This window comes from Empidonax traillii, unplaced genomic scaffold, assembly GCF_003031625.1.
Source record: "Empidonax traillii isolate 1590-97213 ecotype Southwest subspecies unplaced genomic scaffold, ASM303162v1 scaffold283:size781446, whole genome shotgun sequence".
In the NCBI taxonomy this organism is placed as follows: domain Eukaryota; kingdom Metazoa; phylum Chordata; class Aves; order Passeriformes; family Tyrannidae; genus Empidonax; species Empidonax traillii.
In genome coordinates, this window is record NW_020955476.1 from 266,605 (window position 1) to 410,783 (window position 144,179).

The 144,179-nt window shown below is 38.9% G+C and overlaps 1 protein-coding gene and 1 long non-coding RNA gene across 13 annotated transcripts in view; both read left to right on the plus strand.

Annotated features, from left to right (window-relative positions):
* Positions 1–6,097, plus strand: part of LOC114060647 — a 21,153-nt gene extending 15,056 nt beyond the window's left edge. Inside the window, exon 2 of the long non-coding RNA XR_003571928.1 lies at positions 4,973–6,097. This is a non-coding gene — a long non-coding RNA (uncharacterized LOC114060647). The remainder of the gene's footprint in view (positions 1–4,972) is intronic.
* A 7,975-nt stretch (positions 6,098–14,072) lies between these two features.
* UNC79 (unc-79 homolog, NALCN channel complex subunit) lies at positions 14,073–120,969 on the plus strand. Of its 12 annotated transcripts, none has more exons than XM_027890282.1 (52): positions 14,073–14,160; positions 19,064–19,184; positions 24,918–25,222; positions 28,401–28,571; positions 31,469–31,561; positions 32,698–32,753; positions 33,379–33,508; positions 35,019–35,083; positions 36,890–36,978; positions 38,136–38,176; positions 39,409–39,437; positions 40,476–40,705; positions 41,026–41,197; positions 42,472–42,702; positions 45,795–45,985; positions 46,822–46,945; positions 48,265–48,405; positions 49,687–49,908; positions 50,463–50,690; positions 52,064–52,205; positions 52,604–52,683; positions 52,768–52,916; positions 53,943–54,100; positions 54,449–54,630; positions 55,478–55,679; positions 57,289–57,468; positions 58,471–58,536; positions 63,805–64,091; positions 67,066–67,248; positions 68,034–68,196; positions 70,466–70,615; positions 71,900–73,123; positions 74,803–74,910; positions 78,711–78,827; positions 80,768–80,851; positions 83,229–83,331; positions 85,056–85,196; positions 88,847–88,885; positions 89,862–89,974; positions 90,059–90,144; positions 90,712–90,885; positions 92,206–92,274; positions 92,902–93,012; positions 98,460–98,564; positions 104,005–104,082; positions 106,521–106,610; positions 109,095–109,270; positions 110,095–110,281; positions 111,702–111,899; positions 114,090–114,167; positions 118,826–118,867; positions 119,538–120,969. In XM_027890282.1, the coding sequence occupies exons 1-52, from the start codon at positions 14,139–14,141 to the stop codon at positions 119,736–119,738; spliced, it is 8,127 nt and encodes a 2,708-aa protein (XP_027746083.1). In that variant the 5' UTR covers positions 14,073–14,138; the 3' UTR covers positions 119,739–120,969. The 12 variants fall into 12 exon arrangements, with proteins under 12 accessions (XP_027746083.1, XP_027746075.1, XP_027746084.1 ...); XM_027890274.1 differs by having other exon boundaries at positions 70,463–70,615; positions 119,538–119,738; XM_027890272.1 differs by lacking the exon at positions 14,073–14,160 and adding an exon at positions 15,814–16,214 and having other exon boundaries at positions 70,463–70,615; positions 119,538–119,738.
* The last annotated feature ends 23,210 nt before the right edge of the window (positions 120,970–144,179 follow it).

Genomic DNA, 144,179 nt, shown 5'->3' on the forward strand with positions numbered 1-144,179 from the left:
GCTTAAACAAGTGTTTCAGTAAGGTTCATAATGAAAAGGTCATGAATTTAAGTTGAAACATATCTAGATTGTGTCTGTGCTAGAAACAGACATTGGAATAATTGCAATTTGCAAAAGCTGTTCTTCTGTATCTGAAGAAGCAGCTCAGAGTAGAATCAGCACCAAATCCTCTATATTCCACTATACTTACTATTGAGCTGCAATTTATGGAGAAATAGAATATTACTGATGTCAGGCACATTTATAAATATCAGATGTATTTAATTTTATTGAAGACAGCTTTTTTCAATGTGTCCAAGTAGTACAAACAGAATTTATTGTCTTTGAAATATGAAACTTATGGAGGGAAAGTTACAATGTTAGAAATTTCTCATTAAAAGAAAATAAACCCCAACCTTCCAAAAAACTCAAAGTAATTGTGCTTACTTCATTTTCAAATTAGATACTTACATTTCACTATAGTTCTACAGGTTAAATACCACCATCAGAATAACTGTCCTACATTTATATTGCTCTAAGACCCTGGTTTGAATTCCGCTGTATTTTGATGCATCTCTAATCTTTTATGACAGTGATAGTTCAGAAACTTGTTCACTCTGATTGAAATGTTTTCCTTTGTGAAAAAGCAAAGATGATCAAAAGTATTTTTTCAAAGATAACATCAAGGAGTTTATTTATGGCAATATTATTGTAGATAGAACAGGAAAAAAAAGTGTGGTTAAAAATTCTCTCTGCAATAACATCATTGGAGTAATTTTATCAGGACTGAAAAAACTGCAGATCTGTAGATTAGTGATAATAAGTGTTAATTTTCAGAGAAGTTTCAACATATGTTGTAGTTCTGTGTGTTCCATTCTCTAAAATAAGGATGTCACTGTCTGTGTCCACGGAGGGTTAAGGGTTCTCTGTGCAGCGAGCTTGGTTCTGTCAGAAAACAGGTGATATTCCAAACCCAACTACCATAGAAAATTCGGCACAGCGTTAACTTCCTGCATGCTTGACTCACCTTTTAAAATAAAATCAACAAGTGGCCTCATGCAGAAATCAAAATGCTGAAACAGCCTTACACTGTTATCTACAATCTTTGCCCAGGAGCAGGTGAGGGAGAAGATGAGCTACGACATCAGGAGGCTGATGCTGTCTCTATATGTTAATTGGAAGTGCTTTGCTCTGGCACTGATGGGGATGTTATAACCTGTGTCACTGTACCAGTGGCTACAGAACCTGCCCTCTCAGCTAAGGTGTGAGGAAATGGTACTAATGATTGAACATATCAGAAGGAACTTCAGCAATGCAAAATTAAATTATTCCAGTGATAACAGTCTAAAGAGTAAACACTCTTAAAATCAGGGAACTGAAAGAGTGAAAGAGCAAGGAACCATCCTATGGGATCAGGTATGTTGGGAAAGATACAGAATGTATTTTACAGTAGCAGAGAAGAAGAAAGTTGCTAGATAAACTGTGCCAGGAGAGCTTTGAAGTCCTCCTGCCACACTGAGGGGACCAATAACAAACCTAGGAACAGCAAAAGGCTTTTAAAATCTAAACTTGATGTGAGAAAACTCCTAGTGTTCCCGAGTGGTGTATAAGTACTGTCTGGAGGGCTGGGAATGCGAGTATAGAGGAGGCTGGAGCACGCTGAGCATCCCCAGGCACAAAATGAGACAAGACTGAGTGAGGAACAAAAAGGCCAGTGCTGAGCCAAGAACAGCTGAGCCTTTTTGGGGACACTTTGACAAACACTGTTCACTGCCATGTGAAAATATGTAGACTGGCTGTAAATGCCAGGGTGCAGCCCTATTCTGAGCAGAGGGCTATGATAATGGGGAAGAGTGGTTTGGATTTGCAGCTCAATAGTTGGAAGGTTTACTAGAAAAATAAGATTATGTCTCATTTTCTAGTAAATGTTCAGAAAGCTGGAAAATAATTGCCAACTTGGGAAGATAAATGAGAGCCACTGTTGCTATTGTAGGACAATGTTTGTTTGATTTCATGTTAATACAGGAATTAATGCTAGTGGGGTCTGAGCAGGAGATAGCTGGAAGATGAAAGCAGAATCTGAGTATAACATTATGAAGTTTTCAGTCCTCACAACTGTAGAGAAAAACAAAGTTAATGTAGAAAGCATGAAACATGAAAGCTAAATACCTGAAAACAAGTAGTAGAACTCAAAACCTGCTATTTTAAAGTATCATATATCATATAGGACAATCTCTTGGTGTTAGAGGGTCTGTCTCAGGAAGTTTGGTTGCTTAGGGTTATCTACTGCACGCTTAGCTGCTATTGACACAGCTGATGAATGCAAATCAGTCTTTTGCTGTCCAATTACTTTAGAAACATCTTTCAGACATATTTATTTCTGGAAAAATTCTGTATTTGTTACAGATAGGCAGGATATTTAGTGTTCGAGGAGAATTTACAGGAAAAAAACCTTGCTGTGTCTTCCTCTATAAAATCAAGTAGGTAAATTCACCAAGATAAAAAAGCTTCAGCTCTGGCAAAATACATGCCAGATATGTCTGTTTCATCACTGATCCATTATTGTTTGTTTGTGCAGACTGCTAATTCTTTGTTCTTTACACCTTGCTAACATATTCTGCACATTGTCAAAAAACCCTCAAGATGAGGCTCTCCCCACCATCAGTGCATTGCAGACTGTCTTGGAAGTGAGCTTCAAGTATGTACTCTGATGAGAAGCCTAGAGAAGGATGACTTAGTTATCTGATTCAGTCTTTGGTAATTAAAGGCAGGAGAAAATACGAAATAAATAAATACAATGTATTTAGAAATGAGTAGGAAATCTAATAGGTTGCATGTTTACTGCAGTAAAAATCTTGTCACTGAGTGAAAATCTTCATGTCTGCATGTAACAAGTGCAGATTTCATCTATCAAAAATGTCCATGCTGGAAATGGCACAGTCTGTAGCTGAGGGGAGGATTATTTACTTTCCTGCCTCTTCGCCTCTGAGTGCACAAGTAACACATTTGATACAGATATGTGTAGACTGTCAGATGTCTGATTGCTATGGGTGAAAGCTGACTAGCTATAAACCAGCACCAATTCGCAAGATGAACTCCTTAATTAGCATGGTGCTGGTCCTGGGCTAATAACTCCTACTCCTGGGCTTAGTGCCACAACACTGAGGCTCTCCAGCATCCATCCAGTTCTGCAGGCAGAGGAGTAGATATATCCCTCTCTGTACCTACCCACTTACTTCTGTTCTTAAATAGTCTCCTACCAGGAATGCTGATAACATTTTTCTGCCTTTGTCTGTTGCCCTGTCACATATTTTGCTTTGATGCTGAACATGGGCAGGTGACTCGACATTTCCCTGCTGTGGACGGCTGCTCTCTCAGCAGGCTGCATCACAGGTTCACCTGGATTAGTGATGTTTTGGCTAGGATGTGCAAGAGGGAGATATTCTCTGCAGTGGGAGCAGGAATTATTTTATTCAAGGTACTGGTCGTTTATGGGTCAGATTGTTTTTTGAATTAAGGTGGTATGTGAACTGCAAATGGGAATTCCAGAGAGCGTGTCATTGGGGTGAAAACAATTTGTGTTTTCAAATTGAGAAAACAACTTGTGTTTCAAATTGAGAAGACATATGCATATGAACATAGGGGGAAAATACTTTTAAAGCTCTAGTAGATGGGAGGACAGACAGCTTTCTCCATTTTGCCTCACAGCATCATCATCAGAGACAGACTCCTCCCACCCATTGGGCTCATCAGTGTAACTCAGTGAGCCTGTGGGAGGTGGCTGCATCAACCCAAGGTGCTCCTTTCTCAGTAAGTAGGCACATACATACACTCCTGCTGGTGATGACCCAGGACAGCAGCCACCCAGTATATTTTGGTTGTGTTGGTGCATCTTGCATCCAACTTAAAAATTAAGGGACTTGACTGTCAAGCAGATGAACTCCTTGCCTTCACTGAAAAGAATTCAGCATTCTACAGGCTTTGAGCAATAGAAAATAACAAAGGACTGGGAAACTCCTGGCAGCAGTAGTTACTGGCTGGTCAGGATACCCCAGCTCTCCCCTCACCGGGATAAAATAATGGGCCCTATAATGCACTATGGATCCCGACTCTTCCACGTCAGGTCTGCCAGTTGGAGCAGCTGCTGGATCCACAGCTCCCCACCTGAGGAAAAAGTGGGACTAGTGGTGAGTCCTGTCTTTGAGCCCTCACTTTTTTTTCCTCATGCAAATCCATCTTCTTAGAGGAGCTTTCTATTGCTTTATTCATCCCAACTAGAAACCAGCTCTCCCCAGGAACTCCCCTTAAAGAATTTCCTCTCCTCCCACCTCCTAGACGGCAAGTTTGTGCTTGAGAGGAAGGGAATGCTGTCACAGTATCCTACAGAGACAAGCATCACCAAACCCCATTTCTGTGGGGTGCCTTTCATAAGCTTTATTATAGTCCCCAGCACAAATACTCTAATATATGATTATAGAAGGCTAAGTAAAATTACTTAACTAAATTAAGCAGTAACTCTCTCCCCTATTATATCAACTCCCAGTGTTAGTAGATACTCAAAGCTCTTGTATATGATTAGTGGTAAGCTGCATTACTGTAAATACTAAGCAAATAATACTGTTTCTATAAAGATTTTGTTAATAAAAAGCTCAAGAAATAGGCACAAAATATACTGAATCGGGAGGAAAATAAAAAAAATTCTTATCTTGTAATGTGTCTTTTATGCTTTTAAATGTGTCTTGTATAAGAATATTTGTGCATGGCATGGACTAAGGTACTTTTCTTTCCAACTGCCACAGGTTACTAGTGCTTCTAGTCTGAACACGTAAAATAATCCTCCCTGGATTATTTTTCCATTAGAATCTGCCACATCTCTGGAATTATAGCTGCACAAGTTCAATAATATAAAATAAATTTTTGGAAATAGGCAGCTTGTTCTGAGAGCATTTCAATTTTTTTTTAGCTTTATTTAACCTTATTTCCTTTAATTTAGGAGACGATCATTGGATTCTCAGCATTTTCACTGGCAGTTCTTGGACCAGCTGGATGGTTCCTTTGCCACCTTCCAAGCTCTAAAAAGAAATAGAAAACATCCCTTCAAAATTAAGATGTGAAGGCTGCAATCAACTGTAATATTCCAAACTTGGATTCTCTTGAAAGCCCTGACATAGAATATAGCTAACTAAAGTCCCAGTTCACGCACTGTTATCCATCCTGTGTACCAGGTCCCAGGTCAGAAAGCTTTTGCAGATTTTGTGGAACTGGACCCAGAAATGAAATGGTGTAGGGATGCAAAATAGTGTTAGGTCTACTCTGCCATCACCTGCTGCATTGGACCAGTCTGCACGTACCAATCTGGATCTGTCATCAGGAACTGCGGGAAATGGAAGATTGGTGAGGAGGATTGTAAACACGCTCGAGTGACCTGCAGTTTGGGTGTCAAAAAACACATACTGCATATTAATTGTTGTTTGACCTTGTGTGTTAGACAAGTAGAACATCTGTGTTTAGATAACATAGGCCTGTTGTAGCCTTAGAGGCACCCTACTGAATGTGCTTGAGATTCTTGCCCTGCTGTGGGCAAGGTTAAAGCACAGTGGTAAATTATGCTTGTGCAAATCCTTGAAATACAGGAGAAAACAGCAGACTGGGTGATCCTATTGCATGGATCAAGCTTCACAGTGCTTGTGTCCCTGCTTGTGTGTCTCCTGATTGCTGCTTTGGTGATCTCTGGTTGGCGAGGTAACAGATCAAATTTACTCTCTGCATTTAATTTGTGGTTTTGAGGTTGTTCCTGTGTCCTGCCTGTGTTGACTCCTACTGGTACCATCAAAGCTTTAAACTAAATAAATGGGAGAAAAAAAATATTTTTAATAGTCATCTCAGACAAAAATTCTGAGAGTTTAAGATGATTTTCTCCAAAGTTTCTCTTTAATCTTTACATTCACATTCTTTTGGTGTGGTCCCCCAGCCAATCTACTCTTCCACAAGGATAAATGTTTTTCTGCAGGTCATGATTATTAGATACTTCACTTTATTTTCAATGTATAGATTAAAATTTGTGACATTTGAGATATATTCCCATGATTGCTATTTACAATAAATGCTTTGATAAATACTTTGAATTTTAGACTATATTTGAAAAAAGTACAATAAATAATACCTGTTATGCCATGTTACATGTGTTATAAAGGAATGTCTTCTAATAATTTCACGTCTGTCTTGCAAAAAAATACAGAATATTAACCTATCTCACTTTGTGTTTCCCACCAAGGCTCTTGTCTCTGATAGTCCACCCTTCATTTCATCTTGCATAGCTCCTGGACTCCTATGTGGAGCAAACCAATTTGCAGGAGAGACTAGCTGGCTCAGCTGGCTCCTAGGGAGGCAGTCTTCAAGCACACAAGCAAGATCAGTCAGCTCTACTTGTTACTGAGCCAGGGTTTGATGTGGCATGGGTCCTAAACATGGTACAGATGTGGTGAAACACCTTAGCAAGCGTTGAACATCACATGCTTTCTCCTCACGTCCTTCGTGAAAGCCTCATGCCGCCTTTTGCTCTCTGTCACAGTTTTTGCCCAGCAGAAGCCTTTTACAATTATTTTTACTTTGGTGTAGAAACACTAAAGCAAAATAAATATTATGCTCTGGATTTCTTGAATTCCATATTTATGTTTTTGCCTTTGGGCCATGACACTCTGATAGGTTTAAGAAGGCAGTATTTTGGCACGTCATTCTGGTTTCATTATTACCATTACAATGTGCTTTTACTTTAGCCACGTGGGTTGGTTATATAGTTCGTAATATAGTTCTGCACAAGTCTGAGATTAATGGTAAGAAACAAATCCAGCTTATTGGGGGGACATCTAATTCAGCCAGGGTGGTTCTAATTTTCACAAGCATGGCATGGTAGCTGTCACAAAGACTGTCTCTCTTAGAGCAGTAAATCCAATCTCTGATTTTTTTTTTAATAGACCTAGTACATGCTTATCAGGTTTGTGCTAGTTCTCTATGCAGGTCACTGTGTATTTCTTAGAAGTCCAGTGCTATGGCAACAAATTAAGTATTTTGTTCACTTAGAGGTTAATGACATTACTCTAAAAGAGAAATTGAGGGCATTTATCAGAGATTTTCACAGTGACAGATACTGACAAATGTCATAATAAAGCTAACATCCACAGACTTAGTTGAAATAATTATCAGAATAAGAAGAAAATTTCAGTTTTGTAAATATAACCAAATAACCACTATATTTCTTAACAATGTTTTCTTTTCCTGAAGTCTTAATTATTCTAAATTGGGGAAAGAGAGAACAAATATTGACATTGCAAGCTGGCTACTCTGTTGGGAACACAGTACCAGCAATAGCCACAGAGCCCTTTCCTGCTCCATCTCTCATTTAAATCAACCCAAGCCAGTGATGACTTAAATGAATTTGTCACATGCCAGATGGCATAACTGATACGGGTTAGTGGCTTCAGCCAAGCTTCTGATCACATCATGATCACTTCTGCCATTACTGCCAACTATTCTATTCTAATTCTCTCCTCTGCCCTAATTTCTATCCTACTATACTCTACACCTTCCTCCTCAGAATAGTTTCCTTCCTGTCCTCTCACAGCAGGAGATCTCACTGATTTTGTTTTCTGTACATGGTGCTGTATGATAGTACTATCAAAGGCTTGATAGGGAGTTTTCCTTGCATTTTTAAGTCTCAGGACAGAGGCTAGGACTGGATATCTTCCTGTCAGAAGAAATTATTGTCCAGCACAAAATTATACAAGCTGTCAGAATACTGTGTTATTTTTGTGCAGAGACATAATTTTCTGTGAACAAGAAGAGGTGCTTTTCCTGTTCACTGTCCTTTAGCTGATGCCAGTTAACCCAGGTGTCTGAGCCCTGAGGAACAGCTCCAGCAATCATCCTGTGTCAACCATGATACATGATGTAGCCTGTTTGAGTTGAGCCTAACTATCCTGTTTAATCCTAGACAGACTTTTTCCTCAAGCTATTATCTATTTTACAATCATTCATGAGGATTAATACTTACAGAGAGCAATGATTTAGGACAAATTAAATTTCGTGGGGTCTAACTATTGCTGTCAAATATGCATGTCTGGGCCTGAGGGACTCCATCTGCTGTTTGAATCTGACAGAGAGGAGGTTGGTCCCTACACAGGAACTGTTCAGGGGCTCCAGTCCTGTACCAAGTCCCCTGCACTGGCATTGGTTTAGCCTAGTAAATACCCAAAAAGCGCCATGTGGATTGAAAAGTCCTGAGGGCCAGAGAAGCTTGCCTTCTGCTCCAGCTTACTCTGTGTTTGAGTTTTTTTACTGTGATTACCATTGGCTCATCAGACTCTGCTCCCCCTTGACTCCCTCCATGCCACAGCCTTCAATTCAGATGGGCTTGTAGTGATTAAAGAATTTGAGACTTTTCAAACATGTCCCCACCTCTACTGTGGCTTTTAATATGGCTATCACTATGCAGTTATTGATAAATTCCTGCCAAAAAATGGTGAGGAAGTTTCAAAAAATCAAGACATCAGCTTTAAATAAATGAAATTGGAAGTTGGCTGTTTCTGTTCTGTGTTGCTTTATAAAACTTCCAAAGTATTTACGTCCTTGCTTCTCATTTAGACATTGAAATCCTCATTTGTTTCAAACATTGTTTATATTGCATTTGAGTCTCTGAATATGTCAGGCAAGAACTAACTTCCATTTAAAATTCAACTAGAGATTCATGTAATTACCTGACTCTGGGAGCTGAGCCTTTAGGGAAAACACTATAGGAATGTAATAAGGGTTGGTAGCAGTGACCATGTCTCTATATAAATGTGTAGATATATACCTGTAAAAAGATAGAATTTTTTTAATATATGCATACATTCACTTTAATTTATGAACAATTTAAGGAATTTTCTGTACATGATTCAAGGTAGGAGAGATTAGGATTTTGTATTTTTCAGAAAGGATTACCTTTCTAAAAGTAGATTTACTAATGCTTGGAGATTAAAAAAAAAGAACAATACTAGATTTTATGTCTCTGTTTGGAGCTGAACACTTGAAAATGTAATTCAAAATGACAACAATCATATAACTAGTGACTTCAGTTCTTGATGACTGCTTTTCCCCTTACAGTATTTTCATTAATTTATTACTGAATTATATTGTAACTATAATACACACTGTTAGGCAGACAAAGTTTAGTTAAAAACCAGCACAATGCACAGAAACAGGATGCTCCCCAACCCTTCCAAACCCTGTCTGCCTTATCCTGCAAAAGCCACAGCAGAAGGAAATATGAGAATTGAGTCTATTCAGCCAGTGAAACAGAGAATGGAGTTTATAACTAATTCCTCAGTGAGAGGTAGGTGTATTTCATAACTATCTTGAATATATTTTTTCACCTTAGTATCCAGACATCCAGCTGACTGATTTTCAAGGATCACCTCCTTCAAGTGCCAGAACGATCTCTTCCAACTTGGAGATTGTCAATCACAGGTCCAGGAGACATGCATGGTCGGGAACTACTTGTTCCTGACCAAAGTCACGAAAAAAAGCATACAAAATGTGAAAGAAGGAGCAGGTGACCTGTGATTCACACAGAAACACTGGCCAAGTGTGGAGGGATGGGGTTAGGGAAAGCAAAGGCCATCAGGAATTGAATACATTGGGGAGACATAAAGAACAATGAGAAGGGATTTTATGGGGACATCAGCAGCAAAAGGAAGGCTAGGGAAAATGTGAGTCCGTTGCTGAATGAGGCAGGGGACCTGCTGAGGAACAAAATGAAAATGGCCAAACTACTCAAATTCTCCTTTACTTTGGTCTTTTCTGGTAGGACCTTGTCTTCAGCAATCCCAGGCCTCTGAGGTCAGTGGGACATTCTGGAACAAGGAGGACTAACCTGTCAGTAGAGGACAATCAGATAAGGGAACATTTCAAAACAACCTGACATACAGAAGTCCATGGGACATGATAGGATGCACACACAAGTGCAGAAGGAGTTGGCCAATGACACGGTAAGACTGCTTTTGATTATTCTTAAAAAGGTCAAAGCAACTGGGAGAGTCCTGAGAAACAGAAGAAAGTAAATGTCACTCCTATTTTCAAAAAGGACAAGCAAGAGGATCCAGGAAAGCATAGGTTGTTTCTCTTCACCTTGATCCCTGGGAAGATGATGGAGCAAATGATCTGGTAAATGGTAAACCTATTCCAAACACATTAGGGAGAAGCAGGTGATTTGGAGTAGTCTTTGTGCATTTACAAAGGAAAAATTATGCCTGACCAACCTGATAGCCTTCCACAATAAAATTACTAGCTCAGTGGATGAGGGGAGAGCAGTGAATGTTTACTTTAGCAAGATTTTCATCTCTGTCTCTCATAACATTGGCACAGATGAACTGATGGAGTACGGACTAGGCAAGTTGACAATGGTGTGAATTGAAAAGTGGCCAAACAAACTGCCAGGCTCAAAGGGTTGTGATCAAGGGCAAAAAGTCCATCTGGAAAGCAGTCACTAGTGCTGTACTGCAGGGGTCAATACTGGGCCGGTACTGTTTCCTGTCTCTGCCAGTGACCCAGATGACGATATCTGCAGATACATAGATGACACAAAACTGGGAGGAGCAGTTGATACACCAGGTGGTTTTGCTGCCATTCAGATGGGTCTTGTGAGGTTGGAGACATGGGCCAACAGGCATCTCATGAAGTTCAACAGCTGAAGATTCAAGTCCTGCACATGAGGGGGAATAACTAAGCACCAGCACAGGCGAGGCTGGCCAGCTGGAAAGCAGCTTTGCGAAGAATGACATGGGGGTGCTGATAGTGACCAAGTTGACTGTGAACCAGCAATAAGCCTTTGTGGCAAGACGGCCAACAGGATCCTGGGTTGCTTTAGGAGGAGCATGGTCAGCTGGTCAAGGGAGGTGGTTATTCTCCTCTACTTAGCACCAACTAGACCAGTGCAACATCTAGTGTGGGTCTCATCAGTACAAGAAATAGATGCATATACTAGAGGGAAGGGCTTCCCTTCAAGGGAAGGGCTAGGTGATGAAGAGACTGGAGCACCTGTCATATAAGGGCATGCTGAGAGGGCTGGGATTGTTGAGCCTCAATGAGAAAAGGTTTGGAGCAGGAAGCGGTGGTGGGGTCTTGTCAGTATGTACAAATTCTGTAGGGGAGGGAGTAAGAAGATGGAGCCAGACTTTTCTCAGTGGAGGTCAGAGGCAGGACCAGAGGCAATGGAAACAAACTGAAATGCAGGAATTTTCACTTAAATGTAAGAAAAAACTTTCTACTGTGAGGATGGTCAAATGTTTGGACAGGTTGCTTAGAGAGGTTGTGGGGTCTCCGTCCTTGCAGATATTCAAAGCCGGACTGGACATGGCCCTGAGCAATTTGCTCTAGCTAACCTTGCTTTGAGCAGGGGAGTTAGAGCAGACAAGCTCCAGAGGTTTCTTCCAAACTCAGAGATTCTATGATTCTGTAAAATTTCCATGCATCATCTCAGAAAAGTAACATTTATTCATTTCATTTTTATCAGTTGGTATGCAAGTTTTCAACTCCCCATTCATTTATTGTTAAAAGTGTGTTCATCCATTAATGACTTCTTGGCTTTCAGATGCCTGCAGTTTTTATGTGTTCTCTGAACTGAGTGTTAGCAGAGGTAAAAAGCACATGGACATAAACCTTGGCTGCTTAAAAATGTTTCCAGTGGAGTACTGTACCCATTTTGTTAGGCACTTTCATGAGGATCTTGCTGAGAAATTATGACTTTGGTTCAGAACAGAGACTTGAGAAATTAATTCCCAGAGTGCCATGTTCCCTTTATTTGCTTGTTTATGACATTTGTTCACATCGTAAAGCGTTGAGTCTCTGTACCTGTGTTAAAAAACTAGGCAACTATTAAATTGTTTGACCAAATAACAGATGGCTTGTATAGGATTTATTTAGAGCTTAGGCATTGTTTAGACATGCAAAAGTACTCATAAGCAATAAATTGCTTTCCATGTACCTAACTACATGCTGAACTGTGTAGGACCTTGTTCAATAAATGCACGCATAGCTGCAATTTTCAGGCACTTAAACCAAAGAAGAAATTTTACATGAGAAATGGAATTAATATTTTCTCAGTGTATTCCTATTTCATCAAGCTGAACGTTTTTAGTATTCTCACCACTGTGGTATGTGAACACTTGGTATATTTTAAAGATACCTATGAAATTTCAGTACCTCTCAGTTCAGAGAGTTCTCTATTCTGTAATGTGCAGTAAAGCAGCTCAGACTGATTTGTTGCATCAACAGACAGAAATTCAGACTAAAGATGAAACCTGCTTTCAACATTTTATTTCAGTGAAGTCTGAAAGCCGTTTGTACATATTTTTATCACTTATGCTCCGTGGTGTGAGACCTAGGGTTGGGGCCAGCGTGGCTTGTGGCACCACGTGACATCCCTGGGTACTTAAATAAAATTAAATAGAAACACTCCTATTGACTTCAGTGGGATCTCATATCAGCTTCTAATAAAAGAAAAATCCTAAATGTTTACTCTCAAATATTTACACGTAAAAGAGAAAACTTAGATGTTCAGGTAGCAACCTACATGATCTTACAGTGAGCTCAACAGGAAGAAAAAATACATATAAGAATGAGCTGGTGTTCCTTGCTTTTGTGAAGTACTGCTCAGGGAAATGGAGGCAACTTCTCTCCCAGTTAACTCATGCCTTTCAGTTGCTGATCAGTGCTATTGTAGTCGTGGCAGTGTGTTCATATTAGCCAGTGGTAGTGGTATAAATTGGCTCTGCTCTTTCTTTGGGGCTCACAAGCAGCAGGGAGTGTGGAAAAAACTATGGCCTCAAGTAAGAGCTCTGTTTTGTACCTAATTAAGTGGTGCTGAAGAAACATTGCACATGCAGTATATTTAGAAGATTGCTTTCAGAAAAAAACCCAACCTGTTAAATGTCAGTGAACAGCATCTGCCCCTTCACTGCAGCTCCTGGCACAAAATGTGCACCATCACCAAATCAGGGCAGCGTTGCCTCGTTCAATGAATAATAAAACATACCTGTTTTCCTCCACCTCCGCAGCACAGTTCTCTTTGGTTGCCACAGGCCTACTTATCTTACACAGCTCAGTGTTTTGATGAGGTATGTTGCAACTGATTTTTTTTTTTTTTTTTTTGTAAACATCAAGGCTCCCATGCCCTGGCTGATGAAATGCTATTGCTTCCACGAAGCTTTTTCAGAGGCGTGAGGATCTGAAAAACTGGTTTGGAAAGTTGCACAGAAGAAACTCATAGCTAACTTTTCATTTCTGAGATCTGGTAAGGCCAACTCAGGACACCAGGGAAGCTGACAAGGACACATGGTGGTGAAATAATTTCTCTTGGAAATTATTCTCTTCTCTTATTGTTATTACTGTACTCCCACCACAATCAGATGAAGGTCTTTTCATTCCACCTTCGTCCTGAGATAGTCACCATCGCTGGGATGCGGCGATGGAGAGGGGACACGGTCGGGGCTGCACTCTCGTCTCAGGGAAGGCATGTCGATCTCGAGGTGCTTGATGCACTATGGAAACAAATGGGGAAACTCGTGCAGAGGCATCCGACTGCCTGCCCTCTTGGGGTAAACAGCTGGAGCCCAGAGGGGTCGAGTGGAGAGGTACTCAAGGGAGCAACAGTTTTGCTCCATGCAAAGAATCAAACGGGGCACACAGAACTGCCCTCCCTGGCCGCGCTCGGCGCAGCCGGGGGATGAGCAGCGCCAGCTCCTCTGCAGTCCCGGCCTCCCGGGACACCCAAGAGACACCGCCGAGGCTTATCAAGATCTTCAGGCCCGGCAGCTCCCAACCCGGCGCCGTGGCAAGCTCGATGGGGCACCCCACCCCAATACACCCGACCCGCTCCGCTCCGCTCCCGTCCTGACCATCTCCCGTCCCGTCCCGTCCCGTCCCGTCGCTGCCGCGGCCGTTCCGGGTCTCGGCGCCAGGCGCTGCCCCTTTAAGCGCGCTCCCGCCCGGCGCCGCCCGCCCACCGCTCCCCGGCCCGCAGCCCTGCGGCAGCGGCACCGGCACCGGCGGCTGCACCGGCGGCAGCTCCATCGTGGCCAGGGACCGGCGCTCCGAGGCGCCGAGGGGCAGAGAGGGGTGGCAGCATGTCCACCAAGGCGGAGCAGTGTGAGTGGGGGCCGGGCGGGCGGCGCGGGCCGGGGCCTGTCCGAGGGGAGGGGGCGCGGGGCCGAGGGGCCGTCCCGCCGGTGGCGCTGCCCCGCTGCCCCCCGCCCGCCGCCCCGGCGGGACGGCGCTGGCCGGGCACCCCCGCGGCTCTGGCGAGCGGGCGGCGCAGGGGGAGGGGGCTGCCGGCGTTCTGGCTCTTTCTGCCGGAGCTGCCGCCGGTGCGCGCTGTCGGCGGCGGCCCCCGGAGCCCCTCGCTGGCCGGGTGGTCCCCGCGGGGCCGCGGTGTGTTTGTGCGAAGGCACCGCCGGGGTCCGCGGGGAGAAATGAGCGATCGGGGCTCGGAGTTGAGACTGAGACCGCCGGCTTGGCCCTCCGCCCCACGGCGGGAAGGGTCCAGCCTGCCTCGTCTGCCAGCGCTGTGCCGTATCCCAAGGGGATGCAGTCACTTGAGAGACTGGAGATGCGCTGTGGAGACCAGCGGTGACCCACGCGTTGCCACCTTGCAGGTGGTCTGATAATGAGACAGGGTGAAGAGAGAGTCGTGCTGCCGTTCTTGCCCGTGCCGTTCACCTTGTGGGTGAATGTAGGATGGGTGTTCGTGTCTTGCCTGCGGACAGCCTGCCACAGTGCCCAGAGTGTCCCATCAGGGTTCCCCCTGCTACTGGCATTCCCCTGCTCCGTCACGGGTGTTTTAACCACCATGTTGGCTGGATCCGGTCGGAGGATGATCAGATGACATGGTGGTTGTCATATCAGCATCTGTGGAATGGAAATGTTCCCCAGTGTTGTTGCAGCTGGTAACACCTGATGTGTCTGTGAGAGCCCTAATGGAAGGCTGAGAGGAAAATACCAGGGTAGTCAAGCTTGTCATCCATATCAGAGCTACTTTCTCCTCTGATGCAGTGCCATGGTTATGAGCAGGCAGCCTGTGACCAGGAGGTTGGATTGATGTTTGTCATGGTGATGTGATGTGATTTGACACTTCACATGCTGAGACTTGCTCTCTTCTTCCTCCAGGTCACTGAGGAGGATCCTTGTATATATATATATGCCTTTGCTGAACCGATCTAACAAAAATACCTGCATTTTTTTCCTTTAGGGTTTACTGCTTATTTAATGGATGATCTTGCTTTTAAAATATTATGCGGATGTTAATGTGTTGCTGTAGAGGTGCAGTTCTGGCCTCATAAGTAGAGACACAATGTTCTGACTGTGCAAAAGCCCTGAAGTGTGCAATGTTTGGATCTGTACCATTCTGTTGTTTCTGCCTTCTCTGCCCTCCACCTGAGTTCTGAAATAGTTTCATCTTTCATATGGTCCTTATACATTAATTACGCTTCCTTCTCACTGCCATGTGGAAGAATTTGTGCTGCCTTTTGTCCCAGCACTGCCTATGGCATTTTCTTCCTTTTCTACTCTGCCTTCTCTGTTCCTCCATTCCTAATGCTTTTGGTCTGCTCCCTTTGAGCTTCTTTTTCATATTTAGTCCTTGGTTGTTTTTTATTTTCATCCCTTTGTACTTTTGAAGACACTGCATCTAGGTCTGCTATGTCCCTGTTGCACTCTATTTTACGATTTACTTGGGGTTCAAATTTCAGATCTTTCCACTTCCTGATGTTCTTTTTCATGATACTCCAGGAAGAGTATTTGGTTAATGGGCTTATCCTGTGCATTCTAACCTGCTGAATGTATTTTGTTTACCAAGGCTACTCCCCTGACTAGTTCTTAATGGCATTACCAAATGTCTTTGTCTCTGCGTAACTTCAAGATTCCTTCAACTGCAATTTTTGACTAATGGACTCTGTCAAGGATGTATTGATGTGCATACACCACTACCAGTCAAACTTTCCAACTGTTGCTGTTGTTGCTTCTGCCCTCACTGACTGACGGACAACAAGCAGAATGTCTTGGGAAGGACTCAAGTCACAAGTCATAATGAATCTCAGTTTACCAAGAATATCAGCAAAGTACTGGAAATGAGGAATCATACTGATTGGAACAGAAGATTGCTGGTCTAAACATGATTCTGTGGCTACCCCATAGCTCTTGGGCAGGTTGTATGAACAACAGGTAAAATGGTGTAAATCTGGGAGGTTGATTGGAGAAGCCTCCCTTTTTTGTGACCACATGCATCTTGTATCACATACCAGGCATACTGACAGTGATTTTGTAGCATGCCTGAGATGTTCTTCTGTGTTCAAAGAAAATTAATTTTTTTTTTCATGTTTATATTTAGTTGTGGTAAGTAATGTCCTGGGAATGCCTGATGCCCACTCTGTTCTTCTTCAGGACAGAGGAGCAACCAAAGCCATCTTTGAAGACTCCTAATGGTTTCACTCTTGATTCAGTCAATGCTTACAAGGGGGCTAAAGAATTTAGTGAGGTCTGTGTAGATCCGAGAGAGATACCCATTTGTTTTTCATGATGACCCTATGATAGTGACCACACACTTCCACAGGGTGACATCAATTTTGAAGTGTGTCTATGAGTGCTCAGAAAACTGGGTCATTCACATGTTTCTGTAACTTGATAGCTGGCAAAGTTTTTACTCTGGAACTTTCCTTCAGAAGATTCTTTGTGTTCTGGGAGGCTGTGCTGAAACGGACAGAATTCTGGGAAACTGAGAGATGAGGTGGGAAACTGAGAGATGAGATTCAAACCTGTAGCCTAACACTAAAAGTAATATTTGGGAATTATAAATAATTTTTCGGTTTTGGTATTTTGTCTGATACAATTACATGACAATCCTGATTAATAGAAATAAATAGATTTCCTTCTTTATTAAAAAAAAGAGGTAATTCTAGATACCCTATGCCCTTTATTGAAAGTTAGTAACTGTAGGGAGGCAGTTCTCTGAAATGCATCTAGATCTGAATTCTGACATCATCTTTGGCGTTTTGTAATCCATTTAATTTACACATATCTGACAACAAACCATGGCAGCTACAATCTGTGCATCTGGCTGTGAATTGTTCTTTATTGGGTACTATGAAACGTGGTCTGTTTCTTTAGCAAATATACCTGGCTTCTTTTTTTTTTTTTTTTTCCCAGACGAGTAAGTAACATCACAAAATACATCTATGAAGTAATTTCTTTCCTCATCTAGAAACTAATTGAAAGTGTCTATCTTTTAAATAATCTAACAAGATAACCTGCAAATCTGGGACTAAAACTGAGATTAGTGGGCAGAAAGAATGAGATATGGGACAAGAAGGGGAAAACAGTCCTGGACTGTTAAAGTCAACCTCTGTAATCTGGAGTGCAACACCTCCTGACCAGATGTTACTACCCCAGTGGTTTTGAGGGTGTATAGGAGTATAGTTATGGCTGGTCTCACACAGGATAACCTCCTGGAAAGCTTAGTTCATAGTTCAGACCTATGCGGTGGCCTGACAGGCTCAGATCTTGCTCCCAGCTATACTGAGGCAATCTGAGTCCATGTGACAAAATTTCTGTTTTCATTTGTTTGGGGGGGCGGGGGAAGGTCTTGATTGACTTTTAGTTATTCATGAATGTCACCTTAGAATTAATTTGTGAAGTAAAAGACTTAAAACTGTTGAAATAACAAGATGCTTATGTGTTTTTGGTTCATTACTTGTACATATGCATTATGATAGCGTCCTCAGTTGCATTTTTACTTGCTGTTTTTACAAAGACCCCAACCTTAGTCACATGATAGGCTGTCTCCTTGTGATGAAGCCGGGTGATAGCATGAGAGGGACTTTTTTTGGTAAAGCTTCACTTGTTGCAGAAATTGGGAGGGTATGGTCAGTACAGCAGGAAAAAGGTGAAAGAATTACCCTGGTTGGGTGCTGCAAGATTGGTTTTCTTGTCATGCATTCCAGCAAATAATATCCTTCATTTGATGATTATTTGAGTGTTCCTATCTTATGGATAATTGACTTGAGATTGTCAAACCTCATTTGTTGTGTGGCTGACCACTCACAGAATCTTCTCTTTCCTGGATGTGAAAGTCCAGTGTGTACTGGCAAAATGGCTCTGAGTATTTCAAGCTGAGCAACTCCCCTTTTAACTGCCTATTACACAGTCCTGTTGCACATTTAACATGATGAAGAGTTCCCAGCCAGCTCTGCTTTCATGGAGGCTGTGTCTGCAGGCCAGCACAGCTGAGCAGCCCCTGCCACAGCCAATGCACTGTTTTTTAGCAGAGTTGGTTGATCTGAGCAGAGCAAAAGGAGTTGAGTGCCTCATGTCTCTACGTGAGACTGTATTGTGCTGTAGAGGCAATGTAAAGCATTGCAACTATGATGGGTCACCTCTTTTTCCCAATACTGAACAAGGATCCCTATTAAAAATAAACCCACTGCTACTTGTAAAACAACAACAAAATGGTTTTAGTAAGGGTGCGCACCTCCTACTGCTCTTTGAAATCCCCTCATCTGCTTGATCAGACCTCCTAAGACACTTAAATAAACAGCACAGGTATTTTTATATCTTTAGTTTGTTGCATAAAGTAAATGTGTGGCCTAGAGTAAATCACATTCTCTCTTAGCTTATATCTCTGCTTTGGCTGTAGGAATACTTACCTGTCTCACATGAACCTCCTGTGATCCAAAGACTCACTCATTATAAATGTATATTGAGATGCTTGGAGACATGGAAGAATTGCAGGGTGGTAATATATATGTATTTTTTTAAAATTTGCTAGCACAAAGTTTTGCCTAATACAGGTGCAGGCATTCACTTCCATGTGTTCTCCTTGGAACTCTTGTTCATTTTATTCAGTCAAATTATAAGGAATGGAGAAACTTTTCTGGTTTTTAAGTTTAATTCTTAAATTAAAAAAAATCAGAAATGGAAAAACCAGATATGACTCTGTCAAAGTCTGCAAAAAACCTAAATGAAAGTTTCTGTGTTGTTTTTTTTTTTGTCTTTTATGTAGTTGCTTCCAAAATCCGTTACCTTCAGGAATACCACAACCGGGTTCTCCACAATATTTACCCTGTGCCCTCTGGAACTGACATTGCAAATACTCTGAAATACTTTTCTCAGACGTTATTGAGGTAAGTTTTAACTAATGCTCTTGAAGAAAAAAGAGCTAAAGAATTGTAGGGGGTATTGATTTGCTTTGAATTGGTTGCAAGATTTAATGGGTCAATGCTCAGCCAAAAAGAGTCAGAGCATAATTGAAGACAAAAATGGTATAAATTAATCTCTTCAGTGGCTGTTGCCCAATTTGCCCAGTTAAGCCCCCTTATTGAGTGGCTGATTCTAAAATAAACTTGGTTGATTACGCATTTGCTTGGCCCTCCTAAGACTTAGCTGAACGCACAAACATGCTGAACTTGTGAAGAAAGGAGTTGTGACCTGTGGAGTTTTAGATGGATATACTCATGACCTCCTTGACAGTTCTGGTGCCTCAGAATCCTAGAGTGATGAGCCAGATGAGCAGAACTAGGTTATTACTGTGCTGTAGTTCAGCTGACTGTCAGGTTTGGGTTCTGGTTCAGTCCCTGAGAACAACAGGAGTAGACACGATGTTCGTTTACAGATCTGGATTTGGATAGCAACAACAGGTCAGGATTGTTCTGACTCAGGGTTTTGATTTAGTCAAATATTTAGTAACAACATACAGTACTAAATACCATGTGATTACAGAATACATTATGAATAGGAAATACTACCTCTTGCTTTGCTAAAAAAAAATAGGAAAAATTACGAGACTTTATTAGGAATGACATACATTCCACAGTGCTGCCTAATGGATTCATATTTTCAAATTGCCTTTAAAATGGCTTTTTGACCATGAAGAGGTGATTATTATCTGCCCAGATTTTGGCTGGCACTAGTTTTCACATCCAGAAAAATGCAGTTAAAACTGCATTTCTATGCATAGCTTCCTGGTTTATACCTGGAAGGATTGTCTCTGGTAGTTTGGAAATAAAACGATTTGCCTTATTTGAGGAGAAAACATTAACAAAATACAATTTACCCATACATTTGTACACATACCTCTATGATGTATATAAGTTGAGAAACAGGAATTTAAGCTTGAGAGAATGAGAAAAGTTCATTTTCACAGCGGAAGAGCCTGAGATGCATCAAAATTCTTGACCCTGTTTATAAGAAGGAAAGACACATAGATAGAAATAATTTTTGGTGGAACACCTGTTGACAACAAAGTTTAAAACTTCTCATTTACTTTTGAAATTTTCAAGAGCAGAATTGTTTAACCACTGAAATTTGTTTTCTTCTGCATTTAGAGCGTTGAAGAAACTTATGGCAACCAGTAGGATGAATTTTTTAAAGATTAATAAATTAAATTTTTCCTCATTATGTCACAGCAGTGGGAAAAAAGTGTTCAAAGACCCACTGAAGATACCTCTGAAATGTGGCTCTGTTTCCATATCAGGCTGTTACGATGGATTATTTGCACAACACACACTTAAATCATATTTAAGTAGGGTTATGTATGACAAAACAGCCTCTGCTTAAATAATGTGAGCCTTTAATCTGCTAAAGCCAGAAAGTTGGACTTGATTCTGAACATTTGCTTTGTAGCTGTAGCTACCAAGTGCTATAATGAGATATGTTTCTTTTTGGTCAGAAATTCACTGGGTCAGGATAGATTTAGAGTCTGCCTCTTAAAGAAAGCATCTTTATATTATTCTGTTGTCTCCATCTTTCTGAGCAATACAGCTGACATGTCCTGTGTGATAAATTCTTCACACTCCAGGAGCAGTGATGTTTCTGGGCTTACTGAAAAAGCTTTATACTTAGCACCTATGAGAGCAGATCAGAAACCATTGCAACAATTGCACAACTGAGCAACTCCATTTCTTTATTTCATGTTCAGAATGGGACTGGACCAAAATCCTGTTGCTGATAATGCTGAACTTCATGGGTTAGAAGTGATACTTTTATCTGATACCCAGGTCTACACAAATGACTTTGTCCTTCATGATCTGGGATCTGATCAGCCTCAGAACTAAAAAGGCATGAGAAATTAAAGCCAAGATTTGAATCTAAATTTAAGTGGACTGATTGCTGATACTCAGCAAAGTCAAATTCACATCCTAAATCCCTGTAACTGGGGAGTTTGAACTTTTGGTCAAAGCCTGAGTGCTATGACTGAACCAGTATAAGTTTATACACTTGCTGATACTAAGAAAGAAGCTGGATAAAAAAGCAAAACAACACACCCTGTATTTAGTGTGGCAGATGGAAAGAAGGAAACTCCCACCCACTGTGTGCAGCTCTCTGCAAGATTTACCCTAAAACTAAACAGACTGGTTAAGAACCTTTCTGAAGAACATGTTCAGAAATTTGTTTGAATATTCTTCATGCCAAGTCTCCTTTCTGCCTCCTACACTGAGACTCCATTGTACAAGGTTTGACATCAGTGATAGAAGTACATGGTGGAGAATAATCTTTCTAGCTTGACACCAAACATATGCAATGAATTTGGACTGCTAAGAGAATGTTGATCAAACAATAGCAAAAATGCCCATTGATTTCTGAGGTTTTAGATTGGTTCTCATCATCTAATATTTTAAAATAACTTAAAAAATATTTCCCAGTTTATCTACTCCTTGCAGCTGATTTTTTTAGGACAAACAATTCTTGATGAACATATGTAGTCATAGAAATAATGGAGGAACAGTGATTAGTCAGATTTTGCTGTTTATTACAATTTTACCTTTCCATGTTATGGACACATTGACTGTGTTCTTTTCAGTGGGGCATGCCCACTGTTTTGAATGACATTCGTATCTGGTGTCATTTTGCTAGCTAAAGATGGATTGCAAAAGGGATTAGTTTGCTCCTTTGCTCTGTATGCAGCCTTCATAAATTACAAGTTCAGGGGTGGGGGGACCAGATGTGGAATGGCTGAAAAAAAATTAATTCCTTATCTCTATGAACAAACATCACATAAAATCACCATACACAATGCATAGCACATTGATTTCATTTAGTTCTTCTTTAGTTTTCTCTTTGGGAAATGCATTTCTTTACATTACAGCATGAATTTGTTTCATGCCCTGCTCATTTTCAGTATTTCCTCCCTCATTTGAGGAATGATCTAAGGCTTAATAAACACCTCGTGGAAGAACTTATTCTTTCACATTTTCCTGAAGAAAATTCTCCATATGTATTTCTAAACAAAACATTTTATGTAAGAAATAGTTATAAATGCCTTGGTGGCTAAGTAATGGTCAAGTTTGTTTTGCTGCCTTGGTGAGATAAAATTCTATTGTAGGCATTCTAGGAAACCTGTCCAGGAAGGCAGTAATTTTGGGATGGATTTGCAGCAAAGATGTACACATCTTGAAACAAGCCTTGGTAGATTTGTCCCTTGTCACAGAGCAAGTTCAGTATGGAGTAAGTTCAGTATGGAGTTATGATTTGCAGACATTCCAAATTCTCAGTACTTGGTTTGAATGGAAACAGAAGCAAAGTGCTGTTATTGTATCTTGGTCTTAAGGGACTTCCTAGATTTTCAATTTTGACACTTCTGTTTATTGCGTTTAAAAAATATGGGTCAGGTGGGTCAGGCAAAAGCCTGTGTCTGAAACTTTGGAGTTGTGGGTTGTTTTTTTTTTTTTTAATTTTATTTTATTTTATTTTTATTTTTAATTTTATCTTAATAAATCTAATGTGGTTCCAGCTGGAATTTAGGTCTGGTCTTATTACTGTTGAACAGAAGGATGCCCTGATCAAGATACAAACGTGCTTTGGCCTCTAATCCATAGATGGGCCGTAGCTACATGTAAAAAGGGAGTATTAATATTCTTGCTAGAAATAAGTGCACTTAAAGTGATGTTTTGGCAAGTAAAGAGATGGGTAATTGGTATCACCTGTTGGTAGACAAGAAGGGAATGTAGTGTAGTACTTTAATATCTCTAAACATGAGCTGCAAATTATGGCAAATGAACATCAAGCAAATTAAAAGGAATCAGCACTCTGGCAATTTCTTTTTAAAGTCATACTAGATCTTAGCTGATTGTCTGATACAATTTCATAAACCCTGCCATGACAGTCACCATGTTTCTTGTACTGGACATTGGGTAACAGAACAAAAATAATGTGCCAAATATGTAAGGAACAATAAAAAAGGTGGGAAAAAAGTATATAGTTTCTTAAAACAGACTGAGCCTGCCATCTCTGACTGCAAGTGTGATGTGATAGTAGCCACTTGGCATAGAACTGGTTTTGTAAAAATGTTTTATATATTTAGCAAATGAATGACACCTTGTCTTGTAAGCACCTTAGCAGGAGTTTGGCTTACCTGTATAAATTGTTGAATTGACTTGAAAGTAAGATATATTTTTGCTAAGGTGATTATATGATGGGGATTTCTGGACTGTTAAAGAGAACAGAGGTTTCCAGAAGTGCTCCCTCTTGACATAACTCTGCTCTTCATGAGTCAGTGGAAATTTTAGTGCTACTAACTTGTCATTTGTAAGTTTTAGCACTGACTTTGGGAACAGAGTTAAACCAACAGCAACTGCTTTTGGAAATCCCAACCACTGAGAGGTGCAAAATGTGCTTTAAAAAAAAAAACAAACGCATTGTCTGTGGTTTATTAAAAGGTGTATTATATTTTATAGGCACATATGAAGATTATGAACTAGCCCTATAATTGCTTGATAACTAAAATATAACACTGCTTAAGTGACAATTTATTTCTATTTAAAATAGTGGGGTTTATTTTTTAAAAAATTAATTAGATTAACGTTTACAACCATGTTTGCAACATTCTTAAAATGACATAACAAGCTGGTTGACGTATAGCCTCTATTTTGATTCCCACTAAATCCTTTTTATTTTTTGAAATTATCTCTCCTTTAATTTATAGTGAGTTTTGTTGAATAATAACGTAAGTAACAGCAGGAATGTATGATAACATACTGTCTGATCTGCAGTTACGTAATCGATCTTGCTTGCTTAGCCCTTAGATTTTTGAAGGTAACTATTTACCTGAGGAGTGTTTGTATTCATAAAGTAAAATGTTTCCTCCCTAAACATGGGCAAAATTAAAAACACACATAAACAACCATTATCATTAGCTCACAAACATATGCTAAAGACCATCTACTATATATTATTTTATAACTTTTCCAAATGTAGTTTAGTTAACATTTTAGAAATATTATATTATTTCTAAATCCATGTGCCTGTTTAAACTTCATTATCTCAAATGATACTGAGTGAGTGGTCATGAAACAGTATCATAAAATACATACAGACATTATTTTAATGCAATAAACATGTGATTTTTAAGACTATCTTAACAAACGCACATGTTTATTCTTTGCTAAAACATGTTTCTGCAAGTGCCACACCTATATTTTGCATGTTTTCAGTCAGTTGGCTCAAAAGATTGTAGGGGGAAAAAATAAATCTCTCAAAATCTTCAGAATCTCAGAGGAAAATATCAGCCTATTTTGACACAGCTATTTTTTCATAGCAAACAGTTTTAATTCTCTGAATTTTTCTTAACTGTGAAACATGGGTAGGGCACTGAAACATGCATTTTTATATTTTTGCTCCTTATGAACCAGATAACACATGAGATGCAATGAAATTTTCCTAGATGTCAATTTTTAATTCCCTTATCTTGAAGCATGAAAGTAAATGGTTGCTAGATTTGTATATACACTGGTTTTGGTAGTGATTGCATCTTATGTGGGATGTATCTGGTCTTTTATTATTTGTTTTATAGTGTCATTTCAATGTAATGTGCTGTTCTTTGTGTCTTTGTTGTCTCTTTTTTTTCTTTGTCCCCCCAACAGCATTTTGTCCCGCACAGGGAAGAAGGAGAATCAAGATGCCTCCAATTTGACAGTGCCCATGACCATGTGTCTTTTTCCTGTGCCATTCCCACTCACCCCATCTCTAAGACCACAGGTCAGTTCCATCAACCCTACTGTTACTCGCTCCCTCCTTTACAGCGTCCTGCGAGATGCTCCATCTGAACGTGGCCAGCAAAGTCGTGATGCTCAGTTATCAGACTACCCATCTTTGGACTATCAAGGACTTTACGTGACACTGGTGACACTGCTGGATCTAGTTCCCTTGCTACAACATGGTCAACATGGTAAGCAGGCCCTTGAACCCTTCCAGTATGCTTAACTTCAGTGCTGTGAATCCGTGAGTGGTGATATGCAGTAGAAGAGATGGGCCTAAGCTGACCTGGATCTGGAATTCAAATCTTCTGGGATGTGTTTATATCCAAGTGTTTGGTTTGACTTTCTTAAATAAAAGATGTTTTTTGCTAACTGTGGATTTGAGTTTGAATTCTGAGGTTGTCTGATTTTTAGTGATATGCTGGTGATATGTAACTAAAATACAATGGTCTGTAACAAAAATTAGAGAAATGGGTCTAAAAATATCTGGATTTTGGACTTGAATCTACTGGGATAACTTCAGACTATCTTTTTGGGGTGGATCTCTTAAAAAGGCATGAAGAGCTTGCCAGTGTGTATCTGGCCTATAAAAAATATACAGATTGAGTGTTTTGGTGAAGGTCCATCTCTAAACAGAGTATTCATCTAAATTAAGAAAAATTAAGAAAAATAATTAATAATAATTAAGAATAATTAATAATTAAGAAAAAACATAGTAATTGCACTTTGAGATGGCTTTAAAATATTCCTGTGCAAAAGGATAGCAGCGTCTTTGTCTGACTCACAGAAATGCAATATTGTCTTATGCTTTGGATTAGTTATTTGCAAGCTTTTTTCGTGACTATGTTGTATTTGTACCGGTTTCCCTCAAGTTCTGCATCTGTCTGCTTGTTCATCTGTAGGCTTTCCGTATTGGGATTCAGTATCCAGTATTCTCCCTATGTTACATTAGCCAAATATCAACTTTCACTATGGTATCAAGATGTATTAATTACATTGTTCAGTATAGGAAGATTGTTGTCAATATGATAACACTGCTGAAATTCTTTAGGAGAAAAGTTGTTTTTGTTAAATGCTGAATTCCTTTTGAGCTGGCAGCATCAAAGAGCACTGCAGTATGACGAAGTATGATCTTGCAAAAGTGGGACTCCTAGCAGTTGTAGATTTGTTGACTTACCTTAAATTTCTAGAAATTTTGGAGTTAATTATCAGAACAGTCTTTTCCTAAGTAGATAACATGGTGATAATTAACAATCAATGGAGACCTGTAAAGAAAAAATAACACTGAGCAAACACAATGTCTCTCCTTGCATGGTTTTCCTCTCCTTAGTCAGGTTATGTTGGCGTGTCACTTGACATCCTAATAGACAGTCTGGGACATGGTCCCACCAGAGTAAGGAAGACACTCTGGGAGTAATTACCAGTAGCTCAGCAGTGTTATTAAATATTTTAATTTTTTTTAGTTAGCTGATAGAATTGAGAGAGCACTTTGATTTGCAGTGTTATCAAGATGTCCTTTGTGTGAAACATGCGTCGTCATTCAAAGGAATTGTAGCAAATTGCATTCTCTTTTGAAACATCTTCAAAGGAGAAATATAAAAAATTATGTTTAAGTGGGAGAAATAAAAGGAAATGGGGGAAATGCTACCTTGCAGCTGTACTGCAGAAAGATCTGGTGTTTACAGTAGGACAGAGCAGACCATAACTCACAATATGTTAGTATTATTCTAGCAGTAAGTAAACAATTTTTTTGTGTATGAGACACCAAAGCATTATGCTTATTATTCTAACAGCACTTTCATGGCCTCAACTGGAGTAAAATTTTCAGATTTGTCCATCTAGGTTCAAGAAAAACATGGACTGTTTGGGATGAGTCCAGGAAAAAGAAACAAGAATGACTTGAGATCTAGGAAACGTGAACAGTGGGGAAAAACAGAAAGAACTTAGTTTGTCTAGCTTAGAGAAAAATGGGAGATATGATTATCATATGCAAATATGTAAATGTTGCTGTGAGGAGAAATGAACTAAACCAATCTATTTGTGCTAACAGTTGATCAGGATAAGAAATGTCAGCAAGCAAAATTTTTTTTAAAAAGAAGTTCTTTTTATGATAAAGATAATTATGATGAATTGACATGAGAAGGAGTGAACTGTCTTGCAGATTTTCAAGAACAGTTTAAATAAATATATGCCAGGAATAACTTGGTTGACTCATGCTTGGGGCAAGGGGAGATCGCTTGCTATTTTTATGGGTTTATATGCGGAGAATTACATTTTACAATACAATACTTATTTCTTCCTCAGCCTAGTATTTGACTAAAAGAAATATATATATTTTTTATCAGAACAATCAGTGTTGTTTGGGTAAGTACAACTGCTGTACTAGGCAATCCTGAGTTTTGGCCCCATCAGATTATAAAAGACTCTATATTTAGCTGGGAAATATGAATTACAAGAGAGAAGCACTCTGTAGCACTTGCATAGAAGATTTGCCAGAACCACTGAAATGGAGTGCCAGTTTTTAATCTTACTATTACACGGGACGTTTACAGCTACAGATGTCTCTGCACGTTACAGAGACAGTTTTAAATTGCACGAGTTTTATGGATGAGACTGAAGACCTATGTAATGTACGTAAGGCTGGGGAGTAAGTAACAGAAGGAGAAAGGCCTTCTGATGTGTTTAGATCATCATACAGGTTGAAACTTGGTGTTTATTGAGTGCTGTAACCTTTATCAGACGGTTATGGGCACCAGCTCAATTCCTAATTTGGAAGAGAGTGTAAAGATTCCACATGGCAGAGATACACAATAAATTGTCCCTCCCCTTTGGATCTTGAAATGTTGTGCAATTATTAAGTATCCTTTCCAAAGAGTTATACTATTATTAATTAGAACAAGTATGGAAATTCATGATAAATATTCTTTTTCTTTCAAGCCTTGGCCGTTTTTTGGCCTCAAGGGCTTCTCAGGAAATCAAAATCTGTAGTTTAATCATGAGTGGTTTGAAAATGCATTTCAAATTCTAATTCTAGTAACACCTCTGCTTAAATACGAGCCATTGTATGTTAATCACTCTGTGATTAAAGTCTATATTGATTTAAAACTATAATTGTATTGGTTGTAGTATTCATATTCCCTTCAAACTCTTATGATTAGTGTTCAACAGCTGTTTCCCTCAGCTTAGGAGGGGCTTAAAAATGATAGGTGAAGTCACTTGCCTATGGTGATTAGCTTCCCAAATTATTTTGAGAGGAAAGCTTGAATTTAAATGTAATTTATTTTTATAGATTTGTAAACAAAAAAGTATGTAGTCATAATTACTTTTTCATTGTAATGATTCTGTATTTTTTTTCACTTTATTCAACAGATCTTGGGCAATCAATTTTTTACACTACTACATGCTTACTTCCTTTTCTCAGTGATGATATTTTGAGTACTTTACCCTATACAATGATTTCAACACTAGCTACCTTTCCTCCATTTCTGCACAAGGATATTATAGAGTATCTCAGCACATCTTTTCTGCCTATGGCTATATGTAAGTAGAACAAATAGTATTGTTTTGCCTTGGTGCATAGTAGTATCAGACTGTAGGAGTCAAAGCTAGATCTGTCATAGTATTGTAATGGGACATCAATCTACTGTATATTTGCAAAATAATTTCATGTGGCTACTTTTCAAAGGGAAATAATCCTATAATTTGTATTTATTTATTATGCTGTGTTTTTGTGTGAATTCTTCCTTCATTTAAGGGGTGAAGTTCACCTTATTTAAGAACTACTGTGTTTTCAGACTCATAGAACTTCCAGTGCCAACAGTTGGAGTTTTGAATACAGAATCAATGGGCTAACTGCTCCTGAAATTAATAGATGCAATAGCAACATGTGTCATTTTTGCATCTGGACTAAATCTGGATGTACAAGTATGATTCTTCTCAATGTAATAATGTGGTGATGAATTTCTGATTTTTCTTTGTCTTCTTGGCACTTTTTCTCTTAAATTCTGTACTAAATAGCTGTGCCTGTAAATGTCTCCTATCCACAAGTGTTAAGATTGAATTTGATGGTGCCTACCTTTTTTCCTCTCTTTTTTCTTCCTCTCCCTGAGATTATGAAGTGATTACTTAATTACATGGTCCCTGCACAATGTGGATCCTGAGGTGTGTTTTGGGCAGTCATACCTGATAAAAAGCTTGGTGGGATTTCAGTAGTAACAAGACACGTAACCATATTCTGCAGATGGAAGCATTAGGGTCAGTATTATCAGTTTTGACCAACAAGCCTTTTACTGTGTGGGATCAAACACTGGAACAGTTAGCTAGAGTGGTTGCAGATTCTCCATCCTGGTATGTGCTCAAAGCACAACTGGTCCTGAGTACCTGCTCTAGTTGCCTTTCTTTGAGCAGAGGGGTTAGACAAGATGATCTCCAGGGGTCCCTTTTAACATGAATCGTTCTGTGATTCTATGAGAATGTATCCTACTTACCTCTGTATTCCAGACTTTTATGAAAATACATGAACAACTTTTGTACAGAGATCAATACTGATGTCATTTAAGCATGTAGAAGATGTTTAAAGATGGATAGTCCAGTGCTGAAATTTAGATTTTATGTAAACTTACCGCATATGTTTTCTGACTCGACCAGTCAATGATCTTGAAAAAAACTGCTTAACTCTCCTGTACCACAGTTTTCCAATGTAAAATAGTAATTGTAATTAGATACTGTATTGAAGTTTTCTCTGTTACCTTTGAGAGGTCTAATGACAGTATGCAAATGAATATTGCTAAGATATATGTCATACATATGTGCAATATAGCTCCTCTTTGGGTTAAGAACATAATGCTGCATTAAACAACTCTTTTTTCCAAGAATGTTATCTGTTAAAGAACAGCTGGAATTGGTGACTTACCCTGTCTGTCCTCAGATCTATTGAACTGTTCCTCAGAAGAACTGGTTGAGCCAAATACTTGGTTTACTTAAATAGATACTGTTCCCCAACTGCCCTTGACAGAGACTGCATTTGTGCATTTGCTTTTGTCATGCTGCCTTTCTCCTCAGTATTGGTGAGATCTCTGTATGAAACCAGTCTGCTGCTTTTTAAATTTCGCTTCTAGTAGTGTCCTACTTTTTTTTTTTTTTTTGCTGATGGACACATTTTAATTGCCCAGTTGGAACTGCTGAGTATTTTTCAATTTAAATCCATACAAATAGACCTTGCTGTAATAATTTGGGGGCTCTTATTTGTGTGGCTGAGGTTTGAAAACAAATGAGTGAAGTGCAGTAAAGAGAGCCATAGTAATGCTGGACCATGTGGAGAACAGACAGAGAGAAATTCTCCATTTTCCCTTCCTTTCTTTTTTTCTAGTCGAGTGCTCTTTTAATTAGTGTCCTAGTCTTTCTCCACTGGGAATTATATGCTCCTTTACAAGGCGAGTGCAGAACCTCTCCTTCCTCTAGTGTTCAACTGTGATTCAAACTGAAAGGGAGGATTTAAGAGATTGTGTAAGCAGTTGGAGAGCCAGATGGGAGGGAGGAAGACAGCTCACTGAGCTGGTAGCTACAGCTCTGTGCTTCTATCCCAAATGCTTGGTATTTGGGTCCTGGCAGCCAGGCTTGGGAAAGTGCTGTGAGGATGGAAAGATATATGCCACATCTCTGTGTAGGAGGTTGCCTTCAAAGCTGTATTGCCATGTAATAGTTCAGCAAATAAACATCTACGCTCTGCAGGGATTTTCCAAGTATACCATTTAATAGTAGCCCACTTCCTAGGAGACCAGAGGAACTCCAGCCACTTTCTGTGTGAGGTCAAAGTTACAAGTGTGACTTAGCTACATTTCAGTGCTACTGTTTATCATTATCTTAGCACAGTTCACATAACAGTGGGAACTAATGTTTCTGGTACGTAGCTGTAACTTGAGCTCATACTGTGTGCTCCCCGAGAAGTGTTCTGCGATACACCAGTAGCTATCATCAGCCCCAGTCCTTCTTCACAACAACGCCTCAACAGCAGGCTTTCCATTTTTTCTTGGTTCTTCATGCTCCAGTTCCTTTTCACCCTTCCTACAATCCCAGGCCTAGGTGGACTTGGCTATATAAGTGATGTTATTTTGATCAATCTGTGGGTTCTGAAGGAGCGTGCCTGAGAAGATAACTGTCTGGTTAATGCAGCTCTGGGAATGAAATCTTACTGATCTGGAAAACCAGGTGTGTGCTGTGTGAATCAATGCCTATCATCTTTCTCCTGAAAATGTGGAATACAGAAAGTTTCTAATTTTTTTTTTTTATTTAGGGTTTTTATTTTTTTCTTTATTTCTTTTCTTTTGTTTTCATGACATGGTACCTTAGGAATTTTATTTCCATGGGTTGAAATTAGTTACATGCTATAGCCACCTGTGATGATAGAAAATTTATATATTTTTTCCCTTTCTTTTAAGTGGGATCCTCTAAAAGAGAAGGTGTTCCAGCACATGTCAATCTGTCTGCATCATCAATGCTAATGATTGCAATGCAGTACACATCAAACCCAGGTATGTGTAAATATGCATCACAGTATCATTCTTTCTGAAACTATCAGCCAGGAAGAATTGTCAAATGCAATTGTCAAAAGTTTAGGTGATGTGAAAAATCTGTCATTATCCAGCACAGGATGAAAAGTAATTGATTTTAGTCAAAACTGGAATTTCTGAACATCATGCTGAAAGTAATCAATATGTGGATAAGAGACCTCATTGCGATGAAGAAGTAGGATTTTGCCCAGGATTGGAGATTCTAGTCTGCTCGTTTGACATCAGAAAATAGTGTTAATATATATAACATCAGTGTTGGAGAGAAATACCACTTACCTTGACTGTAGGAATTCATGGTAACAATTTGTCTTATACTGTGATTCATATACCATTAAGTTCACAACTGGTACTATCTTTTAAAGAAAACAGGTAATGCTGGCTGCAGGCTCAATGGAACAATAATGACTTTAAATATGAGTATCTAAACGCAAGGCCAAGGCCATTCTCTCTCACAGTGACACAGTCCCAGTTAAATCAGTGGGATCACATAAACAAAAAAAAATGTAACGCCAAGGGGCTGTTACATTGCATGATAGTCAGCTATCTCCTGTCTTATATAGATGGGTGGATGGTGTGTGTGTGAGGTGTCACATCATGATAATGTACTTCACACAGGTAAATAAAAGCAGCACACCGTTTTTAAAAACTACATGCAGAAGTCAGGTTTTTTTCATGAAATGTTCTAATTTTGTTTGTAAATTCCATGTTCAAACCATCTGAAAAAAATGTTGCCTTGTGGTTTTTGGGAAATCAAACATGTAAATGCCATGTGCATTGTGGCAGAGCGACAAAATTTAAGTGAATCAGCAGGTATTCTTCAACTAGATGTGTTTGAAAAAGATCTCCATTGCTGTACAAAAAGCTGTACACTCACGATAATCATCTTACTGTATTCCTTGACAGGAACAAGTTACCAATATTCAATTTCTAATATTTTGTGATGACTCTCAGGGCAATGATTCTTTAGCATTTTTAAATAAAAAAATAATTGAATAGTGTTTTGGATGGAAAAAGCAAAGCCAATCAGCTAATTAAATCACTTGTGTAACCTGAGTTTCCATTTCTGTATTAAGACTATACTGTCTCTTTTCTCTCAGTGTATCACTGCCAATTATTGGAATGTCTCATGAAATATAAGCAAGAAGTATGGAAAGTAAGTTTACGGTCATATATACTTTATGGAAATGACTGTGTTTGCGTAGCAATGAAAACCAGATGGCTTGAAAATTGAACTGACTGTGTGCCAAGAAGTTATAAATGATCTTTATATCCAGTCCTCCCTCTGAATTATGGAGAGGAATGTTCCTCTAATTTCTAGTTTACAGAGACACTTCCATGTTTTGTGGAACAGAGCTCCCTTTCCTAAGTACCATGTGGTTGTGGCTCCAAGTAGCAGAAATTTTAATAACGAGCAGTCTTCTCAGTACATGTGGGACTGGACTTTCATGAGAACTATTTGAGAATATTGTCATCACCTTAATCTGCTCTGGATTCAGTTATTCATTTATATCACACCTTTTGCTCCATGGCTGTATAGGCGGTTCATTTTGCTCTATGTTAGTGCACTGCAGGGTGGGTGGTAGCTGTTGCATGCTCTGATCAAAGTCAGAAGAACTGAAGTTAGTCATCTAATCTGTCTGTAAGAGCTACAAAGTAAGTTTGGTAGGGCATGAAATGTATTAATTTAGTGTGTTCAGATATCTTTGAAAACAAGGACTATTTTGAATTGTGGTTTGTTACCTTGCAAAAATAAACACTTTGTGGATGTCTTTCCTTAGGATTTGCTATATGTGATAGCTTATGGACCATCTCAAGTTAAACCTCCAGCAGTACAAATGTTATTTCACTACTGGCCCAATTTAAAACCCCCTGGGGCAATCAGTGAGTACAGAGGACTGCAGTACACAGGTCAGTGCAGCTGCTTTTGTATAGGCCAAAATAAATAAATGATCAGAAGTATATTAAAGTCACATATTTACAGTTCTATGATTTTTTTTGAATCTTTTTGTTTGATAAGTTGTTTTTTCATAAGTTTATCTGCATTTTCAAAAGACGTTATGAAAAATAAAAACTCAGATCATGGGTAGTAAATACGTTATCTTACTCCCAATATTAACTAAACCAGAACAGGACAAGGAACAGGAAATACTCTGTTTGTTCCAAGTGGTCTGTGAAACTGCTGCCTTGGCCTTACAGTGGTTCTGGTTTATGTTCCTTTCAGTTATTGCTTTGTTTGCTTTTGTTGTGCCAGCTGCTAACACTGCTGCTGTTGCTAAGACTCCTTATCTGGCTGTTACTGTCAAAAAATGTCAGCTGATGTCAGGTGCAGTCAGTATAATGGATATGTTCTTAAGGTTGATTATAGGATGAAAATGAGAGACAAACTCAGCAATGCAGCTGGAGCAGAGTAGGTGGATGGTACAAAGTCCGCTGTCTGCCAAACTCCCCAGGGATACTGATGGGATAGTGCTGCTACAGGGGAGACTGTCCACTCATGACTTGCTTTTACCTGTGTGTCTGTCTCAACCTGTTTTAAATAATCTCTGTCATGTGGCATATGTTTTTTTCACTTTTAAAATATCTGGTCCAGAATGTGACATTTTAAATTATAAAAATGAAGGGTTGGAAGAAACCTTAGTAGACCCCCTAGACCAACTCAAGTGCATCCTGAATGTTCCTGATAGAAGGTTGTCTGACCTGTTCTAAAAGTTTCCATTGAACGGTTGATATATTTTCTTGACTTTTTTTGAAAAAAATCTTCAGGTACTGCTCTGCACCACTTCTATGTAAGCAGGTCTGTAAACTAAGCATGATATTCCATCTGAACTGTAGACTGGATTTTTTTTCCTATATATAAGTTTTTTGTTAATGTATCCCAGAATGGGATGAGTATTATCTGCAGTTGTATGAAATTTTGTTGTGGGGGCATCCTGTAGAGCATACAAATGATACCACTTGAGCATCCCTTTGTTGTTTACTTCTTGTCATTACAAAAGGCTCCTTCTGTTGCTGGACTGGTTTTCCTTTGTTGTAGTTGTGTTTTCGTTTTGCCTGGGAATGTTGCTGAATTTACCCAGCAACTCCTACTGTCCTGCTCCTGGAGTTGAAGGATATTTAATTAATCAAGGTGACGGTGAGACGAAGAAGGGTCTGCAACGGGAATGTCTGTGTCTTACTTTTTCCATTTCTTCACTGAGTCCATGGTTCATTTCATTATATCATAAATAAGTCAGTAGGCATGTATGTTCAAGTTGTTTATTGTAATTATTAAACCTCCTGAGGAATGGTTATTTGTGTAGTACTCATGTTTGTATAGTACTTACTACAAGAGGATCTTGTTCTCAATTGATATCACTAGATGCAAAGAATACAAATATCTCTTCCCCATTTATTAATCAGCTGTGTTTTGCTTTTGCAGCCTGGAATCCTATTCATTGCCAGCACATTGAATGCCATAATGCAATTAACAAACCAGCTGTGAAGGTACTGCTGTTACTTCAGGGGTCACACCCAACTATCTGGGAGTTGTGAGGTTGCACTTTTACCCCAGGCATATGCTGTGGTTGTGTGCAGGTGACCAAGAGCAGGATCTAAGGGAACAGCAAAGCCTGTTGAGACCATGGGGGTCAGGCCTTTGTGAATATGTTCTTCAGCTGCATAAAGCAAGATGAGGTATTCCCTGCAACTACCAGGGGCAAAATCTTGAAATTAAACATAGGGATGATTTAGAACGCTTTATAAAATTCTAAGCTGGCTCCTGGCTAATCCATGTAAATATTTTCCTGAACATGTACATGTGTATAAATATGTGCACCAATATTACTGTATACAGGAAACATTATTTCAATTACATAGGTACATGTTCACCTTGGTATCTTGACTGAGGTCATACAATGCACCTACTCTGATTGTGAACTTTTGACTGAAATATGTCCTAAAGCAAATAGCAAAAAAGCTTTTACTTACCTCTTTTGTCGCCCTGCTGAGGGAGGTAAATTGTATCTTTACACACAGAGTAAAAAATGTAAAAAACATTTGACTACAATTTGATGGCAGAGGTAAGAATAGCATCCCAAGTCCAGAGCACATTACAGTTAGGTGTACTAATTAATTGATTTGTATCTAGTTAAATATGTGGATACAACCAATTTTCCTAGCATCAATTCATATACTAACCTAATTTCTTTAGTCAAACAGTTCTTTAGTGAGCCTTTTCCACAGGTTCTGATACTGACAGGGCATAATGATGATACCTATCTCAGAAGTCCTGCAAGCAACCGACCACCTTCCTGCCTATTCCAATCATTCTCAATGATCCCTCTTTCATAGGAAAAATGCTGAAAGGTGTTGCTTTATGTTGAAGCGATCACTAGATTCAGACTAACAACTCAATGAAGCAAAATGTCAAAAAAGTACAGTTCCAAGCATTGCAGATGAAATACTTGAATATTTTTGAACAATCTCTTATTTTCATTTTGACAGAACCAGTCTTGATCAGTCGTTACTCAGAAAAGTGCAGCCTGTTTTGTCTTGTAGAGATGAATGTAAATTTGGCTAACAAAAATGAGAAACATTCAAGGAGGCATTTGTCTTTATAAATAAGGTCTTGTACTTCAATTAAGAAACATTTCGATTAAGAAACATTTTGATTAAAGTGGTTAAGATATTGTGTGTGCATACTATTGTTCAGTGTTTCCTTGGTAGTACGGAACACTGACAGATGTGTATGTAACTGGCTATTAACTGTAACTGTTTTCTGTAACTGACTAATGTGAAAGGATAAAAGCTAATGCAGGACAAAATCTGGACCTGTGTTGCCAAGGGAACTGTGAGTCTTTGTTCTGTCACTGCAGTTGTGCTCTATATTAACAACTGTGATGACTGAAAATTAGATTTTGCTGGAAGAGGCGTTACTGGGAGAGAAAAATCTAGACTTTTACGTTACCCTGTCCTAAACAATGGATCCTGTGACTATGTCTTTGGGTGGAAAAAAATAAATTAGAAGTCTATAGTGAATATGCAATGTGAATATATAACACAACATACCTGTCTTTCAGACAGTGATAGTACTGATACTGAAGGATGTCCTTCAGTAGGCTGTCATCGATCTCTGTGTTAGAAATAACTTGAGATTTTGTGTGCCATATCCTGAGTACCGTCTTTTAGAATGTTGCTCTCAACATATATCAAAGCTGTGTTATATTGTATGTCCTAGCATTAATGTGTTGAACTTTTTCAGTGAGTTTCAGTGAACAGGTGTGTTAATTCTTTTCCCTCTCTATTTTTCAGATGTGCATTGACCCATCCTTGTCTGTGGCTTTGGGTGATAAGCCACCTCCCCTATATCTTTGTGAAGAATGCAGCCAGAGAATTGCAGGGTAGGTAAGCTGAGAGCTGGAAAGGGATCAAGTATTGTCAGACTCCAGAGTTCAGAACTCTGGAGTTTTGCGTAATTTTAGTATGAATAGCATAGAATTTATATAGATAAACCTGATGAAATATATAGAGCACGCTGCCAACTTGATATGAATAATTGCAAAAATTGATCTCATATGATCAGCGTTTGCACGTAGCTTAAACAGAAGTGAATTTTGAAGTTGAGATCTCTGAATGAGTAAATACTGTGGGATGCATTGACTATAACAGGGGAACCTCATTATTGTACAAGCTTTTGCTTATGAAATGTCTTTTGTCCTCATCCATTAGTTACCATTAAAAGCAAAATGTTACAGTGAAAGCTCTTTCACAGAGCCTTCATTCCTTTTCTGTCGCGTGTATTTCAGGTTATTCTCTAAGGTATGCTGTGAAGCAGCAGAGATCAAAGATATTGATCCAGGATTGGCCAGTACTCTTGAAAGGAATATAGCCTGAGATGAATTAACCTCACTTGGGTTTTGGTTTTGATTTTTTTTTTCCCTTTAAATTGCTATGGTTTGCATTAGTTTACAAAATCTACTAATACTTACAGGGAGTGCCAATCATTAGTTGAAATGGGCAAGATTACAAGTAGTTCAGAACCTACATGGTTGTTTTTCTCCCCAGTTTAAGACAACTTTATATCACACCAGCTGTGGGAAAAGCAATTACATCTCACCTTAGGTTTTAAGTCATCATTGATTTAAAGCTGCAGGAAAAAGTAATTGAATTCTGTAGAAGCATAGCTTCTACAGACACAGAAAATGGTACTCGTACTTTGTTTTTTTTCTATATTTGTCTGTTATTCTTCACTATCATTTCTTAGCTGTCAGACTTTCAGAGCACACACTATTTTAATTTGATAAATTTATGCCTCAAAAGTAATTTTGGAAAGCCTTGAACGTGGTGACCAACATCAGCAAACTGGTAATTTAATAAGACAGGCACAACAAAGAGATGTAATGTAAGCAGCCTGCAATTTGTAAAACTACATTTGAAAAAAGTAGTTTCAGAATAATGTCAAGTGCTACCACATTGTTTTATCTTAATTTCCTCTGTGCAAAAAATAAATGCATATATAAACAGAAAATAGAACTCTAATTACATATCATTTTTATAGGGATCACAGTGAATGGCTGATTGATGTTCTTCTGCCACAAGGTAAGAGGTATTTTAAGGGTAGGTACAAACTAATCACAATTGTACAAACCTATGCTTCTGCTATTTCTGCATACTGCATTATGTGAAATGCTGCATTCTGTTCAAAAGGGGGCTTTTTTTAGAATTTTAAAGTAGCTTGTACTTAATGCTGCTGAATGACCTTGAAGTACTATGAAAAACTGACTAATACTCTATCTGAAAATAGATACAACTCTTTATGTGTGAGGAAACAGAGACAACTGACAATTTTGAAATCTTAAAGTATTCACAATTTGGGCCAAGTTTTTAAAAAGTGTTTGTGTCCCACACCAGTGTCCAGAAGGAGGGGCTGGTTCTTCCAGTGACCTGAGTCTGATTTGAAAGCTCTTAAAACTTCTGAAAATCTCTAATATCAGCCTGCAAAGGATATCAGAAAAAAACATTAAGTATTTTTCAATGATCCAGTCATTGATCCAATCATTGTCCTTTTGCCAGTAAGGGAACCTGATATTTTATTATCTACTAGAATGCAGACAAAGCTTGATGACAGACTAATCAGCATGTTATCTAAAATAACCCTTTCAGGGACACAAGGAAGACACCACCTCTCTCTTTAGTCTGCAAACTGAAAATTCATAAGCAGTTGAAATTTTTTTGCTGTCTGCTTTTAGTTGAAACGGAACCCAGATTAATAATGTTTTACTTACTTAAGGGAAGTACTTCCTTTTAATCAGCCACTTATATTTACTGAATCATGTGTTGCCAGGACAACAGATGGAATAGCTACTGCTTAAAGGCTCAATCTGCAAACATTTCACATGAAATTATAGGCCACAGACATAGTGGCTGCTTCATCCATATTCACTACTCTTTTGTCCCATGAACTTTCACAGGCAGTGTAGGCACATCTAAGCTATGTTTCCTACAGCATGCCACAGTAGTGTGCCTACGAGGTGTACTTTTACAAGTCTGTCCAGGAGGCGGAAGCATAGGCAGAAGGTGGATGGGTAGCAGAGCACACCACACTTAATGCACCAAGGCTATTACTGCATTTCAATGTAGAAGTAGCCATAGGCCTAAGTACAGTGTCCTACCTTATGCTGTCCGACAGGCTTAGAGGTTTCAATAGTATCTGGAAACCCAAGTTTAGCCTCAGAAATTTCCTTGCAGGAAGTCCGTTTTCCCATGGCTGCCATAATAAAACAGAAAGATCGTCATTTTGTGTTCATGTTTTGTATGCCTTCCCCTTACAGCTGAAATTTCTGCTATATGTCAGAAGAAGGTAAGATTCAGCCATTTGTGTGATGGGGCATGATTTGATGTTGTGTGTAGTGTCATTCCATTACTATGTAGTGTGCTCTTCTTTCTATCATTCCAAAATTTCACAATTTATCCATGAATGCATTTGTTGGTGGATGAGAATGAATCAGCAGCAAGGTTTCTTTTTGTTAAAACTGACAATGTTTGATTTGAGTCGTAGATTTTAGTTGTCAATTAGTAAAGCAATTCAATTATGCAGTTGAACTCATTTTGCATTCTATAACTCTGCCTATGAAGAGGATAGAGGAAGAGGTGAATTTTAAGTCCAAGTGTTTATATATATCTTCTTATCTCGTCAAAGTCTTGGATTAATCCTTAATTGGACAAAAATCATACTGTACAATGTATATTTTTAAAAATCTTCAATGCTTGGCTCTATAAAGATTGCTGACAAAAAGAATCTGCTTGCAATACATACCAGCTAATGTGTTTTAATAACACAATAGCAAGGAATACAGTGCATAACATATTCTAATTCTCATATGGTAAAAAAAGCTTTCATGTTGGGCTGGATTACCAGGTGGCAAAAATAAAGGTAGCACCTACTTCAGAGCCTTGGTCAGTTACCTATGATAAGGCAGATCCTTACATAGCATAAACTGTGTCATGGTGGCACCATTTCTTTGCAGTCCTAAGGATCTGCCTGTTGCTACCTGTAACTTAAAAAGATATTCTCAAGCATAAGCAGATGTTAAGAGAATGACTGTAAATTTTAGAGATTGCTCCAAGCCAGAAGGTTGAGGCTGATGACTTAAATATCAGTTTGGTCTGCTCCAAAGGTAGAGCAACCATGACATTTAAGTTCAGGCTCAGCACTTAATCCTGAGTTTATCTTTCTGGAAGGTCAGTGATACTTGACTTTAGGAGTTTGCACACAATTGCGCTTATATATAGTGATTTTAGAAATTATCAACACTTGAGCCAGTTCCCAAGTTCTCACCCCTCTTTTCATTCCATTTCCTGACACTTGTGGCCTGATAAAATCTTTTCTACTTTTCAGAACTGTAGTTCACACGTCAGAAGAGCTGTTGTGACGTGCTTCTCAGCGGGCTGCTGTGGCCGCCACGGCAACAGGCCGGTGCGCTACTGCAAGAGGTGCCACTCAAATCACCACAGCAGTGAAGTTGGGGCAGCTGCAGAAACCCACCTTTATCAGACCTCACCCCCTCCTATCAACACCCGGGAGTGTGGGGCAGAGGAACTCGTGTGTACGGTGGAAGCTGTGATCAGGTAATATGGCAGCTTACGAGGCATCAGTATGTAAAGCAGGAACCGGCTTTCCTGTAAATATTACCTGCGGGTCTTGTGCAAGTGGATTTTAGATTCACCAGGGTAAGTTCAGAGCAGGGACACAGGAACTCCTGCTCAGAGAACGGATCAGCTGTGAGTGTTGTCCTGACCAGAAAGTCAGCCTTGAATCCTAGAATTATTTTATTATTGTTCTCAGGAAAATGATGACATCTAATGCCTTAACCTCTAGTTTTTCTTGATTAGATACCTGCATCCAGTGCAGGAAAGCTGCATTCACTGACCATAAGCTTGTTTTATAGCTTGCTGAAGGAAGCAGAGTTTCATGCTGAGCAGAGGGAGCATGAACTCAATCGCAGGAGACAGATGGGCCTCTCCTCTTCCCATCACTCCCTGGACAACACAGACTTTGATAATAAAGATGATGACAAGCATGACCAACGCCTCCTGAGCCAGTTTGGAATATGGTTCTTGGTGAGAAATTCATGCTTTCTTCTCTCACTCTACTTGGTTCAGTCTCCTTTACTTTCTGAAGCCTCAGTTTTATCTTATTATTTTTCCCCACTTCTTTGCTTTAGTTGGAGACTTTTCTGATTTGTAAGCAAAAAGTTGTTCTTTGAAGCTGTCAGACTTGGAGATTTCATAACTAGTTTGGGTGGAGCTTGTGACTGACTACTATGTAGAGTGTATAACAGAATTATTCAGTCTCAATTTTTTAATTGACCTTCTATGTGCCATCAGCCTCTGCTCACAAGTGCCCCTTGCTGAGTGTCATTATTTTAACTTCAAAAGAAAATCCCCTAAAAATCTATTTTTCACCTTCCAGCTTTCAGCATCACTCTCTGGAAGCACAACTTTCTTACCTCCGAGAGGGTGGAGGAGTCTTAATGGGCTTCTCTTCCTTCTTGCAATTTGCTTGGTCTGTCTGGATCAGTCAGTGTACTCCAGCTGATTTATCTGGTGCGGGTTGACAGAATGAAGCCATGCTGGTTCTACCCCTCACAGTAGTTAGCAGAGATTATTCCAAAATAGCAGGACTGCTGCTGGCCAGTTCATGAGCAGGCCAGGCTGCAGCCTGATAGACCCTCAGAAATTGCATTCTGCAATTCCTCTTAAGGAGAATTCTCCCTCTCAGGCTGTTTCCAATTCCCTTTGAGCTCTCAGATATCATTTTAGAAAGACTTTGGAGCAGGGGAGAATAATGTTACTTATCATGTGGGGATTTCTGAGGACTTAAAAGTCATATTCTCACCTCTAATGGGGACAAAAAATCAAAAGTGGAATATTTTTGCAAAGTAAAGATCACTTGCTATATGAAGTAGACATGTTTTTTCAGAATTTTTGAAGTTCTTGATTTGCCTTTTTATCTTGTACTATTTTATCTATATCTATTTTATATATATGTGCGTATGTATATCATATATTTTACCAGGTATTACATTACCTTCTGAATTGAAAAGTAATTTTAAAGTTCAGACCAAAATGTTTCAGTTTTTCAAAGCATTCTATATTGATTTTTTTCAGTGTTGAAAGTAAATTAAAAGAATTCAGTGCTTACTTTTTTTTTATTTTCTGGTTTGGAAATGTTTTGTCAATTGATCAATCCTGTCCGATCAATTAAAATTGATAATCTTATTTGTCTTCTAGATATATCCTTGTAAATCTGAGAATATGCAAAATACAATAGATAAATTATTTGCCACTTTCAATTCTAGAAATGAAAGTTGATTTGTGTTTCTCTCTTCCAGGTGAGCCTTTGCACTCCCAGTGAGAATACACCCACGGAGAGTTTAGCGAGGCTGGTTAGCATGGTGTTCCAATGGTTTCACTCTACAGCTTACATGATGGATGATGAAGTTGGTAGCCTGGTTGAAAAGCTCAAACCCCAGTTTGTTACTAAGTGGTTGAAGACTGTTTGTGATGTCCGGTTTGATGTCATGGTTATGTGCCTCCTTCCTAAACCAATGGAGTTTGCCAGGGTAAGAATGGTTTATCTGAAGGTTCCTTTATTTGCCCCAGAATTTAAGGTCTTAAGTAAAAAGATCTTTCCTAATCTGTCAAGGCAAAGAAATCTCAATGGTAGAGGGAGCAGTGGAGTTCAGAAATTTTTTCCTCTTCATCCTCTTAGTTTTACTATATTAGAAAGTGGGCATTATTTACACTAAAGCAAAGATAGGTTGAAAGAATATTATAAGTATTGAAAAATAATGTATGTTTTTGATGATAGCTGCATGTTTTCATTCTGCTGCTGAAGTACCCAAACTTTTCTTTAGTAAAAGGTATCATTTACCTACTTCCAGATATAAGCCTGTCCTTTCATAATGTTTCTCTTTTCTTTGCACATCTCATCTCTGAAACTGTGAATTCGGGTTTGTGAAATCACACAGTAGTAACCAAAGGGAACTCTGGGCATACTGATGCCCTGTAGCTTCAGAGACCTGATTTAAGCAACTGAGTTGAAGACCAGTCTGACATAGTTTGCCTTGTTGCTGGTGAAGAGAAAGAGACTTACCTGGAAGGCCATCCAGGGTGCCTAAGTGCAACCATTGGTAGAATCTCTTCCAGAAAAAGTGTCATTCTTTCTGTCATAGAATCATGGAATCAACTGGGTTGGAAAAGACCTTCCAGATCATCAAGTCCAACCCTTGATCCAATGCTGCCATGGTTACCAGACCATGGCACTCAGTGCCACATCCAGTCTCATCCTAAAAACCTCCAGGGATGATGAATCCACCACCTCCCTGGGCAGCCCATTCCAATGTCTCATTACTCTCTCTGTAAAAAATTTCTTCATATTATCCAACCTAAACCTCCCCTGGCAGAGCTTAAACCTGTGCCCTCTTGTCCTATTGCTGGTTGCCTGGGAGAAGAGACCGACCCCCACCTGGCTACAACTTCCTTTCAGTGGTTGTAGAGAGTGAGGTCTCTCCTGAGCCTTCTCTTCTCCAGACTAAACAACCCCAGCTCCCTCAGCCTCTCCTCATAGGACTTGTGCTCGAGTCCCTTCACCAGCCTCGTTGCTCTTCTCTGGACCCGCTCCAGCACCTCAATGTCCTTCCTGAACTGAGGGGCCCAGAGCTGAACACAATACTCAAGGTGTGGCCTCACCAGTGCTGAGTACAGGGGAAGGATCACTTCCCTGATCCTGCTGGCCACACTGTTCTTGATGCAGGCCAGGATGCCACTGGCCTTCTTGGCCACCTGGGCACACTGCTGGCTCATGTTCAGCCTCCTGTCGATCAGCACCCCCAGGTCCCTTTCTGCCTGGCTGCTCTCCAGCCACTCTGCCCAGCCTGTAGCGCTGCAGGGGGTTGTGGCCAAAGTGCAGGACCCGGCACTTGGCCTTGTTGAACCTCATCCCATTGGAATCAGACCATATCTCCAGCTTGTCCAGGTCCTTCTGAAGAGCCCTCCTGCCTTCCAGCAGATCAACACTCCTCCCCAACTTGGTGTTATCTGCAAATTTGCTGATGGTACACTCGATCCCCTCATCCAGATAATCAGTAAAATTATTAAACAGAACTGGGCCCAGCACTGATCCCTGGGGAACACCACTGGTGACCGGCCGCCAGCTGGATGCAGCCCCGTTCACCAGCACTCTCTGAGCCCGGCCCTCCAGCCAGTTCTTAACCCAGCACAGAGTGCCCCTGTCCAAGCCATGGGCTGCCAGCTTTTCCAGGAGTATATTATGGGAGACAGTGTCAAAGGCTTTGCTGAAGTCCAGATAGACACATCCACAGCCTTTCCCTCATCCACCAGGTGGGTCACCTGATCGTAAAAGGAGATTAGGTTGATCAGAGAGGACCTGCCCTTCCTAAATGCATGCTGTCCCTTGTCCATCTTGAAGGTGTTGTGTGATTGCACTTACGATGATCTGCTCCGTAATTAGGATTAATTATGAAGCAGAAATCACCACTTAACCATGCTTTTCCAAGACATTAATTTTGTGACCCTCTCACGTGAAATGTCCAGAAGACATGTTGAGTTTGTTTCCCAAAATTAAGTTTTGTTTCCTAAAATTAAGGCTACACTAGAAAGGGCCCTTAAGACTTGATGTGATGTATTACATCATCAGGCATGAACACCTGGGGATTTTTCATGACCTAATGAATGGGATTTGCTGTAGGCGGACCAGCATATGTGCGCAGACCAGCATGTATATGTGTCTTACTGTGAACCATTGCTCTGAAGATGCATTGGGCTGTGGGAGGATTGGAGGGCAGCTAAGGGAATTTGAGAGGTGGATGGATACTTTAACTGTTAGAATCTAAAAAAAGAGATCAGAGCTTTGAGGCTAGGGGATAGAGGAAGGACTGTACCTCATTCTGCAATCTCTTCTGGATTTTTTTTCTTGGATCCAGCCTCTTTTGAATTTTGTTACCCCCACTGCAATACTTTAGACTGAAAACTTGCCAGATTTGCAAGGCTTCACTAGAACATGTAGACAAATAGCCATGAAATTAGCTGTGATGAAGAAGAAATAGTAGTTTGTTGGCTGAGATCACCAGTAGTTTCTGCCAGAACAGCAGGCATCTCTAGAGCCATTAGTCAGGAACGGCAAGATGTGAGCTGAGGTCAGTTAGAATAATTAATCTCTGCACGCCAATTGCTTACATGCTTAGAGTATACTTTTTGGCTTACATCACTTAGAACCTTTCCTCAATAAAACCCTAAACAAACACCTATGAAAGAACACCTGGTACAGACCAAGTTTTTCAAAATAAAGATCCAGCACTGTAACAATTTGCTGAGAGCAAATGCTTTATGGTGCAAGTTTAACCAAATAAATCTGTCCCTTTTTGAGAACTGTAAACAGTAATACACTGTAAATGGTAATATAATGGCCTAGAAGTGAGTGAACTTCTAAGACTTGGACAGTAGTTTTGTGGACTGTGAGTCAAATGGGAGAGGAAAAACTCCCATGGCTGAATTCTAAATTCTGCCTTGAAGGTACTAATGATCACCCGCTACAGTTTCCTGGCTGCAACACACTGAGCAAATTTATGATGCTGAGCAAGTTACGGGGACTAGAAATGTTGTTCATCAGTGTAATTCTTGGAAATACCCACAGGTTGGTGGATACTGGGACAAATCGTGTAGTGCTGTAACACAGTTAAAAGAAGGGCTAAATCGAATCCTTTGCTTGATTCCATATAATGTGATAAACCAGTCGGTGTGGGAATGTATCATGCCAGAATGGTTGGAAGCTATAAGGACAGAAGTGCCTGACAGTCAACTGAAAGAGTTTCGGGAAGTGCTGAGGTATGTAGACATAAGTTGGAATTGTTCTGTTGTTGCGTATGTTGATTCTTGAGGGTTGTAGCGTGATAAGATGGTGACAACGAATAAAAATGCCTCTGTGTGCAACAGACAGTGAGTGAATGCTTCTGATTTGTTTTTATGACTTATATTTAGACTAAAGCACTTAAGCTTTGGGAAAGTCTTCTTTTATTGCTCTTGATATCCTCAAATCTGATCAAGAGCCAACTACATGGGTGCTTCTTTGTTGTGAGCAAGTCACATTTTTAGTGGCTTCCCACAGCATGTTGGAAGGAGCATCTTTCTCCTTCTGTCAAGTTGATGAGAAATGATGGGGATTAGTAGAGCTGTCAGTGATATATTTATTTAGCTAATATCTTCCTCTATTGAGCTAAGAAAACACCAGAATAAGAATGGTGACTGAGTCATAATTTTATGCCTCTGACAGAAAAACTTCACATTGCCTTTTAATTGATGAAAAGGCTCTGAAACTGACTGTAAGTTCATATCTCTAGGTATTGCTCTAAATTTTTTTCTAGTGCAATCATGGAATAGTGGACTACTGGTGAGATGAGAAATTTTCCAATTTTCACATTGGATATTGGAAAAGATATTGCTGTCAAATGAAACTGGGCATGTGAGATGTGATGTAAACTCTTAAGGTTCATCACCAAATTCAGAAATGAACTTACGCTCAGGACAGCTGGTATCAGCAACCTAGCAACCCTGTGGAGGGTGAAAATGCAAGGAAGATTAGCTTTCCACCAGTTTTCTGTTATATCTCATGCAGTGTGTGCCGTGGTAACTCAGTGATGCTATGTTTTTATTCTACTTTTCAGCAAAATGTTTGACACTGAACTTTGTCCTCTCCCTTTCTCCATGGAGGAGATGTTTGGCTTTATTAGCTGTCGATTCACAGGGTATCCATCCTCTGTGCAAGAGCAAGCGTTACTCTGGCTGCATGTAAGTGTCCTCTCTTGATGAGTCGTGCTGGTAGAGCTTTTATTTTTGAAAAAGAAAAAAAAAGGAGAGTAAAAAAAAAAAGAAGCCACTTAGCCACTTTTCCAAAATTCATGCAATCCTTCTGGCCTTTGCTCAGCTCCTGTGTAAGGATGGTTGGTAGATGGACTCTGAGAAGCTTTGTTACTAACCCATCATGAGCAATAATCTAGTTGACAAGGTGGAGGTCTAGTTGACAAGATGGGGATCAGCCAAAGGTTGGATTTGATGATCTTGGAGATCTTTTCCAACCTAAATGACTATGTGATTCTGTAATAAAATGGAAGGCTGGGAATTTCTTTTACCTCTGAATGTCAGTTGTGTCTTCAGGGTCATTGAGCTGGTTGACTTTTTGACAGCAGAATTTGTTCTGTAGATTCCAAAATTAATTCCAGACTCCAGAAACAGCTGTAGTTGTTCCTGCATCTGGAGACCTGAATGAGACTAGCTCTATATCCATTAAGCTTTCTGCTGCTTCGGCCCTTTTGAGTTATATTTGCCCAAAAGCTGGCATTCACCCAGTGTTCATAGTCTAAAACTACAGGGATAATCATGTCAGCTGAGGGCAGTGAATTCAAAAGGGGTGTAAAATTTTCCACAGCACCTTGGAATAATACCTGTACCTTTCATTATCACTTCTTTTTTGCTGAGGCTTATTTTAATTGAGCCTCTGCAAAGACCAATTTACCTGATGACTGTAGCAATTTTCAGGTATACAGGGTTTTCAATTAAAGCATGTTATTTTTAGATTTTTCTTGACTTAATAACACTTAATAACAAGTATAAATGAGCTCATGTTTTTCTGAGTGTTGGTGACAAAATAGATTGTGAATGTTCTCAGTGATTTGCAAAAAAACATCCCGCTACTATGTTGACACCTATAGGCTACCATTTTGACTGGATTCTTAGAATAAATACAGGAATTCAGTTTTAAGTAATAATAAATAGAGTAAATAGTTATTCATTCAAGTATTGGTAATCTTCTGCTTTCCAGAAATATTTTCATGGCATAACCTCACATCTTTGTGTGTTTTTGAGCATAAAACTGATCTCAAGGTGCACCATGTGGATGCCAACAAATATTTTGAAAATACCCTATTTTTTGCCAGTTTTTCTTTGCCTTGATTCTAACAGAAATCTAAGCTTGCACCTCACCTCATTGAATCCCAAAATTAAATGCATGGAATTTGCTGAGCTGAGGATTGTATTATAAAGATGCTTATAATGTCACTGGTGTTTGTGATTAAACTTGAAACTTACTTTTTATTTATTGTTTTCCTCAGGTGTTGTCTGAACTTGACATTGTTGTACCTCTTCAGTTACTAATCAGCATGTTTTCTGATGGAGTTAATTCTGTAAAAGAGTTAGCAAATCAAAGAAAATCGAGAGTCAATGAACTGGCAGGAAATCTTGCAGCTCGGAGGGTAACTGCTAATTATTCTGCTTATTTTTTTTTTTTGCTTAGAACAGTCTTCCTAATAGAATGCATGTGAAGGATTAAAAAGCCATCTTTCAATATGACAGCATTTGGTTGGAAACACTATAAATTTTGAAAATGGAAGAAAATTGACATGACTTCACTTAGTATCACTCTATCACATGATCATTGTAAAGATAGTACAGGTAGAAATTTGGTATCTTTTCCAACGTTTTCTGTTCTTTGCACCTTCTATTAATAACTTTCAATGGCAAGTTGTTATGGACAGCTGGTCACCCAGAATAACCTCGTGTATTCCGATATGAATGTGGGGCCCAGGTATGTTTTGGAAGGGAACAGAATTTTTTTCTGTTTCCCTGATTTTTTTTTTTTTCCACACCCAAGAGATGCAAAATTCGATCTGAAGTTGTCTGCCAAAGGCTTTTGGTCTGGAGGAAAACACGTACAAATCTGTAGGCATTACACATACTTGGTCTGATGTGGCTGACTTTCCAGTAGTTTGGATGAAGTGCTTCAAGGACATCAGGAACAAGATTGCTTTGGAAGATCAGATTCTTTAGATTTAAGGAGCTACAGCATCTAGACAGTTGATGATGCCTTGCATGTGCCTGTCTTCTGATGTAGCTCTGCAGACAGCTCTCTACACCTAGCCCAGGATCACTTCTAAACTAAGCAGAAAAACAGACAAACTTACTCTCTGGTCTTTCAGACCATACCTGGCCTGAAAATAGACCTTGTATGTCATCTAAATGTGTATCTCCCTACAACACCTAGAGCTTCTCAGGGTGTTTTAGGTGGCCTATTGTGGTGTGGGTATAAATCAGTGCAGATATATACATCTTATTACCATTGCATCTTGTTCATTTCCAGCTACCTGTACTCTTAGTACAGCCTTAGTTAACACCCTTTCTCATGAGATAGCCTCCTTTATTAGCCTCCTGCTATTAAAATTAGTGTCCATAGATCATGGAGCAGATCATTGTAACCTGATGGCTGCTTTACTGCCTGCACCAGTTTTCTTTTTGGTTTATGATGCTGAAATTCCTCCTCAGTAAGAATAATATAATGAGTATCAGCCACTTAGCTTAAGAGAATATGTATATCTGCAGAATATGGTTCCTGTACTTCTATAATATTTTATCATTTAGTGGCATTAAGAGATGTGTATATTTTGCAAAACAGCTGCAGAAGGGTAAGGCTGTTGTAGTTCTTGGTACTGTAAATATATAACAGTCATTTGGACATGTTGATTTTTTAATATTTTCAGGTAAGCATTGCTTCTGACCCTGGGCGCAGAGTTCAGAACAACATGCTGAGTCCTTACCCAAGCCCCTTCCAGAGCCCATTTCGGAGTCCAATACGTAGTCCTTTTCACAGCCCTTTCAAGAACTTTGGACACCCTAGTGGAAAAACAATTGATTTTGACTGTGAAGATGAGGAAATGAATCTTAATTGCTTCATTCTGATGTTTGACCTCATACTGAAGCAGGTATTTGCAGAAGAAAAACACCCACATGGAAGTGACACTGAAGTTCATTAGTCATTTCTGACTCTTCTTTGATCCTGTATTGATTCCCTTTCTGGCATGAAATATAAGGCATTCAAATCTCAATACAGCTGTCATTTGCCTTCACCTCTATAGGAGTTATAGGTTCCTGTTCAGTGAAGTTAAATCCCTCCACATTCAGGTTAGATGCTAACCTCATAATAGTGAAAGGATCTTCTTGAAGATTTCTACAGACTAGAAGCAGAGGCTTGTTGATAGGCTTAGATTAGATACATAAGTTTTGGATAGTTAAATTTGTACATCATGAATTCAAGGGCAAGGGTTTTAGATAACTGTCTCCAGGTAAAATTAGTGGATCCTATGCTGGAAATTGTCTATTTACTCTAGCTTGGGCCTCAACACTGGTGAAGATTTGAAATTGTTACAGTTTATCTCAAATTCTTCCCAATACTGTAATATAAAACTAGTAGAAATGTAGGAAGAGGCTCTGGCTTTTAAATAAATAATAAATCCTTACCATTTTCACTTTCTTTCAGATGGAACTCCAGGATGATGGTGTCACTTTGGGCTTAGAGAACAGCATTTCAAAAGATATAATATCCATCATAAACAATGTGTTCCAGGCGCCCTGGGGTGGTTCTCACACCTGTCAGAAAGAAGAAAAAGCAGTTGAATGTGGTCTGTGCCAGTCCAGCATTCTGTGTTACCAGCTGGGTTTTGAGCTGCTGGAACAGCTTGCTCCAAAGGAAGAAATCAGGCTTGTGGTAAGTAGAACTGGGAAAGGGTCTGTGTTATTGGTGTGCTAAAACTCCTCTTCCTCATTTTTCTCATTCCACTGTGCTTGAGAGAGCAAAGCTGCATTGACCATTGGCATGAAGGATTCAGGAAGTTAAAGCAAAATGCCATTGAACTGTAAAATTTAAGTCTGAATTGAAAGAACCCAGAGAAGATGACAATATTCATCCACTGTGAACTCTTCCCCCATGAACATTGAAGTGCTGTTTCACTTTGGAAGGTTACTCCTGTGGTACTGTATCTCAAATATAAATGTAAAATAATTAATTTAATACTTAATACTTTTTATCTTCTTTTAAACGCAAAGAGTGGGTACTTTGAAACGATTAATGATTTTGAGTGAATCAGTTGTCAAATGAGCAAGCCTTGATTGGTGCTTAACTGTTGGAAATGCTGACCATTGTTGAAAAACTGAATATACTTCAGGTTGAGTATCCAACTTCTCAGACACAAATCTGGACTCTCCAATCACTAGTCATCATTAAAGTCCTCTGTAGCTTTGCAGAAGAACTAGAGCATTTCCTGTGGTGGTTGTGGTGGTTTGATGAATTTGTTTTAAGCTGTATGTCTATTATACATAACTGTTCCAACTGATAATTGAACAGACAGCATCATTCTGCTTCTTCTGAGTGGTTGTTTGCTGTGGCAGATGTTTATTAGTATTTCTTTTGCCCTGTGGAGGGCATAGTGATGCCCTTTTAAGTGTACAAGGTTCAGAATTTCATTTGGATTTGTATGCTAGTAGCAGGTATTGTGCATATGGTATTCAGTAACTTGTGCTAGAAAAATCATCTCATGCCCGGTCAGTACAGATTCTCATCTCAAAATTAGCAAGTAGTTCAGTCTTGGGTGCTGGGGCATGGTACTATTTCTAGGATCCACCCTGCAATTTACAACCTAAATGTCACAATGGCAACCTTGAATCCTGAGCTCCTGGGCACTGGCAGAAGTAACTCCAGCCTTTGTTCAATGTAAAAGTGGTTGAGGTAGGTCCTGCCCCTAAGCCTGTAACTCTGCAGTAGTGTAGGAGATGCCTTCCCCCTGTCTGTTACTCCTTTCAGGCAAGGTTGACAAACTTGGTGAAGCATTGGCTTCCTGACTGGATCCACCTCAGCTCCAATATGGAAATGCAGTTTCTGTTAAATTCATGTCTGAAACATAGTCTTTCTGTTGGTATGCATTTGCTTATGCAAAATATTAGATAGCAGGTGATTTCAATGCACAAGTGTACATGGAACTAAACAATGCCTCATTTGAGCTCAGCTTATCACACCAAATGTAGCTTTAACAGCAGGATATGGACAACTTCAAGAAATTAATTTAACCTATTATATTCTTAAAGGAACCCACGGATAACCTCGAAGATAGTCTACTGTATACTAGACCTGAGTTTATTATAGGAACTGAAGGAGAAGAGGAAGATAAATCAGCACCAAAACATGGAGAAAATCCAGGAAATCACACAGAGACCGCAGAAAATGCTGGTAGGTTGAGGATGAGAAGGTTGAGTATTTCAGTAAGGCTTTAAAAGAAATGCTTTACTCATAGAATACAAGTTTCTGAAATAGTCTTTCAAATTCAACAGTGCACAGTCACTTTTTTATCATGCATTTAATTATTTCAACATACTAATAAGAAGGCTGTATTTAGGTTGGTAGCATGTATGACTGTCTGTCAGAAAATTGTTAAAAGAAATTTTGACTTTTTGAACATAAAATAGCAAAAACATTGCATGCCAAATTGCATGCTATTCTAACTTTAGTGACTGCAGGTTCTGTGGCTAGAATTAATATATCTTTCATCACCTTAACATTCCTTAGTTTCATTTTCAATCCACAGATAAAAAAATTTTAATGTTGTCTGTAACTTACATTTTTAACAGCGGTAAAAAATGACACAGAAAGAAAATTTTGTTATCAGCAACTTCCAGTCACCTTGAAGCTCATATACACTATATTGCAGGTAACATTGATTACTTGTTTGTTTGGTTTGAATTGTTGGTGAACTGATGTAATGATGTTGAGTGTAATACATCTGCTTACACAGGAAATGTCAAGGTTTGAAGAACCAGACATTCTTTTCAACATGCTGAATTGTCTGAAGATCCTGTGTCTTCATGGGGAATGCCTGTATATAGCAAGAAAGGACTATCCACAATTTCTTGCCTATATTCAAGATCACATGCTGATTTCAAGGTAGGTTTTTATTGTGTATTTTGTCTTCATTCTTTGTTGGTTCTCCAGCTATAAGTTTGTTGTTAGCATTGAAGAATTTGCTGGTTTAGTATGGAAAATTAACAAGAGTGGTAGGGAAGCGTGGAAGGGTTAAGAAACCCATTTAAGAGCTCATTGCACAGGCTAATAAGAGATCATAAATGAAACCAAGGTACCCTGCATTGTCCATCATGGCTACTCTGTCATGCACCACTTGTTTTGCAGTGAGTTAGAGTTTCTCATATTCAATAATAGCATTGTATGAGACTGAGGTATCTCCCCTGACTCTACAAAATAAAGTAAAAGATGATGTAGAGACAGGTACACAGTTTATAGGGCTTTAACATTAAAGCTGAGAGAACAACAGTATTGCACCTTATTTTTATGACGGAAAGGAAGCTTTTTCATTTAGAATCGGAGTGAATTGGATTGAAATCTGTGCATTTTAAGATTCTCTTTGGAGAAAGGGACTTTACAGAAAACTAGCTGAGTAAACATCAGCATATAATCTTCTAAAATAGTGTGTTCATCACCACTTGCAGCTGCTCTGTGTCAATTTCATTGAGCATCTCCTCAGGCTGTGAGGTTTCACTGGACTGAAATCTGTCCTGAGTCTAAATACCAGTAAATTGTGAAAACCCAGCATCTTAGTTATTTGTGGTGCCAGGGCAGTTCATGTGGCTTATGTGCTGAAGCTGGTCATGCTGAGACTCCTAATTCATAGGACAGTTTTTGTTCCATGGCAGTTGCCTTGAATTAGGCAACCTCTTTCAAAATCTGAAGTGTTTCAAAGTAAGGAATATTTGAACCTGGATTTTCCAGAGAAACTGCTCAAGTTGAATATTTGCAAGTAGCTCTGCTCTTTTTTTCCTGCAAGCCACTCTGTAGAATTCACATAAATACCTAGGATGGCTTATAAAGATTTTCATGAAAAGTGCATTACTTTTAGAAGAAAAGATATAAAGGGAGTGTTTTTATAAGCAGGCTTGCTCTTTTTTGTCTTTCCAGTTTATGGGGAGTTGTGAAGTCTGAGTTCTCTCAGCTTTCTTCCCTGGCAGTCCCACTTCTTCTTCATGCACTTTCACTTCCTCATGGAGCTGACATTTTCTGGACAATCATAAACAGCAATTTCAACAGCAAAGATTGGAAGATGAGATTTGAAGCAGGTAGGCCTGAGAAATGTACTCTATTTTCTCTTTGTTACTTCTCTGGAGAGATAGAACTTTCTCTGCTGTAACTGAGGAGGCCTATTATAGAGGATGATCTTTTTGCTGCTTTGGAGTGTTTTGAAGATAGTCTGGTGCAAAACTATGGCACAACAGTGCCATAAAATAGAGGAGAACGTGAAACATTTTGGGTAATAAAAATCAAAATTACAACTCTTGCTAGCTATTTTTGTTGTTACTTTCTCAGCTTTGCATATTTCTAGGAAAGGTATATTCATCAGTACATAAAGAAGCCATTGCCTAAATGAATATGCCTCTTTTCTTTGTCTGGGTACATGACTGCTGCAGTGGAGAAAGTAGCTGTTTTATGCAGATTTTTGGATATTCACTCTGTGACAAAAAACCACCTACTGAAGTACTCTTTGGCTCATGCATTCTGCTGTTTCCTGACTGCTGTGGAAGATGTCAACCCAGCAGTAGCTACAAGAGCTGGGCTATTACTTGACACCATAAAGAGACCAGCTTTACAGGTGGGTGCATTACATGGGAAAAAGTACATTCAAACAGGAAACTGGGTTTTCACCTGACGTTCAAATGTACAGCATCACAGTCACTGCTAACACGTCTTGAGGCAAGCATTATAGGCCTTGGTGACTGACATAGGCACTAAATAACCAAGGGAAATGGTACTGCTCTACCCCCAGCTTAAAATCATGGAATTGTTTACACTGAAAAAGACCTTTTAAAGGTCATCGAGTATGACCGTAAATACTTTCATGACTGCAGAGGATACTATTGCATTTGAGCTGCTGTTGTAGAAAGCTGTAAATATTTTTCATTACTTTAAAATAATTTGATATTTTTTTTAAAAAAACACATTTGTAGGTCTTATGACACCCTGCTGAGCTCACAGTGAGAAAATATACTTGAACAAAACCAAACATAGCCTTAATCTTCACAAAATTTACCTAGGCATGTAGTTTTATCATGTTTCCATATTTAATGTGTGGGCTTTCTTCTCTAAGTTAAGTCTTGCACTACAGCCAAAATTCTAGTGCAAGTAAATACAGAAGAATTTTGAGGCAAAGTGCCTCTGATACACTTCACCATGTTTTCTCAGACAGGGGTATGTAAGCAGAGTACTTTGATATTGTGTGCCAAATGTGCAGTAGGACAGAACTTTGCCTGCACCTTTGACCTTCCCATTGATATCAATAGCATTAGTTCTGGCTTAAAGGACTTGGTAGAGAAAAGGATCTAAAGCTTTATCCTATACTAATTGACAGGAGTTGTGAGCTTTCACCTCCCTTTGCTTTAAAAAATCCTGAAAAGATTTCATATCTCAATTCTATGTTATTTTTTTTTTTCCCTCTATAGGGTCTCTGCCTCTGCCTTGATTTCCAGTTTGACACAGTTGTCAAGGACAGGCCCACAATTCTTAGTAAGCTTTTGCTACTTCATTTTTTAAAAGCAGATATTCCAGCTTTGAGCTGGGAGTTCTTTGTGAATCGCTTTGAGACCCTGTCTCTGGAAGCACAGCTTCATCTGGACTGCAACAAAGAATTCCCTTTCCCAACAAGTAAGCAGAATCCAAATCAATCTGATCACCTTTTATCATATTGTGGAATTTAATATTCCTGCAAGGGTCTGAGAGACTTTTAGGTACGACACGTATAAATTCTCTGAAATTAAGTAATCTTTCAGGCCAAAAGAAAATAAATCAAAGTGAGGATTTTTTGACTGCCCAAGTACGAATTAAGCTATGGTCTGTTGCACCTTTGGGCATCATGTTTTGCACTCCTAGCATGTGATGGTCAGCCTTGGTTGAAATGCAGTCTAGTTCTGTCATCAGCTGCAACCTGCATTACCCCACCTGTTCTATTGTAGCTGTACTTATGCAGTCAAGTTTGCTATTTTCAAAGTCCTAAATCATGTCTGACCTCTGACCCTGTGCTGTGGTGGTCTGTCTAAACTCAGCCCTAGGAGCTGCGTGATCCTAAAAAAAACCCCAGTGTATGTGGCACAACACAAGAGGCACAGGGACTGCTGGAGCCAGCGTTCAGTTAACTATTCTTGCAGTGACAAATGTATGTAAATGCCTGTTCGTACTTGGTTTCTTGATGAGATACAATGCCTCCTTACATTCACTAGGAAGGGACTAAAAAATAATTCATGCATGATTGTTTAGCATTTAGAGTAATTGAAAACTTCCTAACACGAGCAGTGGCCCATAAGGAAGATCTGTTTCCATCTGATTTTCTTGGAGGAGGTGGGAACAGCTGTTTGAACAGCCTGTACTCCCTCAGCAGCCTAATACCTCCTCCTACATTTGCATGGAGCCCAGTGGCTGAAAATTCCCAGGTGCTGTTGCTGCTGCACAGGAGAGGGGTGGAACTGCAAATGTATTTTCTTCTCCATATGAGAGTAGCTTAACCCAATGCTGGGAACTGCTGCTGTGGCCTAAGGAGGGAATCTTGACAGTGTTTTCTAGCATCTCTCACTGCAACTGTAGGGTCATATCTTTAAATATGAATATTTGGGAGTGATTTAAATTATGCAAAAGATAATTTTCAGATTTCTTTTTAACATTCTCTTTTCCATTTCAAAGAGTGGTGCAAAGGATGGGCTCACTGGCTTCAGTCACTCAGATCATCCAAGGGTTTCAGTGCACTATAGACATGAGTATGGAAAAGTATTGGTGACCCCTTTAAGACATGCAGTGATTCTGCTGTGGACACCACTGTAATTACATAATCAACACTCACAGGTTTTTTGTTCAAATCCAGGATGGTAGGTGTAGGCAGGACCAGAGGAAAAACTAGAGGCCAAATTTGTGTATGCGCGCACTAAATGTGATCCATACTCATGATATTTTTGCCATTTTAAATAGGGTGCATCTCATATTCCCTAAACCTGAAATTCAAGTTTTACTTTTAAGAACCTGTTTTTGTCCGATCTCTAAAGAAAGAAGTAACGGCATAATTTTTTAACGTAGTTCTGCCATTTGGGGTTTTATGGATTTCAGAATGAGAGCATGCAAATGAGTACCTTGCAGGTGGACCCCCTGAGCCCGTTTGAAGCTTTCTCTGGAATGGGACCTGGGGCCCAGTTGCATTTGGCACTTGGCAGCGTTGGGGCCTCACCATGCTGTGGAATGAATCCTAACTTGGTCAATTGCATTTGCAAAGCTATCACTGCTGTCCGGACAAATGTCGCCAACCTCAGTGATGCAGCAATGTGGAAGATCAAGAGGGCTCGTTTCGCACGTAACCGTCAGAAGAGTGTGCGCTCCCTGAGGGACAGTGTGAAGGGACCAGCGGAGTCAAAGAGAGCGCTCTCCCTTCCAGAAACCTTAACCACCAAAATTCGTTGAGTATCTATTTATGTTTTTGTGACACACCTCCACCTTCTCCCTGAGGATTGTATCCTATTTATGGGTACACACTGGAGCTGCCAATATTTATCCAGCTAGATACTAGGTTTCTGACTGTTTTGGGCATTATTCAGATAATGACAAGTTAGTGAGTTTGACAAAGAGCATAGACATTATATCTATGCTGTGTTTGTTTAAAATGACATAAAATACTCCAAGACTAGTTTGTATATAGATCTTTATTTGTGGCTAATACAGAGTAGTTATATCTTAAATAGATACAGTGTTTACAGAAAAATTCTTCTGTTACTAATTTATCTATTATTTGTAATTATTGATCAGTGCATGCACATAGACATCAAGTTTTAATGTCTCAAATGAATTTTTGGATATATTCAGAATTCTTTTGTTAAGAAAACAATGTCAGTGCAGCATGTCCTTCCTGCTAGCTTCCATAGGAGGATGTAGATGCAGGAAAACCATAGGTCTATATGGAGTGCCATGTAGATACCTTTCCAAGCAGAAATAAAGCTCAGCCACTCTCATTCAGAGAATTTTACAAACACAAATTATTCTTTATATTCAAATTGGACCTCTCACATTCCTCTTTTACCCATATAAAAGGATGATAAAACTTTCAAACTTGGATGCTAGTGAACTATTAAGTTACGAGTAATTTTCTTTCCAACACACCCTCCGCCCCTGAATATTTTGGGATTCTTAGGTAATCCTTCTTGACCGATTATCGATCCTGCATATGGACTCCTGTGTGATAACTCTTGTACCACTAAAATTAAATGATGGAGAACATTAGAGTTACAGAACATGGTGCACAAAACCTGTAGGGCGCAGAAGAGGCATATTCAAAGTGGTTACACTCACTGCCTGACAACAGTGCATGAGTAAATGAACACAAATATGCTAGCACTGAATATATGCTAAGTGTAAGATGTCAGTGCTGCCTTATTAAACAGAGTTGCTCTTGTTTTTTTTAAAGCTGTGAGCTTGACCAGACATGAGCAGTCTGCACCAGCACTTGGAGGAACACCAGAGCAAACACCAGGTGGGTTTGACAAGGGAGGTGTGTTTTGATGGAACAGGAAAAGGAAGGCTCTAACTTTCTTACTGAATCATGAGATAAACTTACACAAGATGGAAGTTGTCTAAGTGGCACAGTGAATCACATCTCAGCATGGTTCCAAAAAGTGTAAATTGAAGCTTTGCTCTCCATTTGTAGTGAAAACTGCCTCCAGTTGTATGTAGTATTTTGGAGTTAGGAGGAGGTTATTCAAAGGCTATGCCAGCACTGCCTCACCTTCCCATGTTTCATTGCCCACAAGTAAATCTTTAGTAAACTGGCCCCATGGGTCACCTATGTTGAGCCTGATCTTTGACCTTCAGGTTTTACTGACAGCTCTTCCTTGTCAGAACTGTAAATTACACTTGTCTCTTCTGTGTGCTTATAGACATCTTAAGTTTTTTACTTTGTACTTAGTGACATTTTGTGAAGATGTCACCCTTCTGTCAGGCATCTGTAGAGCAGGTAGCTCAGCAGGGTCCAAGTAATCTCTAAGTAATTGTGACTATTGACAGTTCTTGTTTTGAGTACTGTGTAGACTGATGGTTTGGAAATGAAAAAGTCTCAAATTCAAATCATGCTTCCTCTTCAAGACTTGGACACTTCCAACACATGCAATATTAGAATCAGAACATACCAGCTTATTGGGTGATCAGCTGGTCAATCACCCAATTCAGGGGCTGAAAGGAAGATATCTTGTCAGTATGGGTGCTGACTAAGCTGTGAAATGGAATAGCAGAGCTTCTGAATTAGTGGTATATAGCCCTGTTCTGCTAACCCAGTGAGAGCTGCAAGTCAACCAGTTCCTTACAGAACGGGTGAGTTGTCACAGACTCATAGAAGGAACAAGTGAAATAATGGTGTGATGAATAGATGTGTCAGTGAATGACTGTTCTTCACTTAATGGCACCAGTCACCGGGTACGTACTGGGCTTAAAGGAACTTGTCATATAAGCAGCGTCAGTCTCACAGTAGGCATTGTTAGCCATTGTGATTTTATTAGATGTATTCCAGTATTTGGAACCTTCACTTTCCATGCTCAGGCTCTCTTCAACCTCCTAACCACCTAAGGTTCAAATGAAATTTGCACTAAAAATGTATATATAAAAAAAGTTGCATGTAGCTAGTAACTACTAATCTGAAGAAAAGTCTGATAATATAATTCAGAATATCACAGATGATTTGGGAATTAGGAGACAAGTGACTGTCCATTTCCTCCTGCCCAGTATTTATTATTTCTTTCTTTCTGAAAGAAATAAAAGAAATAAATTCTTGTAAAAAAATTATTTTAAGGTTTGACTCATTGTTTTGACTCACACTGCATTGGCAGTACTGAGCATATCTGATTCGGCTAAGGAGCTGACTGACTCCTGAACAGAGGCCGTACATGTGTTGTAGAAGAACATTTGTTTTATACATATCACTTGAATGAACCAGTCCTCGTGCTCGTCTGTTCTTCCTAGATCTAAAACTGTCATTCTTGCACAGTCCAAATGCTGAATTCACTGTGCATTTTTTTGCATTGAACACCAGGATCATGTATTTGTTCCTGTATCCTCTACCTGTATCCTGGACAGTCGCTGAGAGGGTTTCATTGACAGGCACAGGGATCACAGTTGGGATGATGGAGCATGATATAATTTTGATCTGATATTTTATATTATATTGTGATATACCTTAAAGAAATTTGAAGGTAAAGGGGTCTGATATAAAGGACACATGAATAAAAAGATGAGTCTGTGGGCATAAGGCTAGATTGAATTCAGCAATGGTGGCTGTATATTAACAAGCAGGCTGTGTGTTTGGTGATGTGAGAAGGTTCTGATGAGGGGTGGGGAGGATATATGTGTGTATCTACATACCTTGTATGTAGGCACACACAAATGCATACAGATTCTGAAGGATAAAAATTACCTTAGCCACTGTAAAGACACCTGTCTTGGTTTCGCATTCTTAGCTTGAATCTAAACAGCCTCACATGGTACACGATACCCTGCATCATGTGTTAATGAAATCAGTGTTTAGTTCAAGCTTGGTATAACTTAAAACCCATTCAAGACAGCAAAAGAGGTTTTCCAGACTCTTAAGACCCATTGAATAAACTGGATTTTAGAGTTTTTGTAGTTTTTAACAAGTAGTTCTCCATTGCTCATTCGTTGCAGGTTTCTACATTAGAAGTAAAAATGGGGTGACTGACATTCCCTAGACTTGATCCTTGTCAGAGCTGTGACAAACTACTCAGTGTGAAGCTCTTTTCACTGTGTCCTGCTCTATAGTTTTCTGTGAGGGTAAAGTGTGAGAAATGAGGTTTTTAATGCTTCAGGAAGTGTAGTAATATTTCTGGGGAATGAGATGCTGTAAAACAGTGCTGCAGAAAGGGACGGGGGTCCTGGTTGAGGGCAGGTCGAATATGAGTCAGCAGTGCCCTGGCAGCCAGGAGGGACAACTGTGTCCTGGGGGGCATCAGGCAAAGCATCACCAGCCAGTCAAGAGAGGTTGCACTCTGCTCTACACTGGGGCAGCCTCACCTTGAATATTGTGTGCAGTTTTGGGCGCTGCAATATAGGAAAGATATTAAGCTATTGGAGAGTGTCCAAAGGAGAGTAACGAAGAAGAGCCTAGAGGGGAAGCTGTATGAGGAGCAGCTGAGGTCACTTGATCTGTTCCACCTGGAGGAGACTGAGAAGACACCTCATTGCAATTACAACTTCCATGTGAGGGGAAGAGGAGGGGTGGGCACTGATCTCTGTGGTGACCAGTGACAGAGCCCAAGGGAATGGACTGAAGTTTTGTCAGGGAAGGTTTAGGATGGATATTAGAAACAGGGATTCATCACCCAGCAGGTGATTGGATACTGGAACAGGCTCCCCAGGGAAGTGATCACAGCACCAAGCCTGACAGAGTTTAAGAAGTGTTTAGATGATACTCCCAGGCACATGGTGTGACTCTTGGGAGCAGGGCCAGGAGTTGGACTCGATAATCCTTGTGGGTCCCGTCCAACTCAGAATATTCTGTGATTCTGTAAAGTGAAATGCCAGGAAAAGTCCTGGGACGTGTCTGTTACCTAGTGTTAGTATTATGAAATACTGGCAAAATTGAGCATTTTATCGCTGAGCTTCTAAATTATGTTGTTCAGCAAGTGAAAGTAAAATGAATTAATCTTTTCAGATTAATTACTCATTGAGTTCTGTTTGGAGAACCAGGATTTATTTAGCGCTCAATGATCCTTTTCCTCACTTCATCTTATATCCTTCTTTGTTTTCTTGAAAATATCACAACATGTTATAGAGGTGAAAATAAATAGGGCTAATTAAAATGATTTAATGTCATCCTTAAAAATTGTGCCTTTATGATACACCGCCATGGAAAATTTTAACCTACGTGGAAAGATTATTTTTCAGTTGATGTCCATGAAGCTAAGGTTATTTTCTGTGTGCATTTTTAATGTGCTTTTGAAAATGATACTTGCTTTACTTCTTATTTTAATTATTTCAGAATTCGTTGGTTTTGCATCGGCACATCTTGGTCCAGCTAAAGCTTGGATAGAGAATTTTCATTCTAAAGGAAGGTTTCAGCAAATAAAAAATCCCAGTGGAAACTGCCTGGAACAAAAAATATTGTATAACATGAAGGTCATAGTTTTTTTTAACCAAAATGAGAAAGGAAAGTTATTCTTAATAGATACGGATCTGAAAATTCCACTGCCCTGCTCCGGTGGAGTGACTTTTTTCATTTTCACCTGTCATAGAAATAGCAACCTTCTCCCATGCTCTGCAAATCTTCAAAGCAGCCAATCAAACAAACCCCTTTGCTCACCCACCAGTAAAAATGCAAAATATTTTAACGTTATTAAAAAAACTTACAGACACTGCAGTTTGTCTAGTGAAGGTGCAGTTGTACCAGCAAAAGAGTCCCTTGTCAGAATAGCATATTACATTGAGAATATGGGTAAATTAGAATATTAAAATAAGTTTTAGTATTTATTATAAATACTTAGCTATGAATGTACATAAAACCTAGGGCATGTAAGTAACTTTAACAGACTAAGTGGATATTAAATGCTGACTAGTAACCGTAACACAGACATGCAGGAGCAATTTTAAGATTATACTCTGAGTAATCTTGCTTGTTTAATTTTCAAATTAAAGTGTTGTTGCAAAAATAAGGACTGTGTTCAGTAGTTGAAAGGATTTGTGCTTGAAATAAAAACAAGTGGATTGCTTCATAATTCTGCTTCAACCAGCTTGCTTTGTCTCAGTTATTCACTGTCAGACAGATTTTAACTGTGGATCAGAAAACACATCAGAATACATTTTAGTAACACTTAATTTTAATTGTTCAATTATAGTGTTTAATGAACAAACTAAAATTAATGGTGCAATAAAAAATTAATTTCCATATATTGCCCTGTTTTGATGCTGTCAAAATATTTTTTTTGTTCCCTTTGTTGACAATCCAGTGAAAAATGTAATTCATATATGATGCATTTTATTTATACAAAAATACTTCATCTAAATTGCTGTTTTAAAATAGAACACTTTGGACTAATATACTTTACTGTTATTTGGCTATGCATTTATTCAGAAGTATTTAATAAAAAGAATTGTATCTACTGTTGTGTGAAATGATTTCTGCTTTTTCATTCCTAGTGTTACTACTGTGTAGAGCTTTAGGAACAGCTAAGCACTAAAAAAAGGCTTTGTACATAGGGTGAGATGGAAGAGAATAATTTCAGAGGGAATTGCTAGACAATTCTATTGATCATACATGGGTTTAAGAGTGACTGGAAATACTGTGTTTAAAAAAAATTAAAATATGAGAATTAAAACATTTGTCAAGTTGGCAACTATTATTTGCAGTGTGTCTGTTTTGGATAGTGACAGCCAGCACCCAAGCTTTCCTGTGCTTTGTAAGTAGCCTCTTGTCTTTAACACGATCATATTCCCATGGAAAGTACTACAGATTAATTATTTCCATTCAGAGTTTATAAACCAAATCTTAAGCTTCTACTCTGGGAAGAAGTCACCAATGTTTTCACATAATATATAGTGTCCGAAAAACTAATAAATGATAATAGCACCTATATTTTGGCCCAAGTTATTTAAGTGAAATACAGATTCAATGCTAAAAGGGAAAGTCTTTGTTCTTTGTTTAATCATTATTTGGCAGAATTTTTCATGTTTCCTACCTGTATTCTGTACCCTGTTTACAGTGTTACCCAGTGTCTGATACCAGTGTCTCTTGTGCTGACAGGACAACCCTCTCCAGAGAATGATAATACAATAAAAGACCTGCTGCCAGAGGATGCTGGGATTGACCACCAGACTGTCCACCAGCTCATTACGGTGCTAATGAAGTTCATGGCAAAGGATGAGAGCAGCGCTGAGTCGGACATCAGCAGTGCTAAAGCTTTCAACACAGTCAAGCGCCATCTGTACGTCCTGCTTGGCTATGATCAGCAGGAAGGATGCTTCATGATTGCACCCCAAAAAATGCGTGTTTCAACATGCTTTAATGCCTTTATTGCTGGAATAGCACAGGTAGGTGAAGGCACTTACTACTTTTTGCCTGTAATGCTTATTGCCTGTTGTTGAAATGGTGGTAGCATGATGTTCTCTGTAGCAAAATAATGGCTAAATGTGTTAATCTGACAAACTTCCAGACATCTTGTGTTGGTGAAGAAATTTCTACTTTCTACTAGTAGTCTAAACTTGCTGCCTCATTGGCATAGGCATAATGGTTTTGTGTGCATGGAAGCATGCAAATACTGTATGAAAAATGAGAGACTGCGTCAGACCTCCTTGCCTTCTTTCACTAGCCTGTGAATGCCTTACTTTCCTTGTGTATTTCCTCCTTTCCTCTTCAGGAAGACCTGGGACCCATGTGTTCTTGCTTGTTTCCCTTTGTGAATGATCTGTAGACTCTTGAACATTCTTCACTTTGTAGGAGGCTCATTTTTGTTCCAGTACTTTCTGTTTCGCGAAGCCTAGCCATGATGATGATGACTTCCTGTTCTTCCTTTCCTAGGGAGTGGTGTCACCATGATGAACTTTTGCCTGTAGTGCTATGATAAATGACCAAGCACATCCTTGCCTTGTACCTTCTTTCTCCATTTTGTAAGGAGGACCATAATTTTGTACCTCATGAGGCTCTTCTAAGGCTCAATTAATTCTTAATCATAGCAAGTGGGTGATACTGGGCTGAAAAATATTTCACACTTACAGAGTATTATTTGCAATGAAGCATCATCATGACTTCAATATTTTTCCTTATCACAGACTCTCATAAAGGATTACCTTAGGGGAATAAGAGCTTTGTGATTTCAGATGTCCACTGTAACCTTCAAATTTCAGTGATCATAGTTGACCTGATTTTCAGAAGTACTGCTCACTGCAACTGTAAATATCGTGGTCTGCCTTTCTCCTCTACCTTTAAAATATCTCGTGATAGCTGAATCCACCATTTCTGTTTAAAAGCTTCATAATTGAATCCTGGTTCCTCTGACATCAAATGGAGTTTGAGAATTTCAGTAGGCCAGGATTTTTTTCTGTGCAGCAGACATCAATACTTCAGTTTATATTTTGGGGGGATTTGTTTCTTAGCTGTAGGGCTGCTTAGTGTTGGTAATCAGCTTTACTGCAAGAGAAATGCTCTTTGCAGTCTGAAGATGTGTTTACACAGCGTAAAGTCAGTACTGAGCTCTTCAGAGATCTATTTCAGTTCTAGTTCCTGCCGAAGTCATAAATACTTGCTTTTCCCACCAGCTCCACAAAGGTTGGGATTGGCTTGGTTTGCTGGTTCCTTGATTTTAATTCGAAGCTTGCTTCGAATGGCCAGTTCAAGGAAAAAAAAAAAAAAAGTCAAATATCTCTTCGTATTTTTCGTCACCAAATCTGAGTATTTTGCACTGATGCAAACACGGCCCGCCTGTTTCTCCCCCGGCAGCCCAAGCCGCCGGTGCGGCGCTGCCCCGCCTGATGGCGCTGGTGCGCAGGCCTGGCCAGCATCCATCCCTCATTTCCCTGGGGGAACCTAAAAAATGGGTCTGCTCGGCCTGAGACATGTTTGCATTACAGCCTGTGCTGTGCATTAAGGCAGCGCTCTGTCTTCTTTGTATGGATGAGTTTTTCCTAACCGTACTCCGTAACTATCACAAGTTACACAGGCACTGCGCTGCAGGACCAAATTTGGTGATTATATATCATATATTCGACAGGCTCACCCTACATGGAAAGGCATGGGGTTTGTCTATTTAGCTTTGTGCGTGCAACAGAAATGTTTGAGACAGCTGTGCATCAAACTAGAGAATTTTACAAGGAAAAACTAGTCATCTTGTTTAGAGAGAACTTGAGACATGAGTTTAGTGTTTGTAAATTAGGCTCATCCCCTTCTTCTAATGGAAAACAAAACAAATACAGACTGTCTGTTTAATGTACAGAGCTCCTGATAAAATGTGCTTAGTCCGCTGAAACTGCAGGGACACGTTAGATCTTGGGGTTGTGCTGGAGTTGGTCTGGTCTGTTGTTACACCTCCCCAGGTGTCAACCAGTGTAGGTCAGCATCAGAGACGAGGGCTTTGGGGATCCTTGTTTGGGTCTAGTTTAACTGCTGATTTCAGGGTGTGTGATTTTAAAAATAGCAAATGTTGCAATGCTAATGAGAAGATTATGAAAAACAGTAATGCAGTTTCAGTCAAAACCAGTTGTGCCAGGATAGTGGGAATATATGGCCTCACCGCACCTAATGATCAGGTTTCAAACCTCTAGGACAGACCCCAAATAGCATGATGTTCTTCAAAGATCATAGAAGGCAAGGCATGTGAGTAGCAGTAATCACAGCAACCTGTCTGCAGCAACACTGCCACTTAAGATTGATGAGCATTTTATTTAAAGCAAGGTATTTTTAATGTACTTTATTGTTGAATCCTTTCAGATTTGTATGCTTAGACTTCCCACATAACATAGTGGGCACACTCTTACCTTTGCTATAGTGGAGAGTGGGATTCTAATGTCATTACCTAATTCCAGAACCTGGGGTTAAAACACCTAATGTGGCAAGCCTGTTGAGAAGAAAAATGAAAACTGGCAAAACAGTGTTAATACAAAGCCCCCAAATGATTAAAATACACAACAGCCACTCCCAAAGCTCACAGCGGCATCCTATCTGTTAAACATGGGATATACGTGATGTGGTTTTGTGTGTTGAAATACAATCAGCTTGTGCTATAATACAGGGCTATCCCAGCATAATATACTGTATGAACTTTCGAGTGTACGATAGATTTTAGACTGTACTGGATGAAAGGCTTTCAGAACACATTTTCTTTTGTTTACTTTTGCCTATCTAGCTAAAATGAGAAGGTGGCAAGCTGGCAGAAAGCTTCTAACTGGTAGTGAGGCTTCCTTAAAACTGTCTATTTCTTTTGGCTTAACTAGGACCTCAACTGTATTAATTATTTTGTTTTCAACGTAAGTGGATTTGGTTTTGGTGAGGTAACACCTGTGCTCTTTTCAGGTGATGGACTATAACATTAACCTGGGAAAACACCTTCTTCCCTTGGTGGTGCAGGTGTTGAAATATTGCACTTGTCCTCAGCTAAGGCATTACTTTCAACAGCCTCCTCGCTGCTCCCTCTGGTCCCTCAAACCTCACATTCGGCAGATGTGGTTAAAGGCTTTGCTTGTTATTCTCTATAAGGTGAGTGGTCTTATAAAGATGCTGTCCACAGAAAAATTTACACTTCAATTTGAAATTTGTTGCAGGGAACACCTAAATGTACAAGAAGTGAAAGTTTTGTAAAGAGCACTTTTCTTTTATATGCTTACTTCTGCATTTAATTTCAATGTTTGAAATAGGCTTTCTTCTGTTCTACTGACTTCATCTGTGCTGCAGTGTATATTGTCTTTCGTGTGTTTATCTGAGAAAGAAAAGTATGGATTTGAAAATAGGAAAATGGTGTATGAAATTGCAGTGAGAAGTATTTTGAGAGACTTAGAATTAGTTTTGAAAAATTACTTTAAATATAAAATATTTAAATAATATTTAAATAATATTTAAAATATAAAAAATAACTTTAAATGTGGGAGTGTGTCAGTTTAACAGCTTATATTCTTTAGCTGAGCGATGCTTTTAGGAAGTGTTGTTGAATGGTAATGTGTCTATGCACTGAAATGGAGCTGTGAGTATTTTTGATATGCTTAACAAATTTCTAGGAAGTCTGTAGGGCATACAAGGAAGTGGAGACACTAAATGTTACTAATATGGACTTTTAATATTTTATTAAAATAATTATGTTTTATGTATGCTGTACAAAGCCAACAACAGTCCTGCTTCTCATGGTGTAATTGTGAATGTATGATGAAAGGAAGGCAAAGGGCATCCAGCTGACCATTTTCTTGTAATTTTTCTATTTTACTGCCTAAATGTTTATCCAAAGAGAAAAGTTAGTTTGTAAGCTGAAGTTTTTCTCTTTTGCCGAACAGTACCCCTACAGAGACTGTGAAATCAGCAAGATTGTACTTCACCTAATCCACATCACAGTCAATACCCTCAACGCTCAGTATCACAGCTGCAAGCCCCATGCAACTGCTGGCCCTTTGTATAGTGACAACAGTAACATAAGCCGATACAGTGAGAAGGAGAAAGGTACTCTTAACACTCTGATTTGTGTGATAATCATTGATTTAATTCATTAAATCTTGTAGTTGTTGTAGAAACGGGTAAATATGGTCTGAACCTTAGAGCATAATACTCAGAATTAAGTCTGAAGTGTGACTTATCTGACCGGCTATTGCCACCTATAGTAAAAGGCATTCACAGTTGCTCCATAGGTTGAGCACAGCACAGCAGTCTCACATCTCTCAAAGGGAGTGTATCTTAGACTTAGTGGTTCAGTCACCGTGATAGTGATGATAGTTCTTGGCCTTTCCCATGGCAGCAATAATTGACCATGTTCACACACAAGGTGTGCAACTAGCTGCCGCATTCTGATCTTACATTGTAATAACTTGGAATCGTAGAAAGAAAAGAGAAAATTATGAATTCAGTCTATGGTTTTCTTTTCTCTGTTAAAGGAGCTGAAGCTGACTAGCTTAATGCAAACGTGTTTGTCTAAAGCCAAAGAGAATGGTTCAACCTCTAGAGTCAGTGTTCCATTGTTAGCTCTGTATGTGCTTGTGAGGATACTCTTATGATGTGAGCTGGTGAAAGCCTGGGACTTGAAGTAGCATGGTGTAACTCAGTTTAATTCCTTACAATTGTGAGGTTTATTACATAATAAGTATTAGTGATCAAAAGGTTTTGTCAGGTTTAGCAGGTTCTTTTGATGGTAATCCGTAGCTACCTTTCAGCTATTTTGCCTTTTATCTGCTTGTTTGCGATTTACATCCTCCTTCTCAGGCTTCTTAGCATGGAGCAGACTTCTGAAGAAAAATCCAAGAAACACTCTTGTTGTGCCTGTTGGTCCCTTTTCCTCTTTTGATGCTTGTTGCTTGTGAAAAGATATCCAGCAAGAGAAGAACACATTTATTTTTTTTAACTGAACATCCATCTCTAGAAAAAACCTATGTATTCCACATTCTCACTCACTTGGAAGTTTAGTATTGCTAGTGGACGGCTAAGAGTGTGTAAATAACTGTGGCTTTACTAAGAATTTATCTTTGTTTTGAGCCAAGTTAATGATTTAATTCATAGTGACTTAATAATGCTGAGGGTAGTAATAATACATTTACAAAAGTGCATTCGCTTTCTGGATTGATTGTGAGGTGTTTCTAAGACAAAATGAGGTGACTAAGTACCCAGCTTGTCCAACACTGATTCCCTGGGTGGCCTTGTGTCTCACTTCATCATTGTTTCCCTGTGTTTACAGTAAGGTTAATAATATTTACTTGCTTTCCAAAGCTGTTGTGATGGGCTTTGGGCTGCACAGAGGTAAAGGACCATAAATGGGCACATTTTACTCTGTAAATACTGACTTAACCATAGGACTTATTCTCCTCCTTTGTAGAAGGGCTGCAGAAAAAGGAGGATGTAGGAAAGTTTTCTTCCATCTGCAAGAAGCAGCCAATATAATTCCATAGGGACTTGGAAAGTTGAAGCCTTTCCCACCTTTTCCTAGGGGACTTTTGTTTAATCTGTAGTCAGGTAGTGTGTGTTGCTGTCATCATCAATGGTGGTGTTCAGATAATGAACAAATGAGGATTTTGTTGAAAGGTAGGATTTTGTTGACAAGCATCAAATATGCTTGTGAGAAGAAGCATTTGTTGCCAAGGGGAAGAAGAAGTTACACATAGGACGACATTAAAAGCGATCTCCTAACTTATTAAACCCAGTTCCTGTAGAAATTCTTACTATCAAACTTATTTCATTTTTCTGGATTCATCATTTCAGTTGCGTGTCTTATATCCTGGTGCTTTTAGGTGGCAGTTCCATAGCTTCCCATGCACTAGCACTTTCTAGAAATCTCAAAGCTAAAGATATTTATGTCGAGTTTAAGTCTTCAGTTTTTGTATATTCTAACTCTTTGACTTACTTGCCTCTCCACTCCTAGACACCAAATGCATTTCCTCTCCATATTTGCTTGCTAGAATAAACAAGGCAAACTTTGTTTTTCTTTTGAGTGCTCTGTTTTCTTTATTGTCCCAGTAGTGTTTTATTTCCTTGGAGATGAATCACTGGATGTAGAATCACAGAATGATTCCTCGTGATAAATATGGATTTTTCCTTTTTTTTTTTATTTCTGTTTCTTTTAATAGCCAGATGATGTGGCATTTTGTAGATGGATGAATAGATTTGGATCTTTCTTTCTCTTTGCCATTTTCAACTGTCAGGTCTCAGAGCAAAATGTTTTACTATTACTACTTAGATCAATAATTTCATAGTTCGTACTTCATAAAGCTTTTTCTTTCTCCAGCAGAGGAAGACAGTGTTTTTGATGAATCTGATATTCATGATACACCAACTGGACCTTGCAATAAAGAGTCTCAAACTTTCTTTGCAAGACTGAAAAGAATTGGTGGCAGCAAAATGGTGAAATATCAACCAGTTGAGATGAATGCTCAGAGAAGTATGAATTGTTTTGTTGGTATAAATTCACATAAAAATACAATTTTCTACTCTTAGTTTCAAGCTACCACCTTTCTTTGTAGAGTTTGTTGCACTGCCTGATTTGAATACAACTACTCTGTCTGACTTAAAAGAGTAGATACTCCTCATTTTCCTGAATGAATTATCTTTCAAGAATCTCAGAGTAGGTACTCAAAAATAAAAATATCTGAAATCAGCAGTTGTTTTCTGAAACCTTAAGCTCTTTTGAATAAAAAGAAAAAAGGAGTACTTGCTGGAATTTTCTTTGACCATTGGGCTGAAGACTTTTACTCAAATTAATTTTTTCCCAGAAATTGATTTTGTTGATGAGGTGGGACTCTATGATAAGCAGATTTGTTGTTGCTGCTACAAATGTTATGCTTTCCCATTGGCAAAAATGGTCATTTGGGGGTTTTGAAAAGTTGAAACTATTTTGATTTCAAATTTAGGGTTCTGAAATGAATAGCCTAAAAAAAGTTGAAGAGATTTCCACCACCACCACGCCTTTTTTTTCTTTCAGATGTTTGCGTCAGGTGCGTGGGGGGGGAATGATTCTGTCTGGAGCAAACATCAACTTTTCTCACTTCTTTTTTTGCATGGTGATTCATATGTGGAGTATTTTGAAATATGAGGATATTAATGATTAGGAATATCCTGTTTTATGGGTAAATGTGTAATTCATAATAATAGTGACAACAGTGATAACCCTTAAAATGTTCTCAGTGAGTATGTTGGTATAGCAAAATACCAATGCAGTGGTAGTACCAGCAAGTGGTAGTACCAGCAAGTGTGCTCACTTCCCTCCTCCCTAGGACAAGGTGGTATGACTAAGTGGTGTGATAGTTGCTAGACTTACTGCTAATACTACCCTTGCTTCTTGAATTAGAAGCATCCATTTTAAGTCCACTTTGCTGCAGTAAATTAATGTAGGTGTACTGCATGCAGCCAGCCCAAGTATCTGTACAAATATCTGCTTTCAATGCACAAGACTAAACGGTCTATCTTCAGGGTACATCTGTCCAGGATAAATAGAGTTTGGACAGTATTTAGATAAACACCTGTTATCCAAAGAGCAGGTTTTTATTATTTTTCATTGTAAAAATCTGTGCAATGTGGTTCTGAGGTTAAAACAAAATGTGGACAATTTTGACTAATACTGGGTTCATATTTAAAATGCTAGTCATGTTGAATTGTGAGATAAAGATGAAGATATCTGCCAAAAGTCTCCAGCTGAGGTAGTATTAGCTCTTTCTGTTTTGATCAGGTGAAATAGAGCTGGCTGAATATAGAGAGACGGGGGCCTTACAAGACAGTATTCTACGCTGTGTGAGAGAAGAAAGCATTCAGAAAAAAAAACTGCGCTCTCTAAAACAAAAATCTCTTGATATAGGGAATGCAGACTCCCTGTTGTTTTCATTAGATGAACATCGCAGGAAGTCCTGCATAGACCGGTGTGACTTAGAAAAACCACCTGTCCCTGCTGCTTACGCCATGCACAGGCAGAGCGATTATGGACGATCTCGGCAGAATTCTTCTACTAAAACTGAAAATATAGAAACACAAGAAAGTCTTCCTCGTACAGAGAGTTTCCAGGAAACAAGGCGGCCTGTCATACCAGAAGTTAGGCTAAACTGCATGGAAACCTATGAAGTAAAAGTGGACTCCCCAGTTAAACCTGCTGGTCCCAAGGAAGATTTGGATCTGATAGATTTGTCCTCTGATTCAACATCGGGCCCTGAAAAGCATTCAGTGCTCTCCACTTCAGACAGTGACTCTTTAGTCTTTGAACCACTTCCTCCCCTTAGAATAGTGGAGAGTGATGAAGAAGAGGAAACAACAAACCCCCTGAAGGATGAGGTCTCTGGCAAAACTGCTTTGTCATCTCCTTCAACTCCTATCAATGTCTCTGCACTCAGCCTCAGCACAACTCCGCTGGTACAGTTCAGCATTGAAGATTGCTCCAAAGACTTTAGTTCTAAGGATACAAGCAACAATACTTCATCAGGAATAGAGGAGATCATTTCCACTTCTCCCAAAGATCAAAAGGACTCTTCAGAGTTAGTTAAGCCAGAAGAACCTCAGGACATGTCCTCTGGGAACACACTAACACTGAAACAGAAAAGGGACCTGCTGCAGAAGTCATTTGCCCTTCCAGAAATGTCCCTTGATGATAACTCGGAGCTCAATGTGGAGGAAATTAGACCTAGTGGAACAATTCCAAGCCCAAATGTAAAGACAGTCCTTATTAAAGTCCCCGAAGATTCTGAAAAGCAAACAGAAAGTGATAAACTTGATACCAACACAGAGTCTGACACCGAACAAAACGCAGAGCAGAAACAAGAAGAGGAGACTGAGGAGTCAGAATTTAAGATTCAGATTGTTCCTCGCCAGAGAAAGCAGAGGAAGATTGCTGTGAGTGCTATTCAGAGAGAATACCTGGACATTTCCTTTAACATCCTTGACAAGCTGGGAGAGCAGAAGGAGGCAGGTGAGCTCACTGACCCAATCAAAAGGCTTATTACTGCATGAAAGTTTTAGTAACAGACTGATGTAAGGAGAGATGTGTATGTTTATAGGGAGAGATGTGTATGTATAGCATCTGACATGGTCCCAGCCAGTTGAATGCTTCCAGGTGTTTGTTTCTTACAAGGAATGTGCTGATACAGGTATCATGCCTGTGCAAGGGCCCATTTGAAAAGGAAGTGGAGCTCAGTGACAAAAATATTAATTGTGATTCAAAGTTGAGGAGTGAAACTCCATGGCCTTTTTATGCAGCGAGTCAAAAAAAAATGGTCATACCTCTGTGCCTTTTATCCTGCTGAGCTAGTCTGTGCTACACTGATTCTCTTCTGGTGTAGTGATTTTTGGCCTTTATTTCTTTTGCCAGCATAAGGCAGTGGAAAGCAGATTGGATCACAAGGTGCAAAGCTGAGCAGGCTGTAAACTTCAGAACTAAGAGCACTTAGAATTAACCACGGTTTGCGTTTAGGAGCAGACATACACACATATTTTGTTTTTATACACTAAAAACTTTTGTATTGGGTATCCTCAAAGTTTATGTGGCTTGTTAAAATCTTTGTAAAGACTTACAATTCAAGTGTGGGGAATCCTCTGTGTACCCTAAGTTTTTTCTGGTGATTTCAATGCAAAGTTACTAAGTTTTTTCAGGTGAGGAGAAAGTAAGTTTTTTCTGTTTCCCCAGTTTCCAGTTGAATCTGTCAAACAGTTTCAAAAACTGTATGCTGCTGTGCTTTTAATTGTGTGACTGGGTTTTTTTCTCCAGGATTTTTCATTTTTTATAATTTTACCTATCTTTTTAACACATCAATTAAAAAAGTACAGAATCCCTCAGGCCTCAGTTCTTTGTTGTCAGGGCAGTGAGGGGGAATATTTATGCATTCCCAATCTCACTTCTTTCTTAATTACTTCACAGACAACCACAGTATAATTTCATATTATGCTATTCCACTTTTACAAGGAGCAGTCGTTTGGTGTAATCATACTTACATTGTTCCCTTCATGTTTCAGGCCTTTTGTCCCATTTATGGTTCTAATAAGCTGAAGAACTGCTGGAGCTTTATAAAAACTAAAGAGAGCTGAGTGCCTTTGAACCTTTCATATGGGTTCTTAGAGAAGCAGGGTCCTGAAAGAATTGTGCAATTAGACTCAGTGCTTCTTTGACCATTCATAAGGGCCAGTTTTCATGCAATAACTAACACTATCATCCCTGAAACTGCCATCCCAGTTCTGAAACACCAAGTGGAATCTTTCTAGCGAAAGAATCTTAAACTTTATGAATCTTTGGGATCAACTGCTGGATCAACAGCGTTTTGAAGGGTAAAACAGACGACGTTGGAGATAAGGCTTTTAAAAGATGTTAAGCCATCACTTAAACTAGATTCAGTGGAACCTCTATTATTCCATGTTGGTGGTTCCAATAATCATTCTCTGAGTGCGATCAAGATCAAACGATATTGATTTTTTAGTTCTGAGCTCTAAAGGTCACAGGCAGAAATCTCCTTTAAAAAGTGATTTTGAGCACCAGATCCCTGTACCCCTATAAAAATTATTGTGACACACACACTGAATCCTTTTAAAACTGCTGGGAATGCCACATAGTGTATGGATGACTGAAATGATCTGAAAAAGCACAATTTTCCCACGCAGATCCAGCTGCCAAAGGACTTTCAACACTGGAAATGCCAAGAGAGTCATCATCTGCACCGACCCTTGAAGCAGGTGTCCCAGAGACAAGTAGTCACTCTTCCATATCAAGTAAGTTTACCTCCGGTTTGGGGATTAAATCAAAGTTACTGTATTTGTGCATCAAATGCTAATCATGTATGGTAAATTCCTTCCTCTAAGTTTCATGGATTCTTGGAAATAGTGTGTTGGATATAATTAGAGCTGTTAAACCTCTGATTGTCAGCAGGATTTTAGCAGTTAATGGCTAAAAGATTTTCTGTTGTGACATGGCAGGTTTGATGTCACGTGTTGTGGTTTTCTTGAATTAAAGTAGATAGCAGCTAAAAACAGCATTTCACTAAAGCATTGTCAACTGTCAGTGCACAGAAGCAGAGGATGAGAACTCCACAGGGCTGTTCCTGTGGCCTTTGGTACATTTCTTGCAGTACTTTAGGGAAAGAATCTCTTGCAATTTTTGTAAAATGCCTTGAATGCCACTTCCTTGGCTGCTTGCTGTAATGTGGTAACTATTTATCTGAGACTCCCATTTCCATTTCAATTGAAAATGAACTATGTTAACTCAAGTAGAGATGACACGTAGATTAACAGACCACATGCAGATAACATGATAAGGTGGAGGCATCTTAGAACACTAACAAAATTCAGAATGGAGTGCCCATCTAGGTAGTGTTAAATAACACATCTGATGGCTGATGGAACAGAACTCTGACTCATAGAAAAGGGAGGGGAAATGACTTTGATACCAGTGAACTGCTAGATCAGCTCAACTGTCTTGCTGCACTTCTGTTTCAGATTGCTATAGAAATGTTAAATTTCAGTTTCTGAAATTCATTGTCTGCTGATTTGATCAGAAGGGGTGTCTGGCCTATTAAAGGAAGGTGTTAATTTAGACATGCAAGTTGAATACTCTGAATTAGAGCTTACCTCTCCAGTTTTCCCACAAGCGTCTCGTGTCGTGTGTATGTCATAGTCAGAGTACATTTGTTGGCCACCTAATGGTACAGATGTCACTTACTAAAGCAGCTGAAGAGGTGCTAGTTAAGACCTGCCTCTCTTGGGTTTAGCTGAGTGCTGAGGGTTCCTGTAAATACCAGCATATGACACTGAGATTAGCTCAGTTGTTTTGAGCATGATGCTAATAACACCAAGGTCGTGGCTTTGATCCACATATGAACCATTCAGTTACAACTCGACGTTCCTTGTGGGTCCCTTCCAACTTAGAATATTCTGTTATTCTGTGCAATTGGAAATAGTACCTGTATGATGTTAAGCCCAAGTTCCTATGTAAACATTTATTTCCTCTTTCCATGTGCCTCAGTTTCCAGCTGCAAAAAAGAACATGAATGATTCCATTGTGTCTCTTGTCCATTTAGACCGAAATGGTTGTGACCTACTGTGTGTCTTTACAGTGCTTTGCATAAAAAGCCCTGATCAGGACTGTGAGCACAAGACACTTCTGTAACACAAAGACATAACATTACTTTTACAGCCAGTGCCTGGCCACGGGAAGCGTACATCACTGACAGTGACAGGAAGATTTTGCCTTTGGACTTCTCTTTTTGAGTAGAGAATTCCATAGGAATGGAGAGATCATTGCCTGGATCACTAGCTAACAAATGAAAGAGTTACCAGCTACTATATGAAGGTTACTGATTTTCTCATGATTGTTAGGTTTGTTGTAGAAAAACCCGATAAAGGAAAACTTTCCTCCCTATGCCACTAGTCAATCACAGGCATGAAAAGTGCTGGTCCACAGTAATCAGCCTGGCTCCAACACTGTTCAAAGTCTGGCAGCTCTCTGATTTTTTTTAAAAAATTTTTATATTTGTATTTTTTTTTTAAAAAAAATTTATTTTATTTTTGATTGTATTTTTAAATTACTTATCAGTATTTGAAATCATGGCTATCCTTAAGAAATCAGGCAATAGTCCTGGAAACACAAACCTGCTCAACAATAGCCCGATCATGTGAAATATGCATGAAATTTTTTTAATTACAATCACAAAAAGCTGTTAAGAAAATTCAAAGAGATAATTTTCTCTATTTTGACAGTCCTCTGCACTCCAAGCAGTCTTCTCAGTTCTAACATTAATTGCTGTTCTTTTATCAGGAAATTCTATGCTTGATAAAGTGATAAAGTGTCTATTTAAAATCATTGCCCTGGAAACGATGGATATTCTGGTTTTTTTCCTAATTTGATGTGAAAGGCAACTGCAATATAACTTTTAAAAGTGAAATATGTAATGATCTCTTGGTCTGTTCCACAAGCTCAGTTACACCAGGACTGCTTTGCAGAAATGCTGTAGAGGTTTGCACTTGGGCCAAAAATAGAATTTAAATGGACTTTGGAAGGATATAACTGAAAAGGATATAATGAGGGAAAACTCAAAATACTTTAATAAAATAATTTCAGTGTGCAGATTTCCCCTGAAGTATTTATTGTGTTTACTATTATTCAAGGCCTGTATTTATTTTGTGAGGGATTCTACTGAATTTTAAAGTCTCTGATAGAAACTGAGTAGAGCAATTTTAGGAGAATTTTAGGAACCATTCAGAGCTTTCTGAAAGTTTATCCCTTATCTCTGCTTCTTCATCACAGTTAATAATGTAAAATGCTGGGTTTAATTTCACAGCTTAGCTGGGTACTGTTTGGAATTTTAGAACGGAACTAACTGATATTATGTTAATGTCCTTTTTAATGATGTTGAATGTAGTTGCAGATGAAAATAATAATTCAGAGAAGGTTTTACTTTGTTGCTGTTGCTTTAAGGCCCTGCAGAGGAAAGAAATTAAACATATACTTAGGGCAACATTTTAAAAGCTTTCCTGTATAGTTGTGTCAGCAGTTTCACAGTCCTTGTTCAAGCATGGCCTTAAAATTCTGTCTTCATACTGTGAACAATGATTTTATTTTCAGTGGTGGAAATATATTTCTCGGACTCAATTGTCCAAGTGAACGTATTATGCTCATGCAATTTTAATTATTTTAGGAATGGAGAAAAAAATAAGAAATTGTGTAAAAAAGTCAGGAATTGTGTATAACCTGTTTCTTCTTCAGTATGAGCATAGAAAATACATAGAACCTTTCAGGTTGGAAATTGCCTTTAGCATGGTAATTTAGCCGAGTCCACCCTTAAGTCATGTTCCTAAGCACCAAATCAACATGAAAAAAAAGAGTAAATTTTAAATCCACTTTATGTTTTGATTTTGAGCATTATCCAGTGAGAAATATCTCATAAAGAAATCCTTTTAAAGGAGTAAGTAGTTGGATGAGGAAAAATTGAATGCCTGTTGCTTGATAGCTTCGTGTAGGAAAAATGGCAGTTAAGTTACAAAAGGGTCTCATCTTCGAAGGTATGGTGGCTTCACACTCCAGCAGAACGTGCAGGTATTCTGCCTGAGTGGTGGGTATGTAGGAGTCATGTGAATTTGTTTTCTTGCAGTGAGCACAGACATAGAGCAGTAATCCTTGCTTTTGCCAGGAGGAGACTTGAGTTTCCTTCCTTGGGACATTGTATGTGAGTGAGATTCAAGTTATACATTTGTTGACTCAGCATGGGAATTTTTGGGTAGTATCTGACACTTCACAGATACCCAGTGTTTTGATGAACTTTCATGATATTTGGAGATATAAAGGCACTGACAGTTGACACAGTGAATCCAAGCCCCTTCTGGCTGATGGCATTGGGGCCAGAATTGTACCCTGTGTAGCTGTGTGAAAAGTGCATGTTGTCTTGAGAAAGATCCTTAGAGCAAGGAGTCATCGTCCTTTCAGGATTTATATAGTGCTGGCTTGTAAGATCAGGAAATAAGAGTAGTTTTAAGTGTTGTCTGAGCTCCTGAAATCCTTTTGCATTTCTGACTTGCAGCTCAGTTCAGACAAATGAAAAGAGGCTCTTTGGGAGCTCTGACAATGAACCAGCTAATGAAGAGGCAGCTGGAACACCAGTCTAGTGCTCCTCACAATATCAGCACTTGGGATACTGGTGAGCTGCATTTATTGTTCTTTATTTTTATTTTCTAAACCAAGTACCGTGTAACAATCCACTAAAAAAAGAGGAATATTTCTGTTCTACCATCACATATAAGTAATCAAGATAAAGTCCAAAGTGAATCTTTGTAGTGAGTACAAGATTCTCACCTGGTATGAGTTGGAATAGTTACATGTTTGGGAGGTAGACCCCCTGGTACAGTGGTGTGCCTACAGTTTTGCATATTACCTGGATCATTCCCTGGCCTCATTGAAAGAAATGGAAGTATCACTCTTGATTTCATTAGGTAGAGGATTTCATCCCTGGTGCATGGAATTATTTATTTGCATGTGTGTTTACAATGGTGTTGGTACACCACAGAGTTGTGCCTTATACCAGCCAGTTTTGTTTCTCTTTAGAGAAGTTTCTGCCAGCTCATGCTGAACACATGAAGTTTCTGTTCACTCAGTGGTTTTTCTCCCCTGAAGATGAATGCAAAGCAATGAAAACTGAATTAAACACAACATTTACTCTTTACTTGTTTTATTTGTTTTTATCGTCTGTAAAACATTTTCACTTATGAGCAAATTCATAGTAGATGCCATTAGACAATGAATTCATTCTGGTTTATCATAAATGCTAGATATTTCAATGCCCATCTTGATGTCAGTGATCAATCGTGCTTCTCAGGAATTTATTAGCAGATCCAGATGCATCCAGAGACAGGAATGCTTAAAATGTTATATGGAACTTGCATGCTGAATGAATTGTCTCACCACCAGCTCTGGATAACTGAGTTGAAATTTTCCCCCAATTTAGATTTCAGCATGAAGTTCCATCAAACTAAATTTTGTAGCTGAAGAGTGGCTAAAAGTGTGGTACATAGTTCAGGATTATCCTTTCTATTCCAGTCTGCTGAACAGCATGCTCAGCATGAAATCCTTAAATCATAAAGGTCAGAATTTGTCAATTATAACAATGGTGGGTTTGTCCTATCAGCAGGTAATTATTTATTGAAGAGACTTAACTGGATCAGCTGGTCTCTAAGACAGGGTTTTAAAGATTAAAAAGTTACTTCTTTTTTCCTGCAAGATGTAGTCAGCCTGCATTCAAGAGAAACGAGTCAAGACTCAGAACCACTTAGGAACTCTGTCTTGTTAATCCTGTTGCAAGTTTAGTAGCTTTCTTCCCAACATCTATGACTTTTCCCTCCAACATTAATTTCAGCTAAAGGCCTTCAAGCATGGAGAGGCAAAAGAAAATGTTCTTTCCTGGAAAGAAATGTTCTTTTAATCTCTCAGTCTCTTGTTCAACCACTAGCTTCAAAGTAAAATTATTATTTGGACAATGGGGTTTTTTTTTCAGGACAAATGCTCAGTGTGACTATTTGTAATTTCAATGTTACAGCACAGTTTTAAGAAATGAGAATATGAGTTGGTATATTTATATATACTAGCTAGGGAGTGGTCTCATCCCACATAAGTATATGACGTGTGTTTGGTGCATGCACGCTTTAATAATTTATTTATTTATTACATGGATATATAATATGTGTCTCTTTCATTTCTTGTTTCAAACCACTCTTTTCTTAAGCTCACTATCTCTAGAATAAAATCATTCTGTGCCTAGCTTCTAAACACTGTCTCTTCCTCTTTTTGTGGTTCATATATTTCAGATCTTGTTAAATCTTTATAGCTAGCACTTCCTTTCCTTTTTTAATGACATTTTCCTAAAATGCTTTCTTTGTTATTTGGTTACCTGTGCCCTTTTTCCTTCATGGACTTCTTTTGTCTTCCTCTCTATGCTTAAAAAATTACCTCTTTTGGCTGTTTTTTTTTCACTAGCAGTTGTGTTTGTCTCTCTCTTGTTTTAACTGTTCAAGACTTTTGGTGCTGGTGACTGGTGACAGATGCCGGCATCAGTTCTGGAGACTGAAATTCTTTCTTTATTCACAGAGCAGATACAGCATGGAAAGAGGCTGTGCAATGTCCCTGTTTGCCTAAACCCCGACTTGGAGGGACCACCATTAAGAATCAGAGGTTAGTTCAGTGTTCATTTGACCTCTTTCTCTGCTAAGACTGCCAGGAAGGTTTTATAGTTAGTATGAAATGGTGCTGAATTTTATGTTCCATTCAGCTGTTTAAAAACCCTCAACTGTCCTGCAGATTGTAGGTTATTGGGAAATTATTACACAAAACATTTAATTTAAGACAGACAGGAACAACTGATAAGGAAGTACTGGCTTTCCTCTGTTATTTGTTTTGGCTGTCAACCTGGAAATAAAAGACTGTGTGCAGAGTGCGGTTGAATGTCATTTCTTTACGAATTTTCTCTCAGCTAAAGTACATCCAGACTTTCTTACAGCCCTGCAGTGGGGCTGTGACCTACCATCTTTGCCTAAATCATGTTTTTTTTCATTCTCTTCAGTGAAGAAGAGAGGACATTTTCATTTGGAGTGGTTAAATCCTATTCCAGCATTGTAACATGTGTTATGAGTGCTTTTAGCATTTCTGTGCTGCAATGGGGACTTAAATCTAGAGAACGTAACAATGAAACTTCCAAAGTCATGGCAGAGGGATCTTTATGCATTTGTGAGAGGAAGGAAAAACTTGTCTAGAAATACCTGAAGATCTATTCCTATTCCTTGCATTCTGGATGTTGTCCTACATTACTGGAGTATTCTGGGCTTCCTGAAGTGTCTGCTCATATCCAATAAAATAGGGGACATTATGAAGTCCTAAACCCGCTATGCAGAAGAAATGTTTCCTTCCATGCTTAGTAAAATTTTTGTTGAAAACCTGTCCTATTCTTGTGAAACAAGCCCTCATCAACCCACATATTTAGACTTCAGAAATGGCGTGAGCTTCTGAGATTATTTTGCCTGAGAGCTGATGTTAAATTTGATTTTTCTGCCATAACAGGATTGTCTCATAAGAAATTCCATCTGAACCTTACACAGAGAAGCTTCCTTCTGTTTCCATACTCAAATATTATCAGAACAGGCTAATGTTAACATTAAATCTGAATCTACAGATTGAAGCAACCACAAAGTCAATAATGGATTATTTAATCTGTGGTTGAATTGGCATCAAAAGGGCTTTGTACTCTTTTAAAAATTGGTTCACAAAAAGAGCTTTTCCTAAATTGGTCTTTAGAGTGAGACACTCTTGAGGGACAGCTTATATAAATAATGATGAGGTTTACCAGCTGAGCTACCTGGATTTGTTATTGCAGATGATCTGTATGGGAACAGGAGTTAATGCTGTTTCTTTTATGTCAGCTACATGGGGCAACAAAGACATATTTTTCTTTAAGAGCAAAGCATCTTGTTTTGTCTTAGTGACCTGGAGAATGAAACTACTTACATTTAGGTGTTCATCATGAGGCATTGCAGATAAATGATGTAGCTCATACATCACAATAACTTTAATTCAAGTTTCTGATGGCTTGTGAATGAGTGTGATTATTCTTGAGTGTTTCTGAGCCATCACACTAGCTGGAGAGTTGCCTTTTCTGTATGTTGTTTGCTTTTGTTTGGTTTTGGATTTTTTTTTTAATTACTGTTGCCTCCTTAATGAAAACAAAGGGACCAAGGGAGGAAAGTCACCTTACTGGAGAGAAGTTAGACAGCAAGACTACCCGTACTGCTGTAATTCTGGAAAGCAGTACTTTCAGAAGCCAGGAGTTTGGATCTTTCATTATACATAACTTTTCCTATTAAAACAAGCATCTGTCAGAAATTAGGTGCGTATAAAGTGCCAAAGGCAAAGGTAACCCCATATACTGGCACGATCACAATGGCTGTGCCCCCAGCTGAACAACTCAGCTTTGAAGAATAAAGATATTTGTGAAGACTTTTCAGTAGAAAGCATTTCTAATGATCAGCCCTCCAATGTTCTCAATATTTCTCAACTCCTTAAAAATTATTTCTTCTATCTGTCCTTTTCTGGTTTCTCCCCTGTGGCTCTGTTAGGGATGGTATGAATAGATTGATGACCTGGTTTTGAGACATGAACTTATTTTCTTCTTCATGTCACTGAGAACTGTGGAAGGTTAATTCTTCATGAGTAGGGGGGAAGAATGCAAATCTTCTGATGTCCAGTCTCATAGCAACTGTAGAACCATCCTCTCTCCCTACTAGATACAATTGTATCCACTTTCCTGGAATATTTGTTATTTGTTATCTTTTTTTTCACCAATGATTTATTTATTTATTTTTAATTGATAGTTCCAGGTAATTGGAATAATCTGGCAGAAGCAAGGAATGTGCTATATGTCATTTTGTGGACACGCTTTATTTTTTATTTCTAGGCATAGTACAACCATTATAGTCTTCAAGCACTTTGGATTTCTGTTTAGTGATTTTCTTTCTTTTTTTTTTATTTTTTTTTTATTTTTTCCCCTAATTGCCATAAGGTGCCACAAAATCTAGCTTGCTGTCAGCACCCAGTATAGTCAGTATGTTTGTACCTGCACCAGAAGAATTTGCTGATGACCAGCCCATTATGATGACTGACAAGTAAGTGTTTTTTTTTTCTGCTCCTTTCAAAGAACTAGTTGAACTTTAAATATGTCAAGTAAAGTATAGATATACTTTATGGAAACATTCTGTTATTTATCTCTATGCCATGTTTTTTCCTTAATTGTTTTTACCCCAAGGTAAACATTTCCTTAACACTGCCAGCAAGACGAGGTTTTAATTCAGTAGGACCTGGATGATTTTGCACAGGTGAAGTGATGACTCAGGCTATTGTGTGTGCACAGAGGGCAAGGGAAGCACTTTCCATCCTATTTTAAATCAAGGGTTCTTTGTGATCGATCAGAAACCACTTTTGTCTTGGGGAAAAAAAGGAAGTTCTGTATAAAAATTCCTTCGGGTTTCTGTTGGAGGTGGTAACAGGTAATTGTGTAATCAATGTAGCATTTTTAGAGCTGATACTCACTGACCCTCAAAGCTTTTCAAACCCTAACTGGTTGGTTCAAATGCCTCTAAAGGAAGTGTTAAACAGAAATGTATTCATTTAATGGAGAAGTAAAGCAGGCATCAGGGAGCCATGCAGTACTTGGGAAGAGGAACCACAAGTTCTTGCATGCTCAGTCCAAACATGCAGGGATAACCACTGGAGAAAGACAGGGCCATTGTGCAGGCTGCGACAGGGAGTGGACCTTGCTGTGTGACAAAGTGAAAAAGCATCCCAAAAGTTAGTCTGCTCTGTGGCACTTCCATTGGCCATTTCACCAAAGCTTAAGCACCACCTATTAACATACAGACCAACTCAGCTTGACTTTCATGGCTTTGTTGGCATATTTTCTTTCTGTTCAGTAAGAAAGGCAAGAAAATTGCCTGTTCAGTTCCATTAAGTTAAAATCTCACAATCTGTTGGAGTCATTAGCAACTGATTGATCAAATTAAGCAAGCCTTCCTACTGGGCTGAGATAAACCAGTTTCCCACAGTGGTTTGCCTTTCTGCTAGGTTGTGAAAGCCTGTCTCATCTCTCCTAAATCTGACATCCCCTTTATAATTAGACATTACAGAGCCCTTTCAGAATTTCATCAGTTGTCTTTGAGGATTTCAGGAAGGATAAGTGACTCAGAAGCAAATCTGCCTTGGGAAAAGAGACTTGTCTGAAATCTAAGGTTCTGTGCCCCTGAAAGGTCCTTTCATTTATTTCTTAATAGCTGTAACTGCTGTGGGAACCAATCATATTGTTTCCTAATTGTGTGATTTGTTATTCATAATTCATGACTGACAGGGAGGGCAATGTGAAATTGTTCCATCTCTTCAAGATCATCTGTGAGTGTCATTGTTTGTGTCTATGCTGCTAAACAGAAGAGTGCCAGGGATTTGAGCCCTCTCCTGAGTCCAAGTCACACGAATTGGCCTGTGCTCACATTGCTGAGGGCTAGTCTTCACTGCTGAAGATTTCTCTTGGATAGTGCAAACTGTAGCAGACCAATACTGTGAGGGAGCTGGAATACAATTACCACTGAAGGACGCAAAACAAGGCCAGCCCTATGGCCTTCTTTCATTGGTCACTAAAGAAACAGCCAGTGCGGCTAGTGAGAAGCTTAATTAATGTTTAAAAGCTAAGGACCGTTATTAATTATAGAAAGATAGCAATTATGTTATGTTTCTAAATAAATTTGGAAGAGAATGTACTAAGTAATAGTATTTTAAAAGACATACACAGATACATTGTTTTAAATTTGTTAACATCAGTTTTCAAAACTGTTCTTTTCAGGTGCCATGACTGTGGGGCTATTCTTGAAGAATATGACGAAGAAACACTAGGCCTGGCCATAGTTGTACTCTCAACCTTCATTCACCTTAGTCCAGACTTGGCTGCTCCTCTGCTGTTGGACATCATGCAGTCTGTAGGAAGGTAAATTCAGGACTTTCCTCTCTTTAATAAGATTGGAAGAATTTTGTGCCTGGAATTGGGTTTACATAAACTTCACTCTAAAAAGGTATATATTTTAGAACTCTTAAGTGAATAACATCTCTTTCTGTCTGTGTCTTTGTTACTCATCATTTTATAAATTTTTTATGTAATTTCTTCCACTGTTAGTTCAGTTTTGGGCAGCTCCTTTGATGTTCTCCCTTTATACTCTCCAAAGGGAGATTCCAGCTCAGGAACCTCCTCAGTTTGTCCTACTGTAAGCAGTGATGTAAATAACAAATTCAGATTTTCTGCAGTATCCTTATTTATTTACTACCCTGTTTATTACCTGAACAGTATTTGATGCAGCAATTGGCATGCTTCTTGATCTTGTTTTATGTGAAGAAAAATTTACTGTTAGTTTTTATTCCTCCTGCTAGGTGCTCCTTGAACTGTTATTTTGGCCTACCTTCCTGTGGTTTTTATATCCTATTTGTGTTCATTTGAGACGTGACTTCGTCTTTTTGAAAGAAGCCTTCTTTTTTTCTAATAATCTCCTTCACTTTACTTTCTTCTGCTCTCTTGAATTCTTTCTAAACAAGTACAGTACCTTTGCCCTGTGCTTCCCCTGTAATATTCTTAAACAGCTTCTATGCTTCTTACAAAAAATGAATTCTCTTGGCTCCCCCTTTTTCCTGCTTCGACAGAATTTTTCACTTTTATGTGATTCCTGCTTTAGAAGTTATGCAGAAGTGTGATCAGCTTTTCTGAATTTTGCTCCTGGAGGATTCCTAGGTAGGGTCATTCATTAGCATACCTGAAACTCTTCAGGCTTTTCACCTGTATTTTTTATGCTAATCAGGACTAGGTAACAAGTTGCATCTCCTTATGAGGGTTTTCAAACCAACTGCTGCCTGAGGTTGCCTCTGATGAGGTCTTAAACACATTACCTGTGGTTGCTGCCTTGGCCACTTCCACAGCTTTTTGCCTCAGAGGTGGGGTGGGTGTGTTGGGGGTGTTATGGAATAAATTTCTGAGCAGCACTAGACATATAGAAACGATGCTCTCCTCCTCCACGTTATTTTTCGTGGCTGAAGTTCAATTTGCTTGACTGTGGCTTCTGCAGGGGCACGGCTCTTCACAGCCCTGCCTCTCCATTATCTTCCCAATTCTGTTTAAACGCAGCAGCTATTCAAGTCCTCTATTTCCATTAATTGCAAGGCTGCAGTTCCCTGCCATCCCTGCTAATTAACTCCAGTGGAGGCAAAGTTTCTAATCTAGACAGATGCTGCTAATTCTGTGTGACTCTTGTAAATACAGCAGTACTACAGCCACAGAGAGTAAATAATTTGGAAGATGAATTATCAAGGGATGAGGGATAAGTGGGCTACCTTTTCTGTGCTTTGAGGGGGAAATGCTGCATCTTTGGAGTGAGACAGCTGATTGTTTTAGAGCAGCAGATGACAGTGCAACATGGGGCATTCCCAGTAATATCCTGTCTTGTTGCTACTGGCTGTAGTTTGGGACAAAGTTTAAGTCCAATAAGAGGCTCCCCACAAAGGCATAATTTTGAATATATCCTAAATAAGTAGCATATAAAGGCAGAGAGCCATTCAGGTGCCTCATATATATAACCTAAGTCTGTCTTTCATCTAGCAGTGTCATATCATTACCTCCAAATACCCATTTAGCAGCAGAAGGGAGAATGAATTAGATTTTTTGCAGGTTTTTTTTCTTACAAAAAGAACTATTGCTTTCATGCGTAGAAGAGGAAACAAGGAGTTGGGTAATCCAAGGTCTTTCAGAACACCTAAACAACAACACAGAAAGATTTTCAAAAGTTATTTGGAAACAAGCAGATACCGAGAGGCATCTATTGTGATTTTTATAAAACAAAAATTTTTTGAGTTCAAATGCCTGAGAATTAGAGCTTGACATGTTCCTAAGATTCTGACATGTATTTGAGTTTATGCTCTAGTTCCTGAATCAAGATTTTTGATTTGGTGATTCCTATTTCATAGATTTCCAGTGAGATTTAGCTTTCTAAACAGTAAAGCTGGGTTTGAAAGTTACATTTAGACTCTTGAGGTAATGAAAAGCTTTGAAAAGCTTAACTTCTGTTCCTGACGTGTACAGATTTAAACACATCCATTTACTGTCTACTGTCCATTTACTGTTCTGCTTTGTGATCTGCAAATTGGAGGTAATGATGGGAGTTCATGGCCTTTGTGCAATTAAAATATTTAGAGTAATGATAAATACATACAAACTGTACATTTCACAAAGTTTCAGGTGTTCCCAGGTGTTCAGTGTAGTGTATGATTCATGAAGTTATTCCAAAGTTAGAAACCAAATACTTTGTTTATCGTAAAACCCATGCTTGCATTATCAAATTCAAAAGGAGAGAAAAACATTAGACTTTGCACAGCAGAATTAATATGTTGTATTTTAGTGTGGATTCCTCTTAACAGTGGTGGAGTCAGGAACTCTAATAAGGTTTTCTGATTTATGCTACAACAGCTGAAGAGAATTTAATCTTCAATCCCCTGCACCATCCAGTTTGAGATTATTGCACTGTTGACAGTATGCTGTGTCCCCAGCTTGCCATGCATAATTACTGAAAATCACCAACCATTTTGGTTTACGCTGTTGCATCCAGAAGAGCTGCCTTAGGGTCCTTTCTGGATTTTGCTGTGGTGTTTAGAGAGGAAATTGTCTTCAGAACAGAGGGTGAGCAACAGCCTAAAAGGATCATAAATCAAAAATAAACATTGAAGGCCAGATCATCAGCAGATATAAAATAGTGTAGCTCTCTGAACTTTCCACTTAGATATATTGTCTTATACCATCTGAAATACTAATGTGCAGCAGATTAAAGTAAAAATTGCATGACATTTTGTATGTAAGAGATATTTCCTGCGTACATGTTTATAACTGCTTTTTAGTGGCTTTTATTATTAAAGGTGTGTTGCTTTGACATTGTAAGCCCTGATTCTGTTAATTTACATGTCCTGCAGATTGAAGTTCATTTTACTTTAAGGTTGTGTTCTGTATTTTCATCACTGAGTGCCCATATTTGGCTTTAAAGTCTATATTTAGGTACTAAAATAAATGACCTGATTTTTGGGAACACAGTCTTTCTCATCTGACTTTGTAAGAGCTCGTAGGTATTTAGTATTTCTGAAATTAGGCCAGTTATTTAGGTGCCAAAATCTGGAACTAGGAGCCTCACTTCAGACTGCCAAGCAGAGAATTTTTGCTTAGTCTGTGTTGCTGTGTTAATCAGAAACAATTCAGTCAGTAGGCAGCTTCTGGCAAACTTTCTTTCCCTCTAAAAAAAATTGGTTATTATCCATGGTGTGCTGTAAGGCAATAGCTTCATTATCTTTGTGTTAGTAGAGGGAGTCAAGCAGATTTGTCTTTAGAGCTGTGAAGTATTAGTGAGACTTTAAGAGTGAATAGAGTTTATATGTCATGCAAACATGATTTTTCTGAATTTAAGTGCTCTGCAGAAGATCTTTCTGGTGACATTTTAAATGTTCTCTAAAATTGTTGATCATTATTTATTTGAAATAATACTTTATTGGCTTACTTAAAAATGAAAAACAAAAAAGCACATATGAACTTCATTTACTTTTTTATTTTTATTCCAGGTTGGCATCAAGCACGAGTTTTTCTAATCAAGCAGAAAGGTATGGTAGCAAACAATACCTTGACAAAAATGAAGCAATGCATCTAAAGCATCTTATTCCCTAACCCTGAAATCAACTAAATTTAACTTTTAAAAAAGGTTATTTAAGATTTGTGAGTAAGAGGCAAAAACTGCTCTTTCCCGCTTGTTTGAAATACCACATGTGTTCTGAAGATGACCAGGAACCCTTATTCATATGTATTAAACTTGAAAACTCTCAGATTCAAATGTAATTTGAAGAGGCTGCCTGGTTTTCACAATTTCAGTGCAGCTTTTTCTAACTTGCCCAGTGTTCAGTATTTGTCTTGATGAATTATCTCCATACATCCTCTGAAGGAAGATTCAGTCAAGTGAATTGTCCTTGGCCATGGATAATCCCTGATAATGTTGTCTTATGATGTAAAACAGATGCTGAATAGGATAAATTCATTTTGAGAAGCTCTGAAGCACATTAAGATACACAGTTTGTGAGGAAATAGGTAATACTTTAGCTTTTTAAATGAAACGAGTCATTTATGAGTTATTAGGAAGTACTTAATCTGTTGAAGAAAATTGCAAGAGGCAAATAAATATTATTATGCTTATGCTTCCTTGTTGTTCGTATGTATATTGGTAAAGCAGAGAGCTTTACCCTGTGTCACTGAAATACACAAAGTGAGAGCAGGATTGTATTTCAAACTCAGATAACTCACAAATAAAACTGGAGAATCAGGAAAAATACAAATACAAATATTTATTGAGACAAATGCTTTAGGTATGTGCACATAACTTTTTGAGCTCTTCATATTCAAGCTGAAGTCATAAAATCAATACACTAAACTTTTGGGGGCATCAGGACAGTTCTACTTTTAACTGTCTCACTCAAAACTGAACAATTAGAAAGAGTAGCATCATTATTTTCTCCATGTAGTTAGCTTTGAGAAGTGTTTCATCTGCAGTGCAATTTTTGTCTTCTTTTTTCCTTGCCTTCATTTCAGCATGATGATCCCTGGAAATGCTGCAGGTGTGGCCAAGCAGTTCCTCCGTTGTGTGTTCCATCAGCTGGCTCCCAATGGCATCTTCCCTCAGCTCTTCCAGAGCATTATTAAAGGTAATGTGCCATACCTGAGTGCATTTCTGAATGTTGGTTTTCTCTGTATGAGCAGCCAGTGCAAAAATGTCCTTTGAATTTCAGATGGAAGCTTTTTAAGGACCCTGGCCACGTCCCTTATGGACTTCAGTGAGCTGAGTTCCATCGCTGCTCTGAGCCAGCTCTTAGAGGTATGTTGACAATCGGCTGTATTAATGGTGCTAGTTTTATCAAGCATATTGGATTTCTTCTCATTCAAGTTCAAATTTGCATCATCAAAAACAATGTAAATTTTTGTGTTGACCTCCCTGGACGCAAGCTATCTTCAGCATTTTCCTTCTGGGTTTTGATCTCACTAGTAGTTTTTTTGGTTTTGTTTTGTTTTGTTTTTTTGTTTTTTTTTTGTTGTTTTGTTTTGCTTTGCTTTGCTTTGCTTTCTTTTCTTTTTTTAACCTCAGACCAGCTCCTGGAGCTATACTATTCATTGGTAGTGTGGCCCATTCCTCCTTAAGAGTGAGTTAAGAGCCTGCTTATAACATTTTGGCTCAAAATCTTCTGGCCAGTAGTTTAGGAAGTGAATTGTACTAACACATGAATGTCACATATACAGTTCAAATTCTCTGCGCATTATCATTAACGTCACAGAGAAGTTGAGTGGTATTTGATCTGAACAAATTAACCTCAGCAGTTCCAATTACTGTTTAAGGGACCATTTCTGCATGTGTGCATTTGCTCACGGTTCTCATTTTCTCTTCCAGGGTTTAAACAACAAAAAGAATTTGCCAGCAGGGGGGGCAATGCTACGCTGTTTGGAAAACATTGCTACCTTTATGGAAGCCTTGCCGATGGATTCACCCAGCAACCTCTGGACCACGATTAGTAATCAGTTTCAGACCTTTCTTACTAAACTCCCATGTGTTTTGCCACTTAAGGTATGATGTATGGATATCTGAAACAAGATACACTGCTATTGTTCAGGGTGTACTGAAACAGTGGGAAAACTGTAGATGACAAATCAGAGTGGGTTGTAGTGAATATTTTCTAATGATTCGACTAATGTTTCCAGAGGACTGGATTTATTGCATTTCTGATCTATCCTTTTAATTACGTTTTCCGTGGGTAACAATAGCAACTCTGACCAGAGTTTCTTGGCTTCTTTCTTGTCTTTTTGCCTATATGCTTTCCATGCCCTGTCTTTGTCAGATTAGAATACTGTATTTGAGAGTGTCAACATTTAGGCAATAAAAACTCATGTGGTTTTAACCATTAAAATGAAATAAAACTCTCAAGAGGAGCAGCACCACTTAATCAATTTCCTAAAAGTACACAGTAGTCAGACAGGCAGAGAGAACTGAGACTACTGGGAATTTGGCCTAGCCTGTTTGGCCGATCAAGTTGTAGTTCTGTCTGTAATCAGAATACACTTGCAGAAACTGAATCTAGACGCTTTAGGCTCTGCTTTCTGAGAGCTCAGAGGACATACAACAGGATCTTATCTCCTAGGTGTGTATTTCCAGATGTCTTTTCAGTAAAGACAGTAAAAACTTTTCTGAGTCTTTCCAGTAAACCTGGAATTCTGATGCCCTTACTTCTGACTTTATTTCCTATGGTATGAATGAACCTAGTGGTAATTTCTTCTGTGCAAAGCAGTGTTGTTCAGTATGAGCTGAGGGATTCAAGATCTAATTTTGTGACTGATAACATTGTCTTTTAAATTGGGGGTCATTGCCCAAGTACATGAATGATATTAAATTCTTTGGCAGTATTATGCAGTAGTCAGATCTTGAAACCTCGTTAGGTTTTGGAAGATTAAGACATTATCCTGCAGCACTTATTAAGCCAAACAGGCAGTAACCATTCCCTCTGCGTACTAGCCACCCCAGCCTGCTGCATCTTATGTAACTGAAATAAATAGAAAGAAATTAATTGGATCATAGTGGTTCCAACTGCATTTGTGCCATTCACAGAACCTTTAAGATGGAGTGTTTACTCTGATTTCCCTTTTTTCTCATGGAATAAAGCTAACTTTCCTAAACTAACCCTTTAGTGGAATGATCTCATATGGTGTGGTATGTTACCACTGAAGGGGTATGATTGTGTTCAGGAATAAGCCACTTTAGAGAAAGTAATTAGAGATCATTTTTCAGACTCTGTCTATAACTTTACTCATAGCTGCTACCACTGTAAGATATGCGCAGAAAGGTACTAACTCTGTTTTTTAATTTTTCTTTTTTGTCTTCAAATATGTTCAGTGTTCTTTAGACTCTAGTTTAAGAATCATGATTTGCTTGTTGAAGATACCTACCACTAGTGCCACCAGGGTAAGTTCTGAGAAGACAAAATTCTATTGCCTCAGATTTAGCCAGCCCGTGCTACTGTATCTATTGTATGTATAGCTCTTGTGCTACTGTATTGTGTTCTTATCCCTTGGCTAGGAAAGTAATATACAAGCATAAAATGGTGCAGTCCAATACTCCTTGGAGAATAATAAGAGCTTTGGAATCTAGGTTACAGTAAAGTGTGGGTAGAATTACATTCTTGTGCGGGTGTGAATGTATATCTTCTTAAAGATTTGATGTTCTCTTTTTTTTTCTCTCGTCCTCTTTTTTTTCTTTAAAAAAACCCCAAAAGAGTAATGAACTTCCTTAGGCATCTTTCAGTACGATTCCACTGAGGTCAGTGAGGTTTTCCTGTATAAACTCTACAGAATCTTGTATATCTCATAAACACTGTGTCAGAGGTGAAACTGTTTTCTAACTTTTTGCTTCTGATTTCTCACAGAAGCAATAAAGCAGATGATACAGCTGTTTGACCAAAGCAGTGTAAATCCCAGGCACATAGACTCTGAGCTAAAAATAGTGTTGTTCCATTCAGGCATTTCTGAGTTGGAATGCTTTTTGCTGTGTTAGGCAACGAGTTATTGATTTCTCTAAATCATGTAATTGCAGAGTCTTCTGGACCCTTTTTCAAAATTACTGAGTTTTGTAATTCAGAATGCTGTCTTCACGCTGGCCTACCTGGTGGAACTGTGTGGTTTGTGCTACCGAGCCTTCACTAAGGTAACGATGCTGTATTTTCCTTTAGGGATGAGGGAAAATAGGATGAAAGCCTACTTCTCACAAGTATTTCGGAAGTAAAGATGAAGTCAGTGTCAAGTTTCAGAAACGTAAACAGTTTTTAACGTAGTTTGGCTAATGAAGTAATCTTCATGATTCAATGCCTTTTAATAATACTGAGCTTCACATTCATAGTCAAGATGCAGATGAGGGGAACTTGCTAAAAACATTGCTCAGAAAAGTATTTTGGTGTGATTTCGTGACTTGGACTTTTTTCTCTTTTTGAGAAGATACTTGGTATTCATGCATCACTTAAAATGTCTATACAGTCATATTTTTTCATAGTGCACAAGTTTAGCCATACACCTTGTGAGTAAAACTGTAAATATTCCTGGTAGTGCCTTTTGAGAGCACAGCAGATAACTAAGTGATATGGAAGACTCCAAGTTAGGATTTTTCCAGCTTAGGTGATGTTTCATTCTGTATTAGGACTTCACTTTGGCATGCATGACCGTAAGCTGCGTAGAAAAGAGAACAGTATGTGTGCACCTTAAAAAGGTTTTAAGATTCCTGGATGATCCTGGTCTACAAATACACTCAGTAACTACTAAGTTTCATTTGTGTAGCTACCAGCAAGAAACTGAACAACAAAATCCTCAAAAAGCAATCAAACCTTTTACTAAGGTCATATACGCTCCATTATGTAGATTGTCAAGGTCCTGAGCAAAAATGCTGCTTTAGCCACTAAGTGCACGATTTTCCATCCTCAGTATGTTTGTCAGAACAGTAATTAAACCTCAGGAAACATTTTGTCATAAGTAGCCACATGATTTTCTGTATTGATAATGTATAACTGGAATGTGCGTTGTTTGAGTCTTGATAAGACTTAAAATATCACTGGACAAACAGTGAAGAAATGATAAAAGGAATGACACTCTCACAGAAAAGCTGCACCACAAGAAAATAAGAAACATTTTTACCAGATGTAATGGTTTGAAGCTAAGAGTATGTTTGATGACAGCAAGCAAATACTACCTTTTTGTCTCATTTGAAACAGTAGAGTTTATGAGACAGAAAAATCCTGAATACAGAAGAGATTGTCTAGCTTTTGGAAGTATTTTGAGATCGATTTATACTTAAGGCTTTGGGAAAGGCAAAGTAAAAAAAAATGTTAACCTGAAGTCTCGTAGCGGCCTTTTCCATTGAAACAGAAAAGTCTCATTTAAAACTGAAGCAAAGACATTCCTCTTGCATCTGTGGTCTGATAAATCTGTTTCATATGTCTGCTAAAGCAAATTGTGAACTACGGGAAGTTTTTCACTCTCCTCATGCTTTGCAGTTTCACAGAAATGTTGTTAAAACCATTGTATTAGAAAACCTGCATGTGATTCTTGCATGCTTCCTGACTCATTGTTCTGTTAATATATTGAGTACTTGATTACCTTCAGGAAGCTTCGATTACAGCACTTGGTAAAATCTCCTTGATTTAGTTTAATGCAACATGGTGATCCAGAAATGGAATCAAATGCTAATGTTTGGCACTTTATAGCCGCAAAATAGTTAATTTAGTGGAACTCCACAATACATTATCTTTGGTATTTCTGAAAGCTTACCATAGTTTGCCTTAGAAGTGTCAAATTAATGACTGCTATTGAAAAAAAATGAAATCAGTTATGATGTGTTTCTCTACAGTGAAAATCAGTGTGGATAAATAAGAGTACCACATAGAAGTGAATCCCAGAAGGAATATAATTTGTGAGCATTGAAACTATTCACTTTTAATTACTTGTTTTGCAACTTTGAGTATGCTGACTGGAACAAAACAGCAACTTTCAGCTAAGCTGTGGAGGGTTCTTGTCTTTTCAAAGAGCAAGCTACTCTGACATGCACTTTGTAGAGGTCAGTGCTGTACAACCACTCCAAATCTTTTTTTATCTCCAACATTTTCCTAATACCCTGTGGCAGAAATATCTGAGTTTCTCTTGTCTTGAAGCCTGAAGACTCACGTCAATCTGATATTTCCTTGTCTGAGTTTCTGTTCCAGGTCAGCAATTTGATTTTCTCAGTGCCTTTGGAACTCTCAGTTGAGCATAGCATCTCTTCTGTGGATTATAATCTTATCTCTAAGTTTTCCTTTCAAGTATCTTAAGGTCCTAAATGGACACTTTCTGGCTTTCTTATCTCTTACAGCTGCAGAAGCTTGAACCTAAACATAGCCTTTTGCTAGTATTCTGTTGTCCCTTACAAAGTAAATGCAGAATGCCTCATGATTTTGCTATTGAATTTTTTGAAGAATATTAGGTGGCTGATCTTCGCTATTTGTAATTACCATAATACCAACAGAGGTAAAATAAAGAATTTTGCTTTATACTGGCTTACTTGGAGGATAGCATACCACTCCATTAAATATCCACATTTACTCTTTTTATTACTAAGTTTGGACCTTGAGGGACTGGTAGAACTTCAGTAGTTTCATGTTCTACATGTAGACATCTGGTAAGTCACAATTTGAAGGTTGCAAGGCATTTTTTTATAGGGATGCATAGACTTTAGAGAGGGTTAATATGGCTGAACAGTGGCTAAAGGGATGTATTCTTTACACTCTGATACCAGGTTTACACATGGGATTCCCCTGGATGTTATTCTCATGCAGCAATGGCTCTGTGGCAGAATATGAAGTTCTTAAAGTATGTATAAACTAGACTTATACATATTTATCACCAGCATAATGATAGGAATAAGTAGACTTGGATAGGGAGGGTATTCTGTGTCATCACTTCTGATTTACACTGCAGGAAGCAAGAGGTCAGATGTCAAAAAACATTTTGCCTGATTTTGCTCTATCTCTCTGCACTGCATGTGTTTAACAAACATTAAGAGTTTAGACTGTGAGATAGGAGACTGAGAAAAAGAGGTAGTTAACTGTTATATTATCCTTAAAGCCAAGAAAACCTGGGATTCTTGAAGCCTATGCTTCCTTTCCAGTGTTCTGACAAAGCAATTTATTATGGCCCAGTTATATCCTGTATTGCATAGATGTTAGTATGTTAAATAGCTGAAAACTTTTGAAAGAATTTTGTTTCTCTTATTTTTCAGTATGTGCAGGCTACTGTACTGGGTTACTGATAGGAACTTCTGTCCACTTTTTTGAGGTATATAGTTGTCAACTGACTTGAGTATGGCACTGTGTAATGTATGTGTCTCAAGACTGAAGGCATGTGATGGTAGGAAGGGTCACTCTTCCTGGGGAATTTTAGGAAGTAGTCGGGGTCTGTTTGCACCGTGAGTATTGTGCACTGTTCTGGTTCTTCATTCTCAGTCAGAGTGGAGTAGAATCAGAGAAAGTTCAGGTAGTGGTAAGAAGAATGATCAAGAAGTAGGATGAGTTCCACAGAGAGAGCAATTAAGTTAGGGCTCTTTAATCTGAAAGAGAAACAACTGATGGGAATGTGAGAGGTCTGCAAGGTCACCAGGCAGGAATGGGTAATTTCATTCCTTTCCAGTATAGGAATATACTAAGTTTGTAGGACCTAGTGTCAAAGCAAGTAAAGAGAAGTGATTCTTTAACAATGTGTGAGTCCTTGTCACGTACTGTGTCTACTAAATGTTGACATGAGTCCAAGAGGTCAATGGACACCTCCGTGGGAGAGAAATCCACTGAGAGTTATGAATTAGACAGAAACCACACTGAGCTCAGAAGTTCCCTGAGCTGAAAACAGTTGGTAGAATTATACACGCTTGCCTTGTCTTTATTCTTCCTTTTGCTTCTGCGTATGGCTTAGTTGAAGCTAAGTTACTGAAGACTTTTGTTCTGATCTGACCTCTCCTGGATATTCTTATATTGTATTATTTTTATCAGAGAACCACTCATGCATGTGGAACTTGTGACTTGAATGCTTACCCCCTCAAGTAATGGTTTTATAATGCAGCTGATTTTGGAGTGTTAGCTTCCTACGAGTTTAGCCTAGACTGCAGCAATGTAGTCAGACAAGGACAAGGACTGCATTTTGGGGCCTATTCCATCATCTAAATGTGTTATCTGTCTGCACACTCCACGTAATTGAAGATGAACCTAGGGAGGTTCAAGTAAGGTCTCTTGATTCACAGACTGGCATCATAATGTCCATAGAAGACATACCATCCTGTTGTTTTGTCACCTTCTTACAAATCAAGGCCTGATATTTAAACTCTGTTTTCATTAAGAGATAATATGTGTGTTCTGTGCGAGACAAGCAGCGTTGCTGTAAGCTTTGTTTGATAGAATGCTACGCACATAGTGTGGTGACATCAGTTCTCTGAAGAGGAACACTGGTGACTGGTCTGCTGCAAACAAAGCTCTCTCTCACTTCCAGCTACTCATGTTCTCCAGATCCTTCTTTTAGCAGCATTCTCTACTTTGTGTGGCTGGAGGTGGCCTTCAAACTGATTATCACTAACTAAATCTTGAAAGACTTCTCTGAGGAAGAGAGAAATGATCCCATTTCACAGATGCTGCAGAGAAACTGTGGCCGTGATTGAGTAGTAATTGTCACTCATTTAACTTAAGTGAGCAGGCAGGTGCATGAAATTTACAAGATGGAAGATACTAGGTTTTTAATCTTAAGCACACTTGGGATATGCTCTCATTTTTAGACAATATTATTTCATCTCTAATGGTTGTCTGAAAGAGAATACAGTGTAAGTCATCCTGCTGATCAAAATTCTTGAGTTGCTGTGGTTGATAGCAGGTTACAGATTTGTTCCATGTTTTTATCTTACCATCTAAAGTCAGAGAATGTCAAAGTAAGATGTATAACAGGACTGCCTTATCACTTGTACCTCCTTGCTGACTCAGCTCTACAGCTCTATTCTTAGGCTTCTGTCTTCTAATCTCCTCTGGCTGTTTTTCCCCTATGTTTTAAAATGTTTCTGTTGTAGCAGCTGTAGTCAAGACTGTTTTTTATTGTGGAAGTGGAAAAGTACTGCTAGTCTAATGAGTGAAAATAGATGTCCAAGCAGCCGTAGTGCAGTACCTTTATTTTAAGGGGAATAACAACAGAAAAAAAGAATGGTAAAATGTAGACCATTTTTGGCAGATTCAGTGAAAAAATAATGCTAAATACTATACCAGTTTTGTTCTCCTGTGTCATTTTTTACTGATTTCCCCTTTTCTTTTATATGGAACTACTTAGCGAAAGCTACATTTGTATGCCTGGGCTTTGTAACTGTTTTATAAAATCTTGGATATAGTGCCTGATAGAACATCAAAGGAGAATCACCTTCGTGAATGTCTGTTCAATCAAGTCCTTAGAATTATATAAGTGATGAGTGATGTCTGCTTTTTTGTAGGACAGGAGAAACTAGTACACTTTTGTAACTTGTTCTCAAACTTAGATTAAAAGTGTCCCTGTTTATTAGTGGATGTTGGTGACTTCCAGGACATTTGTAATTCTGTCTTTTTTTTGTTGTAGGAAAGGGACAAATTCTACTTGACGCGCAGTGTCATATTGGAGTTACTGCAAGCACTCAAGTTAAAGTCACCCTTGCCAGACATGAATCTGCTGCTGCTGGTGCAGGTACAGGAGATTCTTATGTAATTCTCATACTGAACCTGTCTCAACCCAACCTCAGGAGTGGGACAGAGGAAGAAGAACGAAATCCAACATGATTGCAAAAAGTACCAGCAATGTCAGGGAAAGCAGGAACTCTTTGAATGAAAATCCGGTTACTCATGTATGCATTGTTGCATACATTTAGGCTTCCACATTAGAATTTAAGAAACTAAATTTGGAATCCACATTTCACAGAATGATAATGAGCTGTGCACCGTTGCTGCCGTATTTAGGATCATAGAATATATCTTGAGTTGGAAGGGACCCATAGGGGCGAGTCCATTGAGCATCAGACCACATCCCAGTGGAGCAGGTGCCCCCAGGTGCTGCCTTGTCCTCATATCCTAGGCCCAAGCCCAGTGTGCAGTTTGTTTGGGAAAGGGTGTTGGTTGATCACGGGCCAAAACTCAGGTTCTAGCAGTAAGCTGTCTCCAGTTCCTGAAAGCCATTCTCTTTTAACCTGTAGTTTTTCAGTAAAGAGTACATAGACAGTATTTCAGTTCATTTCATTCTGTGGAGTTAAGCTAACTTTTTCATTGGAAAATCTGAGGAAATAAGACACAGACTTGTGAAAAATTCTTCTGTCTCCAAGATGACAAGTGTGGCACCACAAGCCTGTCCCACAAAAACAATTTACTGAAATTCTTCAAATGTAATCACAGGTAGTGGGCTCTTATTGTATACAATGTGCTAACAATGATGCATGTTTAGGAACTTAATATTATAGGGGACCAGCATTACAGCACTCCATAAGGTTCAAGGAAGGTGTTTATTATGTAGATCATTCATAATGCTTCCAACATCTGAGCTCCATTCACTCTTTCCCTTCCCATTATGGGGTCAGAGCCTCATATAGCTTACTAAGGCCTTATTTTCTTCTGAGTACTGGTACATTACTCATAGTAAGTAAGTGATTGCCAGTTGACAGAAAAATAATACTGACGAATGAAATTAAATAGCTGTTAGGATAACTCTGAAAACAATTATTTTGCCATCAGTGTTAGGGGAAGAATTTGGGGAGGGAATACTTGGGGTTTTTTTACTTTTGTTGGTAAAGGGTTATTTTTTAAAATCCATTTTAATTTAAAAAGTAGGAATTTACCCTTTTAAAAAATTTATTTTTAATTCCAAACTTCTTTTTTTCCAGTCCCAGCCAATACCATCAAATAGTTTAACAACCACCAATCTCTTTCTGTCTTACAGATGCAGTGATGCACCTTGACACCATGTGCATTAGTGTTTGGTTGACTAGAACTGACTTTTCCTGTATTACAGAATAAAGCAATTATTCTGCATTACTCCGTTGTATAGCTCAGTCCTGTGGCTGCCCCAAAGGATGACCATCCCCCAGTGTATGAATTTCTCATTTGAGAATGCAGACATGCCATGTTGTTTTTGGCAGTGGGATTTAACCGATAAATACTTGCCCTTCATGTTAAGTCAAACCCCTGATAGACCCAGTAAGCAAAACTATGTATCTTTACATTATCTTTATCTCATAAAGATAAAGTGATATTTGCCTGGGTTTTCCTCCTAGCACTGTTCCCATAAGCTGTATTCACTTTGGGATGTATTCATACCTTACACAACAGCATCTAATGTGGATATAAATGTCTTTTATGATGTCTTTCTTTCAGAGGCTGATGAAGTGATTCATATTTCCTGCTATCCAAAGCAGCCAGCTTCTGTTTTTATGCAGTCAGTGGTAAAGAATAGGGGTTGTATTCAGACCATCTGCCATAGATGATGCCTACTGGAGGCTTGATGACTACTTCTCCCATTGACTGTGCAAATTGGCAGCTCTCAGTAGTATGTGGTCTGAATCATTCAACAGCCCCTTGAATCTAAATACCATAGTAACCACTAAGCCCATCTTAAGCACCACCGTCATTTAAGAAATTTGCTAGTAAAAAATGCCTATATATCTGATTTTTAAATTTTTCTTTGGTGTCATTAATAGAATGAAGGGATTAGTTCATCACTTTACCACACAGAGCCACTAAAATATTAATTCCAAATGTATGATTTTTAATTTATAAGACCATAGCAGAATTAAAACAGCACCAAACAGAAATGGCTTTAATTTCCAACAGTCGTGTCTCCATGGACATGTGAGCTTGTATACAAGATTCTATACAGACAGTGCACACAGAACACAGAGATTCCATCAAAATGTTCCAGATAACAAAGGAACTAGGAGCACTTTAATTCAATGATAGATCAGTCGTGGGCTGACTAACAAAGGAATTCCTAGAAATGTACATTTGACACCCACATTTTTCCAGATTATATAGTGCCATCAGTGTCACTGGTGACATAAGTGCTAAGATGAGAGTTAACTTTGTCCCACTTTACAAAGAATGAGAATTTTAACCACATCACTCCAATCATTGCATAGGTGTCCTGGATGATAAAGGGTACAGAAAGTCTGTCTCCTTGATTTGTCCTAGCAAATGAAAGCCATCATGTACATGCTGCTGTTCCATGGGTTTCCATAGGAACTGCTTCTTCACCCAGCATTTTGTTTCCCATTGCTTTTCTCCTGCTCACATTTCATCAGCACACATCTTCAAGATTTCCACTGACTTCAAATTATATTAGTGTCTCTTTAGAATTTGCTTGTTCAGTCAGGCTCTAAGATTCAGTGTATTTGATCTGTTTTGCTTAGGTGACTCCTATTTTGGGAGGAGCTAATGTAAATCAGTGTATATCTAGTGGTTTCACTTTATGTTTCTGTGAAGATCTGATCCGCTAATTACTGAATGAAAGCATTTAAGGGGACATATAATATATTTATAAGAGTATATATTTTAAAACATCTGATTATGAGTCGAGATTATGATGTATAGATAATTTGTTACAGTCAGCAGACATTACAATTTAGACATTACACTGCAGCTGTATCTCAGCAGGCAATGCCAGTAAGATGCATGACAACTATGTACCCATTTCTCTTTCTTTTACACCGTTGGGGGATTTTTCTTTGCCTTTTTTTTCCTTTTTTTTTTTTTTTTACACATGGCTGGCATGAAATCTCTTGCCACTGATGTCTTAATGTATTGTAATATTTGTGGAGAGAGACAACATAAATTACAGTGAATTGGACTGGAAATGTAAGAAATTTTTCATTTTGAGTTTGGTTTCCCCGTGTTGTAGCAAGGTGGGGGTTGATCTGTTTTCCCAGGTGATAAGTGAAAGGACAAGAGAAGATGGCCTCAAGTTGCACCAGAGGAGTTTTAGGTTGGCTATTGGGAGAAATTTCTTCACGGAAAGGATTGTTAGGCACTGGGACAGACTGCCTAGGGAAGTGATGGAGTGGCACATAAGGATATGCTTTAGTGGTAGCCTTGGCAGTGTTAGGTTTATGGTTGGACTCTGGTCTTAGTGTCTTTTAAAGCCTAAATTATTCTGATTCTGTGATCCTTTTTTGACTGCATTGCAACTTCAGGAAGGATCCCTTCAGTCCAAACTCTTTACAAAAGATACAGAAAGGCTATAGGTATATAGTTTTTTTTTTTTTTTTTTTTTTTTTTTTATATAGCTCTCCTGCTTTTTTAGAAAGCTTACAGGAGACCAGTAGAGCTTCCTTTGGGTGCTATTTCTTGTTGTTGTTTTGAAAAGAAAATGTCTGAAATAAATGACGTTTGTTTTGGTGACAGTTTTTTGTGACTTAGATGTTGAGTCCTGTACAATGGTTGTTAGCAGTGTACTGAACTGTTGGGTGCTAAATATACTCACCCAGATTCGTCACGGAATGATGGTGGTTTTTTGCAGCTGATGTAGTACAAGAGAAGCCAAATCAGCACAAAAACAGTTGACTGAAAAATCGTTTGCACAGGAAAACAGCCTGTCTGCTGTCCAGTGGACCTATCACCATTGCTCTTTTAGAATAGGGTGCATTAAGAGAAAATCTGTCATCTGTTTGCCTAAGTCTGTCTCTTTTTGAAAGAGAAGTGGAGAGTCAGGGTTGCTATTTGAACTAAGACTCATCTGTCTTTCCTGGATTGATATGCCCATACCGTAAGGCTTTCCTTTGCTTTCCATCTAATATTATAGCTGTGGCACAGAAGAGCACCAGGTCATGTCTCATCTGAAATATGAGTTAGAGTCCTGGTTTATTTCTATTTGGCTCATTCTGGTGTAAAATGAATTTTAACCACAAGAAGAGTCAACTGGAGTCAGGCCAGTGTCTGGGGATACTTAGATTATTAGTCTAAACTCAAGTATGTCTTTCTGGTACTCCAAAAGAATAGACTTTTTTGTCAAGAGAGGTGAAGTAGTTTCCAAGTCTTGGTTGGCAGTCTGAGTTCAGATTAAATCCGATTGAGAGGTAAAGCTTGTGGAAATGTAAGAGAAAATTCTAGGTCTGTAGAGGGTATTCCGAAATTTTCACGAGGAGTGGTCATCACTGAGAGTACTCCTAACACACATGCAATTAGACAACTATAAATTATATTGTGTAGTCAGTATCTGTCTCAGTTTGTGAAAGTACCATGCTATTAATTTTCAAGAAAGAAAATTAAGGCTTAGACCTTAGTTCAGCAGTTATTTTCTGTCTGCTCTTTCTTAGAAATTTACATTGTATCACAAGGACAGAAATTGCTCAAGTGCAAATGTAGTGTTAGGACAAGAAGTTGTAGAAACAAGCAAATCATCTGCAGGGTTTCTAATGTATTATTGAATCATATTATGATTAAATAACAGTATTAGCTGGTTTAATATAGAAAGATGTGGACATTGGAGATTTTAGGTCAAGGGATTTGGAAATATAAAGAAATAAGAAAAAAAGAAAAATAAAGCAAGGAAAATAAAAGTGTAAGAAAAGCAATTGGAAATATTCTACTGTAACAGAATGACACTGACCATCTCTTGGAAACTGCTTGTTTATGTAGTTCTGAAGCCTGTATTGTGCAGAAGTTGTATGACACCATACCAGTATGTTCTCATCTTCAAAACTGTTTGTTTAATTCATCATTGTAGAACTTCAGTGAATGTGTTATATCACAGTGAAGAATATGACATGTTCTGCCTTATCATTCTCTATCATGGTTTACTCTATAATGAATGAGGAGCATTTGATATATAGAAGGAATAGCAAATATGTATATATATATATTTGTTCATAAAGAAAGTCTGATTTATCATACAACATTCTCCAAATTGCTCCTGCACAGCATATGTGTTAATTAGCACATTCAAGTCAGAATTTTTAAATTAAATTTATCTAATTTATAATGATGTGTTAACTAGGTTGTTTGTAAAGAAAGAGGTCTCTAAGGGCAAATTACCATGAGTAAAATCAAGAAGGCATCTGAACTGATTCTGATGAAGTAATGAATAAATTATTAGTGTCTTCAGGTTACTAAAAAAATTAAAAAATAACTTGTATTTAATTTTTTCTTAGTTTGTTTGTGCAGATGCTGGAACAAAACTAGCTGAGTCAACAATCTTGCATAAACAGATGATTGCCTCAATGCCTGGAGTAAGTACTGAATCAAAGTCTTTTTCTTAGTTCTGTTGTTCTGTTTTTTAAAAAAAAAAAAAAGCTCTTTCTTTTTCATTTCTTCTCTGGTTGGCAAGATGTATTACAGGCAGAGGTTGAGATGCTTCATCCTTTTTATTAATGTTGGAAAAGTTCTGAACTTGGTGTTGCTTCCCTTACTTTCACTGATAATCTTTAGTCATGTAAGTACTGTAGAGGAGCCTGTGCTCAAAAAGACAAATCGAGATCTACTGCATTCTGTGTGGGGAACCGACCAGCTGAGTGCCTCAAAAATGTTAGCAGGGTGGAAAGCTACAAGCCATTGCCTCCATTCTCACAAGAAATTATTTGGTTAAAGAAGGGAGTTAATGGTATATTTCTGGCAGTGTGCAAGGCATTCATCTATATCCTGATGATGAGTTTAGTTTAAGGAGTACTAAATTACAAGTAGTCCTAATTACCTAGACACCGAGCATGCACCTGGTGAATATGTGAGGAAGTAGCACAGTGGGAGGTCTTCTCTTGTTCCATGACACGTGTGACTGAGTACCCAATGACATGAAAGAGGGTTAGCCCAGATTTTCTTCACAAGCTAAGTGAGGAAGATGTTTCCCTGTATGTGTGTCAGCTGTAGGGATGATGGAATAGGATCTTTCCCATTGTCTTCTGAAGTCCATAATTTTTTAAATGCCAACCTTTAATAGTACCTTTCTTTCCAACAGAATAATTTAATGTATACTTGCTTTAAATAGATAGACTAACACTAGTGTTGGAAGGTGTGATAGGAGTGTGATCGTTTCGGAAGAAATTGTAGAAAATCAGGCTTTGAATGAAACAGAGTAGATGGCTGGAAAGAAGTCTTGTGCAGCTGAGCATTATTTTCAGAGATTGGAATATAATTATGTTATTCGGTATTCTGGAACCCATGTGGAATCCTTTGTACACATAAACTGGATGGAGGATGTACTGAGAGGGTGACCTTATTTTACTGTTTTTTATTCTGTTATGGAAACTGACAGGAACGACCTCTGAAAAGCCAGAAGGTGGCACAGTTCAGCACTGTGTAGATTGATATTGCCATACAAAAATGAGGAGTGCCCAGGTCAGTTGTTTAACTATAGAATGCTAGCATTTTTTTTCAAATATCAGCCTCTGAAACTCAATTATGGCTTAATAATTTTGTGGTCAAAACTAAACCTGGTTTATTTGTATACTCAGATAGGGTAATCAGCTTCTCTGCTTCAAAGTGTAGGTAATTAGGTAGAGGTCAAAGGAGAGTAGTTTTCTTCTGTAAACTCTACTGCAATGTTTCGCCCTGAGCATATGACTTTGGATAAAGTAGTCTTTGGTGACTTCAAAAGGATATCTAATTTGACAATTTCATCGTTTAGCTTCAAAAGTTAATAATTGCTTTTACTTGGCCCCTAAGCATGAAGCATTCATAGTTCCCCTTGAATTCAGCTAGCATTATCTTCACCTCAGACTATTAACATAGAAACAGGAGTTTATTTAATACCCAGTGGGTTGGTGGTATCACCTTCAGAAAGCTTGTCTCCAGGGTTCTCTGGTCTGTTCAAAGCCTTTATTTAATCTGACAGCTTTGTTCTGTTGACTGCTTTGCACACCTTGGGCACATCTTGTACTAGCTGAAGGCCAGATTCGCATTTCTCACTATGTTCTAGGAAAAGGATTATGGAAATTTGTACTGCAGAAATACAGCAAGCACCACATGGAGTCCTTTTGTTTTCCCTTTAGGGTCGTTCTTGCTCTGGCACAGGTGGCTTCTCAACACTTATACCTTTATGATCTAACTGGAGCAGTTTGTAGCTTAAGTGCCATTTAGATGATTTAGCTTCAGGAGTATATTAGATATACTTGTTAGTTTTTAAAAAAGGAAAAAAAATCAGTGATGTTCGTTTTAGTGATGTTTTCTTATAAAATACCTAAAGACAGTTATTTATACTATTTTTCCATCATGATTAATGTGAATATAAGGGCATCTGTGCCTGTGACTGAATTTCAATTGTAATTGACTATTTCCATTTGCAGAAATGCTCAGCTGCCTGATAAACTGAGTTGTTAAATTCTCATCGACTTTTTAAAACTTTGATTCTGGACCACTGTAAATTTCAAGGTGACATGACAAGGGTATTCTTGAAAGTTTCATCAATTAATCTTTTATTTCTGTCACAGATAAGAGTATTTTATGATGCATGAAGAAGCTTACAGACACTGGGCCATCTTCTTATACTATAATCAGATAAGAGGGCATATTACAGTTAGAAGAAGAACATCAAAGCATACCTATTCTTAAGTAATATAACTAAAAATAAAATAAAGAATTTGAGACAGACATTGTATTCTGGTGAAGAAGAAATAAAGACAAAAACATGAACCTTCAAAACCTGGTACTTAAACTTATTTCTGTTGTGTTTTAGTGTGGAACAGCAGCGATGGAATGCATGAGACAGTATGTTGGGGAAGTGCTGGATTTCATTGCAGATATGCATACCTTAACCAAATTAAAGGTTGGTTCTGAGCATACGTTGATTTAAAGTGTGCTTTTTTAAAAAAAGTGTATTTTCTGTAAGGAACCTGCCTGGGAGAAGTATTTGAGTATGAGTGACAAGTTTTTTTTCTTTCTATTTTAAAAAAATGTTAGTACTGCTATAGAGGATCAGTAAAAAGCAGCTTATGCAGCGTTGAAATGGAGGCTGATTCAAATATAGCGAGCACACAATAAAAATGCAGGCTTGATTTTTCTGAAATGTTGATGATAACCTAATGATAAGTTTTTCTGAAATGTTGATGATAAGCTAATGTCATAGCAAAGTCACTGTGAGAAGTAGTGGTGTTTAATACAACACAGGGAAACATAAAAGTCCTTGCATGTACGACTAAGTATGCTCTTCTGGAGAAATCCTGTGTCTCTTCTATACACAAACAGGCAATAAAAAAGAGAGTGTCCTTTTTCTAGTGGATATTGTTTTCATTGTCAGGTTATGTTCTGTTGAGGTAGGGAAAAAACAAATGTTGTTCTTACCTTGTAGTTAAAACTGCTTTTTGGCTTATTTTCATTGGTTGGATGCTGATTGTAGCAGGAGTGATAGGAAAATACTTTTGTCAACCTAAAATATTTTATTTAGGAATGCATTTCGTGAAAGCATCCTAGTAATAAGCAGCTGATCAAAACCTAGAATTCCTAAAAATTCTACCTAGTTTTTCACTTCTGTGTTTTGAAATTGGGCAAGAAGCTTCCCAAATATGTGGTCTGGCCATTTAAAACTACATCAGAACCCAATTGTCTAAAATTACATGTTGTTTTGATTTAGCAATGTAATGCAGGAATCTGAGAACAAGATTAGCATAATTGTCTGTCTTGGAAAATTAAAAGGCCTGATAAATTAACCAGACTAGATAAAACTTTCTCTGGGGTTCCAACATAGTTGAGAAAATATTTGTAAGCATTTCTGATTTTTCAGGTAGTCAGAACTTTAGACAAATTCACAAAATTTAGATTCAAATTCTTGTAAGCTCATTTAATATATTTACTTACATTACTGGGGCTTTGTTAACAGAGATATTATTCACTAGGAAGTGAGTCCTAAGATCATCCAGTTGTGCAATCTCTTACTACAAGTATATATTATCAACAGCATCAGGTATACCAAGCTAACAACGAATGCTTATGATTTATAAGACCAATAACAATCCCAACAGCAGAAGTTTAATGTTTTTGTTCAAATTTGGAAATTTCTACTCTCTCTAGGAATTCAGTGAACAGAAATAGTTAAAATTGCTTATTTGTGCCTCATATTGTCTTTTGTATGTCTGAGAATAGTTTTTTTGAAAGATGTTAATTTATTTCAGTCCTGTGTATTAGCAACTACTGCATTATTAAAATGGTAAAAATGTTAATTCTCAAGATAATCACATTTCAGTGTACTGTTTCAGTTTAGTTTGTTATCCTTTTTATCCCTTCGGGATAAATTTTAGTTGGCAAAGTTTGGCAAGGCTTTATTTAGAAAATTCCACAATTTTTGAGGATGTATTATGTATCTGCCTTAATACCTGTCTATCCTTTTTACCTGGCTGTATAACAAAGTCATTAGATATTTGTGCTAGTACATAGGTTTTTTTTTTTTTTCCCCTTGAAAGAGACTTTAAGTAAGTGATTTTTGAGAGTGTAAGTTTCTGGAGTCAGATACTTATCTGTTACAAAAACATTATTGGTTCACTGATTTTTATCCTGTTATAATAATTGAATAACTGATGACCCAGATTTTCTTGTGCAAAGCATATGGCTCTCCTTTTAAGCAAGCAACTGCAGTTAGCATGTGTTCTGTTATAGTCTAGTAGCAGAAGGTAATGCAAAGTTAGCTTAATAGAGATATAGAAATATTTCAAGAAGCACCAATGAAACATTTCTTAAAGCTGGCAAAGCAGGACAATAAATAATCTTTCCAGGAATAAATATTTGTGTGTTTCTTGATAAGAGGTTGACCCCTTATATTTCCGGGGTTCTAGGGCTTTTGTAACAGCCAAATAGTGCAACATAGTCATATTGCTGGTGAATGAGAGCTTTTTTCTGAACTTGTAAATGGAATATTGTACAGGGAAGGCATTTCCTGCCCAAATGCTATCTTGTTAAATGGTTAGATTCTTCCATCTTCACTTAAGCTCTCTGGATGTACAAGTATTAGTTTGTATTTATCTGCTGTTGAGTTTGCTGAGACAAAAGCTGCCTATAGATTTTGTACAATTTATATTTTGTGTGGGCTCTTGAAAATATGACCCTCTGTAGAAAGATCTGCATCATAAAGCTGTTACTAATACAGCTAATACAGGGACTAGTACTAATACAGGGACTGGAGAATTTTTTAAAATCTATTTCTGAGTTTGCTTTGTAGACACAGACATTCTGAGAAAGAATTGAAGGGAAATGAAACAGAACATTCTGTTGCTTGGAAGAACTTAGTTTTTGGGTAGGAAATCAGATCTTTGCCTTGCAGAGTCACATGAAGACTTGCTCTCAGCCACTGCATGAAGACACATTTGGTGGACATCTGAAAGTTGGTTTAGCTCAGATTGCTGCTATGGAAATCACCCGGGGAAACCACAGAGACAACAAAGCTGTGATCCGATATTTGCCTTGGCTTTACCATCCTCCTTCTGCAATGCAACAAGGGTGAGAAAGCTTTTCCACAAAAAAGAGTACTAAAATGAGTTAAAAAGGGGTACTAAAATGAGTTAGAAATCTTCTCAAAGTTCTGTGTTTATTGCCAGATTCCATAGATAAGACCCACAGTAGGAAATGGTGGCAGTGGGACATGGAAGCAGCTGGTCAGCAGCTCCCTGATTCTTAACTGAGGAGTTTGTCAGTGTAATATTTAAAGTACATGCCAAAGGGACAGTGGAGGTAACTTCAGTGGCTTGATTGGAGTTACCTTGGAAATTATCTTGATTCATGTTCTAGATGCAGACAATGAAAAGCACACAAGCACTTGATCAATCCTAGAATGATAAAAAATATTTTGGGAATTACAGAGAATACAATGGGAAATGGCCTTTGAAACTGAAGAGTACAAATGAATGAGAACTCTTAAGTGTAAGCCTATTGATGTGATGATAAAAATACTAACTTCATCTGGTTAATGTTAGATGTGAGAAATCCCGCTCAAGACGTTTTTTTGTCCTTTTTCACTGTGAGAAATCCTGATGTGCAGTGTTTTACCTTCTAAAAAAAAGGGAGATACTCTCCCTTGTCTTACCATGACAACAAATGAGATGTTTTGAGTCTAGGCCACTTGACCATGTATTCTTGGCCCAACTTTATCCTGGACTACCTGTCCACTAAGTTCTGCGAAGTATAAGTCTTCCAACAAGCTGTACTAATGATCTGTACGTCCAGCACACTGAGACTGCATCTGCCTAATGTGCATAAGGAGACTCCATATTTTGGGGTAAGCCAGAAAAGCTATTATTGTTGTAAAATCTGCTCTCTCTTGACAGGCCCAAAGAGTTCATAGAATGTGTCTCACACATTCGTTTGCTCTCCTGGCTGCTTCTGGGGTCTCTGACACATAATGTTGTCTGTCCAAATTCTCCATCATCTTGCATGCCTATTCCACTGGATGCCGGCTCACAAATTGCTGACCACCTTATTGTTATTCTGATTGGGTTTCCAGAGCAATCAAAGGTAAGGGATTCTGTGTTATATGTGGAGAGGTGTTGTGTATTGACCTTATTGCAAACATTTATTTATTTGTAACAAAAAAGGAGGAGTAAAACCTTAATAAAATCTGGGATTTAGGGAAATAAATGGCTATAGTTTTTTTTTACATAGCCGCTTCTTTATGCAGAAAATGGATGAAGTCACTACAATTAAGTTTGAAGTGAAGCTATTTCAAAATGTCTCAGCACAGGAGTGAGGAAGGAAAAATTGAATTTCAAATTGAAGCTTTAGTAATGATCATCTCTGCAGCAAATCTCTCAGAAAATTATTTATGCTAGTTGTATAGTCAGACTGGATAATTTGTAAATAATTTTATGATCAAAATAATTGCAAACAGTGATGATACAAGCACAAGTTTTTTCCCAAGGTCCTCAGGACAAGAAGAGTAATTGCAGATTATAAGACATATGTGACAGTAGTTTAACACAAACATAGCAGCAGTCTTTGACATCAACAAGGTTTTTATTAGTGACAAAAGCAGAATGATCGCACATTTATCTTGCAGGTAAAATCCTCCTTTCTTTCCCTTCACCTAGCCAAGACACTGGTGCTTCCCATTCATTTCTTTGGCCTTTTTTTGCTCTTTCAAATACCGCTTTCCAGTTACCAAGCAACTATTGCTATGTTTGGTGCAGCCATACGACCACAGAGCATGAATTCCTGTTGCACTTGCAAACTGAGAAAACATCTCTGGCCAGAAGCATCTTTGTTGGAGTGAAGTAGTTAATGCCCGGCACTCCTGGAGGCTCAGACACTGATATATAACAAGGATTAGCAAAGAGCCATGCTTGAGTATGCAAAATGAGTTCTAGTTTTTCAAAACTTACTTTCGTCGACTGTTTTCTTGTGACTGTAGCAGTCCCAGCAAAGTAGAAACGGATAACAGATTAACAGAACACATGTAAGATCATGTATTTTGTATGATAGCTGTCCTTTCAGGTGGTCAGAAGCTGAACGACTTACTCCAGCAGCATTTCTGAAATGGAGTCATATATGTATGCCAGGACCTCTAGGCCTTCCACAGATTGCAGTGAAATTTTCCATGAAGAAAGTCTCAGAACTAGTCCTGAATACCTGTTTTGCAAAACTGACCTTCTTTCAGAGGGACTGACCTTAACGCTATACTCTTAGATTGCATGGGAGTGTGTTTGCGAATGCAGTTTTTAGTCTGAAAATATAAACGCATTTTTTGTACATGGAGAAGATGTTATCAAGTGTACTTGACTTACTGGCTCCTACTGAGAGGGAAATGTAGGAATGGGAGGGGCAAGACTGCACAATCTTGAGATGCATGATGGAGGAGTGCTTTGATGAAAGCCTCTGCGCTGTATCCCAATACACTTACTTAAATAAACATTTTCTTCTGTTTTCTGTTTCTGTACAGACATCTGTTCTGCACATGTGTTCCCTCTTCCATGCATTTATATTTGCTCAGCTCTGGACAGTGTACTGTGAACAAACAGCAGTAGCTCCGACAGTCCAGAATCAGAATGAATTTAGCTTTACAGCCATCCTTACAGCCCTGGAGTTCTGGAGCCGAGTGACACCAAGCATCCTCCAGCTAATGGCACATAACAAAGTGGTGAGTCAGGTGCTGCAGACAGATTTAGTACAGATTAAACTCGGAGGGGGCTTGGCTCTGCTTCAGTGTTTCAGTGGAATACAACAGACTATGAATAACATCTTGAAGTGACTTTGTTACTTTTGAGAAATTAAAGGGATAGGTAATTAGTAGTGGTTTAACCTCTCAGTGGGCCTGAAACAGGATCTAGCCAGGATCTGTCTGAAACAGAATCAAGAGCTAGAGTCGCTGCTTTTTGGATTAAGAGCTCCATGAATGAATCAGGTTTCATATATATTCCTGCTCTTAACTGTGATCTGTTGTTTTATCTGACTCTGGCTTACAGCAGCAATGAAGTGTTCTAGGATGATTCTGTGAATATCCGCTTGATTATTTTTACCATGTGATGGTGGAAAAACTGCACAACTGCTGACAATTGGCTACTCATAACTCACTGGTCACTCATCAAAAATAAGCTACATAAATATCTCTTCAAACATTTTTGAGTAATAAATGACTTGAAGGAGGTATCTCTAAAGATAACAGTTGAAAAGGAAATGTGCACTACATCCAGAAATCATCCAGACCATTTGTTTGGAAATAACTTTTAAGCATTTATTTGTCTCAAATACTCGCTGCTGTTGGAGCAACTTTCTACAATAAGAACCCAGAGGGGTCCCAGCAGCCTTCTCATATCTGATACCGTTGCTTGCCCTTGACTAATTATTCTCTGTGCCTGCAGGCTTAGGGTTAAGGGCTCGTTTCTGATGGGCAAGACCTGCTGTGTTTCCCACTTCTCAGAAAGTCATGACGGGTCAAAACTTTTTAACTGAGATGTTAACTAGTATCTCTGGCTCTGGAGAGCCTGATGTTAGCTTTGACTGAGAAACGTTCTTTATACACAGCCCAGTCCTCTAAGTCAGGTGCTCTTAAGGTTTGGGTTTTTAAGGTTTCGTGCTTTCAAGGTTTCTGATTCTGTGTTTGTTTGGATTTTATTTTTTCTTTTTTAAATGTAGACCTGCTATCTGTACGGAAATTATTTTATGTAATTCCTCTTTCCTCATGTGAAACATATTCCATCCCAGGCAGGCATGGACCTTGCCCTTTTAATTGTCATTGCATGGGCTGCAGCTGAGTGTCTCTGAACCAACTACTATTTGCTTGTGTCTTGTTCCTGTCAGGCAAGGACCACCTAAAGCTGTCTTTAGATGATATTTTAGCCTCTGACACTAAGTGAGGTCTCTGTGGTTCACAAGCCGCTTTTGTGGACAGTAGTTTATCAAGCTCCATTTGAAGAAATGGGAAGTGTGCATAACGTTTCTAACCAGCCAGTTCTTTAGTCAGATACAAAAGCCTCTTGTCAAGCCTTATGACAAGAACATGACCTGGAAGTCCCGAGTTCCAATCCTTATTCTGAAAGTATATCGTTAAGTGTCTTAGTGCAAGTTATTAAGCTCTCTTGACTCAGCTATTGCTCTTTGAAATGTAGATAATAATACTTACCTGTCTCACAGGGGTGTTGTGAGGTTAATTACTTATTGTTTGTGAAGCATTTTGAAGATGAAAAGCACAATAAAAGCTAAGTTTGTTATTATTGAGGGGAATTTAGATGTAGTTTAGACAGGCACTGTAAATACTCACTGCTGGCTCAGGGTGTTTGTCTTGTATCTATGAATTTACATAAAATAAAGCATAAAATGCTGTCTACTACCACATAACTGATATTTGCATCTGTCATAAATCGTGGTACAAAATGGAAGAATTACAGGCTAGCTGTCAGTTCAAAACAATAAATTGTCTTTTGATGGGGGATAAAAAGATGGGTTTTGTGAATATGTTAATTTTCAAAGATTTCAGTAAATAAAAATACCAATTTCTGACATAGAGATTGATGAGAACTACATAGCAAAATAAAAACAATTTATGATGTCTGAAGGAAACTTGATGTGTGATATGAATTAAAATTCATCAAGCACTTGAAATATTTAACAGATAGATGTTATCACATCAGGAGAAAACTAAATAAAAAATGTCCCATATGTGCTCATGTAATATTGAATCTTGTATGTCAGTGGTGAATAAATGTGCATCTAGTGATTCAGTACAAGTGCCCAGCAAATACAGGAAGACTGTGCTTAGAGAGAGTTGGCTTAGCTTACTACATTGTTATGCTGGACATTATTTGATTTTATGCTTGATTTTTTTTCCAAGATGGTGGAAATGGTGTGCCTGCATGTGATCAGTTTAATGGAGGCTTTACAGGAATGCAACTCTACTATCTTTGTAAAGGTAGGAATACCATACCATGAATGCTCTTGATGCTGTTGCCTGACTATTGTGATTTCTAAACATACTGTCCTCCACTTCCCCTCCCACTGAGAAAAAGAAAGTGGAAGAAACTGAAGTTAAATGATAATGCAGAAATAAAATGTAGTAGAGCATAATGAAAAGTAAAATCTCTGGTAAGAAGACCAAACCATAATCTCAAATTCAAGTTCTCCTGATTTTTTTAAAGCAATATCTAATCTATTTCCTCTTTCCGTTGTTACAGTGGTCTTATTCCTCTAATAGACATAACTGATGTCACTGACTTTGGGAACTTCTAGCTAGTGTCTGAATTTTCAGCCATCTTTTAATCATCATAGGCCCTTTGCAGATCACCTCACTGTGCTGAGCTTCCCGTTTTTAGTGGATAACAAAAACTTTGTGCCACAGTGGGTTTCTTGTTATTTTATGTGTATCTGTTGTTTTTTTTTGGAAATCAGTGGTCAGTCTCCTACGGGTTACCACAGTGTTTGCAAAACAGATTCCCAAAGGAGTGGGGTTGTCTGACAAGCATAAATTGATTTTACTAGCCTTTTTCACATGTTTTCATAGTGCATTATTCTGAAGAGAGTTTTCACATGAAATGTGAGCAAATCAAGTAGTTAAGGTTAATATAGTTCTGCTATTGCCATAAAGGAAACTTCTGACTGTTGCTTTACTCTAGTCTTTTATGATCCAGCAAGAATTGAAAATAAGGTAGCTAAAATTGAAGGTCTTTATGTCAACTAGCATGAAAGTATTCACATTCACAGTGAAAATTCAGGTTTATAGTCAGTAATGGCTTGATTCACTACAGAAATTCTGTCACTAAGGGATATTAAAGTGATTATGGCTGTCCCTGGAAGACATATGGGCTTCTCTTTCAGCCGTCCAGGATGCTAAGAATTTGACAAGGATGAAGAATGGCTTTAATGCTGTGAAAAGAGAGGCCTTTAGGGCCAAATCCCTGTCACATTTCAAATGAATGCTTTCAAGGGGGTTATATTGGAGAGTATTTAGCAATACTGTGCTAAATCAGGTTAAAAGAACATCGTTGTTAGTACAAAATCAAGCTCATAAAACTGTGAAAATCAGAGTTAAGTTGCTAAGCTTTCATGTTTAGTGGATGGGAGATGGAAGGAAAGAATCTGGGTGACCAAATTCCCTTTACTGAGCCCTAAAGTGAAATCCTGAAGGAACAATATACATGCATTATAGCACTATAGGATTTTTAGTTCCAGTCTATTATATTTTTTTTTATAACTGTGTAAAAGTATGTGCTTTAGATCTGAATAATAAGTGCCATAATTTAGGGAAAGACTTACTGTGTTGTTTAAGTCCTTCGAAGATTCAGCGGCACAAAGTTTACCGAGGAACCAGTGAGTAGCTTCTCTATGATTTAAAAAAAATCAAATTTGATATTACCTCTTCTTCAGTGGCTGTGAAATAGATCTGAACTTTGTTACTTCTACTTCAGAAGTCTACAAGAATGACAATTCTTTGAAAACAGTTGACAGCCTTTTGGTAACTTGTTTTATTCTAGACAATTTTATCTTGTGTTTGAAAGCTTTTTATTTCTTTTATTTTAGATATAGCCTTTCAAACAAGGTTCAGTTTTCACTGAATGAAAGGACATAGTGTAGTGAGAGATATTTTTTTATACAGAACATTGTTAACACTTTCAGAGATTCACTGAGCAAAATTAATTTTCTTTTATTTCAATTATTTTAATTGAAATTGAAATTTTAATTAATTTTCTTTTATTTCAATTATTTTCTTTTGGAACAGAGCACATTAGCACTGATAAATATTGACCATTTATCATTTATATAATGGTTTTTACTGCAGTGTCTTTTATTCTGTCTAAGGATTCAGATGCTGCAAGAACTTACTTTGTTAATGAAATCATGGCATGACTCAACACACACATTTTTAATGCACCAAAATGAGAAAGTGGTGCATGTCACATGGTGCCAAGCAGTTTATGGGATAGCTATCCTACCTAGGCAGTAATTTTATGTATGACAAGTGAGGGGAAATTATGTCATAAAACAAGCGAGAAAGAGATGACATAAACAATTCATCTCTCCTTCACTGAAAGAAGAGCTTTCTTTACACCTGAGATAAGCACTCCTTCATTTCTTCCTTCTGTTGGTGCTGTGAGATTTCCTCCTCCTTGTTCGTTGTCCTTTGCTACTGAATTAAACTCACACTGATAGCATTGAGACAGGTCTTTATTACTTCCTATAATCTTTAAGCCATTCCATGTATTCACAGGGGATATTTTTTTGGATCTGATATTAGACTGTCTTGACCAATCTGCTTGATCAAAACCAAAGTTGCTTTCCTGTGAAAACATTTTGACCATTATGCATTTAATTTTTTTACTAAGTTGTAGTGAGAGAGACACACACAGGCACATTTACACAGATGCACATATACTAGCATATATATTTAATTCATTGTATATTCTGCTTTAGGAGAGCTTAAATGAAAGTGTTCAGCTTTTCTCCTGTTCTTCTATGTTAAAGGAACTGGAAAACTGGCCATCCCAGGGATAGCCATTAGTGATGGGAACCAGCTCCTTAGCTGATCACATCTTTGTCTGACCATCAAATGTACCTCTGAGGAACTTGGGAGCTTACAGTAAAGACAGGAACAACTCACCAATCACAAGGCCGTTTGTGGAGATCCAGGGATTCTAGGCAGCTCCAGCAGCTGCTGGAGTTCCTAGAGAACTGGGCAGGCAGCAGAGTTGGGGAGCCGGAACAGCACGGTGACCAGCCTATTCTACAGCCTAGTTTCCATCAAAAATTGCTTTGGAATCAATATAATTCTGTTGAAAATATAAACTCAAAAGATTTAGCACTGTCTGACAGCACTCTATTTTTCCAGCTTTTCTTTCTAACTAGCTTTATGTATTCTTCTTTTGTGAAGAAAAGATGGGCTAAGAATTAGTTAACAAATTAGTTAAAAAAACTCAAATGCTTCAGTAAAAATATCCTTTTGTCTCATTTATCTATCTGGCAGCTGTAGCACTAGAGGATTTGCTTGCTTGTGCCTGCAGCAGAATGTTCTGTTTCCCTAAATGAGTCCAGACCCTGGAAGACAGAAGTGGTGCTGGAGGACAAAGATCTGTATCTAACCTTAGACCTCTCCATAAAAGACATCGATATAAGCTAGTTTCCATAAGTGCCCTTTATAGTCAGTGGAGATAAACAGTATTTTTGGACATGATTCATCTTGATCTATTTTAGATACTTGCTTTGGGACAAGATGAACTGGATGTGAAGTGCTCCATTCTCTCAGCTGACTGTAAATGTTGTCCAGTGAATTGGTTCAGCTCCAGCAGGGTATCCTAAGTTTTCTGCCTAGCTTCCCCTCCTTGCTTGACGTACTTCTGACACCAGTCCCGTCACCGCTGGCTGTCTCCATAGGAACTTCATTAGTGCTGGATGAAATTTTCAGTGATATTTTGTTGATGGCACTGAGGCACAGAGCATGGCTTCTCTGTATGCTTACCTGTTCCCTCTTCACTAAAGAACACACCAGCAGTCACTGGATCTTATTAAGCACTTAATTAGTGTGAGAGCCCATGGAAGGATGTGCAGAGCTCACGTCTGCTGCATCTGGCTGCATTCCAGCTGTTTTGGCATTCATCTGTCTGTAAATGCTGAGGTTTGACTATGGTTCCTGATGTGGTAGACTTAAGTAATGAATCCTGACAGAGCTGCATATGATTCTCCAGCAAAACAGCACTGAAATTGAAACAATTATCATTCCTTGCACAAGGGAAGCAGCACTTTATCTAATGTTGTCAATAGTGATTAGGTTTAACTTGCAGCTCCCGGAAGCATAATTGGCAAATTGCAAATTTTAATGCCATTTGGAGGAACATTTTAGAACAGTTACCTCAGTGGTTAAATTAATACTGGAAAACATGAATACTTTTGCAAGAAATGCTTCTCTGTCTTCCATAAGCTTGTCACGTTACACTTACTCAGAAGTAAAACTTCCCTAAAGAGCAGCAGTCTGAAATACGTACCAGATCTGTCCAATAACAAGTGACAGATTTGTATGCCTCCTCACCTTGTCATTCTGGATAGTTCTTACCTGTTCTCCTATGCCTAGAGAATATCTTACATCCTGCAGTGAAGCGCTGATGTGACTAGTGCTTATAAAATGCTGGTTACCATTTAAATATACAACCTTTTATTAGGAACTTCTGCCACATGTGTTTTTCAGTTCCTGATGAATGCCTCACAATGCAGAATGTTTACTGTATTCACTCCAGTACTGCTCACCTGCACATACAGAAACACCCTCACAAGGAAAATAAGAAGTGATTTCCTTTAACAAGTTTTTATTCCGGTCTCTCATCATTGCCTTAAACAGGATATTAATAATCGTTACTGGTGATTCATCAAGCTACAAACAAGGGAAGCTGGCTTCTTTACCTCTGAGAGTTACCTGCCCCAAAATATATGCATCATTTAAAAATAACCACATTTTCAGATTTGTGGTTCAAACTGTGCCAATTCAAATGGCTAACTGCATTAGATATATCCTTCTCTGTCTCACAGTAACTTGAAGCATGTTTACAGTCACTTGTGTAATGACAAAATACACCTCTCTCCTTACAGCTCATACCAATGTGGTTGCCAATGATACAGTCAAACCTAAAGGTAAGTAGTGTCTAGTACCTTATCCTTTTATTCTTAGTGTTATACATTCCTGTAAATTCTGGAAGTAAGATCACTACCTGTGATCTCCAAACTCTCTCAAAATAGATCCTTTTAGCATGTCCAGATGAAGATCTCAAGTGTGAGCATACAGAGCATCACTGGCTGAGATACTTGCCCTGTAATCAGTACTGCTCTCCTTTTCCCTTCTGAAACCCTTTCCTGCAACCTGGTTCTGCATCGAGGCCTTTCCTCAGTATTAACTGAGATTGGTTGTTCCCTGATCTGTGGTTTTCTTGATGTCTTAGGCGTGAGAGTCCTCTGACAAATCAGGGTTGTGACTCTTGACTCAGGAGATAGGTTTGGGTTCTAAAGCAGTTACTGTGGGCTTGGTAAAACTGTGTCAGCTGGCCTTCTTTGTAAGAGAAAGCACGGAGGATCAGAGTGGTTTGTGGGTCAAGAAAGTTTTGGTGAAGAGAATAAAAGTTGTGGAGTTGGTATGGAGTTGTTTCTGTAAGCACATTTGCCCTCAGTGGCAACACTGCAGTGCAGGATGTGGAAGAAAGAAATTCGACACTGGGGCAGTGTAAGAACTTTCCCTGGCCAACGACCTGTACCCATCACAGTGCTGCATTAAAGGAAAGAAACTGAATGGTTTGCGTTATTTCAACAGCATTTGTCTGCTGGACTACAGCTCCGCCTCCAAGCCATCCAGAGCAATGTCAACCATCACAGCCTAAGGATGTTACAGGGGTCAGGACAAATGAACAATAGCTCATCTGTGCTCCGCAAATGGCTGCAGTGTACCCAGTTCAAAATGGCTCAAGTAGAAATTCAGTCATCAGAAGCTGCATCTCAATTTTATCCTTTATGATTGATGTAATTTGTTCCAAAATATTAATTTTTTAGCCTAGCAATAACAGAGTTAGAGCTGTAAAAGACCTTTTGTATAAGTCAGTATACAGAGTATATACTGTATCTATACTTTTTAGCCTAGGACAGATTGTGAAAAAGCTTCTAGTGGGTGAAGCTAAGAGCCTGATCCTGCCAGTTTATAATTACAATTACTCAGGATCAACAGGTTCTAAGTCCGCATTCATGAACATGTATTTGGAGGATTGTACTCATTTCTATCACGTTGTACATATCTCTCTGATCATTGAAATATCTTGTTCTTAAATGTTTCTTTACATTATTTTTGAAGCTAAGACAAAAATCACTTTTCTTTAACTTCTATTTTTTTTAAAAATAGAATTGTGGATATTCACAAACATGGAAGTGCTATGTTGCTATTTTTTTGACAATAACAAAAGAAAACTGGGTTTTTAGAAACCTTTATAGGAGTTTTTAGGGGGGATGTCTTTTTTTTTTTTTAGATTCACAGCTGGCAATGCAATAAAATCTGTCACTATGAAACAGTGGTGTTCTAATGAGGCTTTTTGTCATCATCTTCTGGGAAAACAGCAGCTTGTAAGGAGAGTTGTTATGAAGTGCACTTAGAAATTAGGTTGTTAAACTGTGCCAATTAATTTGTCTTTTTTTTCAGTACATTTTCTGAACCTACCAAGTCTGATTTATTATTCTTTGAAATACTGCTTTTACTTCATTGATTCTCTGCTGCTCTTCTTTGTAGGTTTCATAGAAGCCTTTTTAATTTTGTGATTACTCTATTGTATTCTTCTGTCAATACTTGTACACAGTGCAATTAAAAATGGATATCCCAGATCTATTCTTATTGATGTCTAAGGATTTATGTTGCAGACTTCAAGAGGAGCATGATTGGACCTGAAGTTTTGCATAATGGTATTTACAAATCCCAGCGTTTGCATATTGCTGTATTAAACATGATGTTTAATAACAGATGGATTTTAATATCATTATGGGACTCAGCCAAAGCCCATTGGAATCTAAGGAGAATCAATTAACTCAGTGGATTTTATGTAAAATCTTGAAAGCATCATGGTTTACCACCTCTTGTAATAAATACTTAAATCTGTGCAATCCCAGTTGTATTTTCCGTATTTATTCTGTAATGCACTGATTAGAAGAATAACAAACTGAAGTTGTATATTAGAATGCTATTAAATCCCTAGTCCTTGGTACCACTCTTGGAATCTGCCTAAGTACATCTCAGCTTTTGTGAAGGGTTGTTTTTTCCTCACTGTATTTACTAAAATAAGAATGGAAAAGTTTGGAGATATGCCATTGTAATACCATTATACTTTGGAAAAACAACAACCAAAAATAAAACTAACCTATGAAACAAAGAAAAGACAGTAAGGCATGTGCTAGCTTGCTTAAAATAGACCCATATCTGTGTTTTCAATGGGAAGAAATTGATTTGGCTTTCCTTCCTTCTCAGATTCACACATCATACAGTCTAAGCTTAAATGGCAAAGGTGGCATTCGGTACTTCAGCCTTTTCTGTGTCATGTGTAACCAGGTGCCCTGTCTTATTCAGCAGCAGGCCCACATTTTCCCCAGCCTTTCTTTTGTCCCCTATGTACTTTAGAAGCCTCTCTTTTTGATATTCCTTGCCCGCTTTGAATACTGCTGGGCTTTAGCTTTCCTTACTTCATCCCTGGATGACTGGACAACGTCTGTGCTTTTCTTCCAGAATACCCTTCCTTACTTCCGCCCTTTGTACGCCTCCTTTTTGCGTATGAGTTTGGGCAGATGTTTTTTGTTTGTCCACACAGGTCTCCTGCTGTTTTTATCAGACTTTCAACTCATAGGCATTATCATGAATGAGTGTTTTAGTTTAAAAAATCCACGGCAAAGGTATCCGCAAAAGCGGGTTTAATATAAAAGGGAAAGTTGGCAAGGTCCACTCTCCTACTTTAGTAGATGGTTACAGCGTACAGAGAAAAATCAGACTAAAATCAATAAATAATTCTAAAACTAAAATCAACCTAAAATGATCTACATGGAGGCTGGGGATGAAAAAGGGATAAGGATAAAAAGGAATGAGAGACACCTTCCTATTGAGTCACAGGGGACCTCTGAGGGTCCACTCTGAACTGAGTCTGAGGCTTGAACAACAGTGTTTAGGCCTAAAGGTTTTAACAGCACTTAAACTTAACAGCACTTAATTGATAGCCTAATTATAACAATTTAACAAAAGATACTATAGAATTTACTATAAACACAATAACTCACTTATAGGCCTATCTTATGCACCTAACACACTTAAGAGTCTAAGAGAGCAACATTCACAGTACATTTGCTATAGCACATTTGCATTCACGCAGATCTAGCAAGTGTGTGCAAAGTGAAAAATTCCTCTCAAGTTCAGTGCTCATATCAGATGCCTTTGCATCTTCTCAACAGGTGAAGGGCTGAGCTTCGAGGAGTGGGGATATCAGCCTTTGTCTTCCAATTTTAGCAAACTTGAGGGTTTGCAAGCTCTGAAAGGTGTCCTGCTCAGATGGAGATGGCCTGATGAGCATTTCTGAGGTCACAGTGTGGCCTGAGGAGGAATGAGGAAGGGGATACACCACCACAGGCATGCTCCTGAGCTTGGAGGAGGTTATTCTCGAATATTAACCACCTTTCTTGGGTCCTTCTTTCATCCAGGGCATTATCCCTTGTGACTCATAGATCTCTATCTTATGTTTATTCCCCATACTGTGTGCATTAACATACAGGTAGTTCAGAGAGGCCCCCAACATGTTGATTTCCTGGAAGAGTTTTGGGTTTTTTTCCCCAATAGTTCCTTGTAGGCACTTCCTTGCTCTCTTGCAAAGTGCTGATTTTGTGATCCCTTCCTGTCACCTCACCCCAAGCTCTCTGTTCACAGAACCTGTCTGTCACCTCCTCACAAGGGTGCAGTACCAAACTAGTTAATAGGCAGTTGGAACGTTGGCCTTTAGGCAAAAAGGAGCTGTGAAACGGGAGTGCTACTGGGCCCTTGAAAGTGGGACATGTAGGAGAGAGAGATTTTTGTGTTTTGATGTGGTGTCACCTGGTGAATCTGAAAGAGAACTGAAAGGCAAGGAGAGGGAGGGAATATGAGGCTCTTGGGTGTCAGGTGGATGAGCTCAGATAGGTACAGTGAGAACTGTGGAAACTTAAAAGACGAAGACATGATTTGCAGGGAAGAGCAGAACGTGATAAAGTTTGCCTTTAAAACTAACTTCTGGAAAGGAGAATCTATGATCAGGCATCTCACTTGGTAGATAATGCATGTAGACAACATGGCGTAAGTGCTTTCCCTGCCTAGCAAAGTCTCTGTGTCAAAGCATCTGGTGTTCAGACTGGCAAAACACAAAATTAATGCAAATATAGTGGTGGGTAGTTATTAAAATTAAATAGAAACCAAAACCAGATCTGATGAATCCAGGTCTGTAACTAAACACTTTAAGACTTTGTGGGAATTGAGATCTGGTTTCAACTCTGGGTTTAGAGATAAGAGCTGGTCACAGAATCTATTTCCATGCTTGAATATAGGGTTTAGTATGTATCTGTCACTGATTATAATTAATACGGTTCCTATGGAGCTGTCACGCGTAGGCAAATTAAGACTGCAAGTATGAATTGAGAAACTGCTTTGGCATAGAGAATACAGCCTGGGAGATGGTATGACCAGTGATTAGGGGTATGTTGACTAATAATAACAAATAGCATGAGGCTTGTCCAGGTGTGCTTTAACACTTCGTGAAAATCTCTTAAGTGCACTCTAGGGATCTTCAGAAGTATAGAAATCTGCATTAGTAGTTTTTTTAAGCACTGTAAAATATATCTTTACTGTGCCTGAGGTCAGTATACAACTCAAGTGAGTCACTCACATTAAGTCTCTGAAATAGCCTAGAGCAACAATTCTTTATATTCTGTAGGAAGATTAGGAAGTAAATAACATTTGGTGTTCCCTGAAAATGCTACCAAGTAGCAGAGGCCAATCTTTCTGCTCTGCCACGCTCTCAGCACGGCTGTGTCTCTGTGCATGTGTCACTAGGAGCAGAATCCATCCTCTGTCTAATCACAGAGAACTGCCGTTTAGGAAGAGCATTTAGTCTTCTGTTGAAATAAGCTGCTTAAATCAACGCCTGTTACCAGGCCTGACCTAGTAAAAGAATCGATTTACTGTGTGCTGAACTGTGAAATTTCCAACAACAAGGGGCACTTTGGATGAAGCAATGGTTAAAAGCCCGCACCGGCTGCAGCGCGTCCTACCGCTGGGTTACGTAACCCGTGTCCTGAGTGCGGGGTTAATGTCTACGTGGGCATCTCACGGTGCTTTCCTCTGCCTGACAAGAAAGCCACGGCCTGAGCTACACACAGGGCCACACAAACAGAGGCTTTTGCAGCACATCAGCTACTATCTACACGCATGCCTTATCTTGTACGTAACATTTCTGCAACGTGTCATTAGTGCCATGGCAGTTCAAAGGCCCTAAAAACACAGTTGGTTTTCTGGCTCTCTCTTCCATCCTATGACAGCAGTCGATGTGTTCTAGGACTGGCGAACATTCTGAGATGGAAGATCTCTCTGAACTCTGGTCTGCACAGCCTCCTTTCAAGCTGGATGAAGATTACCAGAGCCCAGGGCTGTTTGTCTTTGCTAGCGTGTCCTGGAAAAGAGCTCTGCAGCCAAGAATCCTGTGCTACTCCCCCAGCTGCACGCAGCTCTGGGAGAGTTCTAGCCACAGTTTTTCTTGTTGATTTTTTCAGCAAGGCTGAAGTCTCTGTTTTTTTCAACAGGATCTGAATCTTGATTGCACAACATCCATTTAGTCAACAATGTGGGTCTTCATTTTAGCAGTCTGCCTGAAGTCAGGAAGAGGGAACAGCATTACAGTTTGTGGGGCTTGATGCAAATTTGGAAGGAAGGGCTCTGCATTTGTAATTTCATTTAGAGCTCTGAATTACTCTATGCCCATCAGCCTCTCCCTGCTGAGCACAATTTCAGCTGGAGGCTGAGCATCAAGGGACAGCTGTGAGAATTGTAACTGGAGGGGAAGGTATCCTGGTGGTCTCCAACTGAAAAGGGCTCAGGAAGAGAACTTGAATCCACCCTTGGCATTGCCCTCCCTGGGGCTTGCCGATGAGTCGGGGGCCATCAGTGGAAATGCCTCCAGTCAGATAATAGGAAGCCACACGACAGTGAGGCCTGACCCACCTGGTGAGCCGCTGTGGTGCCTAAATCCTGCAGCTGGGAGCTGTGGGGCTTTCAACTATCACTGTGTGTGGTTTGTGTATGATAATGTGTGCAAGGGATAGGAGGGGGTGAAGAGCCGGCAGGGCTTGGGAAGAGTGGTTGGTTTCTTCATTCATCATTACGAAGCATTAACATGGAAAAGCAGAACTCGTGACTCAGTCACTGGAAGTCTACATCATGAATTATTTTCTAGTACTTTGCTGGATTTGATAGATACCACAGGGCTTTCAGCCAACTGGTGAGCAGCCTTCTGTGCATTGCCCCAGGTAACCTACTCTGACACTTCATTTAACCAGCTCCCCATCAAGCCTGACAAGCCATGACTGTGAGCTGGGAGGCTCTGAGTCTGATAGACACGATGTATTGCTAGGTTCAGTTTTCTCAATGTATAATTCAGCAGCTGGACAACATAACTGTTACAGCTGTTCTACTACTTTAAATCCTTTTAGGAAGGTACGATAGCACACCTGTGAAGTTTTTACACACAGAATAAAAATTTTATAGGTAATAGATTTTTTAGACAGGTTAGCTTTTCTGGCAGCGACACTACTTCCATATCAAATTGATTGCAGTGATGTTCTTTAGAAAAGCTTTGCTACACCTGGGAATACTTGTCATGCAGGAAAAGTGTCAAGTAAAACAGAATATAAAGCACTATCACTAAAAGAAATTAATTATTTATTAAAACTGTTACCTATTTTGCACTTGTGAGGAAATCCTGTGTACATGGTGTTCATTAGTGATATACAAACTGCCAGACATGTAGTGAAATCTACAGAGAGGTACGATTTATGCCTGTTACAGATCACAGCCCATATTTATAGCTCAGAAGGAGCAAGGATTGATACGGTGAAGCAACTGAGCACCACAACAATATGTGTTTCAGGTGCTAGCTGATTCCAGGGAGGTGTCAGATTAAACTGCTAAACTGATGCAGCCATGACCTGATCTTCCTCCAGATACACTTATTCAACACCAGGTTTTGCTATCATTTTAGAATCACGTCAACAATGGAGGTTTTCTTCTTTGACACGAGTGTGTGTGGCTCGTCTGTTCTCCTGTTTGCTCTGATCACAGAGTTCAGCATCTTCCTAAATCATCTTAGTGCTCCAGGAGCTGCAGCTCAGCTATTGCTCAGGAGATCCTGTTAACTGTATTTGACCAAAGCATTTTTCAAGTCTTTCAGTAACATATAAAATCTTATTATTACTGTTTTCCTCCCTGTGATCACCACCCTTAAGACACTGATCTGGCTCAAATGTCAGATGTTCATCTGCTGTAAGAGTGTGTCTCTGAGTAACAATAGCCCAGACATGTTTTCAAGCTTTCCCAGGAAAAGCGTTGGAGGACCATATTATTTTACCAACTGATTTTGTTGGGCCAGCTTTCAAATTTAAAATAGTTTATTTCCTTTTTCTTGCACCAGACCCTATATCAGTCCTAATAACATTTATGCCTGGATCCCAGTCAGAACTTTCTCAGCCTGTCTCTGATAATTATTTAAGATCCATTAAGAGTTGTCAGGGTGAGAAAAGCTACACAAGCCAGGAAGAAAATATGCTTCCTACTGATTTTATGAAATTTAAACTTACCCATCCCCAGCATTTACAGTTGAAAACTTCCATGTAGAGATTGCCTTCTTCAGAACCTTTTCAGTAGCAATATTTATCTATGTTTCATTGTAGCTACTTTAATATTTTCTAACATTTCTGTCAAAATGAATTGCAGCTGATTCACCTAATGTGTACTAATTTGCAAATTAATTCTATTAACTGAATTAGGCTTAACTGATCTGCATTGTCCAATTATTCATCTGACTCACCCATCCACAGACAGGAGGAGTAGCCTCAATGGGCTATTGTTCTGTTCCTTTTGAATTATAAAACAGCTGCTAGTTTTCCCCAGCTGTGAGGCTGAGATGAAACATTAGGGCTGCTGAAGATGCTTCACTTCAAGTGAGAGTGTTTAATATAGGGAATTCAGTGTTGCCTCAATTGTCACAAAATGGTGCAGAATGACATGGCTCGGAATCCACAGCAGCATTTCAAGGCTCTACTTGGTCCCAGCCTGAGAATGTTTTCCTATGAACTGTGACATCTCTCCTAGGATTCATAGTGAGTATTACAGTTCTACTTATTATGTGTAAAGGAGAACAGGACAAATAACCAGCCCCCTTTATGGCTTCCACTGGTGGACCAGCCCTAAGTGTGACATAATGCTATTCCCTCACCATTCAACAAAACAAGAAGGGTTTTGGTGAGTCTTTGATCTCCCTTATCTCTTCATGAATGTACAGAACATGGCCTGTAGAGACCTGAAAAATCAAGGAAAAGGTGTTCCTACCCTGTTCCAGGTGTGAGTAGGAGAGGCCACACTAAGGTGCGTTGGGGTGGGCATGTAGAGCCGTGCCAGTCTGAGGTTTCCCTGACCAACTTTTCCAGCTGAGAAACCTGGATCTTAAATTTTACCCAGAGGTTAATTTTCAGGTAAGTGATAGCAGTTTGGGGCATTTAAAATGCAACTCACTTTCCTAGTGAAGTTCCAGAGATCAGGAAATGACCTCAGATATTGGGACATTTACGTCCCTTGCAGCTAATTTTACTGTTTGACATGGGACAGCTATTTTGGCTGGTACGTAGAGCAGAGGGAAACATAGAAGGCTCCTCTAATATGTCTGATTTGGGTTGAGCTTAGAGCTAAAGATAAGAGGGGCCTTTGGCATAATTCCAGCACAAAATGAACAGCTGATCTTATAATCACAAACATGAAGGATTCTGGCATCATCAAATAAAAACCTAGATGTGATTTACCTTATTATCTCTAAACCAACAGCATCTAGCCTGAGCTGTCACGTGATTCTGAAGTAGACCCAAACCTTATATGCCCTCTTCAGTATACTCATTTTAAGTTCAGTAAAATATTAATTTTCAGTGCTGCTTTCATGTGAAAAGCTGAAAGTACCAGTGAAGTGTATTGATTTTTAAAAGTCAAAATTGAGTCTTGAGGGAGTCTTGCTAACTCAGAGGATTGTGTAAGACACTGGTGAGTCTGACATCCATTGCTATCTCCAGAAGAGAATGGTAGCTTATGGTTGTGGAGCGATGCTCACTTTTAGCCCACTCTCGGGAAGTAAAAGCCTTGACTCTTAGAGGTTTCTGGGCATTCACCTCAAAGGGAGCAGGCACATTGCAGTTCTGAGCTAAACACCTTCAGTTATTGCTTGATGCTTAGGTTTTATTTTTAGAGGGTGTTCTGTTGCTGAAAATCTCCCATTAGGAGCCTTAATAGAGACAGACAGCAACTTAAGAACTACATAAAGGAAAATACATTTTCATTATTGAGAGGATTGCTTTATACTTTTCAAGATATAAAGGGTATTTCTAATTCAATGACTGCTCTGCCTTGCTGTGCTTAAGCAACATGAACATATCTCAGAAAAACTGCAAGAGTGATCCCCAAAGTGTCTCTGTAAATACCATACTTTTTGTGCTCTAAATACTGCAGAAGCAGTTAAGATTCTCAGAACAACTTTTTAATTAAAGCAACAAAATGTGCCACTCGCCACAGAACTGAAGTGGCCTCCTCTTTGCCTTCTAAATAGTAATTATGATTTCAACTCCTTTCTCGCCACTTCTACTAAGCAAGAATCAAAAAGCAATCAAGTCTGAAGGACTGTAGGAATCTCAGATTAATACAATCAGCCCAACAGTAGGGAGACTTCTTCTTCTGGTATAAAAATAGCAAATAGCAATGCCAAGTAGGTCTTTTTTTTTTTTTTTTTTTTTTTTTTTTTTTTTTTTTTTTTTTTTTTTTTTTTTTTTTTTTTTTTTTTTTTTATTGCCACTGGTTTCACACCATTAAATGCTTTGAAAGAAAGGTACAGTAACTGCAGCTGTGATAGTTAAACTTTAAATAAATGTAACTGTCAGAATATAAATGAAATCCTATATCACTTTGCTCATTTTGTTTTGTTTTCCCCATCCTAAATAAAATTACAGAGAATTAAATTTTTGAAGCATGACCGTTGCACAGAGAATCGTTCAGCTAGGAGCTGGCCACCTGCAAGAGGTTTTCTCCTCCCTCCCCTTAAGCTTGTTATTTATTGTCTCTGTTACTAATTAGGTTTGCTGACTTAAACTTAGTTTGCAGATGATGGATTTTAAAGAATATTGTAAGGGACAGGACATCAAGGTCAATATCTAAAATTGGCAGAGTAGTTACCTTCAGAGGGCTCATGCTCTGTGATAGCCCAGGAAGGAGAGGCTGTGAGCTGAGCTGACACTCTTGTTAATTTTTTTTGTTGTGGTGCTTTTTTTTTTTTTCACCCTTAAACCACAGCATGCAGCAAATAGCACTGCTGGTAGTGACACCATAGTTATGAAAGTTAAAATCCTTACTCATTAAAAGCAGCACCTGGTATGTGTGAAGGGCTTCCCTAGGCATCTGGAAAGTGCTTCCAGGGTGGAAAAACAATATATTTTCTTGCAATCTAAGGCCAAACTGACAAGGAGTAAAGGGGAGAAGGAAGCACTATAAGCATTTTGGATAAACATTGACTGCTTTATTGCTGACTGAAAATTCAGATAAGAGGTTTTCAGGGCTGAAGGGAGAAGAGTCATAATTGGATCCATGGCTAATTCTGCAGCAGTAACGTGCAGTTGCAGTCTAATCTTTTGTATGTATAAAATGGAAAATTCCACTTCAGTTCAGTTCTGGTGCTAGATCTACTTTAAATTTCTCTTTTCTCCTCAATTAGTCTTAATGACTTCATTACAGTCTCTTGTGATATAAGGCACTGCTTGGAGCAAATAGGGTGATTGGAGTATGGTCCTCCACTGGTCTCATGGTTCAGGGAGCCCTCTCAGGAGCAGAGCTTCACCTTTTGGCCTATGGGGGCTAAGGACCATAAGAGGAGTATTTGCTAAGGGTGAAAAAGCAAGAATGATTTTAGACTAAGTATGGTGGAGTCTCATCTCTCTGAGAGATCTGACTTGTTTGTTCAGATAGACTGGAATTTCCTTCCCTGACTAATGTGGTGGTGTCCGAATTCTTCATAAGTCCATTCAGTCTTCCTTGACTTCTACATTACTTTTCTTTTGCCATGGCAAACCTAGGCTTTAACTTGTGATCAGCCGGGAATTGATATGGCAGCTGGACTAGATGATCATTGTAGGCCCCTTGCAAGAGATATATGTTCTGTTCTGTTCTGTTCTGTTCTGTTCTATTCTATTCTATTCTATTCTATTCTATTCCATTCCATTCCATTCCATTCCATTCTGTATCTGGGGTGTCATGCCCAAGGCTGGGAATCTGTGATGATGCCTTTGTCACTGGAGGCTCTTCTTCCAGCATCAGCTGTGGTCACAAAGATATACAGACTCTTGGCTAGATCTGCAAAGGCTTATGTAAGACTTCCTATGAAATGCAGGTGGCTGGGGCTACAGCCTCGAGATCTTCCTAAGAAATCTAATAAGTTGTAATTGTTATGACTCATTCATATACAAAGCTATAGCCAGGATGACAATCTGAAATAAGCTTAGAATCACCATTCAACTGGTTCACAGAATATTCCAGTAATTCATGCATTACCGACAGAAAATCCCAGTATTTCAGGTTGTTATTGTTCCATACTTGCTTGTGATATCTTGGTATTTATATATGCAAAGTCTTGTTTTTTCACACTGTGAGTAAGTAGAGGGAATCACTAATTTCAATCAGTTTTACATCAGAAATAATTCAGCTCTCCCCAGCAGGTTGATTAGGTTTGCTGGATAAGATCGCTGTAGGATGTGCTGTGACAGGAGAGAATGACTGTTTGCTGAAACACTGCTGTCCATGGAGGTGGTTCATTTGGGAAATGCCAGCAGTGGGTGAGATGGAAAGGATGTGTTTGAAAGCTTAGAAACTAATGATGGGACAGGCTGCTTCCTAGAAGAGAAAGCAGAGGACTTGGAGTAATTGTTGCTGGTTTTGTTCCAAGTCATTGCTCTTTATTGGATTAGCCAAACTAAAATCCCCTCTAAATTAATGCTTAGGAACAAAACATATGTAATAAAAGAAATAATATTTATGTAATTAAATTTATTTGTCCCCAAATTATCTGATCTCCTTTGCTGTCACAGAGTCATATTCTAAAATGTACAGACTTTGATACTACATTCAATTCCAGCATGCACAGATTTAAGTTGTCACTGAAGTACTGATACAACCATTTTATGCTTTTGTGAGGCAAACTGAATCAGAGACTTGTATAGATCTACTCTGTAATATACAAATAGGGAAAAAAATGTTTAATAAATAGTATTCATTGAGATACAGTGATTATATTGACTTGAGTAATTGTCAGCAGTGAAATGATCTGCACAGTCACGCCCTGGGACAGGACACGGAGAAGAGAGGTCTGACTTCCATCTCCTTGGTCCCAGAGGGGCACCAGTCTTAGACAACGCATCTGTGTCTCAGTTCCTTCATCATATTGTGAGGGAGGTGACTAACCTCCCTCATAGCAATTTTATGAAAATTAGGTTTATATTTGTAAAGCCCTCTGAGAAATGTCAAAGGAACTTGCCCACCCCAAGTGTCTCTGAGTAAAGATCTGTGCACAACTGATGGTTCAAAAGGAATTTGAAGGCCACAAGAGACAGAGATCTGAGATAGCCATGGGGTCTCAATGGCTCAGTGGAAGAAAAGCCAAACCAAATATTTGTTTAGCAGTTCTTAGTAAATTCCAGTACTCCTAGAGGGGAAATTACCCACTCAATGAGCATTTCAGATGAACCTTTTCTGGATGTGATACCTGACTGAGAGCATATCAAAATTAAATTAAAAAGTAGATTAGCTCACATATTGGATGGGGCAGAAAGAATTTAATTTATTCAACCTTTAGAGATTGCATCATGTTTTGAAATCTAGAAGTGAACTTATAGTCCAGATTGAACCTGCCTGTACTTCATGCCAGAAAGACTGATTATAGCCTATGAAGGGCAATTTGATATGTTTTCATAACAATATTTTGTTAATGCTAATAGGCAGCCAAATGCCAAACAGAAGATAAATTGAAGGAACAGTCAGGGAAGAGCTGAAGTTCAGCTCAGGGAAGTCCTTAATGAGCAAAATACAAATTGTGCATCGTTGTCAGTGACCCATAAACATTTCTGAGAAATATTTCTTCCTGTTAAGAAGCAAAGAGATGTTCTTAAATTTGAACAAAGGGGGAAATTAGGAAAGAAAGATCTTAGTAATAAAAAGGCAGAAGGAGGAAGAGATGAGCAATAGCATTGCAGTCTGTGGAAGGGTTTGTATTTTCTCTAGAAAGATGGCTTTTAATTCTCTGAGTATCTGATGACTTCAGTGCTTTTTATCACTAGTTCTGGACCCTGAGCTACCAATGGTCATACATCACACAGTACATGTCTGATCCCTTTAGGGGAATTTGTGTGCCTGAAGCAGCTCCTTGGTATATTTAGGACATCTGCCTGTGATGCAAGAGGGATATGTTAAATTGTTGCTTCTGCACAAGGGAGTTGTAGCCAATCTTCTCCCTGAAGAGTTGTGTGTGCAGTCACACTCGTAGGGCAGGATTGGCTGACAGGGGAAACTTCTGCTAAAGATCCAAACTTCTTGACTCCTTCAAAGATTTGAAATTTAGTCACCCAACAGCCCAAAAAACCAAAAAGATGGAACCTTCCAAATACCAGAGCAAAATCCAGTGCTACCCTTTTACAATCAATGGGCTATGATAACTCAGCTTTGGGTTGGACAGTGGTGTGGGTTCAGAGTAGGACAGATGACAGAATCTGACCCATAAAGGCAATCCCATCTGCATTTTTTCTCCAGGCATGCAAATAAAATTTTTTTGGCGTGTTTTTTTGTTTGTTTGTTTGTTTGTTTGTTTTTTAATATTGCTGCTTTTGGAAAAAAGTAGATGTTTTGTTTTCCTTAGTTTTGATGAGGTGTTTTAGCTAAGGATAAAGGCTTCTATCAAATTCTGATCCTGCAGAAAATATTTTCTCCTCAAATCCAATTTCTACTCTTTTCCTCAGCATAACAACATCAGGCCTTACATGGCACAAGAGTAACATTTATTAAGCTTCACTGCCAGGAACTGATGAGCTTAGCAAAGATGTCACAGGGTGCCTTGCTTGCAGGCGTGTGTGTAGAGTAACAATTCAGAAACAATCACTTAAAGTCTAAAACAGGCAACTTCTTAATCAATGAAAAAACACACTCAGAAAATTAAATTGTGAAAAGTCAAGCTTGGTCGTTCATTTTCTAGAGAGTGTGATGGAGTGGGAAAAGCAATAGAAAACAAGCTCACTGAACTCAGAAAGCCTGCTCTCTTCTGTGCTCCAGATTTTCTGCTAAGTCCTCTCTGTGCCAGCCCTGTGAGGTGTGCGAGCCCTATATTGGAACAATTTAATTATCCGTCCCAGAAACAGTGCTGGAGACACTGTGCACTTCACCTTGGGGAAGCTCGGGGCTGGATGTAAGCAGTTTCCTCTCCTGATCCTGACAGAGAAGCTAAAGAGTGCCTGTGTAACACACCCACTTTTCCTGCCGTGACTGAAAGAAAGTATAAGCTTTTAATCTCAGAAGCTTCCCTGGGGGAGGAAAGGAGCAGAGACATACTGAAGAGACAGCAAAGCCCTTTTAAAGTCTGGCATGGCGGTGATCACAGAGATGGAAGCAGTGGCATTCCACTGCAGTCTGCTGGCCTGTCTGCTCTTCAGCTTTCTCCTCCCTCTTTATGGAACAGCGGTGTGTGACTCTGTGCTTGTTATGGGCTGGCCTCGCTTGTCTGCTTGCTGCACTGCTAAGGTACCTCTGTATACTGTGCACTCAGAGCACAGACATGTCATCAGTATCATAACACACCAGGCTCCTGGGAGACTATGGAATGCATTTTGGGAAGATGTAGAAGCTGATGAGGACAAGCAAGCTTATGCATACCTGCAGCAATCCTTGTGTTTGATGTTTTTAGAGGAGGCTTTCCACAACCAGACTGGCCACCACTGGTCTAGCTTATGGGCTTCAGTGCCTGGATGATTCCTGAAGGTATCTGCCTTCCTTGGAGCAGTTAGCATTTGTGAAAACCATACTGAAACACCTAGTTCATTTTACTTAAACACCCAGCTCATTTTAGCTCTACTTGCATGCCATGGTGGGGCATAGGGAGATGCAATGTTGCCCACTTTTCTTTTCTTTTTTTTTTTTTTTTTTTTTTAATTACCTCCAGGATGTGGTTATCTTTGGGTTTCTTGGTTTTCTTTCTTTTCTTTCCTCTCTCCTCATTTTACACAGCATTGACCAGACAGGTCAGTGATGATGACTCCCTTTCACCCCGGTCAGTGCCCTCACCCCAGGCTATAAAGCTGGAGTCTCCCTGCATGTCCTGGTCAGATCGAGTCAGAAAAAACAACCAGTCTTTGATTCCTGCTGAGTTTTAGCACTCAGCATTGCTCAGTTGGATGGAGTCTTGTGTGTGCCCTGAACAGATCTACTCTGGTGGGGGTGTCCCAGCAGCATGTGATTTTAAGCCCCTGAGAAGCCAGGCAGCAGCTGAAGAGGCACTCAAAAGCCCTGTCTTTGGACTGCTCCATCAGATGTCTGCTGGGGATCTGGCTTTGTTTGTTTTGTCCATGTCTTCAGAGAAGTACATGACAGAATGAGGATTTACATTAAAGTATCTGTCTGCCTTTTTTTTTTTTTTTTTTTTTAATAAAAGGAAACTTATTTTGGACTGAAACTAATTTGAGGGAGGAACAAAGGAAGTTGTTTACAAAGTCTGGGTCATTGGTTCACAAGAGAAGAGAAATAGAATTTATGTAATAGGTCACATTGGTCACTGTTCAAAATTTCAGATTGTGATTGCTTAGATGAAAATTTTATCAACAAACTTTTTGCAGAAGAATGTCCCTGTATCGGGTTTGTTTGGATTAGAAATAATGAGAAGTCTTCTTGCATGAAGACATAGAGATCCTAAATGAAGAAACAATGTCAGATCAGAACATCAGCTAATTAATTTAATGGATTTGAATCTCTCTAGAGTAGAAGTGGTTCTGCATCACTTTTCCTTGTGGGTTTTTTATTTGTTTGGTTTGCTGTTGTTGTTTGTTTTTTAATTCCACATTTGAGCACTGTAATTTTATTCTGATTTTTTCTGACCATATATAGTCTGAATACCTCAAATCCTCTATAGAACATCTTCACGTACAGCAAAAAGCCAAGCCCTGCTGACATTAAACCATAAGACGCAGTTTTAGTTTTATGCCTGTTGGGACAGTGGAAGCTTAAGAGGCTTTGCCAATTTTCCTGGATATATTCACATTTTGACCTTTCTCTGCTATGAAACTCATAAATATAGCAAAATCGGGTTTCACATCTTCAGGGTAGATAAATTTCTGATTGAAATGCTGCTCTGAGGCATGTTCTTTTTTGTTTTATGAACTTTTTCCCCCAGCTAGAAAGAAAAATAGAAACCTTCCTGTCCTAACTGGTTTGGACAAGCAAACTAAGAGTGTCTGCAGATGTTTAAAGTGGTTACAAGAAAATGGCAGCAGATACAACCTCTTTAACTTCAGGAAAGTTAGAGGAAGATACACTGCCTTTGAACAGCTTTCTCCATTGAAAGAGAAATGCATTTCTTCCAAAAGTTAAAAATGCCAAGAAAAAAAGCAGCAAGAAAAAGCAGTAATTTCCATCAAAGACAGTGACAGAATAAGTATCATTGTGGCTGAGTGTATCTGTCAGCAAAGGTGGTGACTGGGGGTGTTAGTGCCATGCTGGCACGATCAGACTCTGTACACAGGAGCAGCTTCAGGGACCCTTGCTGAGTTCTCTCCAGTTCACTGGATGTTATAGGCATCCCCAAACTGTGGGCTTTTTGGGCTATTCCTTATGAGCTTTTTTGTGCAGGTCACTGAGTCTCACAATTTTCCCATTTAAAACCAGGAATAAAATTTCTCAATTTCTCCTTGATTTTTCTCTCTCTTCAGTTATTTGGAGACAGAATAACTCTTAATATATGTATGCCCAGCAAAACTGGACCTCTCTCATGATATGCCCATCTGCAATGAGGCATAGTTGGATGGAAATTCACACTTGAAACCAAAAGAGAATAATTATTCTTCTATGATAAACAGATTTTCTGTTCCAACAAACAGATCAGAAAATTAGTACTGACATTTATTAAATCCTTTTTCCCATCTTTGACTCAAAACAAAGAGATGTTCCATATTCTTCTTCTTCTTATTACTACTATTATTATGAAATTATTTAACTATTATTATATTAGATTCATATATCCTAGCGCCCATGTCTGTTTTACGTGAAACACATTCTTGAAAGACATTGTTATTTTCTTCTTCTTGCCAAGGTCTCTACCCAGTGTAAAAGCTTACCTTGTCCTAAGTAGCACAGCTAGGGCCCTTAGGAGGAGGCATTTGAAACACTGTTTGGCTGCACTTTTGGCTGCATTTATAGGAATACATTTCTGAGAAGTCCTTCTATAGTCTGTGAAATCATAGGAAGCCAGAGCATAAGGGGAATATACAGCTTCATCTTTCTCTGAGGGTTTTAATAACCTGCCATTTAAAAGAAATAAATTATCTTCAAAAATCCACGTCAAGTAAGTATATCACCTAAAAAGCTCTGTATTGCTTGACTAATTTGCTGCAGAATAGCTTTGTATAATTCCTCGGATAAAATAAATGTTATGAGCTTTCTCTTTCCATGTAATTACACAGTATCATGCTTAGGTAACTCAACCCTGGGTTATGCTGACCATGGCAAGATTTCTTGGGCAGTACAGAGGTGAAGATAAGAGTTAACATGACCATATCACAGGTTTAGGACATCTTGGCTACCCTTTGCTCCTGACCATCAGTATAAATGCATTAAAGCAAAACTCCTTGAATGTGTGACACAGGCCCCATTAAACAGATCATAAATGTTCTTCAACCCAGTTATCAAACAACAAATATTAAGACAGCAAGTAGTCAGGTGATATCAGAAGAACAAAAAAAGAAGCAAGCAGTGAAACACAGTGCAGCAGATCAAAAGCGCAGGGCAGTACATCTAGTACTGCAGCGCGGAGATCCTCCTATTTAAAGAACATTAATCGGGCAGCGATTGATTTTAAGGAGAGGCTGGATACTGTGGATAAAGGATCATTATTATAATAACGCAGATAAACTGGCGCCCTGGAACCTGTCTGGAAAAGTGTTCTGTATTTGCCTAAATGATGGAGATAAGGCAATGAAAAGCTCTGGGGTACTGGAAGCCATCCCTGGGCTGCAGGTGGAGGGCACAGGGCTGTGCAGGAGCAACCATAGTCACACGGATGGGGAGAGGGAATAGGGCAGATACCAGCTCACAACAGGACAACTTTTTTTCCCGACCATTTGGTGAAGGGAGAAAAAGGGATCTTTGCTCTCAATAACACTGAAGATCCTTTGCTCCAGTGCGATGTGACCTTTTACTAGGTGAAGATCTCAGCTCATTTCTATGACCAGAGCATATTTATGGCAGTTGCTCTATTTTACACAAAGTAGCTCAATTCTATGGGAGGTTCAGATTGCAGCATGCAATCATTAGTGGGGCAAGACTGCAGTATTTCTGTTCTTGGGTGACTATCAGAAATTGATATTATACATAAGTTGGGTTTTTTAATCTACATAAAAAATGTAAAGTGGAAAAAAAAGCCACCCATGGAAACAGAATCAACTAGAAAATAATTAAAACACCGAACAAAAGAGAAAAGGGAAAACGGAAGAGAGAAAAATTTTGAAGTGTGATATCAGTTCTATGGCCTCCATCATTTGAACTTAGTGACTAGAAGATGGGATCAGACAAATGACCTTTTTGTCTTGTTTATCCTTTCCTACAAAACCCAGTGCCAGTAAACTATAGTGTACTTATCCCCACTGGGAAGCTGAAGGGGCTCTGAGGAGTCACATTTGCTTTCAGGGAGGTGGTGGGTGCATATGCAAATAATTACTGCTGGTTTCCCAGGGCACTGGAAAAAAATTCTTCTGACTCCAGCAAATGCTCTTTGTGGGCCTTGCATTCATGTTCCCAAATTAGTTGCCTAAATTCACCTCAACTTTGAGACTATATTCACTGATGCTGGCTAAGAGACAGAGCATACTCTCTGAGACCCATGAGGGCTAACGCAAACTCAGCATTTGCCTATTACCTCTTTTACCCACATGGTCCAGGGAGAAATGGAAGCTTTGATGTTTCCCAGATTTCACAGAATATTCTGAGTTGGGTGCCTTCCTTTGTTCAAAGCTTTAAAGTGCAAAGTGAATCCAGAAAACATTTATCCCTAGAAACAAACAAATAAACAAAGTACAGTCCTCTATGAGATGAGATCCAGGTAGGCGATGAGCAAAGAAGAAACAAATGCTTGTAGGAGCTGCAGTGCTGTATCTGGAGATGAGCATCTGGGTACCTGCAGTCTATCAGAGCTGACATCCTCCACAGGCTCTTCCGCCACCAGGAAAGTGCAGGAGAGTCTATCTCTACAGCCTTGCACAGGCACCCGCAGCCTACCAGAGGTCACGTGGAAAAGCTCCTACCACAATCTCTAATTCTATAAATTCAGTTTCCATACAGCTGGTGATGCCCCTTGAGGCCCTGCTGGTTTGTGGATGCAGGTGGGGTCCATCGGAGTGAACTTACATTTATCACAGCTGAGAAGGGTTTTAAATTTGGCCTGAAAATGTGGCTCTTAGCTAAAAGTCTGTCTTTTTGCTGAGTTATTTTGGATCACAGAGATGACGAACTAAGAAAAAATAACACCTTTTTTTACTGGGATAATTTCAGATTGTGTTTTCAAGGACCCAGTACCCTGTTCATTTATCTTACTAGTAAGATTGATTCCCCTAAAGTTGCATCAAGAATGCACAGGCTGGCCTTGTGCTTACCGTTCAATATCAATCCAGAGAGGTGGACATGATCTGCACCAGGGGCTTTATCAAAACATGACAGCTTTAGCCTCCAGTGCTTTTCCAGAGCTATGACTTTCTCTGAGAATGGCTTCGTGCAGCACATGGGGCTACGAGTGTGAGCCTCAGTGGTGAGGTGGTGAGCAGGATGGGATGCTCATTGCTCAGCTCTGTTGAGTCAAATATGCGAGTAAAAAAATTTAGGCATCCACTGGGAGAATCACATTTAATTAGAAGGGAATAAAATGAACATGCAGAATAAAAACAGACCAGAGCTGTCCCAGAAAGGAAGCTGAATTAATCCATCTGAGAATTCTCTGAATAATGATTATTATTAATAATGCTGAGCACTTATGTAGCATTTTTTTGGGTCAAGTTCATTGCTATGAGTCATCACAACAAATGTGGAATGTAGGTTTTTCTTCAGTATCCAAATGTCATGTCTAATGTATATTAGTTTTAGTTATCACTATCACGTGATAAGGGAATGAATTCCGTCTTTGTTATTGAAGGGTTTTCCCCACCTCTCCTGCAAATAAGAATCTCATCACTTGTGCATCACGTTAGTCTGTCACCTGACATAGTAAGTATGGAATAAAATGTGCAGAATAGAATATGGAATAACTGTTTTTGTCTTCAGTGTAATTTTAAAATGTGTTCCTTTATGCAAGAGGAAATTTTAGATAAATCTTTTATACCTCAGTTTCAACAACCATAATCTTATCTACTTGAAGCCCCAGAACTCTGTATGAAACAGCACTCCCTTTGGCCTGGAAAGCCTGAACACAACCCCACCAGCAACCAAGGTCCTATACCAACCCAGTCCATGGGAGCCCAGCCACAGATATGAGTACACTTAGTACACCATTATCCACACAGCTCCATTTCCCCTCCTCAGTTCTTCAGGTCTGGCAGTTTCTGCAGATCCTTAATCATCAGCAGCCAGGATCGTCCGCTGGGCACCTTTGATAGTTGGGATCTCCTTTTCTAATCTAACATCAAGGATTTGCAGCCTCAGCTCATGATCTGTCTCATTCATACATATTATTTACAGGCCATTGTCTTAATTCAACTACAGCTGAAAATTAATAGAGGTCAAAGCAAGATTTGACATTATGATTGTCTCTAGACACACTCTAGAGAATGATGCATAATATGACAGAGAGGGACTGTCCTGAAGCAGATCTCACCCTGTATAGACAAGTTGTTTGTGTAACCAGGAGAGCAGTTAGCAGGTTTGAAAAACAATCGTGAAGTAGATATTTTAAAAAAATCTGTTCATGCTATGAATAAAATCAACAGGAACATTCCTAGAATAAAGGCATGTTTCCCTGGAGTAACTAATTGGGCTTGAGAGTTTGAAATGTTTGGGAAAGGTGGGCTTGTAGCTAGTATATTTTAGATTCTCCTTTTTTTTTTTTTTTTTTCCTCCTCCCTTTTTTTTCTGATGATTAAATATAAATCAAGGCAGAAAATCCCTGAAAACACAAACTCAATGCTTATTGTTTTTAAGCTTTCTTAAGCTGATGGAGTGTCATGTTGTTTTCAGCTGCTTGGTTCCCTTGGAGAAAGGGCACGTGCAATGTGTGCTGAATTCAGGTGACGGTGACAGACTGCAGCCATCAGAAGGGTTGAGTTGGCTTTTCAGACACCTCCGGTCATTTTTGTCAACAGTGTGTGACCAGCCCACTTGGACAGATGATGCAGCTCCTCACCCTGAGGCGAGTCAGGTCAAAGGGCGTTCTCTTTCTCACTTACACATCTGAGTTCTTTTCCTCGATATGAGAAACTGCTCAAAGCATGAGAAAAACAGATTTGAAGGAAGTGTCCTATGGCTGCTGCAGTTTTTCTTAACCTAAAAGAGAAAATGGATTGTAGGGAGAGGGGCTTCATGCTTAAGTATGCTTGCAATCTGCATTTCCATGCTCACTTCATCGTTGGAGAGCTGGTGTTGCCAGAAGGCTGGGCTGGGACCCTGGGGCCCTCTCCCATGTGCTCTCCAGACCCCCCTGAGGTCCCAGTTTGGGTTTCTTTCTCTGGAGACAGTAGCTGAGCCTCTGAAGAGCCACGACTCAAAACTGCTGTGAAAGCCTGTGCTGTGTATGCTGCTCTTAGCTGGGTGTGAGGAGGAGGCACCCCAGGCTCTTCAGCTGTCCCATTCAGTGGGTGCCTGACCAGACTGTGCAAGTGACCTCAAAGGTCTCTCTGCCTGGGAATTATTATTTTTAGAATAACATTCTATGAGGGCTGAACTAAATTGCATCCACGTGCACACATACAAATACATGCACACACATACACGGTGTTTTCCATCAAATTTCATCAAGTCTTGCTTTGTGTTAATGATATGACTGTGTTTTCCAGATTGAAGTTGCATTTCTTTTCGAGTTTGTATGAATATGTCCAGTTTTGGATGGACTGTTCATACTATGATTATTGATTATTGTTACCCAATTCTGCATGAAGTTCCACTACAATGGGTGTCTGACATCACTGGGCTGGGTGCTATCTGCCCTGCTGAACTGCCTGCGTGCAGCAGCATCTGCCCTCTCAGCGTCAGTAAATTCAGACCCTGTGAGACACATTCTGTGTTACAGCAGTTGTTCCTATGCAACCAAACAGACTGAGGCTGTTCAACCCCCCAGGCATAGGTATTTATTTTAGGGTAAGATGGGTTGCCATCTGGAGATGCCATCTTTCTCCACTGAAAACAAGATTCTTGAGAATTTAGATGTATTAAACACTACATTTTTAGTTTCGTTAAAATTAGATGAGAGAAATCTTGCCTCAGGTATTCAATGGCTTCTTAAATCACAGGTGTTGAAAATAAACCTCTTCTCCCTATGACAAATGAAACTGCAATATTGCTGATAGTCCTCAAGGTACTGACAGCAGAAGTGGAGCCAGTTCAGATCATGTGGTGCTGAACAGAGAATGTCTCTTAGCACATTTAGACAGCAGCCAGCACAGTAGAAATACCAAATGGGAATTCATCACAAGACTCATCTTGGTAAGTCAAAACTCTTTTAAAGGGAATGCTGAATTTAGAGCATCCCTCATATTTATGATTGATCAGTTTCCTGTTTGTAAGGTAAATAGCATTTTGGATAAGACTTTTTTTTCCCCTCAGAAATGATGAATTTTAATTCTAAAAGTGCTTCCCTCCATCTGGTATCTGATCAACACAATTCCTACACAACATTACAATTACTAAAATAAATGTCTGGTGCTTTTCCCCTGCCTATTTCTATGGAGTCGTTTTACTGCGTTTCGTAGGGCCATTAGAGGTGGCATGTGACCTTGTGGGTATAACACAGCCTGATACCTCACCCAAGGAGCTGCTTGCTAAATATGCTTTTTTTTTTTTTTTTTTTTTTCCTTCCTGGACAACCTTCTTCAATACAGCTGTGGGTCAGAAAGATCATAATCTGAAAATCATGAGTGACTCAAATGCAGCCAAACTCCCAGTTTGGAGACCTGAATTCATATTACAGGTGATGAGGCATGAGGGGAAAAAAAAAACCCAAATGAAACAGCTACTGAATCTGCAATTTCTTCATTCCAGTCCATTCCTCCATCCCCATAAAGCCTCAGTAACTTCAGATGTGAATCTTCAGTACATAGAAAAGTTGGGGAAGAAGATAAACCCAGAAATATCTCCCATTCCCCTTTTCTCCCCCTTCCCCCATAATTTTTCAGAGGAGAATCAGGTTATAACAATTGTGCCTCAGTGGTTGGGGGCAGGGAGAAACTCTTGTCTCAGAAGATACCCTGAAACAGGTTATGCTGCACTGCCATTAAAAACTGCAGATAGTTGCTGTTGACTTCTAGACAGCATGTATACGTCTGTGTGTGTGTGTGTGAATGTATCTGCATGCAGGAGGCAGTTTTGGATAGCTGTAGAACTGTAGCTTTGTCTGTGCAGTGCCAAAGGTATCAGGAAAGAGGAGAGTGGAACAGATTCACATGGTTATTTATCCAAAGGATTTCTCATGCTGAAGGTCTCTATCTGCATGTAAGATCAACATCACCTGTTTCAAGGTGAAATAATACCATGAGTGGGAAGGTTCTACTTTTTATTTCTGCTAAGTGGTTTTTCTATTCTACTAAGGTCTGTTTCTACCAAGATATTCGGAGATGAGAGCATCCTAATTATTGCAAATATTTAGAACAAAACTCACCACTTTTTGAACTAAATTTACAAATGGTTTTGAGCTTTAAAAACAAGTGAGCTGAATTTGGCTTTTATTTTATTTGGCCAACCCTTGTTTTTATTACATATATTGAGTAGCTTAATTCTTGGACAAGAACTGATTGAACTTCAGTGTCTTACTTTTAGTAGGATTAGTAAGAAATGAAGCAACTCACTGCAGAAAGTCTTTTCAGTAGACTTACCTATCCAGTATAAATGGCCTGTAAAAACGGGAAACCATGAGTTTCCAGAGGCTTGTAACTCTTAATAAAAGCATTGCATTGCTCTGCTTATCAAACTTAATCCATCTCCAAAGACCGAAGGAATTAGAGATTTTCAATAAAACAGTCAGGTTTTGTTACAATATTTTTTCCCCAAATATCATTCTTGGAAGAAACTCTTCTTCTGCAACTCCTGGACAAATGCAAAAGGTCAGCTTGCAGCAGAAGTCAGCGTGGAAAATTTCAGCACAAACTGTTCACACCTGTAGGTTATAAACACACTAAACACTGGGTCTTCAAGTAGAACGGCCCAAGAAAATTACCACTGTGACTGGCACCCACGAGTACTGTATGTACTTTTTGCGGTTTTACCATCCAAACTTGGTCCTGTGTAATGTTTAAAATGAAGAGGGGGTAGGTGTGATACATTCCTGGAAAATTTTACAGGTGAGTTTTCTGCTCTAGAGATTTTCTTAGGGGCCATTGAAGGGTCACCAGAGGCACATAGCCTGCTAAGAAAAGTTTTACTTGATGATTCCCGATGCTTTCATCACCTGCCTCTAAAAGTTTTTAGCAAAGGAATGACTTTGAGCAATCCAAGTCTGTGTCTATCAAAGCAGTCCTGCCTACCAGCCAGCCAGTCCACAGGTTAGGGTCACCTTCTGCTTCCAGAGCAACTTGCTGGGGACAAGGCAAATAGCATTTCTTCCCCTGGGTCCAGAGGTCGCAAGAGACAACACGTTTAAAGCAAACAAGGCTCTGAAACACCTTTGTTTGAAATTCCACCTGAAATTCT

What these genes read in the sequence shown, in the direction of transcription:
- UNC79 (XM_027890272.1), top strand. Translation starts at nt 16,181, where the DNA reads ATGATTCTGTGGCTACCCCATAGCTCTTGGGCAG. An exon ending in TGCTTGTTATTCTCTATAAG is followed by an intron (nt 67,249 to 68,033) that starts GTGAGTGGTCTT and finishes TTTGCCGAACAG; the next exon opens with TACCCCTACAGAGACTGTGA. An exon ending in ATACAGTGAGAAGGAGAAAG is followed by an intron (nt 68,197 to 70,462) that starts GTACTCTTAACA and finishes TTCTTTCTCCAG; the next exon opens with CAGAGGAAGACAGTGTTTTT.